The sequence below is a fragment of the Staurois parvus genome, unplaced genomic scaffold, assembly GCF_062004578.1.
Source record: "Staurois parvus isolate SC_StPar_1 unplaced genomic scaffold, SC_StPar_1.0 ptg001287l, whole genome shotgun sequence".
Classification (NCBI taxonomy): domain Eukaryota; kingdom Metazoa; phylum Chordata; class Amphibia; order Anura; family Ranidae; genus Staurois; species Staurois parvus.
Window position 1 is genome coordinate 140524 of NW_028319083.1, and position 125735 is coordinate 266258.

The window sequence follows — 125735 nt, forward strand, 5'->3', positions numbered from 1 at the left end:
TAATCATAAAAAATAATATAATAATAATAAATTTAATTCAATAATATAATCAAACCAAAAACACTGAAATTTGAAATATAGCGCCAAGTTCGCACATCACTGAGCTCAGTCGCAGAATCGTTTTCAGTGTCTGATGAGGAATTTCCCCCACAAATCATTATCACTCAATTCTGCAAGTGGTTCTGATTTACTATCGCTGTTCTCTAGCCGGTCTAAAACCGCGTCTGACCTAAAGGGACGCTTTTTGGACGCCATGGACGTTTCTCAGTTTCCAGGCAGAAAGAACAGTAAAAATGCAGGCAGGGCGCCGGACAAAGCACTCGGGACAAAATGTATGTGAAATGGTTTGATACAGGAATGTTATACTATGTGGTTTTAGTGTATTTAGTGAATGTCACTTTTTCACATTTTTAAATTTCCTGCCGTTCCATCCCCCGTACGTCCCGACGTCGCAGGGGACAGAACCCGGAAGATAGATGCCGGCATCGGCCGGAGGACATTACAGGGGACACTGCAGGGGGGACATCGCGGGAGCGCAGGACAAGCTAAGTGATCGAGGAGCAACGCCGCATAGTATTCCTGAGTGTAGCTCGGGGTTACCGCTTGTGGTACTGAAACTTCACCCCGAGCTACACTCGGGAATACCTCCAGGGGGGTTATTCATTTTAATTTTTAGTCATTACATTTTTTCTTTCATTTGTTTTGCTTGTGTATTTTGTCCCCATTACACTATGTGCATTTCATTCATTTCTAGAACTCTTTTCCATGGTTTGGACCAGAAATGCCATTTTAGTGATATTATAAATTGGACAAATTATAGAATAACATTTGTAAATTTTTTTATGTATAGCAGTGGTCTCCAAACTGCGGCCCGGGGGCCAGATGCGGATTTTGCCTGCTTTTATCCGGTCCTTGGGGCACTATTTCATCCACTGATACCAACAATGGAACAAAGTTCTCCCCACTGACACCAATGAAGGGATAGATTTGCTCCCAATGACACCAAAGATGGGGCACAATTCCTCCCACTGACACCAACTATGGGGAGCGCTTCCTTCCTCTGACTCCAAAGATGGGGCATTGTCTATTCCAACTGACATCAGGACCCTTTTCCATTTATTTATCTCAGGTACTTATATAGTTCTGTCAATTTATGGAGCACTTTCATATACTGTATATATATTGTACATTCACATCAGTCCCTAACCCTCAAGGGGTGTACAATCTAAGGTCCCTAACTCACATTCATACATACACATACTAGGGACAATTTACACAGGAGCCAATTCACCTCCCAGCATGTCTTTGGAGTGTGGGAGGAAACCCACACAGGCACAGGGAGAACATGCAAACTCCAGGCAGGTGGTCCTATGAACCAAGGACCCTAGTACTGCTAGGTGGAAGTGCTAACCATTTAGCCATTGTGCTACCCAATAGCTGAAGTCCAGCCCCCCCTAATAAACTGGCCCTTTCTTTAGAAAGTTTGGAGACCCCTGATCTATAGTAACACTTCTAATTTAAAAATAAACACTAGAAAAATATATTTTTTAAAATATAGAAAATAAAGAGCACGGCCACACACTTGTCTGGAACGTGGCTACTTTATTAATCCAGTTTCATAAAAACTTTACGTCACAGAGAGATAAATTGACCAGACGTCAACGCGTTTCGTGCAAAAGATAGCACTCATTCATAACATGAAGTCAACAGACTATCCACCTCCTATATATTCAGAATAGCACAGATGAAGGAGCCGCTAATTATCCATTAGCTCTTTGTAAGACACAATGGGGAAAAACCAAAAAGCAGACCTACAAACAATAAATACTAATCAAAAACAAATGAAACAAAAAAGTAATTAGTACAAAAGAAAAAAGTTACCTGTTACCTGTACCTGAAAAATTCATGTGGCTATCAGCATACAGGGCTCCATAGCTCAGGGGTTAGAGCACTGGTCTTGTAAACCAGGGGTCGCGAGTTCAAATCTCGCTGGGGCCTGAGTTCAATTTTTGACAAATGTATCCCGCTTAGTACATAATAATTTCCTGAAGGTGTCCCAAGGAATCTTAACCCCTCGCCTACCGGGCACCTATACCCCCTTCCTGCCCAGGACAATTTCCAGCTTTTGGCACTGTCACACTTTGAATGACAATTGCGCGGTCATGCATTATTGTACCCATATTAATTTTTTTATCATTTTTTTGAGACAGATAGAGCTTTATTTTGGTGGTATTTAATCACCTCGGGGTTTTTTATTTTTTGCTAAACAAACCAAAAACCACTGAACATTTTGAAAAAAAAAGTTTTTTCTTAGTTCTTGTTTTAAAATGTTGTAAATAAGTGATTTTTCTCTTTCACTGATGTGCGCTAATGAGGCTGCAGTGATGGGCACTGATAGGCTGCACTGATAGGCTGCACTGATGGGCACTGATAGGTGGCACTGATGGGCACTGGTAGGTTGCACTGATGGGCATTGACAGGCATCACTGATGGGCACTGAAAGGCAGCACTCATATATGGCACTGATATATGGCACTGATAGGTGGCACTGATAGGTGGCACTGATAGGTGGCACTGATAGGTGGCACTGATAGGTGGCACTGATAGGCGACATTGACTGGCACTGCTAGCTAGCACTGACTTGCACTGTTAGGCAGCACTGATAGGCGGCACTGATGCGCACTGATAGGTGGCACTGACTGGCACTGATAGGTGGCACTGATTGGCAGCACTGATAGGTGTCACTGATTGGCATTGATAGTGGCACTGATAGGTGGAACTAAAAGGCAGCTCAGATGGGCACTCATATGTGGCATTGATGTGCACTGGTAAGCACTGATATGTGGCATTGATGTGGCACTGATGGGCACTGGCAGGTGGCATGGATGAGCACTGAGAGCTGGCACTGATGGGCACTGACAGGTGGCACTGATGAGGCTACACGAATCATCAGTGCACATGTCCCCTCTGAGTAATGCCGATTACCGGCTCTCCTCTCCTCTCCTCTGTCAGCGTGACAGCTCGTGAGGAGAGAACTGCCGATAACCGGCATTTCCCTGTTTACATGCGATCAGCTGTGATTGATCACATGACTGAGCCGACATCTTCAGCTCTTTCCATGAATCGGTGATCCGCTGTGTCCGAGGGACACACCGCACCGCCGATCGCCGCGCTAAGCATCCCCGGAGCCACGCATGCGCGGTTAGAGTGGGAGGACGTCATATGACGTCCTCCCAGAACGGGAGAGCCACCTCGCGTCCGTCATTTCCTTATATGGCGGGCAGGAGGCGGTTAAAGTGGAATTCCAGGATAAAATTGATCCCACCCTCCGTCCTCCTAACACCCATACCAACCGTGGAAGAAAGATCTGCATACTTACCTATCTTGAGGCTGCTCTGGTCAGGTCACACAATCTCTCCTGTGCCGGCTGCGGGGAGAAGATAGAGCACTCTGACAACACACATGGAAGAAAAATATATTTTAAAAATATTCTTCCCAAATATATTGACATATATTTGAAATGCTACAATTTTGGCCGTATTCATTATATTTCAAAATATATTTCAATAAATATATATATATATACTGCATGTTGAAATGCGTTTTTATTACAAAATATATGAAAAAAAAATTTAAAATACATTTCAAATATACTGTATGTCTTTAAAAATACAAATCTACATTTTTGGAATGCATTTACAAATATATGTAAAAATATATGTCAAAATGACCTTTTTATATGTTTAAAAAAAATCTGAAGAATATATTTAAAAACGATATATTTTTAAAAATATCTTTCATATATTTTGTAATATATAAAAAACACATTTCAACATGCAGTGTGTGTGTGTGTGTATGTATATATATATTGAATATGACCAAAATTGTAGCATTTCAAATATATGTCAATGTTAAAATGACTTTTTTATATGTTTAAAAAAAATCTGAAGAATATACTTAAAAATGATATATTTTTTAAAATATTTTTCATATATTTTGTAATATATAAAAAACACATTTCAATATGCAGTGTGTGTGTATATATATATATATATATTGAATATGGCCAAAATTGTAGCATTTCAAATATATGTCAATGTTAAAATGACTTTTTTATATGTTTAAACAAAATCTGAAGAATATATTTAAAAACGATATATTTTTAAAAATATCTTTCATATGTTTTGTAATATATAAAAAATGCATTTCAACATGCAATATATATATATATATATATATATATATATATATATATATATATATATTGAAATATATTGAATACGGCCAAAATTGTAGCATTTCAAATATATGTCAATGTATTTGGGAAGAATATGTTTAAAATATATTTCAAATCTATTTTTCTTCCATGTGGGCAACCAACTAGTTCTATGAACCGTCCAGTGATCCAAAACTGTGAAACCATACACAAAAAAATAATATAGATAATAAAGTCCATATAAATGTTAATACAATATAAAATACCACCATGCAGTTTGTGGTGTATGTGACTAGAAGCAAGTGCTGCAAATATGTAGAAAGCACCTCACCTACGGTGAAAATCTCATGGGCAAACACTGACTTCTATGTACTGACCCTCAGAACAAAGGTCAATATGTGCTCCAGAATCAGATGGATTCCATCCATTCTTAATCAACAACTGGATCGCTTCCTGTTTCAGTATTGAAAAGGACAAATGTTTTCAAGAGTTTTCAGGAGGCTCCATAGCTCAGGGGTTAGAGCACTGGTCTTGTAAACCAGGGGTCGTGAGTTCAAATCTCACTGGGGCCTAAATCAAAATTTTGACAAATGTTTCCTGTTTAGTACATAATAATTTGCTGAAGGCGTCCCAAGGAATCTTAAAGTGGAATTCCAGGATAAAATTGATCCCACCCCCCTTCCTTCCAACACCCATACCAACCGTGGAAGAAAGATTTGCATACTTACCTATCTTGACTGCTCTGGTCAGGTCACATGATCTCTCCTGTGCCGGCTGCGGGGAGAAGAGAGAGCACTCTGACAACACACATGGAAGAAAAATATATTTGAAATATATTTTAAAAATATTCTTCCCAAATATATTGACATATATTTGAAATGCCACAATTTTGGCCATATTCCATATATTTCAAAATATATTTCAATAAAAAATAAATAAATAAATATATATACTGCATGTTGAAATGCGTTTTTTATTACAAAATATCTGAAAAATATTTTTAAAAATACATTTCAAATATACTGTATGTCTTTAAAATTACAAATCTATATTTTTGGTATTCATGTACAAATTTATGTGAAAATATATGTTGAAATGACTTTTTTATGTTTAAAATAAATCTGAAGAATATATTTTAAAAAGATATATTTTTAAAAATATTTTTCATATATTTTGTAATATCTAAAAAACGCATTTCAACATGCAGTGTGTGTGTGTGTGTATATATATATATATATATATCGAATATAGCCAAAATTGTAGCATTTCAAATATATGTCAATGTATTTGGGAAGAATATTTTTAAAATATATTTCAAATATATTTTTCTTCCATATGTGAATGGCTGGAATGCCTGAACGCTGATGTCCCCCGTGAGCTTATTATGGACCACTTCCTCCTCTTTTGTGAAGTCGCTGCTTGCTGACACAGGGGAGCTGATCACGTGACCAGAACCATGTCTGCTGGTAGAAACCACAGGGCCCCATACAGCTAACCTGACAGGCACCCCCCCCCCCCAACACAGTTTTCTAGTCTTCAGTTATGAATGAACACAGTGAGTGATTGATACCGATCACTCATTGTGTTCATTCAGGAAAGAAAGGGCTGGCAAATGTGACATATTTACCAGACCTTTCCCCCACTCTCCTTCCAGAAGCATCCTATTGTATTCTTGCAACTGCTGGTGGGAAGGAGAGGAGGGAAGCCGGCAGCACTGTGGGGGTGCACAGATCTGCTGTGTCTGGACACAGCTGATCACGTGGTAAAAGGCCGCAGTGATTGGCCGTTTACCGTATCCCGTGATCAGCTGTATCTGCAGGACACAGCGATCACCGGCGGCGCGCAGGGGGTGTGTTCTGGAATGACATCCATGGACGTCGTCCCAGAATCAGAGAACCACGCTGTAGCTGTGCTTCGGCTATAGAGCGGTAGGGAATTGGTTAAAAGATAAAAGCAGCGTTTTTGCTACGATAGAGTTCAATGGAGAAGCTGCTGAGATGCTTGGTATTGCGTTTTTGCTGCGTTTTTGCCGCATTTTGCATTTTTATTCTGCCCAGCAACAAAAAAAATTCCACTTTAACCTCCTTAGCGGTGTTCCCGAGTGTAGCTCGGGGTAAAATTTCTATACCAAAAGCGGTAACCCCGAGCTACACTCGGGCTCACCATGTGGCGTTTTCTGGGGGTCCCTGTAGCACTTACCTTGTCCTGCGCTCCCACGATGGGTCCCCTGCAGCGTCCCCGTCCATCTCCTCCGGCGGATGCCGGCATCTGGCTTCCGTGTTCCGGTCCCTGTGACGTCGAGACGTACGGGCGGCGGAACCGGCGGGAAATTTGAAATTTTAAAAAAATGACATTTTTGCTGTCATTGCTTTTTCACTGCATTTCACATACATTTTGTCCCTACTGCTTTGTCCGGCGCCCTGCCTGCATTTTGAATGTTCTGTCTGCCTGGAAACTTAGAAAAGTCCATGGCGTCCAAAAAGCGTCCCTTTACGTCAAAAGCGGTTTTAGAACAGCGATAGTAAATCAGAACCACTTGCAGAATTGAGTGATAATGATTCGTGGGGGAAATTCATCATCAGACACTGAAAACGATTCTGCGACTGAGCTCAGCGATGTGCGAACTTGGCGCTCTATTTCAAATTTCAGTGTTTTTGGTTTGATTATATTATTGAATTAAATTTATTATTATTATATTATTACTTTTTTATGATTATTTATTAAATTATAATTTATGATTTCGTGTTTCAAGTTTTATCCTACCCGGGATGTTTACTAGACTCTTGTTCGGACAGATTTCAGTGAGTTATTCCTAAAAATTACAGACCTACAATAAAAAACTACATATTTCCATGCAAAAAAATGGTACCGCTTTCAGCACAAAAAAACGGAAAGAATCATACCGCCAAGGAGGTTAACAAAAAAAAAGAGCTGAACAAATCGTGTCAAAAAGGCAGAAAAAATGCATGCAGAAAAAATGCAAAATGCGAAAAGCACTGCAAAACAGACAAAAAGCAAACTACGTAGGTGTGAACAGAGCTGAAGGGCCGGTTCACACTATAGAAACGCAGTCCAGATGTGTTCCGGATACATTTCCGCATGCATGTTTTTGTTTTTGATGCGTTCCAGTGCATTTCTGATGCATTCCGGTTCATTTTTCCCCTGTCTTTTGGTTCAATTTAAATAGAGACATGGGCATTATACTGCATTTTTGTCTTTGTTTCTATTATAACATTTTGCAAACAGGTAATTTTTCTCTTTCACTGATGTGTGTTGATGAGGCTGCACTGACAGGCAGGACTGATGGGCACTGATGAGGTGGGATGGATAGGCAGCACTGATGGGCACTGATAGGCTGCACTGATGAGGTGGTACTGATGAGGCTGCACTGGTGGGCATTGATGAGGAGGAATGATGATGCTGCAATGATGGGCACTGATGAGCGACACTGATGGGTGGTGCTGACTGACGGCACTGATGGGCGACATTGACGGATGGCACTGACTGGCGGTGTGGTAGCACCCAGATATGGCAGAGTTCCCCTTTAAACTCTAACACTTCTAGCAGCCTGTGTTTGTAAAAGCAAGGTTTTCAGCTCATTTCCCCCCTCCTTTATTTCCTGTGAGTGATATGTACCAGCTTGTAGCTAGTACCTTTATCTGCAGCTGCTATTCCAAGGTTATATTTTGCAGGGTTTAGAAAGCCTTTTGAGTGTATAGAAAGTGAAAGAAGGAATGTATGCATTGTGACGTGATCATTGGTATATACGCTTGTAAGAAGTAGATACAAATCACTCGGCTTTGCAGACATGAGCCTTGCTGGGTCACTCAGCGCTGTTTTAATTAATCACTTGTTTTCCTCAAGGTCCATGTCCGGAGTTTCCTGGTTTTCTAAAATTGCTACTACATTTCTTGCTGCATTGGCCGGGAAACCAGGTGTAACTACCGAGATAGGTGGACCCGCGGGGATTGATCCGGAGCTGGCGCCTGCGATCACTGTGTTGTTTCAGGCGCCAATGGGCATTTGTCTGGGACACTGCACTACATCTTAGTCACTTGCTCCGAGGATTGGCCTGCTGGAGTCCAAAGAACCCGGACTGGGGAACCAACTATCAAATTGTAAAGCTTCACACATCAGGAACAGGTGAGATCTTTGCCTTTCGGATTATAACAGTCAGGACCACTCAACGGTATTTGAGAGAAGGGGAGCCCGATCACCTCCCGAGGTGCCCTTAAATTGGATGATTGTGCATCCGTGGGCCATACCTCCAGGTAGTCATTAATTTTGGGTCAGAAAGTCTGGTGTGTAGGTGAGTGAATGAGACGCTGCCCAGCAGCGAAGCCAGAGTTGACCCTGTGTAGGTGCAGTTCTTGCAACCCCGGACTGATATCATTCTGTACCAAGTCACCAATAAGGGGAAGTGCTTGTTGTAACAGAACCGGACCCTGACTGCACTTGGGTATTTACGTTATAATACCACTTCCCTGTCCGAACACTGACCACAGACACCACCGCTGACCATACAAGACTAGACGACACCAATCTTTGAAGGAAATCAGGAAATAGACTCCTTTATTTTAAAACAGATACAAGATATATACATTCAAGAGAACAATCCCCCCTCCCTGCATAATGACACAGGGTGGGCCAATCCACACCCAGTAATAAGAGATACACCAGCAGACAGTCCCATCAGGAAGGAGAGCTGCTGGAAACACCCCCCCCCCACCAAGCTAATACACAAACACACACATCCCATAATAGTTTGCTCCCAAGCAAGACAAACAATAGAACAATGGGATGCAACCACATGGCATTAAACAATCCACAACCCCCCACCCCACCTATACAAGTCTTCACAATATTAGGACATATCACCCTGCACCCCTAACAGACACAGGGTGACTTACACATAATAGGGATATGGGGACTTGAGACAGGGATCTCCCCACCTCTCCAAAGGGAGTTGGGTTCCAGGGGCCCCCCACCCAAAGTGACTCCCGTCACATATCTCCTCTTTCGGCAGGAGATTAACACAGGAGAAAACCCCAGACGGGTGGACTCCGAAGTTAGTCGATACTTACAGTCCCCCAATGCCAGCACCCACCCAGTTCCCCAAACAAATTGTCCCAAACATAGCATTACTCACCCAGCCAACCTCTGCCTCTCTTGTAGAACATACCCAGAGCTGGGGAGAAGTACGGATTGGCCCTCCCTAAAGTCCTCTCAGCTGCTTGTCTTTTAAACCTATTGTGTCGAGGACTTTGAACCCCTTACCAGATCCCCACAATCCCCTATCCCTTTGTGTCTGTCTTGGTGTCTCTAAGGAAACAATATGGGTGGTAATCAGTCAGTCCAGACTCCCTTGGAGTGCCTGAGTGCATGATCAGTAATCTCAGGAGTGGGTTTTGCAAAACCTGCAAACTGAAACTCAGTTCTAAAAGGTTAGAAACACTGTGTGAGAGAGGCTGGCCCCGTTATGGAATATGTTGGCCGCCCCAGGGTATGTTTGATTTAGAGACCATTGACTGATTGCAAGAAATATTAGGTGTATAGAACACTAAGGAGATCTATATAGGACAGTATATATAATATGCACATATATTGTGTACACGGATCTCTCAGGTCACATTACCTGTATATTACATTGATGGAATGTATAGATAACATATGAGTTGTGTAGGAGATGTATAGAGGATAGGAGAAGTACAGCTGATATACACTATGAAATGTATAGATGACAAAGGTAACACTACAGCCTAAAAAGTAACAAGCGTATCTTTTCTCAACCTGAGTAGACAGATCTCCCTCCTCCGTATGTACAGGTACATACCATGGGTGAACGAGGGACAGACTCTGACACCGCTCTACATAGACAGTTGGAATTTAGCTCAGACTTATGCAGGCCATAGACAGGGAGAAAACCGGCCGTTTTCTTTTTTTTAAAAAGAAAAATCGGTCATTCAATCAACCAACGTTACCACCATTGTTAACAAAAAATCGGCTGATTTTCATCCCGTCTACGGCCGGCAAATATAATAGTGGTGTCCCTGCAGAGAGCTCCGCTATTAATATTTGACATTTAAAAGTATAGCAAAGTTGCAACATTGTATCTATTTGTATCCATTTCGGATACAGATGTTTCTTTTCAGATACAAATAGATACAATGTTGCAACCGCTATACTTTTAAATGTCAAATATAATAGCGGAGCTCTCTGCAGGGACACCGCTATTAGATTTGACATTTATAAGTATAGCGGTTGCAACATTGTATCTATTTGTATCCGAATAGAAACATCTGTATCCGAAATGGATACAAATAGATAGAGATGTTCTTTTTCTTTGGTCACGGCTCATGCGCATTTTATTAATCGGTAAAAAGATCTACCGGTTTGCCTATCATTGCCCTGAAATCGGCCGATGGGCAAAATCGGTTGTTTTTTTTTCAACATGACCGATAAAAAAAAATGTGTCAAAATCAAGAAAACCGGCCAACCAATTCAGCCACTAACGATCCAAAAATCGACCGACCATTTTTTTGGATGAATTTTCGGCCGGTTTTCTCCCCGTCTATGGCCTGCACTACTTTCCAAAGCAGATGCTAGCAGCCAATCAATTCCAAATCTTACTAAACATGTTCATACTGACACCTCTGGTCGTGACACTCTTAGAAATACCAGTAGGATGGGAATTGGGGGCACAGCAACAACTAATGAATACACAGATCATGTGTTCACTTCCACCCCGAAGGACTCCAGTGCCAATAATCGGACTCTTGCCCTATCCTTCAATTTACCCATGCAAATGTCCCTAAGGGAGTAATTGATAGGGGGACTCTAGTCTACACTCCCTTCACCACAGCTGACTTACTGAACTGGGAGACCCATAACCCCTCTTATAGTGAGAAACCACAGGCTGCGCAAAAACTGATTTCCAGTGGGATCCAAATAGAGGGGGATATGGAAAGATTTGAATTTTATCGGACAGCTATTATAGAGGGGATGAAAACAGCAGGCAAGAAGCCCACAAATCTCAGTAAGGCACAAAAGTTCTTCAACAGCCCAATGAAAGTCCAGGACAGTTTTATGAGAGACTATGTGAAGTTTTTAGGCTATTACCTCGTTTGACCCTGAAGCAACTGACAATCAGATGTTATTTAACACTGTTTTTGTTAGTCAGTCTACGAAGGATATTAACCCCCCTGGCGATATTCCCGAGTGTAGCTCGGGGTAAAGTTTCAGCACCACATACGGTAACCCCGAGCTACACTCGGGAATACACTGCAGCGTTGCTCCGGGATTTCTTCTTCACTTACCTTGTCCTGCGCTCCCGCGATGTCCCTCCTGCAGCATCCCCGGATATCTCCTCCGGCCGATGCCGGCATCTGTCTTCTGGGTTCCGTTCCCTGCGACGTCATGACGTACGGGGGACGGAACTGGCAGGAAATTTGAAAATGACAAAAAGTGACATTCACTAAATACACTAAAATCACATAGTATAACATTCCTGTATCAAACCATTTCACATACATTTTGTCCCGAGTGCTTTGTCCGGCGCCCTGCCTGTATTTTTACTGTTCTTTCTGCCTGGAAACTGAGAAACGTCCATGGCGTCCAAAAAGCATCCCTTTAGGTCAAAAGCGGTTTTAGACCGGCTAGAGAACAGCGATAGTAAATCAGAACCACTTGCAGAATTGAGTGATAATGATTCGTGGGGGAAATTTGTCATCAGACACTGAAAACGATTCTGTGACTGAGCTCAGCGATGTGCGAACTTGGCGCTATATTTCACATTTCAGTGTTTTTGGTTTGATTATATTATTGAATTACATTTATTATATTATTATTTTTTATGATTATTTATTACATTATAATTTATGATTTCGTGTTTCACATTTTATCTAACCCTGATGTTTACTAGACTCTTGTTCGGACAGATTTCAGTGAGTTATTCCTGAAAATTACAGGCCTACAATAAAAAAAATACATATTTCCATGCAAAAAAATTTACCGCTTTGAGCACAGAAACATAGACATAATCAGACCGCTAGGGAGGCTGCGAGCAAAATTGCAAGAGTAAGAAGGATTCACTGGTATGAACATTTCTCAGTTGATAGAAATAGCTACAAAAGTGTTTGTAAATCGGGATTGAGAAACAAGAAGAGAGGGGAACTGGAGAATGAAAAAGGAGATGGATATGTTAGCAGAAGATCTGATGGAGAGATCCAAGAGGACCAGGAATATTTAGACGGAAGGACGCTAAGAAAGTGGAAAAAAAGGAGATTATGTACCGAGGCTGGGAAAGGATCAGTGTGCATATTGCAAACAGGAGGGGCATTGGAAGTGAGGGCATCCCCAAAAAGAGGACCCGGGAGACAGGGACTGGACCCCATGAGAAGGGAGCCATAAGAGAGACAAGTTCTCAATGGATGATATAAACAGGAACAGGAAAAAAGACAAATATGCGGATTTTGTGGGGCTAGTAGGCTCTGTGTATCCAGATGAGGATCAGTACTGAGACCGACCAGACTCCATCCCGCTAGGCTCCTGGGAGCCCATGGTCACTGTTACAACTACTGTGGCAGGCAGGCTTTAAGGTATCCAGGAAAAAGGCTCAGTTGTGCCAAAAGACTGTAAAATACCTGAAATTTAGAGTATCAAAAGACTAGAGACAGTTGGGAGAGGGCAGGAAGGAGGCTGTTTGCCAAATCCCTACACCAACAACCAGGCATCAAGTGCGTGAATTCCTGGGAGCAGCCAGATGCTGCCAGATGTGAATACCAGACTTTGCCACAAAAGCCAAGCCCCTCTATGAATCTACAAAGGGGGGAGAGAAGGAACCGTTCCTATGGGAAAAACAACAAGACCAAACATTTCAGGACATTATGACTTCCTTAATGCAAGCCCCCGCCCTTGGCCTACTGGACAGTAAAAAAACCTACTATCTGTATCAGGGGCGGACTGACAACTCATGGGGCCCCCGGGCAATAGGGGATCATGGGGCTCCTGTGTCCTTGCCCAAACTCAAAAAAAGCCTATTAAAAAGGTACCAGGGGCATCTCATGGGGCCCCCTACTGACCCTGGGCCCTCGGGCAGTGACCGAGTTTCCAAATGGTCAGTCCGCCCCTGATCTGTATGTCGGTGAGAAACAGGAGATAGCAGTGGGAGTGCTGGCGCGATACCTGGGGTCGTGGCAACGCCCGGTGGCGTACCTTTCCAAACAACTGGACACTGTAGCTTGAAGTTGGCCATCGCAGCAACAGCCCTATTTGTGGCCGAAGCTGACAAGTTGTCACTGGGTCAAGAGTTCTATGTCAGAGTTCCACACCACCTTCAGGCATTGATGGATTATAAGGGAAATTACTGGTTCACTAACAGCTGGATGGTCAAATACCAAGTCATGCTGTGTGAAAACCCTCAAATCCATTTAGAGACTGTTAGCACTCGGAACCCCGCCACCCTGCTCCCCACCTCGAAAGAACCTCTAATACATGGCTGCCTCCAGGTAATGGATGAAGTCTACACAAGTCAGCCAGACATGAGAGACAGTCCCTTGGGAAAGCCAGATGTTGAATATTACACTGAAAGCAGCAGTTTCGTAAAGGATGGAATCCGCCAGGGGTGGACTGACCATTTGGAAACTCGGGCACTGCCCGAGGGCCCGGGGTCGGTAGGGGGCCCCATGAGATGCCCCTGGTACCTTTTTCATAGGCTTTTTTGAGTTTGGGCAAGGACACAGGGGCCCCATGACCCCCTATTGCCTGGTGGCCCCATGAGTTTTCAATCCGCCCCTGGAATCCGATATGCCAGTTATTCAGTGGTCACACAGGAAATGGTGATTGAGGCAACAGCCCTACCACAGGGGACCTCTGCACAAAATGCGGAACTAATTGCCCTGACCCAAGCATTACAACTAGCTGCAGGCCTAAGACTGAGTGTTTATGTGGACTCTAAGTATGCTTTCCTGACTCTTCATACTCATGGAGCGCTGTATAAGGAAAGAGGACTCATCACATCCGGGGGAAAGAGCATCAAGTATGGGACAGAAATACTAGAACTTTTTGAAGTAGTATGGGCCCCCTCTGAAGTTGCAGTAATACACTGTAGGGGTCATCAAAAGGGAGACTCCCAGATGGCCAAAGGCAACAGAAAAGCAGATCAAGCAGCAAGAGAGGCAGTAGTCCAGCAGTCCCCACAACAGATTATGGCCCCTCTGTTCCCAGTACCACTCTCTGAATGGGACCCAATGTATACCAAGGTAGAAAAAGAATGGATAGAGACTGAACCTGGAAAGTACAGGGAAGACCGGTGGTGTCAACTTCAAGACGGAAGAACTGTCATTCCAGCTGCTGTAGCAACTGAATTAGTGACAGAATTCCATAAGGGAACACACACAGGCAGAACAGCCCTAGAGAGACATTTTTACATTCCCCGACTACCCACGCTAGCACAAGCAACAGCAAGTAGATGCATGGAATGCACCAGAAACAACCCAAGACAAGGGCCTGTACCAACTCCTGGAGTATAAGCAGTAGGAGCCTTATCAATGGAAGAATTAATGGTCGACTTCACTGTTATGCCCCCTTCAGGATATAAATATTTGCTGGTGGCTGTCTGCACCTAGTCAGGCTGGGTGGAAGCCTGGCCTACACAAACTGAAACTACCAAAGAAGTGGCCAAATGTCTAATACAGGAAATTATTCCCAGATATGGAATTCCCTCCTCCTTAGGCTCAGACAATGCTCCTGCCTTTGTTCACAAGTGCCTTCAGGAATTAGCAACTACACTCAAGATCACACACCGCATACAGGCCTCAAAGTTCTGGAAAAGTGCAAAGAATGAACCGCACCCTAGTTACAACTGGCAAAATTCTGTCAAGAAATCCAAATTAAGTGGACCTTGATGCCGCCCATTGCCTTGCTGAGAATCAACAAAGAGGACAAATTTCTCCCCTTTTGAAGTACTATATGGTAGGCCCCCCACCCATCATTAGAGGTATCAGATGGGGGGAGGGGGTGAACCGTTAACTATTACAGAAATTGGGGGAGAATATGCAGGAAGTAGGGAAGTGGGTTCAAGAGAAACTCCCCATAAGCCTGTCCAACCCCGTCCATCCCTTTGCACTGGGAGATGCAGTGTGGGTAAAGGAGATGAGCGTAACCCCTTTACGGCCCAGATGGACAGGTCCTTACACTGTTCTGCTATCTACTCCCACAGCCATTAAGTGTCCGAAGTGACCCCCTGGATACACCACTCCAGGACAAAGCAAGCTGCTGATCACACAGATTCCTGGCTCAGTAAAGCAGACCCTCAAAACCCCTTAAAGCTGAAGCTGACCAAAGAAATCAGAAGGAAGAACTCCAGCTCTGCTCCAGTCACACCCAGAAGCTGACTGGTCAACGCACAGCGGAAGATGAGAATATACACCGATATGATGCCTGATACAAATATTTTAATAAAATTGCTGGTAGCCATAATAATAACCCTAACTAGAACGATAGGGGGAGAGGGCAGATCATGTGACCTGTGTATCAAGACTATTGGAGTAGGATCTGTAATCACTAGAATGTTATTATGGCATTCCCATTATCAATGTGACGGCACAGTAACTGACACATGTGTACATAATGGAACAACTGTACAAATCATTAGTAATACCTCATCTGGAATATGCAGTTCAGTTTTTGGCACCAATTCACAAAAAGAACATTGGGGAACTGGAGGAAGTACAGAGAAGGGCAACCAAACTGATAAGAGGCATAGAGGAGATCAGCTATGAGGAAAGATTAGAGGAACTGAATGTATTCTCTCTTGAGAAGAAGAGATAAGTGGGGATATGATCACCATGTATAATACATAAGGGGGGATATGATCACCATGTATAATACATAAGGGGGGATATGATCTCCATGTATAATACATAAGGGGGATATGATCTCCATGTATAATACATAAGGGGGGATATGATCACCATGTATAATACATAAGGGGGGATATGATCTCCATGTATAATACATAAGGGGGATATGATCTCCATGTATAATACATAAGGGGGGATATGATCTCCAGGTATAATACATAAGGGGGGATATGATCTCCATGTATAATACATAAGGGGGGATATGATCACCATGTATAATACATAAGGGGGGGATATGATCTCCATGTATAATACATAAGGGGGGATATGATCTCCATGTATATTACATAAGGGGGGATATGATCTCCATGTATAATACATAAGGGGGGATATGATCTCCATGTATAATACATAAGGGGGGATATGATCTCCATGTATAATACATAAGGGGGATATGATCTCCATGTATAATACATAAGGGGGATATGATCTCCATGTATAATACATAAGGGGGGATATGATCACCATGTATAATACATAAGGGGGGGATATGATCTCCATGTATAATACATAAGGGGGGATATGATCTCCATGTATAATACATAAGGGGGGATATGATCTCCATGTATAATACATAAGGGGGGATATGATCTCCATGTATAATACATAAGGGGGGATATGATCTCCATGTATAATACATAAGGGGGACATGATCTCCATGTATAATACATAAGGGGGGATATGATCACCATGTATAATACATAAGGGGGGATATGATCTCCATGTATAATACATAAGGGGGGGGGATATGATCTCCATGTATAATACATAAGGGGGGGGGGTATGATCTCCATGTATAATACATAAGGGGGGGGGGGGGTATGATCTCCATGTATAATACATAAGGGGGGATATGATCTCCATGTATAATACATAAGGGGGGATATGATCTCCATGTATAATACATAAGGGGGGGATATGCTCTCCATGTATAGTACATATGGGGGGATATGATCTCCATGTATAATACATAAGGGGGGGATATGATCACCATGTATAATACATAAGGGGGGGATATGATCACCATGTATAATACATAAGGGGGGGATATGATCACCATGTATAATACATAAGGGGGATATGATCTCCATGTATAATACATAAGGGGGGATATGATCTCCATGTATAATACATAAGGGGGGATATGATCTCCATGTATAATACATAAGGGGGGATATGATCACCATGTATAATACATAAGGGGGATATGATCTCCATGTATAATACATAAGGGGGGATATGATCTCCATGTATAATACATAAGGGGGGGATATGATCACCATGTATAATACATAAGGGGGATATGATCTCCATGTATAATACATAAGGGGGGATATGATCTCCATGTATAATACATAAGGGGGGATATTATATCCATGTATAATACATAAGGGGGGATATGATCTCCATGCATAATACATAAGGGGGGGATATGATCTCCATGTATAATACATAAGGGGGACATGATCTCCATGTATAATACATAAGGGGGGATATGATCACCATGTATAATACATAAGGGGGGATATGATCTCCATGTATAATACATAAGGGGGGATATGATCTCCATGTATAATACATAAGGGGGGATATGATCTCCATGTATAATACATAAGGGGGGATATGATCACCATGTATAATACATAAGGGGGATATGATCACCATGTATAATACATAAGGGGGGGATATGATCTCCATGTATAATACATAAGGGGGGGATATGATCTCCATGTATAATACATAAGAGGGGATATGATCTCCATGTATAATACATAAGGGGGGATATGATCTCCATGTATAATACATAAGGGGGGATATGATCTCCATGTATAATACATAGGGGGGGAAATGATCTCCATGTATAATACATAAGGGGGGATATGATCTCCATGTATAAATACATCAGTGGTTCATATAGTGAACTCGGTGTAGGGATATTCATCCTGAGGTCATCACAGAGGACAAGGGGGGGCTCTTTACATCTGGAGGAAAAGAGATTTAATCTCCAAACACGGAAAGGTTTCTTCACAGTGAGAGCTGTGAAAATGTGGAATAGATTCCCTCAAGAGTTGGTTGTGGCCAGCTCAGTGGATTGCTTCAAAAAAGTCCTGGATTCTTTCTTGGATACACAGAATATAACTGGATATAACATTTATAGGTAAAGTTGATCCAGGGAATATACGATTGCCTCTCGGGGGATCAGGAAGGAATTTTTTTCCCTGATGGTGCAAATTGGATCATGCTTTGCTGGGGTTTTTTTTGCCTTCCTCTGGATCAACTGTGGGTATGGGATTATAACTTTCTTTTTTTTCTATGGTTGAACTGGATGGACTTTTGCATTTTTTCAGCCAGACTAATTATGTAACTTATTAAATGTGTACTTTAGGGAACCAGGTAACCTGTTATGACCAGGAGCCTGATTGCATATTGCCCCTTCGCCACCTGTATCTCCTCATTGGAAGTGTCACGGTCTAGCCTGTCCCTCGCCTCCGAGTCAAGGGTAGGAAAATCAATGCGGTCAAGATAAGATAAGAGGTCCTCTTTTAATGTTTAATCTCTCTAATACTCAATTATTGTCGTATGTTATAAATTCTGTAACACAGGTGGACTGATTGCCGGCTGTAGACGCTCCTTTTCAGTAATAGCCTTTATGTGTGATGTCATCCGTCATAATGGGATTGAAGAAAGGAATGTCCTACCCAGGGGCGGACTGACAACTCATGGGGCCCCCGGGCAATAGGGGATCATGGGCCCCTGTGTCCTTGACCAAACTCAAAAAAGCCTATGAAAATGTACCAGGGGCATCTCATGGGGCCCCCTACTGACCCCGGGCCCTCGGGCAGCGCCCGAGTTTCCAAATGGTCAGTCCGCCCCTGGTCCTACCTGTCCTGTCACTCTGGTCTAGATTGGAAGATTTCCTCCAGAGAACATTTTTATGTCTGGCCTTGACGTTAGTGTCACTTTCATGAGGTCACTTCCTGTGTACTGAATACTATTGTCAGCACGGTTCACTGAGTATTGCTCAAGCACAGTGCGAAGCGAATAAATACCCCATCATTTCATATTCCTGATATGTGCCAGATATACCGTGTACCAGGGGCGGACTGACCATTTGGAAACTCGGGCGCTGCCCGAGGGCCCGGGGTCAGTAGGGGGCCCCATGAGATGCCCCTGGTACCTTTTTCATAGGCTTTTTTGAGTTTGGGCAAGGACACAGGGGCCCCATGATCCCCTATTGCCCGGGGGGCCCCATGAGTTGTCAGTCCGCCCCTGCCGTGTATGTGTATGAAAAAGTATCTTGAGCTCTTTGTATTGCTTCCTGTAGGGGAAATCCCCACTGTTCCTGCCAGTCTCCAAACTTTCCGATTTAAACTGACCACTCTAGACATCAGGGGAGGACTGACAACTCATGGGGCCCTCGGGCAATAGGGGATCATGGGGCCCCCGGGCAATAGGGGATCATGGGGCCCCTGTGTCCTTGCCCAAACTCAAAAAAGTCTATGAAAAAGGTACCAGGGGCATCTCATGGGGCCCCCTACTGACCCCGGGCCCTTGGGCAGTGCCCGAGTTTCCAAATGGTCATCTGCTAGACATAGAATCTCATCCATCCCGGCATGGGCAGTTTTCTGTGTGTGCTGGGAGAACAGCCTGCTTGTCTCCCAATGATCACACTTGTGCTGATAGGACCCTTGTCAGTGGTAAATTCTTTGTCTCATGCCTCTAACTGATTTGTGCACAGGGGAGCTTGTCCTTTTGAAAAAACAACAGACTTACTTGCAGGATCACTAGATGAAAATAAAAGAAAGAAAGTCTAAAAGAAAAAAGAAAACGAGTGCAGCCGTCACATCTTAGAATTGGTAAGCGACAGTATATTAAAAGTCCCAGCCACCTAGGCGATGTCATCATTAGGTGATTCCCAAGGACTCCTGGGATATCAGAGTCATCCTTCCCAGGAGTCTTGGGGAAGCCTAATAGCTGAAATTTTGATTGACAGGTTGTCATAACAATGGGTCGGGAACTTCTGCCGAGACCTCCATTGCTATGGCAACCTGTAACCAACAAAGTGTGCCACGCAGTGGCATTACTGCGCAGGAGTATGATCGGGAGGCACATGCATGCTAGCCAGCTGCAGCGAATACCATAAATAAATAGAAGCCGGCTTCAGTTGCCCACATCAGCGATGGCCACTGCCTGCCTGCCGGGATCAGGTAGGTAATTAACGCGGAGTTCCACTCAAAAACCTCCTATCCCCCTCCACTGCCAATATTTGGCACTTTTTTGTGGGGGAGGGGGGAGCGGATACCTGGTTTTGACAGGTACCCTTTCCCACTTCTGGCTCAGTTCGCCACAGCGAAGTGAGCTGGAAGTTCGGTCTCCTCCTTCCTCCCGCAATCTCCTGGGAACCTTCACAGGTTCCAGAAGACTGCCGGACCAATGAGAATACGCAGTGTGACTCGCGCATGCGCAGTGGGCAGCCGACTGTTACGCTGCAAACTGTCACATCCTGGTGCTCACGGTAGAGATGCCGGGGAGAGAAGAGGAAGAGAAGGGACAGCACGGGGTGAGTACATTGCTGGATCCTGGGACAGGTAAGTGTGTGTTTATTAAGTCAGCAGGTACAGTTTTTGTAGCTGATGACTTTTAATAAACACAAAAATGACTGGAACTCCATTTAAATGATTTATAACTACAGAGCATTAAAGTGTTCCTGAACCCACAACAGTACAATCAGTCTGTAGATGCAGGAAAGCATGCTTGTTATACTCACTGTGGAACCTAAGGGGTTAATCCTCCGCATTGTGTAAAAAAGCTGTTTGATCCTGACTGACCTGATCCGCCCCTTTATCTACTGTCCTCCAATCCATCTGCTGATAGAACAGAGCCTTGGGGCAAGCTGCACATGCTCAGTCTGGTGTGTATTGCTAGAGAGTTGTTTTTTTTTTTCTTGAGAGAGTGCATGTGATTGGCACAGGGCCAATCAGCACTTTCCAGCCAGAGGGGTCAGGGCTTATGCCGCCTCACTGGACAATCATGAGAGAAAGAAAACTCCTCCTACAAGCTTTAAACAGTTGTCTGCTGGACACTGATAGAAGTCACAAGACTGCTATATACTGCTGATGGGAAAAGGTTTTTAGCAGTTTAAATTTACTAAATAATTGCATTTCCATGTTGTGTGTACCGTGGGAGAGCAGATACAGTGAATGCAGAGTCCGGGGAGACCAGATATAGTGAATGCAGGGTCCGGGGAGACCAGATATAGTGAATGCAGGGTCCGGGGAGACCGGATATAGTGAATGCAGGGTCCGGGGAGACCGGATATAGTGAATGCAGGGTTCGGAGAGAGCGGATATAGTGAATGCAGGGTCCTGGTAGAGCGGATATAGTGAATGCAGGGTTCGGGGAGACCGGATATAGCGAATGCAGGGTTCGGGGAGAGCGGATATAGTGAATGCAGGGTCCGGGGAGACCGGATATAGTGAATGCAGGGTCCGGGGAGAGAGGATATAGTGAATGCGGGGTCCGGGGAGACCGGATATAGTGAATGCAGGGTTCGGAGAGAGCGGATATAGTGAATGCAGGGTCCTGGTAGAGCGGATATAGTGAATGCAGGGTTCGGGGAGACCGGATATAGCGAATGCAGGGTTCGGGGAGAGCGGATATAGTGAATGCAGGGTCCGGGGAGAGCGGATATAGTGAATGCAGGGTCCGAGGAGAGCGGATATAGTGAATGCAGGGTCCAGGGAGACCGGATATAGTGAATGCAGGGTCCGGGGAGAGGGGATATAGTGAATGCAGGGTCGGGGAGACCAGATATAGTGATTGCAGTGTCCAGGGAGAGCAGATATAGTGAATGCAGGGTCCGGGGAGAGCGGATATAGTGAATGCAGGGTCCGGGGACACCGGGTATAGTGAATGCAGAGTCTGGGGAGACCGGATATAGTGAATGCAGGGTTCGGAGAGAGCGGATATAGTGAATGCAGGGTCCTGGGAGAGCGGATATAGTGAATGCAGGGACCGGGGAGACCGGATATAGTGAATGCAGGGTTCGGGGAGAGCGGATATAGTGAATGCAGGGTCCGGGGAGACCGGATATAGTGAATGCAGGGTCCTGGGGGACCAGATATAGTTAAAGCAGGGTCCGGGGAGTCCGGATATAGTGAATGCAGGGTCCGGGGAGAGCGGATATAGTGAATGCAGGGTACGGGGAGAGGGAATATAGTGAATGCAGGGTCGGGGAGACCAGATATAGTGAATGCAGGGTCCGGGGAGACCGGATATAGTGAATGCAGGGTCCGGGGATATAGTGAATGCAGGGTCTGGGGAGACCAGATATAGTGAATGCAGGGTCCGGGGAGACCGGATATAGTGAATGCAGGGTCCGGGGAGACTGGATATAGTGAATGCAGGGTCCGGGGAGACCGGATACAGTGAATGCAGGGTCCGGGGAGACCGGATATAGTGAATGCAGGGTCCGGGGAGACCGGATATAGTGAATGCAGGGTCCGGGGAGACCGGATATAGTGAATGCAGGGTCCGGGGAGACTGGATATAGTGAATGCAGGGTCCGGGGAGAGGGGATATAGTGAATGCAGGGTCCGGGGAGACCGGATATAGTGAATGCAGGGTCCGGGAAGACCCGATATAGTGAATGCAGGGTCCAGGGAGACCCGATATAGTGAATGCAGGGTTCGGAGAGAGCGGATATAGTGAATGCAGGGTTCGGAGAGAGCGGATATAGTGAATGCAGGGTTCGGGGAGACCGGATATAATGAATGCAGGATCCGAGGAGACCAGATATAGTGAATGCAGGGATCGGGGAGACCGGATATAGTGAATGCAGGGTCCGGGGAGACCGGATATAGTGAATGCAGGGTCTGGGGAGACCAGATATAGTGAATGCAGGGTCCGGGGAGACCGGATATAGTGAATGCAGGGTCCGGGGAGACCGGATATAGTGAATGCAGGGTCCGGGGAGACCGGATATAGTGAATGCAGGGTCCGGGGAGAGCGGATATAATGAATGCAGGGTCCGGGGAGACCAGATATAGTGAATGCAGGGTCCGGGGAGACCGGATATAGTGAATGCAGGGTCCGGGGAGAGCGGATATAGTGAATGCAGGGTCCGGGGAGAGCGGATATAGTGAATGCAGGGTCCGGGGAGACCGGATATAGTGAATGCAGGGTCCGGGGAGAGCGGATATAGTGAATGCAGGGTCCGGGGAGAGGGGATATAGTGAATGCAGGGTCCGGGGAGAGGGGATATAGTGAATGCAGGGTCCGGGGAGAGCGGATATAGTGCATGCAGGGTCCGGGGTTTAGTAACACTTTAAGACAATTATTAATATCTCCAGGATATACAGTAGGAGTAATAAGAATAAAATAAGAATAAGAAAATTTTCTTAGGAGACTGGAGCTCTGCTTTAAAAAAGTTGGTTGAATGACACGTCTGATAAACTGCTGAAATGATTTGTATTCACAACACTATTAAAATCTGTTTTACATAAATGAATGTATATAATTTTTGCATTGCATTGGTCTTGGAAAGCCATTACAATGTTGTTTTATGCCCTTGCACAATTCAATGGATGATGTATCTTTTACTGGAAGCGCTTCTTAACAATAAAGTTGTTTCTGTTTTGAATGCTGTACTGACAACCTCACTTCCTGTGCTGCTGTCACCTTCGCCACTGTCACAATGGGTAATCGAGGAATCTTCCAACGTAGTGCGGAACTAGAGAGCAACCAGGAAATTCCTCTTACGTCTCAGGTTGCTGGGTGACCTGGGCTTGGCCAGTGAAGAGATCTTGTGTATATATAGAAAGCAATGGAGCTTCGTAGGACTATGCAAAGCTACAGACATCATAGAAAACATATTTTAGAAGAGATAGGCAAGATCCACATCTGCGAATATGGGTGCCCTCCTCAGCAGCCTTTACCAAGCTCTCATGAGCTTCTCTGGCACCAAGGCTCGGATCCTGATGTTGGGTCTGGACGCTGCTGGAAAGACCACCATCCTCTACAGGCTGAAGTTAGGTGAGACAGTCACTACAATCCCTACCATTGGATTCAACGTCGAAACTGTGGAGCCCATACCTAATGTGACCTTTACTGTCTGGGATGCAGCTGGTCAGGGCAGGATTCGAGCCCTATGGAAACACTACTTTGCCAATACAGATGGGTTGATTTTTGTGGTGGACAGTGCTGATCCAGAGAGGTTTCTGGATGCCAAGACAGAACTCAATACTATCCTGGAGGATGATCAAATGAAAGGTGTTCCCTTCTTGGTGATGGCCAACAAGCAAGATTTCCCAGGTGCCAGGAAACCTATGGAGCTGGCAGAAGATCTGGGACTGGCCAAGATAAAAGGACATCGGTGGCACATCCAGGGGTGCTGTGCACTCAATGGGGAAGGACTGGTGGAGGGGATGGAGGTTCTCACCAACTTAGTGAAGCATTTTCAGAAGAACGGGACTTCCCAAGAGGACTAAATTCATGTCTATCATTATCTTGTCTTTTCTTGTCTAAGGTGCTGGAACAGTATACAGCATTATTACACCGATATCAACATGTTCTTCACAAGCCAAGGAGCGGAGGAACCGTGCAAGCCAAAGAGTTAGCTTTCACACCGGTCTTACAGCTCCCCCTGTTGCCTCCACCATGTAAGACTGTCAAAGGAAAGGTTTTGTGACTGTGTTCAGGGTATCAAGTGCAGTGAAAAACCTATTTAAAGGACTTGTTGTAGGATTTAAAACAAATTGTAGTTAAAAAATGTTAAAATGAGCAATTACACTGACAGTTTTGACAATAGAGGGTCTTACTGAGTAAGCAGAAAATTATTTCTTTTATATATATAGATCTATCTATCTATCTATCTATCTATCTATCTATCTATCTATCTATCTAATATCTATCTATCTAATATCTATCTATCTAATATCTATCTATCTATCTATCTATCTATCTATGTATCTATCTAACTATCTCTTTATATCTATATATATATATATATATATTTATATATTGATATATATCCTTTATTTGTAGGTATGAGATATGTCACTCATTGTAGACGTTTTGTTCATATACTATATTTCAATAAATATTTTGTTGATAAAACAAGACATTTATTGAGCAAATATTTGTTGTATTATCCATTCCTATCCCACTACTATTTGTGATTCCATGTCTGACTGGTCATCCCAGAGCTGCATCAGCTGCTCAACAGAGAGTTACCAGGGTCTGCTGATAACATTTTTACACCTGCATACCAGAGGCGGACTGACAACTCATGGGGACCCCGGGAAATAGGGATCATGGGGCCCCTGTGTCCTTGCCCAAACTCAAAAAAGCCTATGAAAAGGTACCAGGGGCATCTCATGGGGCCCCATACTGACCCCGGGCCATCGGTCAGTGCCCGAGTTTCCAAATGGTTAGTCTGCCCCTGCTGCATGCATGTACCAGGCCAATTTAGACGGTAGTCATATAACCTATTGGCTGTCTTTGGAATGGCAGTGTTCAGTGTGTATTTGGGAAAGACCACTGGGGAAAGTTCTGTTGCACTGCCATTTTGATACTGTTCTTTCTTAACCTCCCTGGCGGTATTCCCGAGTGTAGCTCGGGGTAAACTTTCAGTACCAAAAGCAATTTTGATTGCACAGATTCAGCATCAATTGGTTTCAACTTTGGCATTCAAAATTCTTTGAAGTTCACCAAACCCTGCTTAAATGGAACATAGGGTAGTTCGGCTCATCCCTATTTCTCTGTGAATTCTTTATCAAGATCTGGGTTTCTCAGTGAGGTTCCATGGAATCCTAGGATTCCTCCAGAGGTTGCTAGGGGTTCCTTGAGCAAGGAGAAATTTCTACTTCTCAGATATGTTCCCCCTGACATTATTGATCTTTTTAGCTACATATCTTTTAACCCCCCTGGCGGTATTCCCGAGTGTAGCTCGGGGTAAAATTTCAGTACCAGAAGCGGTAACCCCCCCGGGCTATACTCCGGCTTACCATGCGGCGTTGCTCAGGGATTCCCTGCAGCACTTACCTTGTCCTTCGCTCCCGCGATGTGTCCCCTGCAGCGTCCCCGGCCATCTCCTACGGCCGATGCCGGCATCCGGCTTCCGTGTTCCGGTCCCTGTGACGTCGGGACGTACAGGCGCCGGAACCGGCGGCAAATTTGATATTTTTAAAAAATGTCATTTTTTGTAAAACGATTATTACATAGTAAAACATTGCTGTTTCCAACCATTTCACATACATTTTGTCCCGAGTGCTTTGTCCGGCGCCCTGCCTGCACTTTTACTGTTCTTTCTGCCTGGAAACTTAGAAAAGTCCATGGCATCCAAAAAGCGTCCCTTTAGGTCAAAAGCGGTTTTAGACCGGCTAGAGAACAGCGATAGTAAATCAGAACCACTTGCAGAATTGAGTGATAATGATTCGTGGGGGAAATTCCTCATCAGACACTGAAAACGATTTTGCGACTTTGCTCAGCGATGTGCGAACTTGGCGCTCTATTTCACATTTCAGTGTTTTTGGTTTGATTATATTATTGAATTAAATTTATTATTATTATTTTTTATGATTATTTATTACATTATAATTTATGATTTCGTGTTTCAAGTTTTATCATACCCGGGATGTTTACTAGACTCTTGTTCGGACAGATTTCAGTGAGTTATTCCTAAAAATTACAGGCCTATAATAAAAAACTACATATTTCCATGCAAAATAATGGTACCGCTTTCAGCACCAAAAATCGGAAATAATCAGACCGCCAGGGAGGTTAATACACAAATGTTTTGTAAATCATGTTATCTATATGACATATAGTGCAATGGTACATGGAAGAAGGTCTTTGGTGTTTAATCGAGCAAACGTTTTATATGGAATTACAATAAAATTTCATTTTTATTTATTTTGCGGACCTTTTTGATATATATTTTGATATGAATTTCTTTGTTGCTGCATGAAAGTCTCAGGGGAGATGTTTTTGTTGTCTTCCAATACTGTTCTAGGGATGAAGGAGCAGGCTATTTACAAGTACACCACCCCTTCTTTTTGTATACTGTATATATATATATATATATATATCATGTTTAGGGTTCTAAGTAATCTTCAAACAAAAAAACACTGATTTGTACATGTATGAGAGAAATGTCAGAATTGGCCCAGTAAGGAAGTGGGGACCATTAAAGTGGTATTAAAAAATAAGTTCACCTTTTCCGTTTCTAGGGTGGAACATGTAACATGCCCGATCCCCCCTCCCTGTGACAACAGTATGGGGAGAAGTTCCCTGTACAAGCTGTCAGCCCACTATCATGTCAGTCCACATGGCCATATCATTCATTCACAGAGTTCTGTGAATGAATGACCTGCAAGTCCCGGCAGCCTTAGCGGCGGTCGGCTTGTAATTCTCAATTAACTACCTCAGCTCTGTGGAGCTCCATGGTAGTTCATTCATTCTTCCTGCCAGTATATCTGCTTGCTTGTACATTCTGTACGGGCAAGCAGATATACTGACAGGTCTGCAGGAGACCTGCATGGCACCAGCGATATGCTGATCACTGGTGCAATGCTTTCCAGGCTCCTGCAACAAAAAATAATAAGTGCACATTTTTTTTCCTGGAAAAAAATGTGCTTTTATTGTTTTTTGTCAAAAGTTGAACTTATCCTTTAAACCCAAACTGAATTACGCAGTTATAAGGCGGCAGTAGAAAAAAACCAAACTGTACTGCAATGAACAATATCCAACAATTTACCTGGTATTGGTGTAGGCCATTTTCACCCATCGTTACTGAGCTCTGCTGTACAGTAGACTGCAAAGTCTGATACCAAATGAGGATCACCGTGTCGTAAGGTCCTAAGCCAGCCCGAGCCCAGCCTGGAGGCCAGCTTCCCCCTAGCCCCAAGGGGCACCGACCAGTCCACTGACAGTCTCCTCAGCACTCCATTTTCCATCCTACTCCCTTTTCAGGCCTGCTTATCCCATCTTTATGGGTTGGTTTCACCCCTCTACCAGGGCCTCCAAACCTGGGATTAGTCAGACTCTCATAAACATGCAGATTAGTTCTCCACCTCTTCCACCCACTGGCTTCTGGAAGGTTCTATGGTCCTCCAGAGCCAGGTGGAAATGATAGAGTCCCAACCAGCTTTAACCCGACCTTAATCACAGACTCACACAGTTACCATGAATCTTACTCAATAAATGTACCTACACTACACTACACTAGTTGCACAATAGAGGGTGCTACATCTGTAAATTGATATATTTGCAGCATCCAATTCATTGGGTTTTTTTCGTTACCATATTTTTCGCTCCATAAGACGCACTTTTTTCCCCCACAAAAACGGATGGAAATGTCTGTGCGTCTTATGGAGCGAATATGGAGCGGCTTGGCCGGTATTCTTGCCGCCGCCGTGTTAGAATGCCGGGCCAGGTATTTCTCATATGTATACAGCCATGGAGTTGGCAAGAAGATGGAAATTTGGTGTCAAAATATTTTCATGATTTTCCTTTCCTGAGGAATCTTCATAACAGCATATAGTTTACTAAACAAAGATCCCGCCGAATTTCTGCCATGAAAATTTGTCAGGAAAGGGAAATTAAAATAATATTTTGACACATATTTTCCAATAATTATTTTCCAATCATTTTTATTGAGAAATTTGTTTTTTCAAATAACAAATAGTGCAAATAGACAAATGTCATGTCATAATAAGTAGGTTTCAAGCAACACAAAAAAACCCCCATGGTTTAACGAACATAGGACATACATTAGGAAACCAGAGAATCTGTATAAAAACAATTGAGTAATTCAAATAGAGAGTCTCCATCATGAATCCAACCATATACAGGTGACCAAGGCAGTGGTGGGGTAAGGGGGGGAGAGGAAGGCTGGAAAAAAAGAAGCGCCAGGGGCAGGGGCGGACTGACCATTCGAGCACTCTGGCACTGCCCGAGGGCCCGGGGTCAGTAGGTGGCCCCATGAAATGCCCCTGGTACCTTTTATTATAGGCTTTTTTGAGTGTGGGCAAGGACACAGGGGCCCCATGATCCCCTATTGCCCAGGGGCCCCATGAGTTGTCAGTCCGCCCCTGGTCAGGGGACATAATAGAAGGGGAAGGGAGAGAACCATTGTTCGTAAACCTAAGTATACACACAGAAGGAGTGTCCTTCGAAGCATGACAAAGGTTTTAGAGCGAATACACATCTTTTTTTTAAACACAAAATGTTATGTTAGGGTTAATGCATGTGACCAGCCTAGATAGAAAAACTCTGGAGTTCTAAATACAAAATCCGAACCTTGCTATTAACATTTTGCATTCATAGCGAAGGCCATTATAAGACGAAATCTTCGGCGTTATATCAGCGGTCTCCAAACTGTGGCCAGATGCAGCCCTTTGCTTGCCTTTATCCAGCCCTTGGGACACTTTTCCTCCAAATGACACCAATGATGGGACATCAGTAGAAATACCATAAACAGCGCTCTCTAGTGAAATGCAATAATAACCCCAAAAATTCTAAATAATTAAAAAAATATATAAATAAATATCGATATGTTTTCAATGTTTCTATTTATTTTTTTTATATATTATTATTTATATATATTTTTCATTATTTTACATTTTTGGGGTTATTATTACATTTCACTAGAGAGTGCTGTTGATGGTATTTGTACTGATTTATATTTTCAATTTATTTAAAATAGCAGCTCTAGTCACAATTTTGAGTTATATTGAATTATTTCACATTTTTGGCGTGGTGATATAAGCTATTGATTGATTGATTAATTCATTCATTCATTTTTAGCTTATATATATAATAATGGGACATTATTCCTCCCATTGAATTAATGATGGGGCACTATTTCTTCCATGGACGCTAATTATGGGTCACCATTCCTCTAATTACTGTATATAGACAGGAATACTGCATTACTTAGATAGAGACGTCAGTGCACTACCAGTATGGGACATCAGTGCACTACCAATATGGGACATCATTGCACTACCAATATGGGACATCATTGCACTACCAGTATGGGACATCACTGCACTACCAGTATGGAACATCAGTGCACTACCAATATGGGACATCACTGCACTACCAGTATGGGACATCACTGCACTACCAGTATGGGACATCACTGCACTACCAATATGAGACATCACTGCACTAGCAGTATGGAACATCACTGCACTACCAGTATGGTACATCACTGCACTACCAATATGGGACATCAGTGCACTACCAGTATGGGACATCACTGCACTACCAATATGGGACATCAGTGCACTACCAGTATGGGACATCACTGCACTACCAGTATGGGACATCAGTGCACTACCAGTATGGGACATCAGTGCACTACCTGTATGGGACATCACTGCACTACCAACATGGGACATCACTGCATTATCAGCATGGGGCGCTGTGGCTTAGATGGTTAAAGCGCCTGTCTAGTAAACAGGAGATCCTGAGTTCGAATCTCAGCAGTGCCTTTTCTTAAAGGAATGAACAAACCGTTCAGCTTTGCAGTAAAACTGCCTACACCGTTATAGCGGCCAATAGAGAAACAAATTCTACTGCTATGAGCAATATTGAGTAATGCACCTATTATTGCTGTAGGCTATTTTTCCCCCTTCTAGAAGCCTGCATGAAAAAGTCCCATAGCTGGCATTTTCCTGTCCTGCCCTGTTGCTAGGACATTGCTATCCTTTAGGGCTCGTTCACACTTGACTTACTCTTGCCAAACGCCCCTATAGCGTTTGACAGGCGTTAGACAGGCGTTTGGGAAGCATTTTTAATGCTCCCCAAATGCCCAATGTGTGGTTTTGAGGCGGTTGATAGGCGTTCGCCAAGCGTTAAAATCGCACCACTAACGCCTATAATGAAGTTAAATGGTATCAACGGTCCTCAACCGCACCGCAAATGACTGCCAGGCGTTTGCGGAGCATCACCATAGACTTGAATGGGAGGCTTCAACTCCTCCTGACTCGACACGAGGCGCCAGTTTTGCCGCGACGCTAAAGCTTCCGAGTGAACAGCACTGTGTGCCGCCATGTGCAGAATTTTCATAGGCGATTGAGAAGCGTTAAAAATGCTTCCCAAACGCCTGTCTGACACCTGCTGATAAAGCTAGTGTGAACGTAGCCTAACTGATGCTCCAGCCGTTGAGGCTCACCTCTCCAATACCGGGACACGCTCTCTCCAATTTAAATACAATGCATGCGCAGTGCGCTATCTACGCCATTGCTCTGGATGTGAGCTATGTCATGGATGAGAAGGAATGCATGCGTGGAGATTTGAATCTGAGAGAGAACATGCTCTTGGGATGGGGAAGGCAAGTGTCAACGTATCAACAGGGCAGGACAGGGGAACGGTAACCACAGGAGTTTTTCAGGCAGGCCTCTGGAGAAGTGAAAATGGTCTACGGCAGGGGTGTCACTCTCAATTTCATTGCGGGCCACATCAGCACAGGCAGTTGCAGTTTCTCATGATATTTGGGCTACTGGACATCGCCACAGAAATTGCCCGAAGGATGCTGACGACACTAATGCAGGCTATAGACGGTTTGTTTATTGGCCAATTTTTTGACCGAAAAACAAAACATCGGTCATTCTGTTGCCACCAATGATTGCAAAAATCAGCTGTTTTCACAAATTTTCCAGCATGACCGATAAAAGAAATGAAGAGGAACCGCGAAAATCGTCTGATGCCTTTGCCCCACTAACAGCCGATTATTCTTCGTCTATGGCCTACATAAGTGTCATAGGTGGTAGGTGGAAACGAGGATAAGGTAAGGTAGGTTCACTCTAATTAACTCCCCCCATTTCCTTTATTTGTATCTACAATTCGTTCTGCTCTACTCTCTTAATACCTCTGTCTTTACCCACCAATTCAGATGTGCTGAGAGCAATGGGTGTCATTCATTATTTATTTTTATTATTTAACTTTTATTTGATTTTCCAATATAAAAAGAACATCATATTTACAAAACTATTTGCATATACCCATTCCATTATACCCCCTAATACCCTCCCCCCTCACCCCCTCCCATCCCCCATCCACATCCTCTTCCTGATTTATATCCTTTCTCATATTTATCTACTTGTCTCTTTATCTCCAACATTGCTCTCCCTCAAAATCACAATTTAACCCCCCTGGCGGTATTCCAAACCATGGAAAAGTGTTCTAGAAATGAATGAAATGCACATAGTTTTACGGGGACAAAGTACACAAGCAAAACAAATGAAAGAAAAAATGTTATGGCTAAAAATTAAAATGATTAACCCCCCTGGCGGTATTCCCGAGTGTAGCTCATGGTAAAGTTTCAGCACCACAAGCGGTAACCCCGAGCTACACTCAGGAATACACTGCAGCGTTGCTCCGGGATCTCTTCTTCACTTACCTTGTCCTGCCCTCCCGCGATGTCCCCCCTGCAGTGTCCCCGGCAATGTTCTCCGGCCGATGCCGGCATCTGTCTTCTGGGTTCCGTCCCCTGCGACGTCGGAACGTACGGGGGACGGAATCGGCGGGAAATTTAAAAATTTTAAAAAGTGACATTCACTAAATACATTAATATCACATAGTATAACATTCCTGTATCAAACCATTTCACATACATTTTGTCCCGAGTGCTTTGTCCTGTCCCCTGCCTGCATTTTGTCTGTTCTTTCTGCCTGGAAACTGAGAAACGTCCATGGCGTCCAAAAAGCGTCCCTTTAGGTCAAAAGCGGTTTTAGACCGGCTAGAGAACAGCGATAGTAAATCAGAACCACTTGCAGAATTGAGTGATAATGATTCGTGGGGGAAATTCATCATCAGACACTGAAAACGATTCTGCGACTTTGCTCAGCGATGTGCGAACTTGGCGCTCTATTTCACATTTCAGTGTTTTTGGTTTGATTATATTATTGAATTACATTTATTATTATTATATTATTAGTTTTTATGATTATTTATTATATTATAATTTATGATTTCGTGTTTCAAATTTTATCCTATCCGGGATGTTTACTAGACTCTTGTTCGGACAGATTTCAGTGAGTTATTCCTAAGAATTACAGGCCTACAATAAAAAAATGACATATTTCCATGCAAAAAAATGTACCGCTTTGAGCACAGAAATACTGACATAATCAGACCGCTAGGGAGGTTAAGACTTTCTCCTGGCTTCTAATTTTCTACATCAATACCCACCAGTTCCATATATCTTTCAGAGGTTTTAAATTTCAACCAACTACACCATGTTTTCCTAAATTATTCCATTTTATCCTCTATATGCCATAACTCCTCCATGCTATAAATATTTCCAACTCTATTTATCCATTCGTTCATTTTTGGAGCTAAAAATTTTTGCCAAAACTTGGGAATCAGACTCTTAGCCGCACTAATTAGATGATAAAGTATCCTGGTTTTATATAATTTCACTGAGGGCTCAAAGTTATAGAATAAACAACTCCAGGGATCCCTCTGTACAATTATCCCGCATATCTCCTGAATATAATGAATTATTTCTCTCCAGTAATCCTGTATTTTTGGACAGCCCCACCATATATGTGCCATTGTACCCCTTTCTCCACATCCTCTCCAACACAATGGTGATGTGTCTACTTGTTGTCTATGAGATATATTTGGTGTAATATACCATCTAGTTCAGGGGTGGGCAAACTTTTTGACTTGAGGGCCGCAATGGGTTCATATATTGGACCCGGGGGCCGGACCAAGAGTAGATGAATGATGTGTATGTGTCATCCATAGTAAGTATAGTAATATTCCCCCATAGTAAGCATAGTAATTAATCCCCCATATAGTAATTCATCCCCCATATAGTAATTCATCCCCCATATAGTAATTAATCCCCCATATAGTAATTCATCCCCCATATAGTAATTCATCCCCCATAGTAATTCATCCCCCATAGTAATTCATCCCCCATATAGTAATCCATCCCCCATATAGTAATTCATCCCCCATAGTAATTCATCCCCCATAGTAATTCATCCCCCATAGTAATTCATCCTGCATATAGTAATTCATCCCCCATAGTAATTCATCCCCCATAGTAATTCATCCCCCATATAGTAATTCATCCCCCATAGTAATTCATCCCCCACATAGTAATTCATCCCCCATATAGTAATTCATCCCCCATAGTAATTCATCCCCCATATAGTAATTCATCCCCCATAGTAATTCATCCCCCACATAGTAATTCATCCCCCACATAGTAATTCATCCCCCATAGTAATTCATCCCCCATATAGTAATTCATCCCCCATATAGTAATTCATCCCCCATAGTAATTCATCCCCCACATAGTAATTCATCCCCCACATAGTAATTCATCCCCCATAGTAATTCATCCCCCATATAGTAATTCATCCCCCATAGTAATTCATCCCCCATAGTAATTCATCCCCCATATAGTAATTCATCCCCCATAGTAATTCATCCCCCATATAGTAATTCATCCCCCCTATAGTAATTCATTCCCCATATAGTAATTCATCCCCCATAGTAACTCATCCCCCATATAGTAATTCATCCCCCATATAGTAATTAATCCCCCATAGTAATTCATCCCCCATATTAATTCATCCCCCATATAGTAATTCATCCCCCATATAGTAATTCATCCCCCATAGTAATTCATCCCCCATATAGTAATTCATCCCCCCTATAGTAATTCATTCCCCATATTAATTCATCCCCCATATTAATTCATCCCACACATAGTAATTCATCCCCCATATAGTAATTCATCCCCCCTATAGTAATTCATCCCCCATAGTAATTCATCCCTCATATAGTAATTCATCCCCCATATAGTAATTCATCCCCCATAGTAATTCATCCCCCATATAGTAATTCATCCCCCATATAGTAATTCATCCCCCATAGTAATACATACCCCATATAGTAATTCATCTCCCATAGTAATTCATCCCCCATATTAATTCATCCCCCATTTAGTAATTCATCCCCCATAGTAATTCATCCCCCATAGTAATTAATCCCCGATATAGTAATTAATCCCCCATAGTAATTCATCCCCCATAGTAATTAATCCCCCATATAGTAATTCATCCCCCATATAGTAATTCATCCCCCATAGTAATTCATCCCCCATATAGTAATTCATCCCCCATAGTAATTCATCCCCCATATAGTAATTCATCCCCCCTATAGTAATTCATCCCCCATATAGTAATTCATCCCCCATATAGTAATTCATCCCCCATAGTAATTCATCCCCCATATAGTAATTCATCCCCCATAGTAATTCATCCCCCATATAGTAATTCATCCCCCCTATAGTAATTCATCCCCCATATTAATTCATCCCCCATATTAAGTCCCCAAGTCCCCCCTGTGTCAATTCACTTACCTTTGCTCCGCACGTTCCTCTCGCCGTGTTCCCGCGCCGTTCCGGTGTAGCATGAAAATCTGTCTCCTATGAGGATCTGTCCCCCTCGACGTATCTGCGCATGTGCCAGTTTCAGGCATTAGCAGCCGATCGGCGATCTCCGGCACATGCGCAGATACGTCGAGGGGGACAGATCCTCATAGGAGACAGATTTTCATGCTACACCGGTCTTCAGGGCGGACTGTGAGAGGAGCCTAGCGGGAGCCTAGCTCCGCGGGCCGGATTAAAAGGTCCGCCGGGCCGTATACGGCCCACGGGCCGTAGTTTGCCCATTGCTGATCTAGTTAAACATTTATAATTCATCTCCACTGTGCTCATATTAGGTGTCATTCATTATGATCGTGGATCTACATCACTGCTCTTTGTGTTTTTCTTGTTAGTTCTCATATGTATTCATACTACTACAGTGCATCTATATAGAATAATTGTGCACCAAAAATTACAAAGTTGCAAAAATGAACCTGCTACCTGGAAATTCTATAAAACATAACTTACATCCACATAATAGTGATAACCCCGCTTGGCTTGTTTTTTAACTTGTCTTCAGGTCTCCGACACAAAGACTTTTGATTTATTTAATTTATTGTTTTGATTGTGTACAAGGTGTGTGTTAAACAGACCTGAAGACAAGATCAGCAGTCATGGGGGATCCTTCATCTGTTGTCCAATCAGCCTGGAATGGAGCTTCTCACAAGCAGGAGCTGTGGTGTGGCACTGGAACTCAGAGTCATCCTATCTACTTAGTGCTGTAGCGAATAAATACCTGGCACTTTTGACAAACAAACATGTTGGACTTTTATGCATTCTTGATGATTCATTTCAATTATTGTTTTTATTGTATACTCAGTGTGTGTTAAACAGACCTGAAGAAGACAAGATCAGCAGTCACGGGGGATCCTTCATCTGTTGTCCAATCAACCTGGAATGGAGCTTCTCACAAGCAGGAGCTGTGGTGTGAGCTTTTATGCATTCTTGATGATTCATTTCAATTTTTGTTTTGATTGTATACTCGGTGTTTGTGTTAAAAGCAAGCCAAGTGGTGTTATTGCTATTATATGGATGTGAGATAAATTATGTAACATTTTCAGCACGCAGGTGAATTTTTGTAATGTAATTTTTTGTTTGTAATTTTTTGGTGTACAATTATTGCATAGGTGCATGGCACTATAGTAGTATAAATATTCTATGTAGGTGCAGGAACACGTCAGTGCAGGCAGCAGCCTATCACTATTCACATATATTTATTATTTGTAGGGCATTTTGAAATGAAATCTTGTGAGATATAGATATACAGGTGTACCTCGGTTTACTAATTTAATGCGTTGTCCGGGACGTTTCGTATTGCGAAAAATTCATAAACCAAAATGCGTTTTCCCATAGGAATGCACTGAAAACCAATTAATCTGTTCCAGAGGTCAGAAAAAAGTAAAAAAAAAAGTTGTTGTCACTATAGGTCAGTGGCGGTTTTTAAATGTAATTACCGGCTTTTTTTTCTTCACTATAGCTCAGAGAATTAGCTGTCACTTTCCCCCCAGAGAAAAGAAAGTTTCCTTTTTGTTTATTTCCCCGAGTTAAAAGAAACATAGTTTCCTTTTAGTTTCTTTCCCGAGATAATAGAAACAAAGTTTCCTTTTCATTTATTTCCGAGTTAAAAGAAACATTGTTTCCTTTTAGTTTCTTTCCCGAGATAATAGAAACAAAGTTTCCTTTTCGTTTATTTCCCTGAGTTAAAAGAAACATAGTTTCCTTTTAGTTTCTTTCCTGAGATAATAGAAACAAAGTTTCCTTTTCATTTATTTCCGAGTTAAAAGAAACATTGTTTCCTTTTAGTTTCTTTCCCAAGATAAAAGAAGCAAAGTTTCCTTTTCGTTTATTTCCCTGAGTTAAAAGAAACATTGTTTCCTTTTAGTTTCTTAATAAAAGAAACAAAGTTTCATTTTAGTTTATTTCCAAGAGTTAAAACAAACAAAGTTTAATTTTAGTTTATTTCCAAGTGTTAAAACAAACAATGTTTCCTTTTAGTTTCTTTCCCGAGATAATAGAAACAAAGTTTCCTTTTCATTTATTTCCGCGTTAAAAGAAACATTGTTTCCTTTTAGTTTCTTTCCCAACATAAAAGAAGCAAAGTTTCCTTTTCGTTTATTTCCCCGAGTTAAAAGAAACCTTGTTTCCTTCTAGTTTCTTAATAAAAGAAACAAAGTTTCATTTTAGTTTATTTCCAAGAGTTAAAACAAACAATGTTTTAAACTGAAAATTACGTTAATTGAGGTGTTCATAAACCGAAGTACACCAGTATATATATATATTATATTCACAAGTAGTAGATTACGTAGATAGAGGAATGCATTGACATAGGCACCGGCATAGGGCGCTGTGGCTTAGTTGGTTAAAGCGCCTGTCTAGTAAACAGGAGATCCTGAGTTCGAATCTCAGCAGTGCCTGCCTTTTGTAAAAGAGACAATTCCCCTTTGCAGGTAAACTAACTGTCCAGTTATAGGGATCCAGTTGATAAAAACTAAGAATATTAAATAATGTTCCTGAATTAGATGTAGGCCATTTTTGCCTGTTTGAAAAACTCCTTTAGTCAGCGTTCTCCTGTCCTGGTCCGTTACTTGGATGGTTCCCCTTCGCCACCATCACAGAACTCTCTCTCTCCGGTGGGAGTTGAACACTATGCATAGTAGTGGTTGAAATACGGCTACTCTCTATGATAGTTTCCTTGCTGTCAGAGGATCTGCATCGTAGGATGACATGATTAAAGAGGAATTTACATCATAGGACTTTTTTTTTTAATAAATGGAGATCATATCCCCCCTTATGCATTATACATGGAGATCATATCCCCCCTTATGTATTATACATGGAGATCATATCCCCCCTTATGCATTATACATGGAGATCATATCCCCCCTTATGTATTATACATGGAGATCATATCCCCCCTTATGTATTATACATGGAGATCATATCCCCCTTATGTATTATACATGGAGATCATATCCCCCCTTATGTATTATACATGGAGATCATATCCCCCCTTATGTATTATACATGGAGATCATATCCCCCCTTATGTATTATACATGGTGATCATATCCCCCCTTATGTATTATACATGGAGATCATATCCCCCCTTATGTATTATACATGGAGATCATATCCCCCCCTTATGTATTATACATGGTGATCATATCCCCCCTTATGTATTATACATGGAGATCATATCCCCCCTTATGTATTATACATGGAGATCATATCCCCCTTATGTATTATACATGGAGATCATATCCCCCCTTATGTATTATACATGGAGATCATATCCCCCTTATGTATTATACATGGAGATCATATCCCCCCCTTATGTATTATACATGGAGATCATATCCCCCCCCTTATGTATTATACATGGAGATCATATCCCCCCTTATGTATTATACATGGTGATCATATCCCCCTTATGTATTATACATGGAGATCATATCCCCCTTATGTATTATACATGGTGATCATATCCCCCCCTTATGTATTATACATGGAGATCATATCCCCCCTTATGTATTATACATGGTGATCATATCCCCCCTTAAGTATTATACATGGAGATCATATCCCCCCTTATGTATTATACATGGAGATCATATCCCCCCTTATGTATTATACATGGAGATCATATCCCCCTTATGTATTATACATGGAGATCATATCCCCCCTTATGTATTATACATGGTGATCATATCCCCCCCCCTTATGTATTATACATGGAGATCATATCCCCCCTTATGTATTATACATGGAGATCATATCCCCCCTTATGTATTATACATGGAGATCATATCCCCCCCTTATGTATTATACATGGAGATCATATCCCCCCTTATGTATTATACATGGAGATCATATCCCCCCTTATGTATTATACATGGAGATCATATCCCCCCTTATGTATTATACATGGAGATCATATCCCCCTTATGTATTATACATGGAGATCATATCCCCCTTATGTATTATACATGGAGATCATATCCCCCCTTATGTATTATACATGGAGATCATATCCCTCCTTATGTATTATACATGGAGATCATATCCCCCCTTATGTATTATACATGGAGATCATATCCCCCCTTATGTATTATACATGGAGATCATATCCCCCTTATGTATTATACATGGAGATCATATCCCCCCCTTATGTATTATACATGGTGATCATATCCCCCCTTATGTGTTATACATGGAGATCATATCCCCCCTTATGTATTATACATGGAGATCATGTCCCCTCTTATGTATTATACATGGAGATCATATCCCCCCTTATGTATTATACATGGAGATCACATCCCCCCCTTATGTATTATACATGGAGATCACATCCCCCCCTTATGTATTATACATGGTGATAATATCCCCCTTAATCTCTTCTTCTCAAGAGAGAATACATTCAGTTCCTCTAATCTTTCCTCATAGCTGATCTCCTCCATGCCTCTTATCAGTTTAGTTGCCCTTCTCTGTACTTTCTCCAGTTCCCCAATGTTCTATTGGTCAGAGTATTCCAAGGCTGCTTTTACTCCCTTTAACACATGGCTCTGCATGGTGTGCAGCAATTGAAATTTCTTTCATGCTCCTTTATTTATAGGAAGGTTATACACTATACAGTAGTACCAGCAGCTGGCAGTTCATGATTCATTACAGGACTCCCAAGCTTGAAAGTTCCCTGCATTGCTGTTGATGCAACTTTGATTGGATTTGAATTTTTAACCCCCCTGGCTGTATTCCCGAGTGTAGCTCGGGGTAAAGTTTCAGCACCAAAAGCGGTAACCCCGAGCTACACTCGGGAATACTATGCGGCGCTGCTCCACGATCCCTCCAGCACTTATCTTGTCCTGCGCTCCCGCGATGTCCCCCCTGCAGTGTCCCCGGCAATGTAATTTGGCTGATGTCGGCATCCATCTTCTGGGTTCCGTCCCCTGCGATGTCGGGATGTACGGGGGATGGAACTGGCGGGAAATTAAAAAATAACAAAAAGTGACATTCACTAAATACACTAAAATCACATAGTATAACATTCCTGTATCAAACCATTTCACATACATTGTGTCCCGAGTGCTTTGTCCGGCGCCCTGCCTGCATTTTTACTGTTCTTTCTGCCTGGAAACTGAGAAACGTCCATGGCGTCCAAAAAGCGTCCCTTTAGGTCAAAAGCGGTTTTAGACCGGCTAGAGAACAGCGATAGTAAATCAGAACCACTTGCAGAATTGAGTGATAATGATTTGTGGGGGAAATTCCTCATCAGACACTAAAAACGAATCTGCGACTTTGCTCAGCGATGTGCGAACTTGGCGCTCTATTTCACATTTCAGTGTTTTTGGTTTGATTATATTATTGAATTAAATTTATTATTATATTATTATTTTTTGATTATTTATTAAATTATAATTTATGATTTTGAGTTTCAAATTTTATCCTACCCGGGATGCTTACTAGACTCTTGTTCGGACAGATTTCAGTGAGTTATTCCTGAGAATTACAGCCTACAATAAAAAAACTACATATTTCCATGCAAAAAAATGTACCGCTTTCAGCACCAAAAATCTGAAATAATCAGACCGCTAGGCAGCATGGGCGGACTGACCATTTGGAAACTCGGGCACTGCCCGAGGGCCCAGGGTCAGTAGGGGGCCCCATAAGATGCCCCTGGTACCTTTTTCAAAGGCTTTTTTGAGTTTGGGCAAGGACACAGGGGCCCCATGAACCCCTACTGCCCGGGGGCCCCATGAGTTCTCAGTCCGCCCCTGCTAGGGAGGTTAATAAATTCTTTATTTCAAGAAAAAAGGAATCAGGTACAACTTCTGCCTGGTAGTACTCGGGCTGTTGGTTCAAATCCCAACCACGGCACCACCTGCCTGGAGTTTGCATGTTCTCCCTGTGCCTGCGCGGGTTTCCTCTGACATTTCAAAGACATGCTGGTAGGTTAATTGGCTCCTGTGTAAATTGTCCCTAGTATGTGTATGTATGAATGTAAGTTAGGGACCTTAGATTGTACACCCCTTGAGGGTTAGGGACCTCAGATTGTACGCCCCTTGAGGGTTAGGGCCCTTAGATTGTACGCCCCTTGAGGGTTAGGGACTGATGTGAATGTACAATATATATGTAAAGTGCTGTGTAAACTGATGGCGCTATATAAGTACCTGTAATTATGATAATAATAATTGAAAAAGACAGCTAATATCACATTATACCAACAATACCACCATGAAATCATCCTCAGAATTTACAAAAATAGAGTAGAAAGTGTGTGCGTCTGGTATGAAGGGACACAAAGCATCCGTAGACTTCAAATACACAAAACCATTAAAAGGTCATAAGTGAACATTTGACAATGCTGGAGTGCCAGCTTTCCATTACAGGCGTACCTCGGTTTATGAATTTAATGCGTTCTGCGGGACTTTTCGTATTGTAAAAAATTTGTAAACCGAAACACGGTTTCCCATAGAATTGCACTGAAAACCAATTAATCCATTCCGGAGGTCAGAAAAAAGTTGAAAAAAAGTATTTTATCTGTTCAAAACTCTTTATAAAGTTCACTTTAAAGGCATAAATACTGTACAAGGACATGATTAAAAATTAATTTGTAAATGCATTGAAAACCAATTAATCTGTTCTGGAGGTCAGAAAAAAGTAAAAAAAAGTTTTATCTGTTCAAAACTCTTTATAAAGTGGTCACTTTAAAGGCATAAATACTGTAGAGGGACATGATGTTGCCAGTACCATGTGACCTGCTGTGACCATTCACAGCAGGTCACATGGCAGTTGTATACAATGGATGGCTTCCTTTCATGCCATCCATTGTATACAAGTGTATCTGGCTGAGATTGGTCACAGTGACCACATGCACAGGCTGGACCAGTTACAGCCCATCTTTGTCATGTGATTAGCAATGGCCAATCACAGCTAATCATAACTAAAAAACCTGAATGATTTGCTTTCATTCAGTTAAATGCTTGCTTACAGCAAATAAATTCTTTGCTATAAGCAATCAAATTGTGTACAAAAAAAAAATTATATATATATACTGATCACTTCCCCAAAGAAGTACAATGTTACTATGGTAACATTATACTACTTTGGTCGTAGTGTAATATGAAAACAAATCTTAAAAAAAAGAGAAAAAAAATTAATAAAAAAAAAACAATAATAATAATAAAAATTAAAATAAATTATCAATTTTTTTTTTCGTACTGTCACCAGTCAGTGTCCCTAATCACCACCACACCAGTTATATGATGACGCTGTACTTCACTGGTGACAGCATGTAAAAACAAAATTGTGAAAATAATTTTTTCTTCATTTTCCGAAATATTATGACAAAAAAATTACAACTTCAAAAATCTTGTCATGCCTCTTATAAAATACATCGGACTGTCTACTTTGCAAAAAGGGGTCATTTGGGGGATATCTGTACTGTTCTGACATTTGGGGGATATCTGTACTGTCCTGACATTTGGGGGATATCTGTACCGTCCTGACATTTGGGGGATATCTGTACTGTTCTGACATTTGGGGGATATCTGTACCGTTCTGACATTTGGGGGATATCTGTACTGTTCTGTCATTTGGGGGATATCTGTAGTGTCCTGACATTTGGGGGATATCTGTACCGTCCTGACATTTGGGGGATATCTGTACTGTTCTGACATTTGGGGGATATCTGTACCGTTCTGACATTTGGGGGATATCTGTACCGTTCTGACATTTGGGGGAAATCTGTACTGTTCTGACATTTGTGGATATCTGTAGTGTTCTGACATTTGGGGGATATCTGTACTGTCCTGACATTTGGGGGATATCTGTACTGTTCTGACATTTGGGGGATATCTGTACTGTCCTGACATTTGGGGGATATCTGTACTGTTCTGACATTTGGGGGATATCTGTACTGTTCTGACATTTGTGGATATCTGTAGTGTTCTGACATTTGGGGGATATCTGTACTGTCCTGACATTTGGGGGATATCTGTACTGTTCTGACATTTGGGGGATATCTGTACTGTTCTGACATTTGGGGGATATCTGTAGTGTTCTGACATTTGGGGGATATCTGTACTGTTCTGACATTTGGGGGATATCTGTACTGTTCTGACATTTGGGGGATATCTGTACTGTTCTGACATTTGGGGATATCTGTAGTGTTCAGACATTTGGGGGATATCTGTACCGTCCTGACATTTGGGGGATATCTGTAGTGTTCTGACATTTGGGGGATATCTGTAGTGTTCTGACATTTGGGGGATATCTGTAGTGTTCTGACATTTGGGGGATATCTGTAGTGTTCAGACATTTGGGGGATATCTGTACCGTCCTGACATTTGGGGGATATCTGTAGTGTTCTGACATTTGGGGGATATCTGTAGTGTTCTGACATTTGGGGGATATCTGTAGTGTTCTGACATTTGGGGGATATCTGTAGTGTTCTGACATTTGCGGATATCTGTACTGTTCTGACATTTGGGGGATATCTGTAGTGTTCTGACATTTGGGGGATTGATCAATATTCAGATCTATACCATAGTTTGTGAACTCTATAACTTTCCTACAGACTAAATAATACATCCTAATTTGGGTTATTTTCACCAAAGACATGTAGCAGAATACATCTCGGCCTAAATTTATGAAGAACAATTATTTATTTGCAAACTTTTATAACAGAAACAAAGAAACTTGTTTTTTTTTCAAAATTTTCCGTCTTTTTTCTATTAATTTAGCAAAACAATAAAACCCCAGCGGTGATTAAATACCACCAAAAAAAATCTCTAGCTGTGTGAAGAAAATGATAAAATTTTAGTTTGGGTACAATGTTGTATGACCGCGCAATTGTCATTCAAAGTGTGAGAGCACTGAAACCTGAAAATTGGCATGGGCGGGAAGGGGGTAAAAGTGCCCGGTATGGAAGGGGTTAAAAAAAAATTTGTAAATGCGTTGAAAACCAATTAATCTGTTCCGGAGGTCAGTAAAGTAAAACAAAAATTTTATCTGTTCAAAACTCATAAAGGCATAAACACTGTACAGGGACATGATTAAAAAAAACTTTGTAAATGCATTGAAAACCAATTAATCCGTTCGTATTGTGAAAATAAATTGTGAACCGAGGCGTTATTTTCAATGGATTTTTATTCGTAAACCGAAAATTATGTTAACCGAGGCGTTCGTAAACCGAGGTATGCCTGTACAGGGGTGGACTGACCATTTTGAAACTCTGCCACTGCCCGAGGGCCTGGGGTCAGTAGGGGGCCCCATGAGATGCCTCTGGTACCTTTTTCATAGGCTTTTTTGAGTTTGGGCAAGGACACAGGGGCCCCATGATCCCCTATTGCCTGGGGGCCCCATGAGTTGTCAGTCCGCCCCTGAGCCTGTATATGTACTCCTTCACACCTTCGATTTTTCTTCCTACCTTATAGCACCACCTGCTGGCAGTTCATAGTGACTGCAGGACTCCCCAACCTAGCTCTGTATTGTGAGAGCTTTAGCTATTATTTCTGGTCTTATGGCGCCTCCTGCTGGCGGTTCATTTTGCAGCGCAGGACTCCCTAGCCTGTATTGCTAATAATGTAACATTCACTTCTAAAAGGAAACTGGGGAAGCTGTATGACTTGGCAAATAAGTATCAATAAATAATACACAACAAACACATGATTATGGCCTGATGGCAGATGATACATCATTTTCCTATCTCCCCATCTTCAATTCTGGGGAAAAAAAAAACCCACTGCCAGTTACTAAGATGGCCACACCCATGCCCTTTTCCAGTATGGCCACACCCTATTGCAAGTGACCTCCTATATGCAAATATCACACAGGAAGCATGGGAAAGGAAGCTTGTGTGCTTTATATGAGATCACTTTAAAAGTCAATTAAAATAGAATATATATATATATATAGGAAATAGACAGATGAAAGTGTATAAAAGGGGAATATTTGACTTTGAAAAAAAAAAGAAATGAATATATGGCCGTAGTATTGTCTCACTGAGCTGAGTGAGGATATCAGGATACCTCTCCCCAGTTGAACAGATTGTTGTGTATTATCAGTGAGGTTAATCCTTACCTGTTCCTCCTTATGGAGAAACAGAAATGATGAATGGAGGAGGATGAGTGCTGATTACACCGATCTCCCCCACCACTCTGAACCGACAACTCAGGGTGTGTGTGATTCTGACACTGATCACTGATAATCAAAAGCTTTATCTGTTTTAAAATAGAAAAGAATTAAAATATTTTAAATTATTTGCTGTCTGGAAGATTTATTCCTTTTCATGATTAGGCTTTTATATGTGCTATATTGTTCTGTGCTTCCCCCCCATAGGCAAATATCACACAGAAAGCATAGGAAAGGAACCTTGTGTGCTTTATATTAGATCACTTTGAAACAGGGGTGGACTGGCAATTGGAAACTCGGGCACTGCCCGAGGGCCCAGGGTCAGTAGGGGGCCCCATGAGATGCCCCTGGTACCTTTCATAGGCTTTTTTGAGTTTGGGCAAGGACACAGGGGCCACATGATACCCTATTGCCCAGGGGCCCCATGAGATGCCCCTGGTACCTTTCATAGGCTTTTTTAGAGTTTGGGCAAGGACACAGGGGCCACATGATCCCCTATTGCCCGGGGGCACCATGAGTTGTCAGTCCACCCCTGCTTTGAAAGTAAATTAAAATAGAATTTTATATATATAGGAATAGACAGATGAAAGCGTATAAAAGGGGAATATTTGATTTTGGAAAATAAAAAAATTAAATGAATATATGGCCGTAGTATTGTCTCACTGAGCTGAGTGAGGATATCAGGATACCTCTTCCCAGTTGAACAGATTGTTGTGTATTGTCAGTGAGGTTAACCTTACCTGTTCCTCCTTATGGGGAAACAGAAATGATGAATGGAGGAGGATGAGTGCTGATTACACTGATCTCCCCCACCACCCTGAACTGACAACTTAGGGTGTGTGTGATTCTGATACTAATCTCTGGCAATCAAAAGCTTTATCTGTTTTAAAATAGAAAAAAATTTAAATCTTTCTAGATTATTTGCTGTCTGGAGGATTTATTCCTTTTCATGACTAGGCTTTTATATGTGTTATATTGTACTGTGTTCTTCCCCCCCCCCCCCCCCACACACACACACTTTATGCACACATATAGAGCTTTCTTTTGATGGTATTTGATTGTCACAGTTTTTTTTTGTTTTTTTGCACTATAAATGCTTGCTTACTACTCTGCATGTGATCACTGATTGGCCAATCAGTGATCACATGATCGGGACCTCGTACAGAGGTCCTGTACAGCATTCGATGTTCAGCTGTGTCCGGAGAATACAGCAGGCACCGGATCATGGTGCTGCGCGCTCCCAGGGAGCATGCACAAGCAGGACATTTATAAACGGACACCAGCTCCTGCACTGCTCCCATCCGGCCGTTTATATACATGGGCCAGACGGGAAATGGTTAAAATGACTTTGTCATAAGAGACGTATGGAGACCGCTATTACAAACCTCCCTCCATTTCAATTTTTTTACTTTTTTTTTTACCCAAGCCCACAGTGCAGTGCGCAAAAAAACAAAATAGCGTAAGAATGCATGAAGGTAAAAAAAACCTTGTGCCTTTACAACCACTTTAATTTTTCAATACATTGTGACAAAAAAAATGACAACTTCAAAAAATTCTTCATGCCACTTACTAAATACTTCAACTTTCCAAAAATGGGTCATTTAGAAGGTACTTGTACTGTCCTGGCATTGTAGGGCCTCAAGAAATGAGACAGATTTCTGTGAATGTTGTTCAAAACGTGTGGATAGTTTTGTGAACTGAGTCTAGTGTGTCACATATATTAGTAAGCAGCACCCATGGCCGGTTAGCTCAGTTGGTTAGAGCGTGGTGCTAATAACGCCAAGGTCGCGGGTTCGATCCCCGTACGGGCCAGCTTCCTTTTGGATTATCACGAGCCCATTTTACTTTGTGTTCAAACACATCGGCAGCTGATTTTTGTTAATGCACATCTGCCATAAGAGAAAAAAGAGGGAGGATTCACAGATGTCCTTCTGAAAAAGCTAGATGTATGAAGGTGTCTATCATTTGTCAATCACGGACCCGAAACAAGCATGCTGTAAATGAGTGACAGAAAAGTTTCCGATCTACTTATCTCTGAATTCATCTCAGCAACTCATTCCGCACCGAAGTCAAAGCACCGGAGTGAAAGCTGGGGAGCTAGCTTTCTGAAAGGTGAGTCCAATTATGGAAGCCACCTCAGGTATAAATATGTTGCCAAATCCTGACAACTTTAAACAGCGCTGATATCTGTAGCCACCCCAGGCTGTTCCTTTCTGAGATATCAAGCTGCCCACACACATTACCATTTCGGGATATATTTTTTTATGGGTGTTTGGTAGCATTTGTACTGACATTCAGGGGCGGACTGGCCATTTGGAAACTCGGGCACTGCCCAAGGGCCCGGGGTCAGTAGGAGGCCCCATGAGATGCCCCTGGTACCTTTTTCATAGGCTTTTTTGAGTTTGGGCAAGGACACAGGGGCCCCATGATCCCCTATTGCCCGGGGGCCCCATGAGTTGTCAGTCCGCCCCTGCTGACATTTATAGGTAAAGTTGATCCAGGGAATATCCGATTGCCTCTCGGGGGATCAGGAAGGAATTTTTTCCCTGCAGGAGCAAATTGGATTGTACTTTGCTGGGGTTTTTTTGCCTTCCTCTGGATCAACTGTGGGTGTAAGATCATAACTTTTATTTTTAATGGTTGAACTGGATGGACTTTGGTCTTTTTTCAGCCAGACTAACTATATAACTATGTAATGATTAAAAAACTACTGACACCAGTGGCAGAGCTACCTTGGTCACAAAGGTCGCACTTGCAACTAGGCCCTAGCATTCCACCACTGTGGGGGGTCCCAAGATGGCCAACTGTGGAACATGTATAAGGGTCCTGCAGCAGGACCGTAATAAAGGGCCTGGTGATGGGAGTAAAGGTCCCAGGATCAGTGGGTAGGGCCCCAGCCATGTGTCAGGGGGGCCATTTATGGTTTCTTGAACTGAACCCTGAAGGTTCTAGTTACGCCTCTAATCAGGACTATGTAACTATGTAGCAGATGCCTGATGTGTGTCCAATGTGCTCACCAAGTTTTTGACTAGTGCTTTGCAACCCCTTCAGTAAATGACATAAGTTAGCCTGCAGTTTCTTATTTGTGTTCTTACCTCCTTGCTGCAGTGCTGTTCCTGATCCCTTTCACATGTGTGTTTGTCTGTGCTCACCTATGGGCGTTGTCTGCTGTTCTCTGGGTTTTATTTCCTTCCCTTCCATCACTTCCTGGCCCACCTTCTTGTTTGCCTGCCTATATAAGACATGCTCAGTGTAGGTCACTTTGCCTGAGCAACTTCCTAGTTGTCGGAGATCCTGTGTGTTGCTACTGCCTGTATCCTGCATTGACTACTTGTGTACCGACCCCGGCTTCGTTCTCTGACTGTGCTTGTTTCCCGCCTGTCCTGACCTCGGCTAGTCTATCGGATTTCTTTTTGTCTCCTCCCATTGTACTCTGCTCCTGCAAGCAGTCTCCTCATCCTCAGCTGGCAATACCTGGGAGCCGCGACCTTGTCCCAGCTTGCTGCAAGTCCATCCCCACCATCAGGGACTCTGGTGAAGAAGCAGGCTGGGGCTTAGACTCTGCACCCTGGGGAACCCCAAGTTGAGTATCTACAAGGGCTCACTACCACAGGTGCTGACAGATTGAGAGAGCGTCCTGAAGTCTGCTGCCAACATACTACTTCCAGCCTGGATGACGACCATTGTTATTACCTCCAGCAATTTTGTAAGTCTGCGGGCTTAAAAATTGCTAGAGGGCTGGAGGAGGTGATTTTCTGGAGGAAGAACCAATAAGTGGAATTACAGGGACTTTGGAAGAGATTTATTATATTGCTATCCACTCTCTGTTAGGTCCTGTGTTGACCAGCTTTGGGCTTGTATTGATGACACCAATTTGGGATGCTACTTGGGTCATTCAAAATGTATTGACAGGGTCATTTGACCTGCAGTTGATGTCAGCCAGACATTCTTCAAACAGCTTATGCAATAGACTCGCATGAGAATATAACACCCACCTGAAGCCAGCAAAAGACAGACAGAACCAACCAGCCTCTAGATCAATTTACAGTTGCAAGAAAAAGTATGTGAACCCCTTGGGATTACGTGGAGTTTTGCATGAATTGGGCATAAAATGTGCCTCAGGGCCTGGACGGATTGTTGTCATTGATGGAAAAATGAATTCCAGAGTTTATCAAGACATTTTGCAGGAAAACGTAGGACCATCTGTCCGCCAACTGAAGCTCCGCAGAGGATGGGTGATGCAACAGGACAATGACCCAAAGCATACAAGTAATTCAACAAAACAATGGCTGCAACAGCACAGAATACGCCTTCTGGAGTGGCCCAGTCAGAGTCCTGACCTCAACCCCATTGAAATGCTGTGGCATGACCTTAAGAGAGCGATTCACACCAGACATCCCAAGAATATTGCTACACTGAAACAGTTTTGTGAAGAGGAGTGGTCCAAAATGACTCCAGATCGTTGTGCAGGTCTGATCTGCAACTACAGGAAACGTTTGGTTGAGGTTATTGCTGCCAAAGGAGGGTCAACCAGTTATTAAGTCCAAAGGTTCACATACTTTTTCCTCCCTGCACTGTGAATGTTTACATGTTATGTGCAATTAAACCATGGCAACATCTAATGTTTGTGTAGTATTATGTTCAGCAGACTGTGTTCTTCTATTGTTGTGACTTAGATGACGTTCAGAGCACATTTTATACCCAATTCATGCAAAACTCCACGGAATCCCAAGGGGTTCACATACTTTTTCTTGCAACTGTATCTGAGCCTTTGTGTTGGTCCAGCAGGACAACTGATTTTTTCTTCTGGCAGGGGTGGAGTTCTACCATAACAATAACTAGAATGCCGGTACCTGGACTGTCCATTCCTCATCATTTATAGCAAACATTCCTTTGCCAATACCTTCAGCCCAAAAATTCTTGCCCTGGATTCCATGCAAAGGGTTATGAATCAGACACAGACCCAAGAACAAAAACAACTTCTGCTTACAACTGCTAAGCGCAAAAACTGGCCGATCAGCATGGGAAAAAGGCTCCTAGACTGCAACCCTGCGATAAGAACACAAAACAGAAATGGGAACCTGCATGTGAACACATTGCTAAACGTATTCCTATGGGCAATAAGTTTAAAAGGCTAAAAATAAAACCTATGTGACTCAAAGACAAAGTTAAAAAGATTATACATAATAGGAAAAGAGCTATTAAAAATATAAAAATGAAGGAACGCTATCATCATATAAATGTTACAAAGAATATAACAGAATATGAAAAAGGGAAATCAAGGCCGCAAAAATTCAAAACAAACGACAGATTGCAAAAGAAAGGAGGACAAACCCCCAAACATTCTTCAAATATATTAGTAGTAAAAAGGTCCGGTCTCAAGAGCACAGTCTCAAGGACAGCTGGACAGGACAATAGAAGGTCCTTAACCCATCATCAGGACCGGTATCTGCTCCTTTGGTCAAGGAGGAAAAGGACTGCCAGAGCCCTACAAAATGACCTCCAGCAGGCCACTGGTGTGAATGTCTCTGACCAAACAATCAGAAACAGACTTTATGAGGGTGGCCTGAGGGATCGACTTCCTCTGGTAGGCCCTGTGCTCACTGCCCGGCACCATAGAGCTCGATTGGCATTTGCCATTGAACACCAGAATTGGCAGGTCCACCACTGGCACCCTGTGCTTTTCACAGATGAGAGCAGGTTCACCCTGAGCACATGTGAAAGGGTCTGGAGAAGTCATATGAAGCCCACCCAGAACTGGCCGGCCGCTGTGTAGCCGTCATTCAACTATCTGTGGTTGACAAGTGGTTAAACTATAATTCTTTAAAGTGGTAGTAAACCTACCTTGTTTACTAAAATAAGGGTTACCTGTAGGTACAGTAAACATCTCCTAAACGTGCAACATTTAGGAGATATTTACTATAGTCCCCCGGCTTATGCGCAGTGCGCTCTCAATGGACGACAAGAGCCGGCCAGTGACGTCATCATGGAAGACCGGGTGAAGATGAAAGCCCTGTCAGCACACAGCTGGAGGGCTTTGTTCTAAGGTAAGTCTTTCACAATGTATGCTATGCACAGCACACTATTATTTTGCAGGGGGGAATTGTTGGGAATGTTTTTTTTGGCATTTAACGATCGCTTTAATTGGAAACAAGCCTAGTTTACGTTGATGAATCATTACAGCACAAAAACAAAACCACACCTTCCCGACGAGGATGGGATTCGAACCCACGCGTGCAGAGCACAATGGATTAGCAGTCCATCGCCTTAACCACTCGGCCACCTCGTCAAGATGCCAGGAATTTCCAAAATGTTGGATGTGTTTTAATACCAAAACTAGATATTGGATTTAGACAGACTACTTCAAGAAATGATTGATTTTCTATTGTGCCTAGGTGAACATGCAAACACCAAGAGAAGTCTAGGAAGGGAAATCAATATCCGGCATCCTGCAAGCAACCTTACCTGACATTATGAAGGAGGATGTCACTGAGCCATCACCTTTTACTACTTCTCTCTCCTGATCTTCACTGAGCAGGCAGATGGCTGCTCTATGTCTGCTCCACTTATGCAGAGCAGACATGGCCTGACCAATCAGATATAAATGGACCGCCTGTCCATTTACACCCAACTGTCATACAATCTGAATCGCTAGGGCTAGGCGGATGGGGAACCGATCCCCATCTATCTATTTTCAGCTGATTGGATTGGATGGGATGTAGGTGGGTGTGAAAGAACACATGTCCATTTACACCCACTGTTCCATAGAGAACAACAGAGGGTCTAAATGGGCAGCACAGTGGCTAAATGGTTAGCACTTCTGCCTGGTAGCACTAGGGTTGTTGGTTCAAATCCCAAACACAGCACCACCTGCTTGGAGTTTGTATGTTCTTCCTGTACCTGAGTGGGTTTCCTTCAACACTCTGAAGACACGGAGAGTCTGTACATGCTGGTTGGCTCCTGTCTAAACTGTCCCTACTATGTGAATTAGGGACCTTAGATTGTACACTCCTTGAGGGCAGGGACTGATGTGAAAGTATGTAAAGTGCTGCATAAATTGACAGTGCTATATAAGTACCTGTAGTTAATAAATGGGTCCTCCTGAAAACTGACAGGCAAAGCCCATCAGTCCACTCCTATGAAAGGGGTCTTAGAGAAAGTACTAAGGTGGACAGAAAAAGATTAAGAATATTGCAGTGTTAACAAATTCTGCTTCAAGAATTTACATAGCGTGTATGGAGATCTAATCAGAAACCTTGGTGTTATTATCAGGGCTGCTGTTAGAAACCACAGGGCTCCTTACAGTCAACCTGACAGGACTCCCCACCAATCCACAGGGCCCCATCTCCACAAAACAAACTCAGTTTACTATGCTTCAGTTATGAATGAACACAGTGAGTGATTGGCCTACCCAAACAAATGCTATCTCCACTCCAGTCAATCCTAAGCGCAACGGCTAGACGCATCCACCTCACCAACCGCTCTATATCTGCCTCCCCCCTCTGCCAATCCCTTCATTGGCTCTCGATTGCCCAACGCATCAAATTCAAACTGCTAACTCTGACCTACAAAGCTATTCACAACACCGCCCCAAACTACATAACTGACCTGATGCCCAAATACTACCCTACCCGTGCCCTCCGCTCCTCACAGGACCTCCTACTCTCTAGCTCCCTGGTCTCCTCCTCCCACGCCCGATTGCAGGACTTCCCCCATCCTCTGGAACTCCCTACCACAATACCTCAGACTGTCACCTACCCTCCTCACCTTCAGGCGCACCCTGACAACCCTCCTCTTCAGGGAAGCCTACCCCAACCTCACCTAACACCCGACCTCACCTAACAACTAACCTCCTCCACTCCTCCCACCACTCCATCCCCCACAGCCATCCCCTCCTGTGCCACCTTCCCCTCCCTCCTAGATTGTAAGCTCGAAAGAGCAGGGCCCTCGAACCCCTCGTGTATTGTATTGTTACTGTCTTGTCAGGTGTTCTGTCCCCCACTATAATGTACAGCGCTGAGCATACCCTTTGGCGCTATATAAATACTGTATAATAATAATAATTGGTACCAATCACTCAATATGTTCTTTCAGGAAAGGAAGGGGCTGGAAAAGTTCTGGAACTGATCCCCTGAAAGCTGAAAGCCAGTGGAGAGGAGAAGAAGCCAGCTTTCAGCTGCTGCCAAGAGAGACATACAGGGGATCTGTTCCAGTAATGCCCCGAACCCCCCACCCCACCACCGTGCTGGTCACCCTCCCTGCCCATGTCTGATTCACCCAGCTGCCTGGGCCCCATACAGGACTGGTGGTACCCCCTTATCCACGGCCTTGGTTATTATCATTGTGTTCTACTGGACTGAGTTTGCTGGGTTTTTCATGAACTGTGAATGAGCATATATACCGGTCTGTATGTTCAAACTATTGGAATCACTTCTAAATGCTACCAGTCTACTTAGCAAGTGTTTTGTCAAGAGACAAGGACAGATGGAGTGGGAAATTCTAAAACTAGTGCAAATGTAGCTACATAGATCAAGTCCGTTGTGCAACAGTAGCGGCCTGACTCCAGATCATGGTTGCATCATCAAGGTTGCATGTCCAAATCACATCAGGGGCAATTGTATTTTCATAACCAGCTACTTAGTTACATTTGTTTAAAATGCAATTTATTTTTAGTTGTTCTACAACAGAGAAGATGCCATGATCAGGGGCTATGGTTGTGGGACTTCGAAAATTTGAAGCCAAATGACGGGGTATACACCAATTGAGCAATTGGGCAGCACAGTGGCTAAATGGTTAGCACTTCTGCCTAGCAGTACTCAGGTCGTTGGTCTGAATCCCAACCACAACACCACCTGCCTGGAGTTTGCATGTTCTCCCTGTGTCTGCGTGGGTTTCCTCCGTGTACTCCGGTTTCCTCCCACACTCTAAAGACATGCTGGTAGGTTAATTGGCTCCTGTCTAAATTGTGCCTAGTCTGTGTATGTATGAATGTGAGTTAGGGACCTTAGATTGTACACCCCTTGAGGGTCAGGGACCTTAGATTGTACGCCCCTTGAGGGTCAGGGACCTTAGATTGTACGCCCCTTGAGGGTCAGGGACCTTAGATTGTACCCCCCTTGAGGGTTAGGGACCTTAGATTGTACGCCCCTTGAGGGTTAGGGACCTTAGATTGTACACCCCTTGAGGGTTAGGGACTGATGTGAATGTACAATATATATGTAAAGTGCTGTGTAAATTGATGGCGATATATAAGTACCTGAAATAAATAAATAATTGATAGAAACTCATTGGTAGCTAGGTGTCAATTTCTCAAATGCCCAGCTGCCTATTTACATTCCAAATATGAACATTTGTCCACTATGACCACTAAAATGATAAAACATCTGTGATAGCAATTCTATTTTAGTGTCATAATTCCCATTTAGTCTCTTGTGCTTATGTTCATTGAGAACGACAAGCCGTCAGCCACAGAAGCTGTCAGGAGCGGGACTTGCAGTCTTCCCATTAACCTCCCTAGCGGTCTGATTATGTCAGTATTTCTGTGCTCAAAGAGGTACATTTTTTGCATAGAAATATGTTGTTTTTTTTTATTGTAGGCCTGTAATTTTTAGGAATAACTCACTGAAATCTGTCCGAACAAGAGTCTAGTAAACATCCCGGGTATGATAATACTTGAAACACGAAATCATAAATTATAATATAATAAATAATCATAAAAAATAATAATATAATAATAAGAAATTTAATTCAATAATATAATCAAACCAAAAACACTGAAATGTGAAATATAGCGCCAAGTTCGCACATCGCTGAGCTCAGTCGCAGAATCGTTTTCAGTGTCTGATGATGAATTTCCCCCACGAATCATTATCACTCAATTCTGCAAGTGGTTCTGATTTACTATCGCTGTTCTCTAGCCGGTCTAAAACCGCGTTTGACCTAAAGGGACGCTTTTTGGACGCCATGGACGTTTCTCAGTTTCCAGGCAGAAAGAACAGTAAAAATGCAGGCAGGGCGCCGGACAAAGCACTCGGGACAAAATGTATGTGAAATGGTTTGATACAGGAATGTTATACTATGTGATTTTACTGTATTTAGTGAATGTCACTTTTACATTTTTTTTAATTTCCCGCCAGTTCCGTCCCCCGTACGTCCCGACGCTCGCAGGGACCAGAACCCAGAAGGCGGATGCCGGCATCAGCCGGAGAAGATGGCCGGGGACACTGCAGGGGGGACATCGCGGGAGCGCAGGACAAGGTAAGTGATTGAGGGAACCCTGAGCAACGCTGCATGGTAATCCTGAGTGTAGCTCGGGAATACCGCTTGTGGTACTGAAAGTTTACCCCGAGCTACACTCGGGAATACCGCCAGGAGGGTTAACAGAACACTGTGGATGTATGGCGCTGCAGGGTGGGCGGAGCCCCACACAACCACATTTTTTAAAATTTGTGACAGCTAGCGGGAGGAGAAGAGCCCCCGTGAGCTGTCACAAGAGGGGAGCGGGGGCCGGTCCTTTCCTAACAAGTTATGAAAGGTGAACTTATCCTTTAAGGCATCTTGGCACAATACAGCAGAGCCAGGGTGAGGTTTATATTATTTTAGTGTTTGTAGGTATTATTAGGCAGTCTTGTCATTATGTCATGATATTCTTTTTAAGCCCTCGCCCTCCAGAGGATTTACACCCTTCCTAACCAGGCCATTTGTTTGCGATACAGCGCTGCGTTATTTCAACTTACAATTGCGCGGTCATGCAACGCTGCACCCAAATGAAATTTACGTCCTTTTTTCCCACAAATGGAGCTTTCTTTCGGTGGTATTTGATCACCTGTGCATTTTTATTTTTTGCGCTATAAAAAAAAAGGCCGACAATTTAACAGAAAAAAAACAATTTGGACTTTTTGCTATTAAACATGTCCAGTAAAAAAATAAAAAAAAACAAATTTCATCATAAATTTAGCCCAAAATAAATTTTGCTCCATGTCTTTGCTAAAAAAAAATCCCAATACGCATAAATTAATTAGTTTGCATGAAATTTGAAGCTTTTACAAATGGCAGTTTATATAATGGAATTTTTTTTTTTTACTAGTAATGGTGGTGATCAGCAGGACTGCGGCGGGCATTCTGACACAGGGGGTAACTGACTTGGTGGCACTGACACCCCCAGTGACACCAATACAGTGATCAGTGCTAATAAAAAGCACTGGCACTGTACTAATAGCACTGGGCAGGAAGAGGTTAACATCTGGGGCAATCAAAGGGTTAACTGTGTGCTGTTTTACTGTACACAGCACGTGTGTGCTTTACTTGGGAAGCATGCTGTTGTTGCTGGCAGGACCTGTGTTGTTTATTTGGCAATCGCCAGGTACTGTTGGAGAACCTCTGGCCGGGACCCGGTGACTGACATCTGTAGCCGCTAATGGTGGCGCGGGTAGGGCAGCGCGCAATAATACGCGTCACCTACCTGGAAATGCAAATCACATATATATACTTGAGTTTGCTTAGCCCTGCCGCCCTGTAGCAGTATCTATGCTATAGGGCGGTGGATTAACTGTGTGCTCTGTGTGTTTTACTATGTGGGCAGTGTGTGCTTTCCACTGTAAGCACACTGCTTTGTATGGCTCTGCTATTCAGAGCCATACAAAGCAGTGTGTAGGAGCTAACAGGGGAGAGACCTGTATTGTTAACATACAGTTCTCTCCCTCCGTAGGTACTTCTTGGCGATCACCAGGTGCCGGCGAGTAATCACCGGCCAGGACCCAGTGATTGCCAGCCAAGGCCGCGAATGGCAGCGCAGGAAGCGCGCCCACGCACCCCCTACCCAGAAATGCAAAATCATGTATATATATGTGATTTTGCGCACCCCTGCAGCAGTATTTCTGCTATTGGGCGGCGGTAAAGCGGTTAAAGCGTTGATAGCAATATTGTCTCCCTAGCCTTAGTAAGAAAGTCCCCATCTTGGGTCTCAGCTAGACCTGAGAGAATATGTTGTCATGGAGGCTAATCCTTACCTGTTTTTTTTCTTATGGGGAACCATGCATGATGAATAGAGGAAGATGAGCGTGTGATTTCACTGATCATCTGCCTAAATGCCACATCTAGTCTTGGTCAATCACACTTCCCCTGGTGGGAGTGTACATTATTATTATTATTATTATACAGGATTTATATATTATTATTATTATACAGGATTTATATATTAATATTATTATACAGGATTTATATATTATTATTATTATACAGGATTTATATAGCGCCAACAGTTTGCTCAGCGCTTTACAATATAACGGGAGACAATACAGCAACAATACAGTTCAATACAAGAGGGATAGGAGGGCCCTGATCCTTGGAGCTTACAATCTAGGAGGGAGGGGCTAGTGGTACAAAAGGTAGTAACTGTGGGGGATGGACTGGTTGGAAAAGTAGAAGATTCCATTATTAGCTGAGGGCAGGATAGGCTTCCCTGAAGAGATAGGTTTTCAGAGATCTCCTAAAAGTGAGCAGAGTAGGCGATAGTCTGATAAATTGGGGTAGAGAGTTCCAGAGGATGGGGGAAGCTCTGGAAAAGTCTTGGAGACGAGCATGAGAGGGGGAGACAAGGGAGCTAGAGAGCAGGAGGTCGTGCGAGGAGCGGAGAGGACGGTTTGGGTGATATTTGGAGACAAGATTGGTGATGTAATTGGGGCCGGAGTTATAAATGGCTTTATACATTATTGTTAATGTTTTAAAATGTATCCGTTGGGCAATGGGAAGCCAGTGGAAGGATTGTCAGAGAGGGATGGAGGCCAGTGGAGGGATTGGCAGAGAGGGATGGAGGACACTGAGTGGAGGCCAGTGGAGGGATTGGCAGAGAGGGGTGGAGGACACTGAGTGGAGGCCAGTGGTGGGATTGGTAGAGAGGGATGGAGGACACTGAATGGAGGCCAGTGGAGGGATTGGCAGAGAGGGATGGAGGACACTGAGTGGCGGGACTGGCAGAGAGGGGTGGCAGATTCAGAACGGTTAGTAAGGTGGATAAGTGACATATATAGCCAATGAGCCAGTTTGGACACTTTGGTGCAGAACTGGCATACATTTTGACAAACAAGAAACCCATTATTTTCTAGTACCCTCACAATTCTAGAAACATTATGTTTAAAGGGGAAACCAGTCGACAAAACCACTTCTTTGGCCTATTCATGGCTTCAAAACACTTACTCTGAACCCCCTGATAATTTTCTGACGGGTTGGGAATCAGCCCTTAAGGTAAAGTTCTCTGATGAGCAATGGAAAAAAGCCTGCATTTTTGCTCACAAATGCTCTATTAGCACTAGAACCCAAGAAACCTCCTACAAATTGTTAACAAGATGCTAAGCCGGATAGGTTAAAGAGGTGGTTCCCCCAGATGTCAGGCTTATGTAGGCGCTGTGTGTAAGCTGAAGGCTTCCTGTTTGGTGACAATGTCCAAATCTTATACCATTTTGGGACAAAGTTCGTGAGTTGACATACTCTATTACTGAGACCACATTACCCTTAACCCCCAAATGTTGTCTCCTCAATATCTCTCTTTGAAATCATACAAGAAATCCTTGGTTCGGCACCTTTTGAATGCGGCCAAGTCCCTAATCCCCAGGCGTTGGAAGACTACTCATGGCCCTTCGATCCAATATTGGATAAGAGAGGTTAACGTCATTCAGGAGTTAGAAAGGACATTGACTATGACTGATGGTATGGTTGCCCGATTCCACAATTATGGTCCAGTTGGTATGCTTTCCCTTTCTCAGAAACGTATAGAGGGATGATGGGTGAATAACACTTTTTTACTTGATGTACGTATCATGCTGGTGGATACTTGACACCGCTTGCAGAATGGATCTATTCTTACGATTGCTGTTCTCCTTCTTCCTTTACTAAACTTCATTCTTCTGTTCATATTTCTTATGTCAGATTTGATGTTTTTACCTGCGATTTATAAACGTCTCCATTTGTGACTGCTTCATGTAGACCACTGGAATGATTGTACTATCGAGCTTTTCCTGATGCCAACATTTGATACCATGTACTACATGACTTTATAATCTGTAAAGCTTTTTGTAGTTCACTGATGTTTATATGTTCTGCTTTTTATGAATAAACGTCAACTGTTTAAAAAAAAAACCCATTAGGATAAAACTAGACCAGAATATCTGCTTTTAAAATTTGAATGCTTTAGCCAAAAACAAACCTAGTTTATCCCAAAGAACAAATCTCTCAAAGCTGATAAGGATGGGATTTAAACCCATGCATGCAGATCATAATGGATTAGTGGTCCATTGCTTTAACCACTTGGTCACCTCATCAGAAATGTGCCAAAACCTAACAAGAGGCTTGTCAATGCAATTTTTAAAAACTTTTCCTAAAGTGAAAATTGATATTGGGTTTATAATGAAGATTGCTAGAAAGTAAAGAAGCATAGCTAAAGCTTTTTTGACTTTATATTTCAGATTGATAACAGGAGTGCAGTCATAGATGTGTGCACAGGGTGTGCTGGTTGTGCCTGGGCACACCCTAATCACCCCGTGTGCCAGGGCCACTAATAAATCAGTACCATACCATCAATACTCTCCTGTACCCGGCCCAGCCCAGGCTCTATCAGTTCAAATGGGGGGCCTGGGGCCTATTGCAGACACCAATCTTCTTGTTCCTCCCTCTGCAACACAGCCTGCTTTTCCGCTTCTTCCTTCCTCCAGCTGTGCTGGAAGGGGATCAGCTCTAGCTTCTGAGACCCCATCTGGGCCCCCTTATGTGCCCTTTTCTCCCACAACACTTCCAGTTTCCCTCCTCTCTCACTGGCAGCTGCTATGGGTACACAGGGGGTTGTTTCATGATGTAGAGCAGGGGAGGGGGGTGGTAAATACACTGCTCAAAAAAAATTAAAGGAACACTTTGAAAACACATCAGATCTCAATGGAGAAAAACCTCCTGCTGGATCTCTATACTGATATGGACGGGGTAATGTGTTAGGGACATAAGGATGCCCCATTGTTTAATGGAAATGAAAATTATCAACCTACAGAGGACTGAATTCAAAGACACCTTGAAAATCAAAGTGAAAAAATTATGCAGCAGGTGAGTCCATTATGCTGAAACTTCATTGCAGCAACTCAGAATGATCCTCAGTAGTTTGTATGGCCCCCACGTGCTTGTATGCATGGCTGACAACATCGGGGCATGCTCCTAATGAGACGACGGATGGTGTCCTGGGGGATTTCCTCCCAGATCTGGACCAGGGCATCACTGAGCTCCTGGACAGTCTGAGTTGCAACCTGGCGGTGTCAAATGGACCAAAATATGACATCCCAGAGGTGTTCTATTGGATTTAGGTCAGACGAGCGTGGAGGGCATTCAATGGTATCAATTCCTTCATCCTTCAGGAACTGTCTGCATACTCTCGCCACATGAGGCTGGGCATTGTCCTGCACCAGGAGGAACCCAGGACCCACTGCACCAGGAGGAACCCAGGACCCACTACACCAGCGTAGGGTCTGACAATGGGTCCAAGGATTTCATCCCGATACCTAATGGCCTTCAGGGTGCCATTGTCTACCCTGTAGAGGTCTGTGCGTCCTGCCATGGATATGCCTCCCCAGACCATCACTGACCCACCACCAAAACGGTCATGCTGAACCATGTTACAGGCAGCATAACGTTCTCCACGGCTTCTCCAGACCCTTTCACATCTGTCACATGTGCTCAGGGTGAACCTGCTCTCATCTGTGAAAAGCACAGGGAGCTTTCCGGGAGGTGGACCGGCTACTACAAGACCAGTTCATAATGGGGCTCTCCAACAAGTTCTTACAGAACAAATTGCAAGAGATGACCCAGACGGCACCCAACATGACATTCTACAGCATCTACTTAGCCGCCATGGAGAGAGAGGAGGAGTGCATACCTGTGGCGGTGAGAATAGTGAGTAGTACCCATGCTACAAGAGGTCAGTCTGCATCTGAAGACTCAGAATCCTTAAAGGATGTGGTCCAGGCCCTGCGGACAGAATTAAGAGAACTTCGGCTGGAAGTGTCCCAGATGAAGGCAGAATCTCCCCGGTCCCTGGAAATGACCTCAGCGCCACTCCACTCAGGATGACTCAGCTGCGGGGGCACGTCAAAAGGGGACCCCTCTGTTGGGCTTGTCGACAGTATGGCCACATGGCCAGAGAGTGCCCAGAACAGATGAAGACCGAGCCGACGTTAAACTTCCAGTAGCTGGGCGTCATGTGGTGGTACACCAGAAGCTAAGCCCTAAGCATGAGGAACACGACCTGTATGCTAGCAGCCCTGTTATGGAAGCTGAGGTGGAAGGCCAGAAGAGTTCTTCGAAAGACACTTTGGACATATAATGGAGCCGGAAGACGGGAGCGTCATCAAGCTGACGGCTGCCAATAACAGAGAGATGGACGTCCGAGGAATAGTCTGGATGCGAGTCCAGCTGTGTGGGCAAGACATCGGCAAAAAGGGGGTCGTGTTGGTGGATCATTCGTCCCAGAGAGGGATGGACGTGACACTAGGTATGAACGTGCTGAGGGACCTAGACCACCAACTTCATGCCAAAGAAGGGCCGAGGTATTGGCAACGGGCGACCACACACCGGCCAACCCAGAAGGTTCTACAGCAGATGGTGAGGAGCTGTAGTCTGCGAAAGGGCGACATGTCCGGTCGGCCCATTGGACACGTGAGGGTGCCGCGCAGGACCCCGGTGAAGATCCCACCTCAACATGAGCAAATATTGATGCTGCCGGTTGGGGCTGGACAACGACTGAATGGACTGGAGGTCCTGATCGAGCCCGCTTGCCAAGAAGAAACGCAGACTCATCCACTGGTAGCCCGGGCCCTCGCTATTGTGAAGGATGGATGTTTGCCTGTACGCTGCCTCAACGTTGAAGATCGAGAGTTAACTGTCCCTGGGAATACCTTGCTGGCCAAAGTTTGTGTCCGAAGGGGATATTCCTCGACGGAGAAGCTTCACGCTACGGGCAGATAGGAGATCAGCCTGGACCTATGCTGTAGAGGTCCATCAAAGGGAGACACTGACAGCGGAGTGGAACGGTCGAGTGATCATGACCCGAATGGGGGTGGACTGCAAGATCCTGACTCCAGAACAACAGAAGTTGCTGAATGACACCCTTTGAGAGTTTCAGGAGGCCTTCTCGAGACATGATGAGGACTTCGGGTGCAGGGGCGGACTGATAATTCATGGGGCCGCCAGGCAATAGGGGATCTCGGGGCCCCTGTGTCCTTGCCAAAACTCAAAAAAACCTATGAAAAAGGTCGCAGGGGCATCTCATGAGGCCCCTACTGACCCCGGGCCCTCGGGCAGTGCCTGAGTTTCCAAATGGTCAGTCCGCCCCTGTTCGGGTGTGTCTCCGCCATCAAACATGAAATCCCCACCGGCAATGCTGCACCGATCAGGGAAAACCCCTCCTAAAATGTACCAGGAGGTGAAGGCTATGGTGGCCAGCATGTTGGAAAACCAGGTGATCCAGGAGAGTCAAAGTCCTTGGGCTGCTCCAGTAGTCTTGGTGCGGAAGAAAGATGGGAGTCTCCGCTTCCACCCATACACTGATTCCTGCTCTTTTAGGGTAATAACAGGTAAGGTGTGGCAGCTTAGTTGTGCCCGCCAGTAGGTAAATTACTACACCTTCTACCTTCATCCATCAGGAGGCGCCGTGCTGTGCAGCACAAGGGTCTCAGCCTTTGGGCTGAGTGTATGTAAATTTATTGTATGTTTCCAGTATTTGTGGTTGTGTTTATTTGCCACATCTAAGTAAAATTCTGCTGTGGCAAAAGCTGGTGTTGGGGTTGCTTTCCTCGTTCGTGACTTCACTGTATCCTGGGGAGCCCACCCCGGTACACGGCTTACAGCTTGCCACCATCCGCAGTCAATCAGCTGACTGGTCTGTAGGTAACCATACACACAGTCCATACACACAGAGTCCTGTCTGCTATTTTACATACAATGACACTAATCTGCATGTAATTTGGATTTTCATTAACAGCGACTTCATTAAAATGTTGACGATTTTATTCTGCACTATAGTTTACAACTATGTGACTTGTAATCAAAAAGACACAATCAGGAATCTACATTACAAATGTACATGTTCATGCTTTTTAAAGTGTTTAACCATCACAACCATGAAGGAATACTAAATCATCTATGTCTCTACCATATCAGATTATATGCCACATCAGATTAGAAGTGCCAGCTCCTTAACTAGTTGCCGACCGCAGATAGCCGAATGACGGCTTCACTGCGGCCGGCCAGTTCTGGGTGCACGTCATATGACGTCCCCCCAGAACGCGCTCTCCTGCGCGCCCCAGGGGGCGCGCACCCGGCAATCTCCGTGATTGCTGTGTCCTACGGACACAGCTGATCACGAGATGTGGTAAAAGGCCAATCATACCGGCCTTTTACCACGTGATCAGCGGTGTCCAATGACACGCTGATCACAGGGAAATGCAAGTGCCGGTTCTCGGCTGCACTCTCCTCATGCTGTCAGATCATGAGGAAAGTACTGCCGAGAACCGGCACCGATCATCAGGGCACTGATGATCAGTGCCCTGATGATCGGTGCCCAGCAGTGCCACCCACAAGTTCCGCCCACCTGTGCCCAGCAGTGCCCCCACCTGTACCCAGCAGTGCACCCACCTGTGCCACTCTGCAGTGTCACACACCTGTGCCCAGAAGTGCCACCTATGTGTGTCCAGCAGTGCCACCCACCTGTGCCCACCCACCAGTGCTGCCCACCAGTGCAGCCCAGCAGTGCTGCCAGTCAGTGCCACCAGTCAGTGCCCAGCAGTTGTGCCAGTCAGTGCCGCCAGTCAGTGCCCAGCAGTGATGCCAGTCAGTGCCATCTATCAGTACCCATCATCAGTGTCACCTATCAGTGCCGCCTATCAGTGCTGCATATTAGTGCCGCCTATCCGTGACACCTCATTAGTGCTGCCTATCAGTGCCACCTATCCGTGCCACCTCATTAGTACTGCCTATCAGTGCCCTTTAGTGCTGCCTATCAGTGCCCATCAGTGCCGCCTATCAGTGCCCATCAGTGCTGCCTCATCAACGCACATCAGTGAAGGAGAAAAATTACCTGTTTGAAAAATTTTATAATAGAAACAAAGAAACTTTTTTTTTTTCAAATTTTTTGCATTTTTAATTTATAGCGCAAAAAGTAAAGCGCCCAGTGGCGATTAAATACCACCAAAAGAAAGCTCTATTTGTGAGAAAAAAATGATCAAAATTTCATATGGGTACAATGTTGCATGACTGCGCAATTGTCAATCAAAGTGCGACAGCGCTGAAAGCTGAAAATTGGCCTGGTAAGGAAGGGGGTATAAGTGCCCGGTAGGCAAGTGGTTAATAACCAACTATTTACTGGTTGTTAAGGAGCCGACACCCGCCAGCATCCCTAACAACCAGAATCAATTTGAAAAAATCATCATCATACTTACCAATGTGCCTTTTCAGACTTCTTATAACTTGGAGGTCAGTTTAGAGGTGGGCAGATTCACATACACACATGGTGTGGTGGTGTTGGAAAGTGATGTCCGCAAGCTCACAAGGAGAAGGATTTATTGATAAAGACTGCACTGGATTTTCTTTGTTTACAGATTTTGTCGATTCACTTTTTTTAGACACTTCGAGTTCTGCGTTAATTTCTATAAATTTTTAATTTTAATGATTTAAGTGAAAACAAAGCTAGTTTACTTTAATAAATCAGCAGAGTAAGAAAACATGTCAAGTCGACGAGGATGGGATTCGAACCCACGCGTGCAGAGCACAATGGATTAGCAGTCCATCGCCTTAACCACTCGGCCACCTCGTCACCATACCAATGAACTTTTTTCACATATTTTTTTAAAGTGAAAGTTGACCCTGAATTTAGAAAAAAGATGTCTACAAATGAATGACATTCTATTATACACAGGTGTAAATGCAAACACCAGTTGAAGGGAAATCATTGTCTCCTACCACATATAGAGACAGCAACCAATCGGACCGGATGCTATGGAGGAGGGTGTCACTGAGCTGCTACCTCCTCCTTCTCTAAAGAAATTGAGAAAACACACAAAGGTGGAGAGAAGAACATGAAGAAGATTACAGCATAACAAAGGCAGCTTCAAGCTGTTCTGGAGATCTAACCTGGAATTCTGGTGATATTACCATCGTGTGCTAACCGGCCAGAGTTTGCCGGGTTTTCCATGAACTATGAATGAGTATATACCGGTTCAAGTGTTCAACTATTGAAAGCCCTTCTAAATGCTACTGGTCTACTTAGTAAGTGTTCTGTTGAGGGGCAGATGGTGTGATACATGCCTAAAAATAGTGCAAAGTACATCTTCCACATGACTCTGTGGCGCAACGGTAGCGCGTCTGACTCCAGATCAGAAGGTTGCGTGTTCAAATCACGTCAGGGTCACTTGTATTTTGATAAACAGCTACTTAAATAAATTTGTATAAAGTGTAAATTATTACAGTGATTATCAAAAAAAAAGAGCAGATGTGATTATCAGGACCTTTGGAAATATAAAGTAAGACAATGGAGTTGATGTTTCAAGGAAGTAACATGAATGTTCTCATTGGAAGGTGTATGCTTACTCTACCAAATAATGCTGCTCTTATGGCTCCTTCACCCAACACAGCAGAGTCCGGGAGAATATTATATTGTCGTAATGTTTGTGGGTGTTACTAGGCAGCCTCGTCATTATGTCATGATATTCATTTTAAAGATTGACAGTAATATTGTTTTCTAACCTAAGTAAGGAAATTCCACTCTTGGCACCCCCAATTCCCCACAAATCACTCCTAGCATACATTCTCTTTCCTTCCAAATCCCCCTGACCCCCCCCCCAAAGCATAAGTTCTCCCCCCACATGCCCTCTCCTAGCACAAATCATCTCCCAAAAACCCCATTCCTAGTACAAATCCTGGCCACCAAATACCCCCTCATAGCCTAAATCAGGTGTCGGCGACACGCGGCTCCAGAGCCGCATGCGGCTCTTTTTCACCTTGGCTGCGGCTCCGGAGCACACTGCCCACCAGGTGACAGGCAATAGGGCAGCAATGGGCAAACTACGGCCCGGCGGACCTTTTAATCCGGCCCGCGGAGCTAGGCTCCTCTCACAGTCCGCCCTGAAGACCGGTGTAGCATGAAAATCTGTCTCCTATGAGGATCTGTCCCCCTCGACGTATCTGCGCATGTGCCGGAGATCGCCGATCGGCTGCTAATGCCTGAAACTGGCACATGCGCAGATACGTCGAGGGGGACAGATCCTCATAGGAGACAGATTTTCATGCTACACCGGAACGGCGCGGGAACACGGCGAGAGCAAAGGTAAGTGAATTGACACAGGGGGGACTTGGGGACTTAATATGGGGGATTAATTAATAGGGGGGATGAATTACTATATGGGCGATGAATTACTATGGGGGATGAATTACTATATGGGGGATGAATTACTATGGGGGATGAATTACTATGGGGGATGAATTACTATGTGGGGGATGAATTACTATGTGGGGGATGAATTACTATATGGGGGATGAATTACTATGGGGGATGAATTACTATAGGGGGGATGAATTACTTTGTGGGGGATGAATTACTATGGGGGATGAATTACTATGGGGGATGAATAACTATGGGGGATGAATTACTATATGGGGGATGAATTACTATGGGGGATGAATTACTATATGGGGGATGAATTACTATGGGGGATGAATTACTATGGGGGATGAATTACTATATGGGGGATGTATTTTCAGTTTTAAAAATGTGGCTCTCAAAATAAATTTCAATCGTGGTTTTGGCAAGATTTGGCTCAGTTGAAAAAAAAGGTTGCCCACCACTGGCCTAAGGCTATGATTGTGATTATGACGATACACTGTGGCCCTGATTAACCCTTTGCTTACTGGGCCCTTAAACCCCCTTCATGACCAGAGCGCTTTTCGCAATATATGCAGTGTCGGATTTGTTTTAAATGTTGCAATGGTTTTGCGGCTCCCAGTCTTTTTTTTCCCTCTCGGAAACGGTTCCAAGTGGCTCTTTATGTCTTAAAGGTTGCAGACCCCTGGCCTAAATCCTCCCCCCAAATACCCCCTCCTAGTGTACGTTCTTCCCCCAAATTGCCCCTCCAAGAAAAGACTAGGCAGGAAAATCATTGTCTGGTATCCTATCATATACAGAGACAGCAATCAATCTTATCCCACATTATGGAGGAGGATGTCACTGAACCGCTACCTCCTCTTCCTCTAGAGAATGAGAGAAAACACAAAAGTGGGAATACAATGATTAAGAATATTACATTATAAATAGATTCAAGAATGGACATAGATTGTATGGAGATCCAATTGGAAGCTTTGGTGTTATTAGCAGTGTGGGCTCACCAGCCAGAGTTTCCGGGTTTTTCATGAACTATGAATGAGTAGTTACCAGTTTACATGTTCAACTATTGAAAGTACTTCTAAATGTTACTAGTCTACATAGCAAGTGTCTTGCTTGTTGAGGGACAAGGGCAGATGGTGCGGTAAATACTTAAAACAGTGCAACAGGTCATCCTGGGTAGAAGCTCCACAACACTTTACTTGATGCCTATCTCCCCCTTGGTTGGTTTTGTGGCTTGGTGTTGAATCCTGTTGGTAAATTCTGGCCAGTTACGGCAAAAAAGGTCACTGCTTGGTGGTCTCTGCCATAGGGGGTATATACCGATAGATGAGAGGGTCTTTTCATGTGGCTTCAATAGCCACATTTAAAATAGCACATCCTTTCAAATTACAGGCTCTGAAGACGCCTTGAGGCTGTATGTGGTATTTTTGAGTGGCTCCCACTGCTGTCAATCACAGCCGATGAGGAGGGGGTGGGGACGGGGCCAAGTCATGCTCTGCAAAACCATTGCACAGCACAGGTAAGTATAGCTTTGGCTATACTTCTCCTTTAATGGTCTACTGATGGATAAGAACTAAATACATCCAGCCGACAAGGATGGGATCCGAACAATCAAAAAGAAATTAGTAGTCCATCGCCTTAACCACTCAGCCACCTCATCATGCAGGAGTGTTAAATAACAACAATATTTTCCATTTTTTTTTAATTGAAAATTGATATTGAATTTTAAGGAAGATTTCTAGAAGGGAACGATATTCTGTTGTACATGAGTGCACATGCAAACACCAAGATGAAGGAAAATCATTGTCTGGTATCCAGTCAAATACAGAGAGAGCAACCAATCCTATTTGACATTCTGGAGGAGGATGTCACCAAGCTATTACCTCCCCCTCCTCTAGAGAATTCGAGAAAACACAGAGAGGAAAAAGATGAAGAGTATTACAGAGTAAACAAATGCAGCTTACAAAATCGCTTGTATGGAGAGCTAACTGGAAACTCTGGATTTATTAGCAGTGTGAGCTAAGCAGCCAGAGGTTGCTGGGTTTTTCCAGAAGTAGAAGTATATACCAGTTTGTCCATTCAAACTATTGGAAGGGCTTCTTACTACTACTAGGCTACATAACAAGTGTTTTGTTTTCTATGCACAAAGTGACTCTGTGGCGCAATGGTAGCGCGTCCTACTCCAGATCAGAAGGTTGCGTGTTCAAATCACGTCGGGGTCATTGGGAATTTCATTAACATTTATTCAAATGTTGACAACTTTATTCTGCCCTATAGTTTACAGCAATGTGACTTGATTTTAAGAATGAAAAAGACATAACCTGGAATCTACATTACACACCTTCTTCTGCATTTTCATGCTTTTTAAAGTGTTTTCATATATTGTTCATAAGTTTTTCCTGTGTTTTTTCATGAGTTCCCATTGACGTCTATGTGGCCCAAAATGTCACATAATCCGCAGACACACAATGCAATTTCACATAGATTACCAACAAACTTATATTAAGCACACAGGCACTGCTAACATAACATACCATATTTTCCAATCTTTCTAGGAGTATGAATTCTTAATTTAGTACATGAAAGGCATTTATCCATTTTGCAATTTAACATGCCTAGGTGAGCACTGCAAAAAATAGCTACAAACGTAAATATTTGAAAAATACAAAAAAGAACAAGGACATACAAAAATTATAGCAATATGCTATAAAATAAAGGAGGGAGAAAAACATCAAAAAACATTACCATTCCATCCACCAGAAATCCATAAATGCTGTATCCCAGAATACACTCTCCTAGATGAATACAATGTTCAATTTTCAGACTATTTAATTTATAGAGAAAAGTTGTATAATGGACATACCCCCTTTGGCCAATCACCTTCGGAGGTGTTAATTCACCAGCTGGGTTCAGAGGTTCTGACCTGAAGTGGCCGTAGGTTATATGGACCAGTTAAATGGAATGCAGACGTGGTTGTCTGGCTGTGTTGGGGCCACTTGACCACTCCATTTCGGTCATTCTTGTTTATACTGGTTGAAGGTTTGTGGTTTGTACTGGGTGGATTCCAGAGAATGTGACTCCCTTTCAAGTATAACCCTTTTTGGGGGGGATTTTTGCACCAAACCTGTAGGTAAATCAGAGAACAAATAACTTTGCTTAGTGGAAGAACGGGTTTGATAATAACGTGGACAATGCTTCCACCCAGGACAGGGCCTCTGTGAACAGTATGGAAATAATACAAGTTATACACGCATCTGTCACTAATGTGGGCACCAGGTGGGCTATTTAAACTGAGCCAGTGCTCATGTTCATGGTGTCTCATCTACAGTGTTTCATGTGTGATCTGTGACCTGTTACCTGCATCTGATTCCAGCTAACGCCCTGACTTGTCCTGACTATTCCTTGAACTCTGCCAGCACTGACTTTGGCTTGGTGCCTGACCTCTGCCTGCTCATGTTGCCCTTGTATTGCTGATCCGATACCAACCCTGTCCTACATCTGGATCATGCTTCTGTACTTGATCCAGTTACCAGTCCCCGACCTGGTATGTCTGATTTTGTTGTTCTTCCACATGCTACCTAGCAATCTGTTCCAAGCACCTCCAAGCACCTGCCTGCCACCATCCAGCACCTGCTTGTCACCTGCCTACTACCTGCCAGTGCCTGCTCCCCACCTGACTGCTAGCAGCCAATGCCTGATTGCCTGATGCCTAGAAATGATTGGTCTAAAAATCGAATGTTCGGTGTTTTGTAACACTGTAGTTTTCCCATCATCCTATGGTCTTCACCATGAGGTCTTAGAGACATTTCCTAGCAGCCATCTTACATCTCCTCCAGAGGACTCCACACTTATTCAGCTGCAGTTCTGTCGTCAGCCTATCGGAAACATCGCCGGTATGTTTAAAACCCTTTCTAGTTAGACTAGTGTGTCAGGATTGTATATTTTGTATATTGTGTACACTGATTGAATGTTATTTCTTTCATTTGTAGTTTTACTCTAACTCCCCTGAAATAAAAGTTGAAAAGAGGACCTAGCGCCTGCATCAATGAGTTGTTAAGGGAGGAGGGTTAGCTGTCTGTCTAATTATACCTCCGCCACGTATAGTGAGGGCAGAACAATGACAAACCCCCAGCTCAAGACATATTTCACAAAAATCAAAAGTATCATAAACCCCCACTAGTTATGGTTCTGGTCATCAATCCTGATGATGCCCTAAACAGTTATAAACAATCTAGGAACAATAAACATCTATGAGTCCGGTTTTTAACCAAAAACTGAACTTTCCTACATCACACAACTTCAACACAAATTCATATTTCATAGTTCCTACCATAAATATAGCTTATAAGACACATTGGACCTCTTAAAATAAATATGCATCAAATCTATATATCACGTACCTGGTGATGGAGGCCAATGGAGAGAGGGCTTCCCTTGTGGCTAAGTTCCGGACTCCCCTGAGAGTGGGACAGCGGGAGTCAGGCCCAAAGTTGCACAGGTCGCCTGTAGGAGTGCTGGTTGGTGGTCCACTCAGAAGCACAGCTGGTGCATGGAGATAGGTCTGCAGACAGGAGGCGCCTGTGCGTGGTATGCAAGCCCTTCCGGGATTTAGATGTTTACTGGGTAGTCGGTTTATTGGGTAGATATTTCATATCTAATCATTCCTCAGATGTGTCTGCATAATAATCTACCCGCGGGTGGAATGTCACTTGTGCATAGGGAAAGTTATGAGCCAAAATATGAACTACAAGAGATTTTGGCTCTAGTTTAGGTCTACGCTCAGACCTTCCGCTCAGACCTTCCCTCCCTAAACGGGGCATTGGTCCTTGACTTCAGAGACACTCCCTGCTAGGGAGCTACAAAATGGGCTGTCAGGCCTAAGAGAAGAAAGTTGAAGAATTCTCCCTTTTAACATCAGAACCAACCTGGGGAGACCCGTGCCCTTTCGCTCTTAAACTTGATCTGCTAACCCAGGACTTTGGCAAGTACTTTAACCCTCTAACTTTTCTCTGTTATCTATTTGCTGTGCTGTTCTCTGTGTATTTATATATATATTGGTTACCTCTTTTTTCTGTAAATATTTTTATTGCACCCTTTGGACCTTTTAGTAATAAATCTTTCCTTCTGAAAGTGTTGAACTGTTTCTATAGCTCTTTATTGAAATTTACGAATTCCTGCCTCTAAAAAGAGCGCTACTGTGTTTTTTTAACCCTCTGTATAACCAGTCTGCGGTGACCGTGTTATACAGACGATTATCTCAACCATTATAGTGTTATAGCTGATATCGCCGAGTTTCCTCTTTCTCTGTACAAAAAGGAGGTGGTGGCAGTGTGAAGGGTTAATTGCGTAATTAACCTGACCCAGTAACAATCGCTCCCAGGCTACCGGTACATAGATTGTGGTTCAATTAGCTGGAAAATCGTTGTGCTGGGTGCAGCTGGGCATGGCATAGTTACGCACGTGACATTGCGGTTTTAGATTGGCTAGTCCTTCGGTCACGAGTTTGGTGAGAAAGTCAGGGGGATTGTCACAGTCTCTGCCATATCAGATTATAACTCTGCCACATCAGATTAGAAGTGCCAGCTTCTTAATAACCAACTATTCACTGGTTGTTAGGGATGTTGGTGGGTGCCGACTCCTTAGCAACCGCAATCTTTTTTTTTTTTTTTTTAAATCATCATCATACTTACCAATGTGCCTTTTCAGACTTCTTATAATTTGGAGGTCAGTTTAGAGGTGGGCTGATTCACATACACACATGGTGTGGTGGTGTTGGAAAGTGGTGTCCACAAGCTCACAAGGAGAAGGATTTATTGATAAAGACTGCACTGGATTTTTTTTTTGGTTACAGATTTTGTCGATTCACTTTTTTTAGACACTTCGAGTTCTGTACTCATTTCTATAAATTTTTAGTTGTAATGATTTAAGTGAAAACAAAGCTAGTTTACTTTAATAAATCAGCAGAGTAAGAAAACATGTCAAGTCGACGAGGATGGGATTCGAACCCACGCGTGCAGAGCACAATGGATTAGCAGTCCATCGCCTTAACCACTCGGCCACCTCGTCACCATACCAACCATTTTTTTTAAAAAATTTTTAAAGGGAAAGTTGACCCTGAATTTAGAAAAAAGATGTCTACAAATGAATGACATTCTATTATACACAGGTGTAAAAGCAGACACCAGGTGAAGGGAAATCATTGTCTCCTACCACATATAGAGACAGAAACCAATCCTACCGGATGCTATGGAGGAGGGTGTCACTGAGCTGCTACCTCCTCCTTCTCTAAAGAAATAGAGAAAACATGCACAGGTGGAGAGAAGAACATGAAGAAGATTACAGCATAACAAATGCAGCTTCAAGCTGTTCTGGAGATCTAACCTGGAATTCTGGTGATATTACCATCGTGTGCTAACCGGCCAGACTTTGCCGGGTTTTTCATGAACTATGAATGAGTATTTACTGGTTCAAGTGTTCAACTATTGAAAGCACTTCTAAATGCTACTGGTCTACTTAGTAAGTAAGTGTTCTGTTGAGGGGCAGATGGTGTGATACATGCCTAAAAATAGTGCATACAACTTCCACATGACTCTGTGGCGCAACGGTAGCGCGTCTGACTCCAGATCAGAAGGTTGCGTGTTCAAATCACGTCAGGGTCACATATTTTGATAAACAGCTACTTAAATTAATGTGGATAAAGTGTAAATTATTACAGTGATTATGAAAAAAAGAGCAGATGTGATTATCACGACATTTGTAAATATAAAGTAAGACAATGGAGTTAATGTTTCAAGGAAGTAACATGAATGTTCTCATTGGAAGGTGTATGCTTACTACCAAATAATGCTGCTCTTATGGCTCCTTCACCCAACACAGCAGAGTCCGGGAGAATATTATATTGTCGTAATGTTTGTGGGTGTTACTAGGCAGCCTCGTCATTATGTCATGATATTATTTTTAAAGATTGACAGTAAGATTGTCTGATTGCCTGATGCCTAGAAATGATTGGTCTAAAAATCGAATGTTCGGTGTTTTGTAACACTGTAGTTTTCCCATCATCCTATGGTCTTCACCATGAGGTCTTAGAGACATTTCCTAGCAGCCATCTTACATCTCCTCCAGAGGACTCCACACTTATTCAGCTGCAGTTCTGTCGTCAGCCTATCGGAAACATCGCCGGTATGTTTAAAACCCTTTCTAGCTAGACTAGTGTGTCAGGACTGTATATTTTGTATATTGTGTACACTGATTGAATGTTATTTCTTTCATTTGTAGTTTTACTCTAACTTCCCTGAAATAAAAGTTGAAAAGAGGACCTAGCGCCTGCATCAATGAGTTGTTAAGGGAGGAGGGTTAGCTGTCTGTCTAATTATACCTCCGCCACGTATAGTGAGGGCAGAACAATGACAAACCCCCAGCTCAAGACATATTTCACAAAAATCAAAAGTATCATAAACCCCCACTAGTTATGGTTCTGGTCATCAATCCTGATGATGCCCTAAACAGTTATAAACAATCTAGGAACAATAAACATCTATGAGTCCGGTTTTTAACCAAAAACTGAACTTTCCTACATCACACAACTTCAACACAAATTCATATTTCATAGTTCCTACCATAAATATAGCTTATAAGACACATTGGACCTCTTAAAATAAATATGCATCAAATCTATATATCACGTACCTGGTGATGGAGGCCAATGGAGAGAGGGCTTCCCTTGTGGCTAAGTTCCGGACTCCCCTGAGAGTGGGACAGCGGGAGTCAGGCCCAAAGTTGCACAGGTCGCCTGTAGGAGTGCTGGTTGGTGGTCCACTCAGAAGCACAGCTGGTGCATGGAGATAGGTCTGCAGACAGGAGGCGCCTGTGCGTGGTATGCAAGCCCTTCCGGGATTTAGATGTTTACTGGGTAGTCGGTTTATTGGGTAGATATTTCATATCTAATCATTCCTCAGATGTGTCTGCATAATAATCTACCCGCGGGTGGAATATCACTTGTGCATAGGGAAAGTTATGAGCCAAAATATGAACTACAAGAGATTTTGGCTCTAGTTTAGGTCTACGCTCAGACCTTCCGCTCAGACCTTCCCTCCCTAAACGGGGCATTGGTCCTTGACTTCAGAGACACTCCCTGCTAGGGAGCTACAAAATGGGCTGTCAGGCCTAAGAGAAGAAAGTTGAAGAATTCTCCCTTTTAACATCAGAACCAACCTGGGGAGACCCGTGCCCTTTCGCTCTTAAACTTGATCTGCTAACCCAGGACTTTGGCAAGTACTTTAACCCTCTAACTTTTCTCTGTTATCTATTTGCTGTGCTGTTCTCTGTGTATTTATATATATATTGGTTACCTCTTTTTTCTGTAAATATTTTTATTGCACCCTTTGGACCTTTTAGTAATAAATCTTTCCTTCTGAAAGTGTTGAACTGTTTCTATAGCTCTTTATTGAAATTTACGAATTCCTGCCTCTAAAAAGAGCGCTACTGTGTTTTTTTAACCCTCTGTATAACCAGTCTGCGGTGACCGTGTTATACAGACGATTATCTCAACCATTATAGTGTTATAGCTGATATCGCCGAGTTTCCTCTTTCTCTGTACAAAAAGGAGGTGGTGGCAGTGTGAAGGGTTAATTGCGTAATTAACCTGACCCAGTAAAAATCGCTCCCAGGCTACCGGTACATAGATTGTGGTTCAATTAGCTGGAAAATCGTTGTGCTGGGTGCAGCTGGGCATGGCATAGTTACGCACGTGACATTGCGGTTTTAGATTGGCTAGTCCTTCGGTCACGAGTTTGGTGAGAAAGTCAGGGGGATTGTCACAGTCTCTGCCATATCAGATTATAACTCTGCCACATCAGATTAGAAGTGCCAGCTTCTTAATAACCAACTATTCACTGGTTGTTAGGGATGTTGGTGGGTGCCGACTCTTTAGCAACCGCAATCTTTTTTTTTTTTTTTTTAAATCATCATCATACTTACCAATGTGCCTTTTCAGACTTCTTATAATTTGGAGGTCAGTTTAGAGGTGGGCTGATTCACATACACACATGGTGTGGTGGTGTTGGAAAGTGGTGTCCACAAGCTCACAAGGAGAAGGATTTATTGATAAAGACTGCACTGGATTTTTTTTTTGGTTACAGATTTTGTCGATTCACTTTTTTTAGACACTTCGAGTTCTGTACTCATTTCTATAAATTTTTAGTTGTAATGATTTAAGTGAAAACAAAGCTAGTTTACTTTAATAAATCAGCAGAGTAAGAAAACATGTCAAGTCGACGAGGATGGGATTCGAACCCACGCGTGCAGAGCACAATGGATTAGCAGTCCATCGCCTTAACCACTCGGCCACCTCGTCACCATACCAACCTTTTTTTTTCAAATTTTTTAAAGGGAAAGTTGACCCTGAATTTAGAAAAAAGATGTCTACAAATGAATGACATTCTATTATACACAGGTGTAAAAGCAAACACCAGGTGAAGGGAAATCATTGTCTCCTACCACATATAGAGACAGCAACCAATCCTACCAGATGCTATGGAGGAGGGTGTCACTGAGCTGCTACCTCCTCCTTCTCTAAAGAAATAGAGAAAACATGCACAGGTGGAGAGAAGAACATGAAGAAGATTACAGCATAACAAAGGCAGCTTCGAGCTTTTCTGGAGATCTAACCTGGAATTCTGGTGATATTACCATCGTGTGCTAACCGGCCAGACTTTGCCGGGTTTTTCATGAACTATGAATGAGTATTTACTGGTTCAAGTGTTCAACTATTGAAAGCCCTTCTAAATGCTACTGGTCTACTTAGTAAGTGTTCTGTTGAGGGGCAGATGGTGTGATACATGCCTAAAAATAGTGCAAACAACTTCCACATGACTCTGTGGCGCAACGGTAGCGCGTCTGACTCCAGATCAGAAGGTTGCGTGTTCAAATCACGTCAGGGTCACTTGTATTTTGATAAACGGCTACTTAAATCAATTTGTAAAAAGTGTAAATTATTACAGCGATTATGAAAAAAAAGAGCAGATGTGATTATCACGACATTTGTAAATATAAAGTAAGACAATGGAGTTAATGTTTCAAGGAAGTAACATGAATGTTCTCATTGGAAGGTGTATGCTTACTACCAAATAATGCTGCTCTTATGGCTCCTTCACCCAACACAGCAGAGTCCGGGAGAATATTATATTGTCGTAATGTTTGTGGGTGTTACTAGGCAGCCTCGTCATTATGTCATGATATTATTTTTAAAGATTGACAGTAAGATTGTCTTCCTAACCTAAGTAAGGAAATTCCACTCTTGGCACCCCCAATTCCCCACAAATCCCTCCTCGTACCATACATTCTCTTTCCTTCCAAATCCCCCCGACCCCCCCAACCCCCCCAGCATAAATTCTCCCCCCACATTCCCTCTCCTAGCACAAATCATCTCCCCAAAAAACCATTCCTAGTACAAATCCTGCCCACCAAATACCCCCTCATAGCCTAAATCCTCCTCCCATTTCCCCATTCCTAGTACAAATCCTGCCCATCAAATACCCCCTCATAGCCTAAATCCTCCTCCCATTTCCCCATTCCTAGTACAAATCCTGCCCATCAAATACCCCCTCATAGCCTAAATCCTCCTCCCATTTCCCCATTCCTAGTACAAATCCTGTCCACCAAATACTCCCTCATAGCCTAAATCCTCCCCCAATTCCCCATTCCTAGCACAAATCCTGCCCACCAAATACCCCCTCATAGCATAAATCCTCCCCCCAAATTCCCCCTCCTAGTGTAAACACCAAGAAAAGACTAGGCAGGAAAATCATTGTCTGGCATCCTATCATTTACAGAGACAGCAATCAATCTTATCCCACATTATGGAGGAGGATGTCACTGAACTGCTACCTCCTCTTCCTGTAGAGAATGAGAGAAAACACAAAGGTGGGAATACAATGATTAGGAATATTAGAGAATAAATAGATTCAAGAATGGACATAGATTGTATGGAGATCCAATTGGAAGCTTTGGTGTTATTAGCAGTGTGGGCTACTAGCCAGAGTTTGCCGGGTTTTTCATGAACTATGAATGAGTAGTTACCAGTTTACATGTTCAACTATTGAAATCACTTCTCAATGCTACTGGCCAATCACCATTCCATCCACCAGAAATCCATAAATGCTGTATCCCAGAATACACTCTCCTAGATGAATACAATGTTCAATTTTCAGACTATTTAATTTATAGAGAAAAGTTGTATAATGGACATACCCCCTTTGGCCAATCACTTTCGGAGGTGTTAATTCACCAGCTGGGTTCAGAGGTTCTGACCTGAAGTGGCCGTAGGTTATATGGACCAGTTAAATGGAATGCAGACGTGGTTGTCTGGCTGTGTTGGGGCCACTTGACCACTCCATTTCGGCCCTTCTTGTTTATACTGGTTGAAGGTTTGTGGTTTGTACTGGGTGGATTCCAGAGAATGTGACTCCCTTTCAAGTATAGCCCTTTTTGGGGGGGATTTTTGCACCAAACCTGTAGGTAAATCAGAGAGCCAGAAACTTTACATAGTGGAAGAACGGGTTTGATAATAACGTGGACAATGCTTCCACCCAGGACAGGGCCTCTGTGAACAGTATGGAAATAATACAAGTTATACATGCATGTGTCACTAATGTGGGCACCAGGTGGGCTATTTAAACTGAGCCAGTGCTCATGTTCATGGTGTCTCATCTACAGGGTTTCATGTGTGATCTGTGACCTGTTACCTCTGATTCCAGCTAACGCCCCGACGTGTCCTGACTATTCCTTGAACTCTGCCAGCACTGACTTTGGCTTGGTGCCTGACCTCTGCCTGTTCATGTTGCCTTTGTATTGTTGATCCGATACCAACCTTGTCCTACATCTGGATCATGCTTCTGTACTTGTACCTGATCCAGTTACCAGTCCCCGACCTGGGATGTCTGATTTTGTTGTTCTTCCACATGCTACCTAGCAATCTGCTCCAAGCACCTCCAAGCACCTGCCTGCCACCATCCAGCACCTGCTTGTCACCTGCCTACTACCTGCCAGTGCCTGCTCCCCACCTGACTGCTAGCAGCCAATGCCTGATTGCCTGATGCCTAGAAATGATTGGTCTAAAAATCGAATGTTCGGTGTTTTGTAACACTGTAGTTTTCCCATCATCCTATGGTCTTCACCATGAGGTCTTAGAGACATTTCCTAGCAGCCATCTTACATCTCCTCCAGAGGACTCCACACTTATTCAGCTGCAGTTCTGTCGTCAGCCTATCGGAAACATCGCCGGTATGTTTAAAACCCTTTCTAGTTAGACTAGTGTGTCAGGATTGTATATTTTGTATATTGTGTACACTGATTGAATGTTATTTCTTTCATTTGTAGTTTTACTCTAACTCCCCTGAAATAAAAGTTGAAAAGAGGACCTAGCGCCTGCATCAATGAGTTGTTAAGGGAGGAGGGTTAGCTGTCTGTCTAATTATACCTCCGCCACGTATAGTGAGGGCAGAACAATGACAAACCCCCAGCTCAAGACATATTTCACAAAAATCAAAAGTATCATAAACCCCCACTAGTTATGGTTCTGGTCATCAATCCTGATGATGCCCTAAACAGTTATAAACAATCTAGGAACAATAAACATCTATGAGTCCGGTTTTTAACCAAAAACTGAACTTTCCTACATCACACAACTTCAACACAAATTCATATTTCATAGTTCCTACCATAAATATAGCTTATAAGACACATTGGACCTCTTAAAATAAATATGCATCAAATCTATATATCACGTACCTGGTGATGGAGGCCAATGGAGAGAGGGCTTCCCTTGTGGCTAAGTTCCGGACTCCCCTGAGAGTGGGACAGCGGGAGTCAGGCCCAAAGTTGCACAGGTCGCCTGTAGGAGTGCTGGTTGGTGGTCCACTCAGAAGCACAGCTGGTGCATGGAGATAGGTCTGCAGACAGGAGGCGCCTGTGCGTGGTATGCAAGCCCTTCCGGGATTTAGATGTTTACTGGGTAGTCGGTTTATTGGGTAGATATTTCATATCTAATCATTCCTCAGATGTGTCTGCATAATAATCTACCCGCGGGTGGAATGTCACTTGTGCATAGGGAAAGTTATGAGCCAAAATATGAACTACAAGAGATTTTGGCTCTAGTTTAGGTCTACGCTCAGACCTTCCGCTCAGACCTTCCCTCCCTAAACGGGGCATTGGTCCTTGACTTCAGAGACACTCCCTGCTAGGGAGCTACAAAATGGGCTGTCAGGCCTAAGAGAAGAAAGTTGAAGAATTCTCCCTTTTAACATCAGAACCAACCTGGGGAGACCCGTGCCCTTTCGCTCTTAAACTTGATCTGCTAACCCAGGACTTTGGCAAGTACTTTAACCCTCTAATTTTCTCTGTTATCTCTTTGCTGTGCTGTTCTCTGTGTATTTATATATATATTGGTTACCTCTTTTTTCTGTAAATATTTTTATTGCACCCTTTGGACCTTTTAGTAATAAATCTTTCCTTCTGAAAGTGTTGAACTGTTTCTATAGCTCTTTATTGAAATTTACGAATTCCTGCCTCTAAAAAGAGCGCTACTGTGTTTGTTTAACCCTCTGTATAACCAGTCTGCGGTGACCGTGTTATACAGACGATAATCTCAACCATTATAGTGTTATAGCTGATATCGCCGAGTTTCCTCTTTCTCTGTACAAAAAGGAGGTGGTGGCAGTGTGAAGGGTTAATTGCGTAATTAACCTGACCCAGTAACAATCGCTCCCAGGCTACCGGTACATAGATTGTGGTTCAATCAGCTGGAAAATCGTTGTGCTGGGTGCAGCTGGGCATGGCATAGTTACGCACGTGACATTGCGGTTTTAGATTGGCTAGTCCTTCTGTCACGAGTTTGGTGAGAAAGTCAGGGGGATTGTCACAGTCTCTGCCATATCAGATTATAACTCTGCCACATCAGATTAGAAGTGCCAGCTTCTTAATAACCAACTATTCACTGGTTGTTAGGGATGTTGGTGGGTGCCAACTCCTTAGCAACCGCAATCTTTTTTTTTTTTTTTTTTTTAAATCATCATCATACTTACCAATGTGCCTTTTCAGACTTCTTATAATTTGGAGGTCAGTTTAGAGGTGGGCTGATTCACATACACACATGGTGTGGTGGTGTTGGAAAGTGGTGTCCACAAGCTCACAAGGAGAAGGATTTATTGATAAAGACTGCACTGGATTTTTTTTTTGGTTACAGATTTTGTCGATTCACATTTTTTAGACACTTCGAGTTCTGTACTCATTTCTATAAATTTTTAGTTGTAATGATTTAAGTGAAAACAAAGCTAGTTTACTTTAATAAATCAGCAGAGTAAGAAAACATGTCAAGTCGACAAGGGTGGGATTCGAACCCACGCGTGCAGAGCACAATGGATTAGCAGTCCATCGCCTTAACCACTCGGCCACCTCGTCACCATACCAACCATTTTTTTTCAAATTTTTTTAAAGGGAAAGTTGACCCTGAATTTAGAAAAAAGATGTCTACAAATGAATGACATTCTATTATACACAGGTGTAAAAGCAAACACCAGGTGAAGGGAAATCATTGTCTCCTACCACATATAGAGACAGCAACCAATCCTACCGGATGCTATGGAGGAGGGTGTCACTGAGCTGCTACCTCCTCCTTCTCTAAAGAAATAGAGAAAACATGCACAGGTGGAGAGAAGAACATGAAGAAGATTACAGCATAACAAAGGCAGCTTCAAGCTTTTTCTGGAGATCTAACCTGGAATTCTGGTGATATTACCATCGTGTGCTAACCGGCCAGACTTTGCTGGGTTTTTCATGAACTATGAATGAGTATTTACTGGTTCAAGTGTTCAACTATTGAAAGCACTTCTAAATGCTACTGGTCTACTTAGTAAGTGTTCTGTTGAGGGGCAGATGGTGTGGTACATGCCTAAAAATAGTGCATACAACTTCCACATGACTCTGTGGCGCAACGGTAGCGCGTCTGACTCCAGATCAGAAGGTTGCGTGTTCAAATCACGTCAGGATCACTTGTATTTTGATAAACGGCTACTTAAATCAATTTGTAAAAAGTGTAAATTATTACAGCGATTATGAAAAAAAAGAGCAGATGTGATTATCACGACATTTGTAAATATAAAGTAAGACAATGGAGTTAATGTTTCAAGGAAGTAACATGAATGTTCTCATTGGAAGGTGTATGCTTACTCTACCAAATAATGCTGCTCTTATGGCTCCTTCACCCAACACAGCAGAGTCCGGGAGAATATTATATTGTCGTAATGTTTGTGGGTGTTACTAGGCAGCCTCGTCATTATGTCATGATATTATTTTTAAAGATTGACAGTAAGATTGTCTTCCTAACCTAAGTAAGGAAATTCCACTCTTGGCACCCCCAATTCCCCACAAATCCCTCCTCCTAGCATACATTCTCTTTCCTTCCAAATCCCCCCGACCCCCCCAACCCCCCCAGCATAAATTCTCCCCCCACATTCCCTCTCCTAGCACAAATCATCTCCCCAAAAAAACATTTATAGCACAAATCCTGCCCACCAAATACCCCCTCATAGCCTAAATCCTCCTCCCATTTCCCCATTCCTAGTACAAATCCTTCCCATCAAATACCCCCTCATAGCCTAAATCCTCCCCCAATTCCCCATTCCTAGCACAAATCCTGCCCACCAAATACCCCCTCATAGCCTAAATCCTCCTCCCATTTCCCCATTCCTAGTACAAATCCTGCCCATCAAATACCCCCTCATAGCCTAAATCCTCCTCCCATTTCCCCATTCCTAGTACAAATCCTGTCCACCAAATACTTCCTCATAGCCTAAATCCTCCCCCAATTCCCCATTTCTAGCACAAATCCTGCCCACCAAATACCCCCTCATAGCCTAAATCCTCCTCCCAAATTCCCCCTCCTAGTGTAAACACCAAGAAAAGACTAGGCAGGAAAATCATTGTCTGGTATCCTATCATTTACAGAGACAGCAATCAATCTTATCCCACATTATGGAGGAGGATGTCACTGAACTGCTACCTCCTCTTCCTGTAGAGAATGAGAGAAAACACAAAGGTGGGAATACAATGATTGGGAATATTAGAGAATAAATAGATTCAAGAATGGACATAGATTGTATGGAGATCCAATTGGAAGCTTTGGTGTTATTAGCAGTGTGGGCTACTAGCCAGAGTTTCCGGGTTTTTCATGAACTATGAATAAGTAGTTACCAGTTTACATGTTGAAAGCACTTCTCAATGCTACTGGCCAATCACCATTCCATCCACCAGAAATCCATAAATGCTGTATCCCAGAATACACTCTCCTAGATCAGCGGTTCTCAACCTGGGGGTCGCGACCCCTTTGGGGGTCGAACGACGCTTCCACAGGGGTCGCCTAAGACCATCGGAAAACACATATTTCCGATGGTCTTAGGAACCGAGACACCGCTCCTCGCCGCTGCCGCCGTCTCCAGGTGTGGGCGGGATGACATGCCGCCCCTGTCATCTGGACACACCTCGAGATCAATCCTCGCCTGTGATTGGCCGCCGGCACTGTAGCTCAGGAGAGGCACACAGGCGGCCAATCACTGGCAAGGAGGTGGAGCTTGGAGAGGAGGAGCCGAGCGGCACCGCGAAGATCGAGCGAGTGAAGAGGAGGAGAGCGGCCGGAGAAGGAAGACAGCTGACAGGTAAGTGTCGGTACCATGGGAGAGGGAGGGAGCGAGCGAGCCCAGGCTGGAGCAGGGGTCTGCAAGGTAAGTATCATTGGTGTCAGTGCGAATAGTGCCCCATCATTGGTGTCACTAATACCAATAATGGGGCACTATTCCTCCCACTGACACCAACGATGGGACACTATTCCTCCCACTGACACCAACGATGGGGCACTATTCCTCCCCCAAATGACACCAAGGATGGGGCACTATTCCTCCCCCACTGACACCAAGGATGGGGCACGATTCCTCCCCCCACTGACACCAACGATGGGGCACAGTTCCTCCCCCCACTGACACCAAGGATGGGGCACAATTCCTCCCCCCACTGACACCAAGGATGGGGCACTATTCCTCCCCCCACTGACACCAAGGATGGGGCACTATTCCTCCCCCCACTGACACCAAGGATGGGGCACTATTCCTCCCCCCACTGACACCAAGGATGGGGCACTATTCCTCCCCCCACTGACACCAAGGTTGGGGCACTATTCCTCCCCCCACTGACACCAAGGATGGGGCACTATTCCTCCCCCCACTGACACCAAGGATGGGGCACTATTCCTCCCCCCACTGACACCAAGGATGGGGCACTATTCCTCCCCCCACTGACACCTATGATGGGGCACTATTCCTCCCCCCACTGATACCAATGATGGGGCACTATTCCCCCCACTGACACCTATGATGGGGCACTATTCCTCCCCCCACTGACACCAATGATGGGGCACTATTCCTCCTCCCACTGACACCTATGATGGGGCACTATTCCTCCCACTGATACCAATGATGGGGCACTATTCCTCCCATTGATATCGATGATGGGACACTATTCCTCCTCCCACTGACACCTATGATGGGGCACTATTCCTCCCACCGACACCAATGATGGGGCACTATTCCTCCCACTGATACCAATGATGGAGCACTATTCCTTCCACTGACACCAATGATGAGGCACTATTCCTCCTACTGACACCAATGATGAGGCACTATTCCTCCTACTGACACCAATGATGAGGCACTATTCCTCCCACTGATACCAATGATGGGACACTATTCCTCCCACTGATACCAATGATGGGGCACTATTCCTCCCACTGATACCAATGACGGGGCACTATTCCTCCCACTGATACCAATGATGGGGCACTATTCCTCCCACTGATACCAATGATGGGGCACTATTCCTCCTCCCACTGACACCGATGATGGGGCACTATTCCTCCCACTGATACCAATGATGGGGCACTATTCCTCCCATTGATACCGATGATGGGACACTATTCCTCCTCCCACTGACACCTATGATGGGGCACTATTCCTCCCACTGATACCAATGATGGAGCACTATTCCTTCCACTGACACCAATGATGAGGCACTATTCCTCCTACTGACACCAATGATGAGGCACTATTCCTCCCACTGACACCAATGATGGGGCACTATTCCTCCCACTGACACCAATGATGGGGCACTATTCCTCCCACTGACACCAATGACGGGGCACTATTCCTCCCACTGACACCAATGACGGGGCACTATTCCTCCCACTGATACCAATGATGGGGCACTATTCCTCCCACTGACACCAATGATGGGGCACTATTCCCCCCACTGATACCGATGATGGGACACTATTCCTCCCACTGACACCAATGATGGGGCACTATTCCTCCCACTGACACCGATGATGGGGCTCTATTCCTCCCACTGACACCAATGACGGGGCACTATTCCTCCCGCTGACACCAATGACGAGGCACTATTCCTCCCACTGACACCAATGACGGGGCACTATTCCTCCCACTGATACCAATGACGGGGCACTATTCCTCCCACTGACACCAATGACGGGGCACTATTCCTCCCACTGATACCAATGACGGGGCACTATTCCTCCCACTGACACCAATGACGGGGCACTATTCCTCCCACTGACACCAATGACGGGGCACTATTCCTCCCACTGACACCAATGACGGGGCACTATTCCTCCCACTGACACCAATGATGGGGCACTATTCCTCCCACTGATACCAATGATGGGGCACTATTCCTCCCACTGACACCAATGATGGGGCACTATTCCTCCCACTGATACCAATGATGGGGCACTATTCCTCCCACTGACACCAATGACGGGGCACTATTCCTCCCACTGACACCAATGATGGGGCACTATTCCTCCCACTGATACCAATGATGGGGCACTATTCCTCCCACTGACACCAATGACGTGGCACTATTCCTCCTACTGCAAAATTACAGTTATGAAGTAGCAACGAAAATAATTTTATGGTTGGGGGTCACCACAACATGAGGAACTGTATTAAGGGGTCGCGGCGTTAGAAAGGTTGAGAACCACTGTCCTAGATGAATACAATGTTCAATTTTCAGACTATTTAATTTATAGAGAAAAGTTGTATAATGGAAATACCCCCTTTGGCCAATCACTTTCGGAGGTGTTAATTCACCAGCTGGGTTCAGAGGTTCTGACCTGAAGTGGCCGTAGGTTATATGGACCAGTTAAATGGAATGCTCATGTGGTTGTCTGGCTGTGTTGGGGCCACTTGACCACTCCATTTCGGCCCTTCTTGTTTATACTGGTTGAAGGTTTGTGGTTTGTACTGGGTGGATTCCAGAGAATGTGACTCCCTTTCAAGTATAGCCCTTTTTGGGGGGGATTTTTGCACCAAACCTGTAGGTAAATCAGAGAGCCAGAAACTTTACATAGTGGAAGAACGGGTTTGATAATAACGTGGACAATGCTTCCACCCAGGACAGGGCCTCTGTGAACAGTATGGAAATAATACAAGTTATACACGCATCTGTCACTAATGTGGGCACCAGGTGGGCTATTTAAACTGAGCCAGTGCTCATGTTCATGGTGTCTCATCTACAGGGTTTCATGTGTGATCTGTGACCTGTTACCTGCATCTGATTCCAGCTAACGCCCCGACGTGTCCTGACTATTCCTTGAACTCTGCCAGCACTGACTTTGGCTTGGTGCCTGACCTCTGCCTGTTCATGTTGCCTTTGTATTGCTGATCTAAGAACAACCTTGTCCTGCATCTGGATCATGCTTCTGTACTTGTACCTGATCCAGTTACCAGTCCCCGACCTGGTATGTCTGATTTTGTTGTTCTTCCACATGCTACCTAGCAATCTGCTCCAAGCACCTCCAAGCACCTTCTTGCCGCCATCCAGCACCTGCTTGTCACCTGCCTACTACCTGCCAGTGCCTGCTCCCCACCTGACTGCTAGCAGCCAATGCCTGCTTGTCACCTGTATCCTGCCAGCCAGTACCTGCCTGTTCCAGCCTGCTACTTACCTCCTGTCACCCAGCCACTCCTTTCCATTGTGGATCACTGTTGGATTCAGGGGCGGACTGACCATTTGGAAACTCTGGCACTGCCCGAGGGCCCGGGGTCAGTAGGGGGCCCCATGAGATGCCCCTGGTACCTTTTTCATAGGCTTTTTTGAGTTTGGGCAAGGACACAGGGGCCCCATGATCCCCTATTGCCCAGGGGCCCCATGAGTTGTCAGTCCACCCCGGTTGGATTTCTTCTGCTCCATCTTGAATACCCTGCTTGGCTCTGCTGCTAGCAAGATTAACAGGCACTCATGTCACTCTGCGCTCTCATGCCACCTGTCCATTCTATCAGGGGCCCTGAGCCAGAGGTATAAGAGACGTCTTAGCCATCACATCAGATTCTTCCACCGGGTACGTGACAAAAAGTACTTACATTTAAACCTCACATCTGTACACTCGTGGAAGGTGACACATATGACAAAACCCAGCTTAAGACATATTTATTGGAGATATTCATTTGTAGACATCTTTGTTCTAAATTCAGGGTCAACTGTCACTTTAAAAAAATGTGAAAAAAGATCAATATGGTGACGAGGTGGCCGAGTGGTTAAGGCGATGGACAGCTAATCCATTGTGCTCTGCACGCGTGGGTTCGAATCCCACCCTCGTCGACCTCAAATGTTTTCTTACTGTGCTGATTCATTAAGATAAACTAGCTTTGTTTTCAGTTAAATCATTACAATTAAAAATGTATAGAAATAAGTGCAGAACTCGAAGTGTCAAAAAATTTAATAGAAAAAATCTAAACAAAAAAAAATACAGTGCACTTTTAATCAATAAAACCTTCTCCAGAGTTTGCCAGGTTTTTCATGAACTATGAATGAATATATAGCGGTTCATGTGTTCAACTATTGAAAGCCCTTCTAATTGCTGCTGGTCTACTAAGTAAGTGTTCTGTTGAGGGGCAGATGGTGTGGTACGTACCTAAATATAGTGCAAGAAGCTTTGTCCTCATGACTCTGTGGCGCAACGGTAGCGCGTCTGACTCCAGATCAGAAGGTTGCGTGTTCAAATCACGTCAGGGTCACATATTTTGATAAACAGCTACTTAAATTAATGTGGATAAAGTGTAAATTATTACAGTGATTATGAAAAAAAGAGCAGATGTGATTATCACGACATTTGTAAATATAAAGTAAGACAATGGAGTTGATGTTTCAAGGAAGTAACATGAATGTTCTCATTGGAAGGTGTATGCTTACTACCAAATAATGCTGCTCTTATGGCTCCTTCACCCAACACAGCAGAGTCCGGGAGAATATTATATTGTCGTAATGTTTGTGGGTGTTACTAGGCAGCCTCGTCATTATGTCATGATGTTCATTTTAAAGATTGACAGTAAGATTGTCTCCCTAACCTAAGTAAGGAAGTCCCACTCTTGGCACCCCCAGTTCCCCACAAATCACTTCTCCTAGCATACATTCTCTTTCCTTCCAAATCACCCTGATCCCCACCCTCCCAAGCATAAATTCTCCCCCCACATTCCCTCTCCTAGCACAAATCATCTCCCCAAAAAAACATTTCTAGCACAAATCCTGCCTGGCAAATACCCCCCCCCCCAATTTCCTACTCCTAGCACAAATCCTGTCCACCAAATACCCCCTCATAGCCTAAATCCTCCCCCAATTCCCCATTCCTAGTACAAATCCTGCCCACCAAATACCCCCTCGTAGCCTAAATCCTCCCCCCAATTCCCCATTCCTAGCACAAGTCCTGTCCACCAAATACCCCCTCGTAACCTAAATCCTCCCCCCAATTCCCCATTCCTAGCACAAATCCTGTTCACCAAATACCCCCTCGTAACCTGAATCCTCCCCCCAATTCCCCATTCCTAGCACAAATCCTGTCCACCAAATACCCCCTCATAGCCTAAACCCTCCCCCCAATTCCCCATTCCTAGCACAAATCCTGCCCAGCAAATAACCCCTCATAGCCTAAATCCTCCTCCCATTTCCCCATTCCTAGTACAAATCCTGTCCACCAAATACCCCCTCATAGCCTAAATCCTGCCCCCAATTCCCCATTCCTAGTACAAATCCTGTCCACCAAATACCCCCTCGTAACCTAAATCCTGCCCCCAATTCCCCATTCCTAGCACAAATCCTGTCCACCAAATACCCCCTCATAGCCTAAATCCTCCTCCCAATTCTCCATTCCTAGCACAAATCCTGCCCACCAAATACCCCCTCATAGCCTAAATCCTCCCCCAATTCCCCATTCCTAGCACAAATCCTGCCCACCAAATACCCCCTCATAGCCTAAATCCTCCCCCAATTCCCCATTCCTAGCACAAATCCTGCCCACCAAATACCCCCTCATAACCTAAATCCTCCTCCCGTTTCCCCATTCCTAGTACAAATCCTGCCCACCAAATACCCCCTCATAGCCTAAATTCTCCTCCCAATTCCCCATTCCTAGTACAAATCTTGCCCACCAAATACCCCCTCATAGCCTAAATCCTCCTCCAATTTCCCCATTCCTAGCACAAATCCTGCCCACCAAATACCCCCTCATAGCCTAAATCCTCCTCCCATTTCCCCATTCTTTGTACAAATCCTGCCCACCAAATACCCCCTCATAGCCTAAATCCTCCCCCCAATTCCCCATTTCTAGCGCAAATCCTGCCCACCAAATTCCCCCTCCTAGTGTAAACACCAAGAAAAGACTGGGAAGGAAAATCATTGTCTGGTATCCTATCATTTACAGAGACAGCAATCAATCTTATCCCACATTATGGAGGAGGATGTCACTGAACCGCTACCCCCTCTTCCTGTAGAGAATGAGAGAAAACAAAAAGGTGGGAATACAATGATTAGGAATATTAGAGAATAAATAGATTCAAGAATGGACATAGATTGTATGGAGATCCAATTGGAAGCTTTGGTGTTATTAGCAGTGTGGGCTCACTGGTCAGAGTTTGCCGGGTTTTTCATGAACTATGAATGAGTAGTTACCAGTTTACATATTCAACTATTGAAAGCACTTCTCAATGCTACTGGCCAATCACCATTCCATCCACCAGAAATCCATAAATGCTGTATCCCAGAATACACTCTCCTAGATGAATGCAATGTTCAATTTTCAGACTATTTAATTTATAGAGAAAAGTTGTATAATGGACATACCCCCTTTGGCCAATCACTTTCGGAGGTGTTAATTCACCAGCTGGGTTCAGAGGTTCTGACCTGAAGTGGCCGTAGGTTATATGGACCAGTTAAATGGAATGCTCATGTGGTTGTCTGGCTGTGTTGGGGCCACTTGACCACTCCATTTCGGCCCTTCTTGTTTATACTGGTTGAAGGTTTGTGGTTTGTACTGGGTGGATTCCAGAGAATGTGACTCCCTTTCAAGTATAGCCCTTTTTGGGGGGGATTTTTGCACCAAACCTGTAGGTAAATCAGAGAGCCAGAAACTTTACATAGTGGAAGAACGGGTTTGATAATAACGTGGACAATGCTTCCACCCAGGACAGGGCCTCTGTGAACAGTATGGAAATAATACAAGTTATACACGCATCTGTCACTAATGTGGGCACCAGGTGGGCTATTTAAACTGAGCCAGTGCTCATGTTCATGGTGTCTCATCTACAGGGTTTCATGTGTGATCTGTGACCTGTTACCTCTGATTCCAGCTAACGCCCCGACGTGTCCTGACTATTCCTTGAACTCTGCCAGCACTGACTTTGGCTTGGTGCCTGACCTCTGCCTGTTCATGTTGCCTTTGTATTGCTGATCTAATAACAACCTTGTCCTGCATCTGGATCATGCTTCTGTACTTGTACCTGATCCAGTTACTAGTCCCCGACCTGGTATGTCTGATTTTGTTGTTCTTCCACATGCTACCTAGCAATCTGCTCCAAGCACCTGCCAGTGCCTGCTCCCCACCTGACTGCTAGCAGCCAATGCCTGCTTGTCATCTGTATCCTGCCAGCCAGTACCTGCCTGTTCCAGCCTGCTACTTACCTTCTGTCACCCAGCCACTCCTTTCCATTGTGGATCACTGTTGGATTCAGGGGCGGACTGACCATTTGGAAACTCTGGCACTGCCCGAGGGCCCGGGGTCAGTAGGGGGCCCCATGAGATGCCCCTGGTACCTTTTTCATAGGCTTTTTTGAGTTTGGGCAAGGACACAGGGGCCCCATGATCCCCTATTGCCCAGGGGCCCCATGAGTTGTCAGTCCACCCCGGTTGGATTTCTTCTGCTCCATCTTGAATACCCTGCTTGGCTCTGCTGCTAGCAAGATTAACAGGCACTCATGTCACTCTGCGCTCTCATGCCACCTGTCCATTCTATCAGGGGCCCTGAGCCAGAGGTATAAGAGACGTCTTAGCCATCACATCAGATTCTTCCACCGGGTACGTGACAAAAAGTACTTACATTTAAACCTCACATCTGTACATTCGTGGAAGGTGACACATATGACAAAACCCAGCTTAAGACATATTTATTGGAGATATTCATTTGTAGACATCTTTGTTCTAAATTCAGGGTCAACTGTCACTTTAAAAAAATGTGAAAAAAGATCAATATGGTGACGAGGTGGCCGAGTGGTTAAGGCGATGGACTGCTAATCCATTGTGCTCTGCACGCGTGGGTTTGAATCCCACCCTCGTCGACCTCAAATGTTTTCTTACTCTGCTGATTCATTAAGATAAACTAGCTTTGTTTTCAGTTAAATCATTACAATTAAAAATGTATAGAAATAAGTGCAGAACTCGAAGTGTCAAAAAATTTAATAGAAAAAATCTGTAAACAAAAAAAAATCCAGTGCACTCTTTATCAATAAAACCTTCTCCAGAGTTTGCCAGGTTTTTCATGAACTATGAATGAATATATAGCGGTTCATGTGTTCAACTATTGAAAGCCCTTCTAATTGCTGCTGGTCTACTAAGTAAGTGTTCTGTTGAGGGGCAGATGGTGTGGTACGTACCTAAATATAGTGCAAGAAGCTTTGTCCTCATGACTCTGTGGCGCAACGGTAGCGCGTCTGACTCCAGATCAGAAGGTTGCGTGTTCAAATCACGTCAGGGTCACATATTTTGATAAACAGCTACTTAAATTAATGTGGATAAAGTGTAAATTATTACAGTGATTATGAAAAAAAGAGCAGATGTGATTATCACGACATTTGTAAATATAAAGTAAGACAATGGAGTTGATGTTTCAAGGAAGTAACATGAATGTTCTCATTGGAAGGTGTATGCTTACTCTACCAAATAATGCTGCTCTTATGGCTCCTTCACCCAACACAGCAGAGTCCGGGAGAATATTATATTGTCGTAATGTTTGTGGGTGTTACTAGGCAGCCTCGTCATTATGTCATGATATTCATTTTAAAGATTGACAGTAAGATTGTCTCCCTAACCTAAGTAAGGAAGTCCCACTCTTGGCACCCCCAATTCCCTACAAATCACTTCTCCTAGCATACATTCTCTTTCCTTCCAAATCACCCTGATCCCCACCCTCCCAAGCATAAATTCTCCCCCCACATTCCCTCTCCTAGCACAAATCATCTCCCCAAAAAAACATTTCTAGCACAAATCCTGCCTGGCAAATACCCCCCCCCCCCAATTTCCTACTCCTAGCACAAATCCTGTCCACCAAATACCCCCTCATAGCCTAAATCCTCCCCCAATTCCCCATTCCTAGTACAAATCCTGCCCACCAAATACCCCCTCGTAGCCTAAATCCTCCCCCCAATTCCCCATTCCTAGCACAAATCCTGTCCACCAAATACCCCCTCGTAACCTGAATCCTCCCCCCAATTCCCCATTCCTAGCACAAATCCTGTCCACCAAATACCCCCTCATAGCCTAAACCCTCCCCCCAATTCCCCATTCCTAGCACAAATCCTGCCCAGCAAATAACCCCTCATAGCCTAAATCCTCCTCCCATTTCCCCATTCCTAGTACAAATCCTGTCCACCAAATACCCCCTCGTAACCTAAATCCTGCCCCCAATTCCCCATTCCTAGCACAAATCCTGTCCACCAAATACCCCCTCATAGCCTAAATCCTCCTCCCAATTCCCCATTCCTAGCACAAATCCTGCCCACCAAATACCCCCTCATAGCCTAAATCCTCCCCCAATTCCCCATTCCTAGCACAAATCCTGCCCACCAAATACCCCCTCATAGCCTAAATCCTCCCCCAATTCCCCATTCCTAGCACAAATCCTGCCCACCAAATACCCCCTCATAGCCTAAATCCTCCTCCCGTTTCCCCATTCCTAGTACAAATCCTGCCCACCAAATACCCCCTCATAGCCTAAATTCTCCTCCCAATTCCCCATTCCTAGTACAAATCCTGCCCACCAAATACCCCCTCATAGCCTAAATCCTCCTCCAATTTCCCCATTCCTAGCACAAATCCTGCCCACCAAATACCCCCTCATAGCCTAAATCCTCCTCCCATTTCCCCATTCTTTGTACAAATCCTGCCCACCAAATACCCCCTCATAGCCTAAATCCTCCCCCCAATTCCCCATTTCTAGCGCAAATCCTGCCCACCAAATTCCCCCTCCTAGTGTAAACACCAAGAAAAGACTGGGAAGGAAAATCATTGTCTGGTATCCTATCATTTACAGAGACAGCAATCAATCTTATCCCACATTATGGAGGAGGATGTCACTGAACCGCTACCTCCTCTTCCTGTAGAGAATGAGAGAAAACACAAAGGTGGGAATACAATGATTAGGAATATTAGAGAATAAATAGATTCAAGAATGGACATAGATTGTATGGAGATCCAATTGGAAGCTTGGGTGTTATTAGCAGTGTGGGCTCACTGGTCAGAGTTTGCCGGGTTTTTCATGAACTATGAATGAGTAGTTACCAGTTTACATATTCAACTATTGAAAGCACTTCCCAATGCTACTGGCCAATCACCATTCCATCCACCAGAAATCCATAAATGCTGTATCCCAGAATACACTCTCCTAGATGAATGCAATGTTCAATTTTCAGACTATTTAATTTATAGAGAAAAGTTGTATAATGGACATACCCCCTTTGGCCAATCACTTTCGGAGGTGTTAATTCACCAGCTGGGTTCAGAGGTTCTGACCACCTGAAGTGGCCATAGGTTATATAGACCAGTTAATTGGAAAAAAGTTTTTGCACACGTGGTTGTCTGGCTGTGTTGGGGCCACTTGACCCCTCCATTTCAGTCATTCTTGTTTATACTGGTTGAAGGTTTGTGGTTTGTACTGGGTGGATTCCAGCGGGGGCAGACTGACAACTCATGGGGCCCCCGGGCAATAGGGGATCATGGGGCCCCTGTGTCCTTGCCCAAACTCAAAAAAGCCTATGAAAAAGGTACTAGGGGCATCTCATGGGGCCCACTACTGACCCCGGGCCCTCGGGCAGTGCCAGAGTTTCCAAATGGTCAGTCCGCCTCTGGATTCCAGAGAATGTGACTCCCTTTCAAGTATAGCCCTTTTTGGGGGGGATTTTTGCACCAAACCTGTAGGTAAATCAGAGAACAAGAAACTTTGCTTAGTGGAAGAACGGGTTTGATAATAACGTGGACAATGCTTCCACCCAGGACAGGGCCTCTGTGAACAGTATGGAAATAATACAAGTTATACACGCATCTGTCACTAATGTGGGCACCAGGTGGGCTATTTAAACTGAGCCAGTGCTCATGTTCATGGTGTCTCATCTACAGTGTTTCATGTGTGATCTGTGACCTGTTACCTGCATCTGATTCCAGCTAACGCCCCGACGTGTCCTGACTATTCCTTGAACTCTGCCAGCACTGACTTTGGCTTGGTGCCTGACCTCTGCCTGTGCCGTGACAAAAAGTACTTACATTTAAACCTCACATCTGTACATTCGTGGAAGGTGACACATATGACAAAACCCAGCTTAAGACATATTTATTGAAGATAATCAGTTGTAGACATCTTTGTTCTAAATTCAGGGTCAACTGTCACTTTAAAAAAATTTGGAAAAATTGGTTGGTATGGTGACAAGGTGGCTGAGTGGTTAAGGCGATGGACTGCTAATCCATTGTGCTCTGCACGCGTGGGTTCGAATCCCATCCTTGTCGACTTGCAGTGTTTTCTTACTGTGCTGATTCATTAAGATGAGCTAGCTATACATTAAAAATGTATAGAAATAAGTGCAGAACTCGAAGTGTCAAAAAAAGGGAATAGAAAAAATCTGTAAACAAAAAAAAATCCAGTGCACTCTTTATCAATAAAACCTTCTCCAGAGTTTGCCAAGTTTTTAATGAGCTATGAATGAATATATGCCGGTTCATGTGTTCAACTATTGAAAGCACTTCTAAATGCTACTTGTCTACTAAGTAAGTGTTCTGTTGAGGGGCAGATGGTGTGGTACGTACCTAAATATAGTGCAAGAAGCTTTGTCCTCATGACTCTGTGGTGCAACGGTAGCGCGTCTGACTCCAGATCAGAAGGTTGCGTGTTCAAATCACGTCAGGGTCACATATTTTGATAAACAGCTACTTAAATTAATGTGGATAAAGTGTAAATTATTACAGTGATTATGAAAAAAAGAGCAGATGTGATTATCACGACATTTGTAAATATAAAGTAAGACAATGGAGTTGATGTTTCAAGGAAGTAACATGAATGTTCTCATTGGAAGGTGTATGCTTACTCTACCAAATAATGCTGCTCTTATGGCTACTTCACCCAACACAGCAGAGTCAGGAAGAATATTATATTGTCGTAATGTTTGTGGGTGTTACTAGGCAGCCTCGTCATTATGTCATGATATTCATTTTAAAGATTGACAGTAATATTGTCTTCCTAACCTAAGTAAGGAAGTCCCACTCTTGGCACCCCCAGTTCCCCACAAATCACTTCTCCTAGCATACATTCTCTTTCCTTCCAAATCACCCTGATCCCCACCCTCCCAAGCATAAATTCTCCCCCCACATTCCCTCTCCTAGCACAAATCATCTCCCAAAAACCCCATTTTCTAGCACAAATCTTGTCCACCAAATACCCCCTCATAGCCTAAATCCTCCCCCAATTCCCCATTCCTAGTACAAATCCTGCCCACCAAATACCCCCTCATAGCCTAAATCCTCCCCCCAAATTGCCACTCCTAGCATAAACTCTCTCCTTAAAGCACCACTCCTAGCATAAATCCTCCCCCAAGTATCCCCTCCTAGTGTAAACACCAAGAAAAAAAACTAGGAAGAAGGAAAAAAAAAAAAAAAATCATTGTCTGGTATCCTATCATTTACAGAGACAGCAATCAATCCTATCCCACATTATGGAGGAGGATGTCACTGAACCGCTACCCCCTCTTCCTCTAGAGCAGTGGTTTTCAACCTGTGGGTCGCAACCCCTTTGGGGGTCGAGCGACCCTTTCACAGGGGTCGCCTAAGATCATCAGAAAACACATATTTCCGATGTGTAAAGAGCAGCTACTGTGTTGAAAGCAGCTGCTGTGTTGAAAGCAGCAGTATTGGAGGTACAACGACACTCATGAATTATAATTACTGGGTAAATCATTTTATGGTTGGGGGTCACCACAACATGAGGAACTGTATTAAAGGGTCGTGGCATTAGGAAGGTTGAGAACCACTGATCTAGAGAATGAGAGAAAACACAAAGGTGGGCATAAAATGATTAAGAATATTAGAGAATAAATAGATTCAAGAATGGACATAGATTGTATGGAGATCCAATTGGAAGCTTTGGTGTTATTAGCAGTGTGGGCTCACTGGTCAGAGTTTGCCGGGTTTTTCATGAACTATGAATGAGTAGTTACCAGTTTTCATGTTCAACTATTGAAACTACTTCTAAATGTGACTAGTCTACCTATCAGGTGTCTTGCTTGTTGAGGGACAAGGGCAGCTGGTGTGATAAATACTTAAAAATAGTGCAACACACTCTTTCCATATGACTCTGTGGCGCAACGGTAGCGCGTCTGACTCCAGATCAGAAGGTTGCGTGTTCAAATCACGTCAGGGTCAACAGCTTTTTGAAAAATAGCTACTTAATCAAATTTTTATAAAATAGAATTTATTCAAGCAGCTCTTCAAACAGAGCAGATGTAATGATCAGGAATCATGGATGTGATCTCTGTGAAGACAGACCATGGAGTTGATCTTCCAAAGGAGCAAAGTGAATGTTCTCTTTGGAAACAGTTTCACCTGGTGTTCTCCCAGGGCTGTGGGACAGTCAAATGATTACCACAAACATTCCAAAAGCTACCGTGAAAGCTAGAATCCTTGCAAATAATAACTTTTCCAAGTAGCATTGAAAATGGCACCTTTAAAGTCCAATTATTACCTTATTCTATTTTTGTATGTTTACACATTTCAAGTGCCACACAAGCAAACACCAGACACATGACCTAGGATACACAGTGGTACATGCAATGATCATTAAATAATGAACAGAAATTCAGCGCTCACACAATATAGAATGGGATGGTGACATAGGGCATAGAGGAAGGAAAAATGGGAACTGACTAAACACAGAATATGATGGAGAAGAGTCACTGGGTGGAATGGTCCATAGGATAGGCAATAGGAGGAGAAGGCAGACCAAGGAACCAGGGCACCTGGATAGGAGCCGGCAAGCCTCGTCAGAGATGGTGAAGATCCTATGTGACCGGAGTGGTGGCAGTGTGAACACAGTTGGTGTGCCCTGAGCCTGATCAAGGAAGAAGGGATGGACCAGAAGGCAAACGCCTGGGAAGGGACTGGCAGCTCCTCCTCAAGGATATAGGGAATCCCTTGAAGATAAGCAAAAGAAAAGAAGGGCGCCAGGTCAGGACGAGTAAATACAGTGAAAACTATAAAACAGAAGACTTACATCTGGGATTCCTTCAGTTGGCATGTGGAGTGGAAGGACCAGCAGAGGAGCAGGATGGTGGTATCACTGATCTCTCCACCTGATTGCACCACCATCCTGCTCCTCTGCTGGTCCTTCCACTCTACATGCCGACTGAAGGAATCTCAGATGTAAGTCTTCTGTTTTACAGATTTTCACTGTGTTTACTCCTCCTGACCTGCTGCCTTCCTTTTCTTCTACATGACCTAGGATAGCTTGCCACCATCTGCAGTTTATCAGCTGACTGGTATGTAGGTAACCATACACACAGATTCCAAGGAACCAGGGCACCTGGATAGGAGCCGGCAAGCCTCATCAGAGATGGTGAAAAAAAATGTACGGGGGTAAAAAAAAAAAAAAAGCCATACAGCAATATGGCTATATGCTATAAAATAAAAAGGGAGAAAAACAGCAAAAAACATTCCGTGAAACAGAAATCCAGAAACATGGCATAGAATACACTCTTCTAGATTAATGCAATGTTCATTTCTCAGGCTATTTAATTTATAGAGGAAAGATGAGGGATGAACTTATCAACGTTGACCAATCACCTTTGGAGGTGTTACCTTACCCGCTGGATTAAGAGGTTCTGGTCTCCTAAAGTGGTTATGAGTTAAATGGACCAGTTGGTTCTGATGGGTTTGAGTTAGGATTTCCAACATCAGTGTATAGTTTTAGTCACAGCAAGTCCATACCCTGCATGATTGCTACAGAGGGGATCCATAACTGTTTGTCCCTCAGGATTCTGTGTAACCCTTCCTGTAATTAGCTGTTCTACTTCTGTGTTATGTTAAGGTTGGGGTCACCTGGTGTGTTGGGGTCACCTGAATACTCTGTTTCAGTCGCTCTTGTTGATATTGGTTGAAGGTTCATTGGCAGTACTAGGCAGGTTCCAGAGAATGGGACTCCTCCACCAGTACTGGCCAAAAACATCAACTTGAGTCTGAGTGCAGATCCTGTCTTTTTGGAACGTTTTGTATTTTCTCTTAGTTGTTCTTATGGCTTCTTGGCACATTACAGCAGAGCCAGGGAGAGTTTTATATTGTTTTAAAGTTTGTGGGTGTTACTAGGCAGCCTCATTATTATGTCATGATATTCTTTTTAAACAGTAACAATAGTTTTGTCTCCCTAACCTAAGTAAGGAAGCCTCATTCTTGGGTCTCAGCTGGAAATGTTGTGATGTATTATCAGTGAGGTTAGTCCTTTCCTGTTTCTTCTTGTGGAGACACAAGTATGATGAATGGAGGAGGATGAGTGTGTAATTACACTGTTCTCCCCACCACTCTGTACTGATAACTCAGAGTGTGTGATATTCTGAAACCAATCACTGGTAGCCCAGATGTTATTTTTGGTGTATCTAAAAGCAGAATATAACTAATGATAAGCTTTAGGTAAATCAATCTAGAGTCGTATTACTGAGAGATTGTCAAATCCTGTTGGAAGTTGTATATCTTTGGGGTAAATTCTCTTTATAAATTATGGCCATGTTTAGAGCTGATAGGCAAATTTCTACAAAAAAAAAGTTAGAGGTAGCTGGGCACTGCAACAGGGGACATGTACCAATACAAATAAAAAAAAAAATACCATTGTAGTACTACCCCCTTGGGGGTTGCTGTTGATTTGGGCCCCCCATTAGTCCTGCACAGCCAGGCAATCTCCACACAAGCATGCATTCAAAGTCAGAAATCAGTCCCTGAGCTTTTTGTTTTATTTATTGAGGGGATTTAGAACTGGGATAGAGAGGGGGGGGGGTATAGGATGACCAAAAGAACATACAACTGAGGACTACCTTCATGGAACTATTCACAAGCTTCTCTTTTGTAGCACAGTCTCTGTTGGAGAGATAGCCAGCGTCTCCTTAGTGTACCACCCCAGATCCTAGATGAAATTCTCCTCTTCACCCAGCAATCTGGAGGTTTTTTCCTGAGCAGGGTAGCTGGCTCCTGTCCCTTTAAATAGGTGAACAGTGACTAGTAGGGGGCTAATCTGGTTTCCCACTAGAGTGCTTCTTCCCCTTATCCGCCCAGGGGGTGCAGGTGTACCCATGCAGATCCTCTCCTGTACCGCTGGTGGGGTAGCTGCTGCTACCAGGTCTATCAGCTGGGCTGCTCCTTCCCTGCCATACAGGTGGTCCTCTCTCAGGGGGTCAGTGAGTTCCAAGCTTTCCACCTTTCCAACTCCAAGCTCATAGGCAGGCCCCATCCCAATAGACCTCCTACTCTCAGCTGCACATCTTCCTCTCTCACTCTTCCACCTGACTCCTCTCCCATACTCCTTGCCGCTCAGCTGGCTCTAACACTTTGTCCAGCATCTTGCCAACCTCTTGTTGGAGATTGGCTAGGACCCCTCTAGAGTGCAGATCCATCCTCTGGCTCCAAGGCCTTCCTGCAGAAGCCCCAGAGCAAGGGGATATTCCAGATGGGCTGGCCTGCAGAGCCTCTCAGCCCTGACCACAATTTGACCCCTCTGGCTATTACTCCTGAGCTGCTATTCAGCTCCTTTCTAACCATTAACCCCCCTGGCGATATTCCTGAGTGTAGTTCGGGGTAAAGTTTCAGTACCACAAGCGGTAACCCCGAGCTACACTCGGGAATACACTGCAGCGTTGCTCAGGGATTTCCTGCAGCACTTACCTTGTCCTGCACATCCCCGGTTATCTCCTCCGGCCGATGCCGGCATCCGTCTTCTGGGTTCTGGTCCCTGCGAGCATCGGGACGTACGGGGGTTGGAACTGGCGGGAAATTTGAAAATTTTACAAACTGGCATTTACTAATACACTAAAATCACATAGTATAACATTCCTGTATCAAACCATTTCACATACATTTTGTCCCGAGTGCTTTGTCCGGCGCCCTGCCTGCATTTTTTCTGTCCTTTCTGCCTGGAAACTAAGAAAAGTCCATGGTGTCCAAAAAGCGTCCCTTTAGGTCAAAAGCGGTTTTAGACCGGCTAGAGAACAGCGATAGTAGATCAGAACCACTTGCAGAATTGAGTGATAATGATTCGTGGGGGAAATTCCTCATCAGACACTGAAAACGATTCTGCGACTGAGCTCAGCGATGTGCGAACTTGGCGCTATATTTCAAATTTCAGTGTTTTTGGTTTGATTATATTATTGAATTAAATGTATTATTATATTGTTATTTTTTATGATTATTTATTATATTATAATTTATGATTTCTTGTTTCAAATTTTATCATACCCGGGATGTTTACTAGACTCTTGTTCGGACAGATTTCAGTGAATTATTCCTAAGAATTACAGGCCTACAATAAAACAAAATACATATTTCCATGCAAAAAAATGTACCACTTTGAGCACAGAAATATGGCCATAATCAGACCGCCAGGGAGGTTAAGATCTAGCTCCCCCTAGCTAAACTAGCAGGGCACTGCACCATACAGTTGGGAGAGGGTCTTTATATGGGGCTTCAAATGCAACATCCTTTAAATTACAGGCTTGCCTTGAGGCTCTATATAGTACTAGAGAACATTATATTTTCAGGGACAGTCTCAGCAGCAGCAGTGAATATTTGGCAGAGGATTTTGTTTTTAATGAGCTTGGCTTACATACTCCCGCAGCACCCCAATGCTTTATATTCAGGTAGCATTAGTAGCAGTATTTGCTTTTTTTCCATCGGACACGGCTGATGACAGATCACTACACCGGCCCTCTGCTAGTGTCATGTGATCTGCTGTGACCAATCACAGCAGATCACATGACAGTTGGAAACAATGAATGACTTCCATTCATCCCATTCATTGCTTACAACTGTGCTGCTAGCTGTGATTGCTCACAGTGGTCACATGTACAGACTGGGCTAATCACAGCCATCTGTAGCATGTGATCAGCTGTGGCTAATCACAGCTGATCACAAGAAAAACTACTGAATGGATCAGTTTAAGTCAGTATAACTGCTTGCTTATACCAATAAATGTGTAAAAAAAATGAAATAAATAAAATCCTGATCACTTGCCCAGAGTAGTACAATGTTACTATGGTAACATTGTATTGTTCTGGTCACATGAGTAGAAAAAAGACATGAAAAATTTTTATGAAATGTAATAAAGTAAAAAAAGTTTTCTAATTTTAAAATTTTTAACACATTTTTTTTTTACATACTATCCCCAGTCAGTGTCCCTGATCACTGCCGCACCAGTTACAGTCAGGTCCATAAATATTGGGACATTGACACAATTCTAACATTTTTGGCTATATACACCACCACAATGGATTTGAAATGAAATGAACAAGGTGTGCTTTAACTGCAGACTGTCAGCTTTAATTTGAGGGTATTTACATCCAAATCAGGTGAACGGTGTAGGAATTACAACAGTTTGCATATTTGCCTCCCACTTGTTAAGGGAACAAAAGTAATGGGACAATTGGCTTCTCAGCTCAGTGCAGCAGCAGGTGAGGTGGGAGAGGTATGGAGGAGTTGGTGAGAGCAGGGGGAGACGATGGGGGGGTCAGGTGCAGCAATAAGTATCGGGGTTGGTGTACAGGTGTGGTGCAGCTGGAGTAGGATAAGAGCCCTTTAAGCTCATGCTACCTGTGTACCATTGTGCTGGCAAGCTATTGTTGGGAAATTCAGAGACTACCTATACAATCCTTGACATACTTAGTTTTGTGTACAAATTTCAACTTGAGCTACTGAGCACTGTATACAACAGAGTTTTTCAACAAACCAGATAAGAACAGCCATATACTGGTAAGGCATGCAAATGTGTCCAGTGCTCCACTTATTGACTGAACATGAGATTATTAACATGTAATTCACATATAAACATTTTAGAAAATTGTTCAGTCTTTTTTTAATCAATAGCAATAAAAAGGATCAACCGCATTTAGCACTCAGATATTGGCACTGGGATGTTTTGGAAATACTTAATCTCCTTTCCTTTAACCACTGGACCTCCAGAAGGTTTTACCCGCTTCATGACCAGGACATTTTTTTGCTATTCAGCACTGTGCTGCTTTACCTGGCTATTGTTCGGTCATGCAACATTGTACCCAGATGAAATTTATATAATTTTTTTCACACATATAGAGGTTTTTTTTGGTGGTATTCATTAACCGCCAGGTTTTTAGTTTATTATATAAACAAAAAACCTGATAATTTTGAAAAAAAACCCCCACTATTTTCTACTTTCTGTAATATAACATATCCAATGAAAAAAAATCATATTTCTTCCTAAATTTAGGCCAGCATGTATTCTGCTACATTTGTTTTTAATAAAGAAAATCTCAATAAGTGTATAGTAATTTGTTGGTTTTAAAGTTATCGCATCTAAAAACGATGGTATATATACTGGAATTTATGCAGCTAGAGATGTTATACTTATAATAGTGGTGATCAGCAGGGGCGGACTGACAACTCATGGGGCCCCCAGGCAATAGGGGATCATGGGGCCCCTGTGTCTTTGCCCAAACTCAAAAAAGCCTATGAAAAAGGTACCAGGGGCATCTCATGGGGCCCCCTACTGACCCCGGGCCCTCAGGCAGTGCCTGAGTGACTAAATGATCAGTCCGCCCCTGGTGATCAGCAACCTTTAGTGTGGCAGGCAATCTGGCACTAACAGACACTAGCTGGGAGGGACATTTACTGATTACCTGACTCTGACATAGCTAGTGATACTAATGCGGTGATCAGAGATAATACTGTACACTGTATTAAAGACACTGGCTGATAATGGGTTAACCTGAAGGGACAATCAAAGGGATAACTGTGTGCCTAACAAGTGAAATGTGCGCTGCTTTTAATCACAGATCTGGCTGCTTTTTCTCCCTGACCTCAGAGATAATTTCAGGGGAAAAAAGCAGTCAGATCATTATTTGTGTACAGAGGTCTGTGTATTTGCAAACACACAACTCTGAGCTGTGATTGGCTACAGCCAATCAGCAGGTATAGAGCCAAAATCATTGGTTGGGACCTGCTGACGAAATCATGCTGTATCCAATCACAGCAAAGGTCAGCAGGGAGTACATGCATGAGTGGCTGAAAACCCAGAAACAGGTCACTACATGAAGGTATGTTACCATGCAGCACTGAATCTATTGTTAGGGGGCGGTAAGAGATTAAAGATTTGAGAATAAATAAGGCAGTAATTTTGTCAAACAAGCAAACCCATTATAATAAGATCTACTTTTGAAATTATGACGCTTCAACTGAAAGCAAATCCTAACGAGTCAGTGCAACACAGGAACAAAACACACCCAGACGACGAGGATGGGATTCGAACCCACGCGTGCAGAGCACAATGGATTAGCAGTCCATCGCCTTAACCACTCGGCCACCTCGTCTCTAGACTTTGGCAAATTTTTTCAATTTTTTAAAGTGAAAGTTTACCTGAATTTAGAAAGCTTTATCAATGTTAATGATGTGCATGCAAACACCATGAGAAGACTTGGAAGGGAAATCATTGTCTGCTATCTTGGATAGACCTTTGGAAATCTAGGATAGCTTGCCACCACCTGCAGCTTATCAGCTGACTGCTCTATAGGTAACCATACACACAGATTCCGGTCTGGCAGATCTGCTATTTTATGCACACTGATACTAATCTGCATGCAATCCACAGACACACATTGCATACAGATTAACAACACATTTTTACTGAGCATGTAACATAATGCACCAATCTCTCCAGGACAGGGGCGAACTGACCATTTGGAAACTCGGGCACTGCCCGAGGGCCCGGGGTCGGGCCCCATGAGATGCCCCTGGTACCTTTTTCATAGGCTTTTTTGAGTTTGGGCAAGGACACAGGGGCCCCATGATCCCCTATGGCCTGGGGGCACCCATGAGTTGTCAGTCTGCCACTGCATCTGAGATAAACCAGAGAGATCAGATCAGGCAACTCCAAAAACAGCAGGGATGAGGAGATCTGTGCACACCAGGCTCCCAACTGTCTACAAAACATTTGTCCTTTTCTTAGATGGGGATTATGTTTTATCCCTAAAAAATCCAAAACGTTAATTGCAAGATGAAAATTATTATAGCATATAGTATGCATTGTGAGCTGTGTATACATATAAAATGGCATGTCCTGGCTGTACAGAACCCCACAGGGATATATATATATATATTATTTTTTTCCCCATTATATCTTTATTCATTTTTTAATACAAAATCCATTTTATAATAAACATCATACAAACATCACAAATTCATCTTACATTTATCTATTCCCCAGCTTCCCTTCCCCGCCCTCATCAGTTACCTCTTTATCCTCTTATTCTTTTCATTTACTTCTTGTCCCTGTCCTTGCCCAAACTCAAAAAAGCCTATGAAAAAGGTACCAGGGGCATCTCATGGGGCCCCCTACTGACCCCGGGCCCTCGGGCAGTGCCCGAGTTTCCAAATGGTCAGTCCGCCCCTGCTCGGATGCTAACAGTTAAAGTGGTTATAAGGGCTCAGGAGTTTTTTTTTACCTGAATGTATTGTTTGCAAAACCTTCTGTACAATAAACTTTCCTCCTCAGTCCTCTTCTACTTACCTGAACCAATCTCAATCCAGTGATGTCCATGAGAGCAGCGGATCTCTCCTCTTTCTCCCTCCCCACAGTTCAGATTGATAGCAGCAGGAGCCATTGGCTTCCGCTGCTGTCAATCAAATCCAATGGGGGGCACTCCGCACTGTATGTGCCTATGGATGTAGACATTAGGGCTCAAAAGCAAGCCTGCACAAGTGCCCCCGATGGAAGAGACTTGTTATGGGGGCACTGGCTGAAGAGGAGGAGCCGGGAATGCCAGCGGAGGGACTCGAGAAGAGCAGAATCGGGGCTGCTCTAGTCAAAACCATTGCACAGAGCAGGTAAGTATAACATGTTTGTTACTTTTTTTATAGTATCTTTAGAATCATACTAACCGCTGTGTTTTTTCCCACCTGTTGTGTTGGCGTCACTTGACCACTCTGTTTCAGTCACTCTTGTTGATATTGGTTGAAGGTTTGTGGGCATTACTGGGTGAATTCCAGAGGTTCCACAAACGTCAACCTGAGCTGAGATCCTGTCTTTTCATAACATGTCTTACCAGGGGCGGAATGACAACTCATGGGCCCCTGTGTCCTTTCCCAAACTCAAAAAAGCCTATGAAAAAGGTACCAGGGGCATCTCCTACTGATCCCAGGCCCTTGGGCAGTGTCCAAATTTCCAAATGGTCAGTCTGCCCCTGTGTCTTACATTTTCTCTCAGTTGCTCTAATGGCTGGTTGACCCAACACAGGAAAGTCAGGGAGAATATTATATTGTCTTAATGTTTGTGGGTGTTACTAGGCAGCCTCGTCTTTATGTCATGATGTTCTTTTTCAAATTGCCAGTAATATTGTCTCCCTAAACTAGGTAAGGAAGTCCCACTCTCGGGTCTCAGCTGGAACTATTTCTGTGTGTTGTCAGGGAGGTGGGTCCTTATGTGGGTCTCCTTTTGGCGTCACAAGTATGGTGGAAGCGGGAGAGGATGTCCATTGAGGACTGCTGCAGACTGATCCTTAGTCTGCTCAGGGACTATACCTTGATGGACTTTAAGGAGGAAGAGGATGTCTGAAGATCTCCCCGTCCCCCTACTTCCCCTTGCGTGTCTTTGTTCCTTCAATAAAGCTTCGGGCCTGTGACCCCTTTTTTCCCCTCCCCCTCATACCCGATGCTTATTGTAAATTGTAATAATCGTATCTTGCATGATTTGATAATTGTAGGAAATGTTTTCTAAGCATGCTATGGTCTCGGGGTAAGCGGCGTTATGCATGACGTGTTGGTCTGGGGATTCGTTCGCCACGCACATCACGTCAGGCATCATACGGCTGAGTGAATGTATTTATTGAATGTATTTATCGTATGCCTGGAACTATATTGCAATGTGGTGCGCTGCGTCGCAGTATAGGGTGAGATGTACCCCGATTACGAATATCATGTTTTTTATACTTCTGTAATAAAGTATATTTTTCAATCAAAAAAAAAAACAAGTATGGAGGAGGATGAGTGTGTGATTACTCTGATCTCCCCCATCATTCTGAACTGATAGCTCAGAGTGTGTGGTATTCTGAGACCAATCACTGGCCGTCTGTATATATTTTTTTTAGTGTGTTAAAGAACAAAGTAATGTTATAAATTGTGAAAAAGACCCATCAAATGAGCCCAGCTTTGATTTACTGAGGGCTTCACAAATCCTTTGTGTAAATTCAGCCCATTTGTGGAGCTAATAGGCACACTACTGTAAAAAGAAGTCACAGGTTGCTGGTCCCTGACATGTAACAATAGATGAGAGGGTCTTTCCATGTGGCTTCAATAGCAACAGTTACAATACTCACATTCTTTAACCACTTCCCGTCCAGCCCATGTACATAAATGACCGGAGAGGAGCGGGTGGCCGTTTATAAACGTCCTCCCCGCCCCCTGCTTGTGCGCGCTCCCTGGGAGCTCGCAGCACTGCGATTCGGTGCCCGCTGTGTCCTCCGGACACAGTGGAACACTGATCGCTGTACGGGACCTCTGTGTGAGGTCCCGATCATGTGATCACTGTTTGGCCAATCAGTGATCACATGCAGAGTAGTAAGCAAGATGTCACTTTCTGACATCATTGCTTACTATCAGGGGCGGACTGACCATTTGGGAACTCGGGCACTGCCCGAGGGTCTGGGGTCAGTAGGGGGCCCCATGAGATGCCCCTGGTACCTTTCATAGGCTTTTTTGGGTGTGGTTTGGGTGTGGGTGAGGACACAGGGGCCCCATGATCCCCTATTGCCCGGGGGGCCCCATGAGTTGTCAGTCCGCCCCTGCTTACTACATGTGAACTCTGTGAATGATCACAGAGGTCACATGGTACAGGGCTATTCACAACAACCCTGTACCATGTGACAAGCTGTGACCAATCGCAGCTCACACCAGGGGTGGATTGACAACTTATGGGGCCCCTGGGCAATAGGGGATTATGGGGCCCCTGTGTCCTTGCCCACATTCAAATTACACCCAAAAAAGGTACCAGGGGCATCTCATGGGGCCCCCTACTGACCTTGGGCAGTGCCTGAGTACCTGAATGGTCAGTCCACCCCTCAGTATTTCTCAATGGCTGCAGGAATGCAGCCAGAGAGAAGGAGAAATGATTGCGTTTACAGCCTTTATGGCTGTAAAAGCAATCAGTGTAAAAAAAGAAAAAATATATTCATCACCCCCCACAAGTAGTACAGTGTCACTATAGTGACACTGTTCTGCTGGGGTGACAGTATGTTAAAAAAAAAACCAACATAAATAATAATATAAAAACTTAAAATGTAAAAACATTTTTTTGAAAAATTATTTTTGGTTATAAGCTAATTTGGGTTATTATTTCTTTTTTAATAAAAAGATAACTGAATACATTTTGGCCAAGATTTATGAAGAAAGATTATTTATTTGCAAAATTTTATAAGAAAAACACTTTTTTTCAAAAATTTAAAACTTTTTCATTTATATAGCAAAAACTATATAGCAAAGCAAAAAATAAAAATACCAAATACCACCAAAATAAAGTTTTATCTGTCTCAAAAAAATGCTAAAAAATTCATACGGGTACAGTGTGGCATGACCGCGCAATTGGCATTCAAAGTGTGATAGCACTGAAAGCTGAAAACTGGCCTGGACTGGAAGGGGGTGAAAGTGTCCGGACTTGAAGTGGTCAAAGTGTAGTTTTTAAAAAAAAAAAAAATGTTTAAATGCCTGCAGAAATATTATGTAACATAAAAAAATTGCAACAGCCACCGTTTTATTCTCCAGGGCCTCTGCTTTTAAAAAAAGATATAATGTTTGGAGGTTCTAACTAATTTTAGAGCAAAAAAAAATGCTGATTTGTACATATCTGAGAGCCAATTAACCTATCAGCATGTCTTTGGAGTGTGGAAGGAAACCAGAGTACTGGGAGGAAACCCACTCAGGAACAGGGAGAGAAATGTCAGAATTGGCCTATGGATTAGGTGGTTAATGTTTGGGATGGGGCACTGGGGGGCAGGGGCGGACTGAAAACTCATGAGGCCCCCAGGCAATAGGGGATTATGGGGCCCCTGTGTCCTTGCCCAAACTCAAAAAAGCCTATGAAAGGTACCAGGGGCATCTCATGGGTCCCCCTACTGACCCCGCGCCCTCGGGCAGTGCCCGAGTTTCCAAATGGTCAGTCCGCCCCTGCTGGGGGGGGGGAAGGGGTGCAATGAATGTGACTGTTTTAATTTTAGGTGGTTTAGATGCCCATTGTTCTTACATTTAGTTTATTTTTCTGTCAAGTGATACAGAGAACAAAAGGCAAACATGTTTTAACCTTTGTACATTATTGAGAGAGTACCAAAGAAGTAGACTCTGTCACTTAGAACATCCACAAACAATGGCCTGAGATTGATTTGCAGTCCTGATGTTCCCTCAATTCTTTCTATGGTTTCTTTGCACAATACAGAAGAGTGAAAGACAATTTTATATATTTGTTTTTAATTTTAATGGCTTTGCATGGCAGCCACAACATTATGTAACAATATTCTTTTTAAAGAGTGACAGTATTGCTAAGTTAAGTAAGGATTCCACACTGTCAGGGCTCAACTTGAAATCTTGTATTACACTGTTAGCAGGGGTGGACTGACAACTCATGGGGCCCCCGGGCAATAGGGGATCATGAGGCCCCTGTGTCCTTGCCCAAACTAAAAAAAGCCTATGAAAAAGGTACCAGGGGCATCTCATGGGGCCCCCTACTGACCCCAGGCCCTCCGGCAATGCTCGAGTTTCCAAATGGTCAGTCCACCCCGGACTGTTAGTGATTCATTTTTACCTCCAAGAGAATTGTTTGTTTTTCCCCTCCATGTTCATCAACGTCACTTTCTATGTGTTCTTCAACTCTCACTGGATGGTATTGTGTGGGTCTTTGGGCCTACCCTGAAGGTCAGGGGGAGGATGTGTGGTCCTTAGGTTCCCTTCTTTCCTCTCTTGGGGTTCTTTCTTTGGGAGAGCTTCTTAACGTACACTTGATGATCTTTGGCTGACCACGAGGAAAGAGGTCCTCCAGGCTTTTTGGGTGGGTGGACTTGAGTGTTCCTTGCCCCCGTCAGGAATCTTGCAACACGGCAGTCAGCGAAGGATCCTTTCTCTTTAGGAGGTGACCATATAACACACCCTGGTGCACTTCTTATGTTTACTTTGGTGTTTTGTTTTCTGTGTGCTGATCAATGGCATTTAGCACCCAAATATACAGGCAATGATCATTTTGGAAATTCTCTCTCACGCTTCCTTTGAAGACTTTACCACAAACAAAAAACAAGCAACTCATTACAGTGACAAAAAATTAGCAGATCTGCTTTTTTAAAGATAATTCTTCAACTGAAAAGAAACCGAGTTTACCTTAATGAATCTGTACAACACAGGATCAAGGCAATAAAAGCCACCAATGTGAAGACAAGGACGGTGAGGAACCTTTCTCTGACCCAAGTACACAGAGCACAATGGTGTAGCAGTTCATTGTGTTCACCAGCCTCCATGCACAGCAACATTTTTTACATTTTGTTTAGGTGAACGTTCACCTGAATTTAGTAAAAAAACATTAGTAACAGTAAACATTAAAAATGAATGCTGTTCTACTGAACATAGGTGTAAATACAAACACCAAGAGAAGACTAGGAAAGGAGATCATTGCCTGGCATCTTAAAATGTATAGAGACAGCAATCAATCTTATCCCACATTATGGAGGAGGATATCACTGAACTTCAACCTCCTCTTCCTCTAGAGAATTAGAGAAAACACAAAGGTGGGAATACAATGATTAAGAATATTACAACATAAACAGATTCAGCTTCAAGAATGGACATAGATTGTATGGAGATCTAATTGGAAGCTTTGGTGTTATTAGCAGTGTGGGCTCACCGGCCAGAGTTTGCCGGGTTTTTCATGAACTGTGAATGAGTAGTTACTGGTTTACATGTTCAACTATTGAAAGTACTTCTAAATGTGACTAGTCTACATAGCAGGTGTCTTGTTTATTGAGTGAAAAGGGCAGATGGTGTGCTAAATACTTAAAAATAGTGCAACACATACTTTGTATATGACTCTGTGGCGCAACGGTAGCGCGTCTGACTCCAGATCAGAAGGTTGCGTGTTCAAATCACGTCAGGGTCAACAGCTTTTTGATAAACAGCTACTTGATCAATTTTCTAGAAAACTATTTATTCAAGCAGCTCTACAAACAGAGCAGATGAAATGATCAGGAATCATGGATGTGCCTCTCTGTGAAGACAGACTATGGAGTTAATCTTCCAAAGGAGCAAAGTGAACGTTCTCTTTGGAAAGCGTATGCATACTCTACAAAATCAATGCTAGTAAATAAAATTAAATTGTGTTTACTTTGATTCCCCAATCATGGGCAAGGTATATTAAAAAAACAAGGATTTGCTCTAGAGTGTGATTGGGTATTTAGAGTGAACAGTTTCACCTGGTGTACTCCAAGGGTTGTGGGACAGTCAGATGATTACCACAAACGTTCCAAAGGCTACCGTGAATCCTTGTATTAATAACTTTTTGAAGTCGCTTTGAAAATGGGACCCATTATTACCTTGTTCTGTTTTTGGATCTTTACACTTTTCCAAGTGCCACACAAGCACACACCAGACATATGACCTAGGATAGCTTGCCACCATCTGCAGTCAATCAGCTGACTGGTCTGTAGGTAACCATACACACAGATTCCTGTCTGCTATTATACAGTTGCAAGAAAAAGTATGTGAACCCCTTGGGATTACGTGGAGTTTTGCATGAATTGGGCATAAAATGTGCTCTGAACGTCATCTAAGTCACAACAATAGAAGAACACAGTCTGCTGAACATAATACTACACAAACATTAGATGTTGCCATGGTTTAATTGCACATAACATGTAAACATTCACAGTGCAGGGAGGAAAAAGTATGTGAACCATTGGACTTAATAACTGGTTGACCCTCCTTTGGCAGCAATAACCTCAACCAAATGTTTCCTGTAGTTGCAGATCAGACCTGCACAATGATCTGGAGTCATTTTGGCCCACTCCTCTTCACAAAACTGTTTCAGTGTAGCAATATTCTTGGGATGTCTGGTGTGAATCGCTCTCTTAAGGTCATGCTACAGAATTTCAATCGGGTTGAGGTCAGGACTCTGACTGGGCCACTCCAGAAGGCGTATTCTGTGCTGTTGCAGCCATTGTTTTGTTGAATTACTTGTATGCTTTGGGTCATTGTCCTGTTGCATCACCCATCCTCTGCGGAGCTTCAGTTGGCGGACAGATGGTCGTACGTTTTCCTGCAAAATGTCTTGATAAACTCTGGAATTCATTTTCCCATCAATGACAACAATCCCTCCAGGCCCTGAGGCAGCAAAGCAGCCCCAAACCATGATGCTCCCTCCGCCATGTTTTACAGTGGGGATGAGGTTTTGATGTTGGTGTGCTGTGCCTTTTTTTCTCCACACATAGTGTTGTGTGTTCTTCGCAAACAACTCAATCTTGGTTTCATCTGTCCACAGTATATTTTGCCAGTAGTGCTGTGGAACATCCAGGTGCTCTTTTGCAAACTTCAAACGTGCTGCAATATTCTTTTTGGACAGCAATGGCTTCCTCCGTGGTGTCCTCCCATGTACTCCATTCTTGTTTAATGTTTTCCTTATTGTAGATGTGTCAACAAAAATGTTAGCATGTGCCAGAGATTTCTGTAGGTCTTTAGCTGACACTCTGGGATTCTTCTTTACCTCATGCAGCATTCTGCGCTGTGCTCTTGCAGTCATTTTTACAGGACGACCCCGCCTAGGGAGAGTAGCAACAGTGCTAAACTTTCTCCATTTGTAGACAGTCTGTCTTACCGTGGACACATGAACATCAAGGCTTTTGGAGATACTTTTGTAACCCTTTCCAGCTTCATGCAAGTCACAAATTCTTGATCGTAGGTCTTCTGAGAGCTCTTTTCTGCGAGGCATGGTTCACATCAGACAGTGCTTCTTGAAACCAGTAAACCCAAAACAGGTGTGTGTTTTTTAAGGGCAGGACAGCTGTCAGCAACGCATCCAATATCATCACACTGATTGGAGTCAAGGTTGGCTCACTCCTGGCTCCAATTAGCTCTGGGAGAAGTCATTAAGCTAGGGCCTCACATACTTTTTCCTCCCTGCACTGTGAATGTTTACATGTTATGTGCAATTAAACCATGGCAACATCTAATGTTTGTGTAGTATTATGTTCAGCAGACTGTGTTCGTTCTTCTATTGTGATTTAGATGATGTTCAGAGCACATTTTATGCCCAATTCATGCAAAACTCCACGTAATCCCAAGGGGTTCACATACTTTTTCTTGCAACTGTAGGCACTAGTACCATAATGCACCAATCTTTATAGGAGTATGAATTAGAATAGTATACAGAATTCATTAATTAATGTTATCATTTGTTATGCTTAAATGGGCAATGCATACAAATATGTACAGAGGTATAAAATACAAAAAAAAAATACAGCAATATGGCTATATGCCATAAAATAAAAGGGGAGAAAAACAGCAAAGAAACATAACCGTTCCGTACAACAGAAATCCAGAAACACCATGGCATAGAATACATTCTTCTAGATTAATGCAATGTTCATTTTTCAGACTATTTAATTTATAGAGGAAAGATGTGGGATGAATTGATCAACTTTGACCAATCACCTTTGGAGGTGTTACCTTACCTTCTGGATTAAGAGGTTCTAGTCTCCTAAAGTGGCTGTGAGTTAAATGGACCAGTTGGTTCTGATGGGTTTTGGTTAGGATTGCCAATATTAGTGCATTATTTGAGTCACATCAAGTCTGTTCCCTGCATAACTGTCACAGAGGGGATCCATATGACTGGCTTATATGTCTATTAAACCTTCCTGTAGTTAGTTGTTCTTCTGCGTCCTGTTAAGGTTGGGGGTCACCTGGTGTGTTGGGGTCACCTGACTACTCCGTTTCAGTCTCTCTTGTTGATATTGGTTGAAGGTTCATTGGCGGTACTAGGCGGGTTCCAGAGAAAGTGACTCCTCCACCAGTAATGGCTCCAAATATAAACTTGACTCTGAGTGGAGGTCCTTTTTTTTGGAACGTTTTACATTTTCTCTTAGTTGTTCTTATGGCTTCTTGGCACATTACAGCAGAGCCAGGGAGAGCTTTATATTGTTGTAAAGTTTGTGGGTGTTACTAGGCAGCCTCATCATTATGTCATGATATTCTGTTTAAACATCAACAATAGTATTGTCTCCCTAACCTAAGTAAAGAAGCCTCATTCTTGGGTTTCAGCAGGAAATGTTGTAATGTATTATCAGTGAGATTAATCCTGGATTGTTTCTCCTTATGGAGAAACAAATATGATGAATGGAGGCGGATGAGGGTGTGATTACACTGATCTCCCCCACCACTCTGAACTGATAACTCAGAGTGTGTGGTATTCTGAGACCAATCACTGGTAGCCCACATAATGTTTTTTAGTGTGTTTAAAAGCAGAGTATAACTAAGGATAAACTTTGGGTAAGTCAATCTAGAGTTGTTTTTATGAGAGATTGTTAAATCCTGTTGGAAGTTTTATAGCTTTGGGCTAAGTTCTCTGTATAAATTCTGGCTATTTTTAGAGCTGAAAGGTAAATTGCTACAAAAAAAATAGTTAGAGGTAGCTGGGCACTGCAACAGGGGACATGTACCAATACAAAGAATAAAAAATACCATTGTGGCACTACCTCCTTGGGGGTTGCTGTTGATTTGGGCCCCCTATAGTCCTGCACAGCCAGGCAATCTGCAGTCTCCACACAAGCATGCATTCAAAGTCAGAATTCAGTCCTTGAGCTTTTTTTTTGTTATTTTTTTAGGAGATTTAGAACAAACCCAACCTCCCATTTTTTCAGTAGGTGCATAAACACAAAAAATATTAAAAATAATCCCTCCATATTCCAAAAAAACAGCAAACACCATCCCACCACCACCTTCCTTACCACCTTAATCATGTTATTTTTTTATTAGAGTCCCCACACCACTATTTTTATCCTTATCCAAAGATCATATGGATTCTCCATAGGTCCATTTAGCGGCACCTGGTTCCTCCCTCATATTGCAGTCTGGCAAGCAGAAAATGTCTCATGCATAGCTGGCCAGGATTTTAAAGATTGCCACTCTTCAATACACAGATCTTATGCTTCTCACGTTGAGGGAAGAAATCCGTGGCTGCATTCGGAAAAATTTAAGAAAAGACTGCATTTCTACTTTATCACCTCTTACTGGATTTATTCCATCTTTTTGCACTCCATGTCCTAGGACCCTCCTCCTGCTTAACACTAGTCATTCCAGATTTTACCGCCTCTGTCTTTTTGACCTTCTCTTTCGGCTCTGTCCTGCTGTACCCCATTACCTCCTGCAGGTAGGCCACCTGACCATTGCTCACACAGGCCTATGATGAGTCAGATTCTATGGCCACCTCTGACTCCCCTGAGGATGGGCTATCAGGAAATGAGCTAATTTCCTGAGAAGGAACGCTTTAAGAAGAGTTGCCCTACCTCCATCTCTTCCACCTCCTTGTCTGCCTCCTCATCCTTCTCCTCCTCCTCATTCACCAACACTTCCCCCTTCACCATAAGACCCTCAGGGACACTCTCCTCTATCACAGGAGAAGCTCCCTCAATTCCTCTGGTTTCAACAGGGGAGGGACCTTGCTCACCCTCCACAGGCAAGCAAACATCAGCTCGCACTACCTCTTTCTCGGGTAGCCTTTTGGTCCCTTCTACGGTGCCTCTCACATGACCAGGGGCAACTCCCTTCGCCATATCTGCATAAGACAGTGTCTCTGCCCCACCAACTCTATCGCCCTCTGCCTCAGCCACCTCTTCTGAATGACCGCAGCTTCTACAGAAGTGGCATTTCCCCATCTCCTTCCAGTCGGCTGTCTTATGGCCCATATTAAAACAGTTCTGACATACAAGCCCGGTCTCACACTGATCTTTAGTATGCCCAAAGGAAAAGCACTGCTCGCAGAAGAGGGATTGCCCTGAATAACATAGGTACCCTCGATTACTACCTATAGAGAAGGTCTGAGGAGGATGCCACATGCCACTTGCACCCCCTGGATATGCCTTAAACACAACCCAAAATTTCAAGAGGCAACTAAAGGTGCCCAAAACCTTTCTCTACTTAATGCCAGCAGATACTAAAACACAATAGCGTAATAAAAAGGCTTTGATTTCCTCATCCCTTACAAAGGGACCAGCAATTTGGTTTCGCTACTAAGAAATCTGATACCTTCCAGTATTTTGTCACCCTCCATCTCGCCTTTCCACAACAAACATGTCTGCAGGTCCTCCTTCTTCAAGAAAGTAATATCATACACACCAATATTGGGGAAACACTGCACGCAAAATATGCTTTCTCTCGCCATTCCAAGAAAGTCTTCAATCAATTCCTTTTGAATGAAGTACAACCCAACATTCCTTCATCTAAGCTCAGCCACGACCAGCCTAAGGGTATTAGGTCCATCTGTCTCCATCTCTCAAAGCCCTCCTAACCCACCGCCAACTATTCAGTAGGAAAAGTGAAGGAGAAACGGTGATTGCTTCCCTTTACTTCTGATGGCGTTCCCCCAAATAGAAGCATGGGGTGCACCCAAAGGAAACACCCCAAGGCTGAGAAGGACTGGCATCAATCATTACCTATGGCCAAGGGAAGGAACAAGTACACTGATCCTAGCCAAAAGGCTGAGAAGCCTACAACAAGCTTCCACAAATTTTTCAAGACGCCGTAGCCATGTAAAAGTCATGAGCCACTCAAGCTTTTCTTGATGTTTTGCCTTCCACAATATTCTTTAGGACCTCAAGTCCTCAATTCTGCTTCTAGCAGAGCTTAAACCATAGAATGCCTACTCACTCTGGAACAACAGATAACTCTTCCATTTGTCAAATATGGGACATACTTCCAAGGGATGAAGAGTAAAAGTCACCACGTTTTTGGTCTTCGATTTCAAGACATTCTCTTTGCAGATGAAAACAGCCAGCTGCTTTACTTCTCAATTACTTCACTGCTTTTCCTCACTGCACTATTACTACGGTGAAATCTGTTTTATTCATGAATTTGGCTTCCTTGTAATGAAGAAAAAAAATGATCGCTGTCTTTCATCTCCACCTTCAAAAGTTGAACCAGCAGCCTTGACATGGATTAAACTCTTTATTTCTGGCTGAGGGAATTGGGAAAGGACTTTTTCTGAAATTGGCTGTAAGGGACCTCGGGCTTCGCCGCGGCACGTGAATCTGCGCATGCGCGGATCGCCCAGGCACATTATAATGCGGGCATTAGGCCCTGGGCGTCCGCGGCGGCAATTGCGGCCACGCATGCACACTCGCGCACGCGGGCGCGCGCCTGGCACCAATGACGGTGCAGGGCGCGCTATTTAAACTGGCCAGGCAATGTTCTCATTGCCGCAAGGTCTAGTTCCTGTTACCTGTGTTCCTGTAGTGCGTTCCTTGTTGCCGACCCTGCCTGTTCTGATCCATGCTGACCTTCTCCTGCTCTGACCCCCGGCTCATCCCTGACCATTCCTCTGCCTGTCGTTACTGTTATTTGGACCCCCTGTTACTGAACCCGACGTGTGACTTGACTACTCTTTGTCTGCTGCTTTGTACCGCGCCTATCCCCACTGTTACCGACCCACGCTCACTCCCGGTGGTCATCCATCCATCCCGCTCGGACCTGGACCTGTCAACCCCTTCACAGCAGGCCAATTCCCTGGCATATACCCTCAGCGGGACCCCTCTACCATAGTTGGGTGCACCCAGGAGTCACGACCTGGTTTCAGTCTTGCACCAAGTCCATCCCCACCATCAGGGGCCCTGGTGAAAAGGCAGACTGAGACTTAGACTCCGCGTCCCGGGGAATCCCGTTCTGTGGACCATTGGGCGGAGCCTGACATTGGCATTGTAGAAGGCTTTTGTTGTGCTGAATTTTTATACTTTTTAATGATCTCTATTAGCTTTTTCTAGAACAAGTGGCAAGAAGGGAAGGAAAGCAATAAATGTACTTTGAAATTAAAAGCTAGATTTCTAAAGCAATTTTATATCAAGCCCACCAAGGTAACTTGCAAGCAATCACGTGTTCCCCTTTGTTCAGGTCTTTGAGAACATAGGGAATAGTGAAACAGGAATCTAAAGGGATTTTTAACAAAAGAGTGAATAAAACAGTTGAATCTTTTTGGTCTTCCCAAGTTTACTCCTTTCTCTTGGTGCTTGAAATGCTGAGGGTTTCTTTCTCTTTGTGGGCATCTCATTGTTTTTCCTCCACAGTGGTATCTATTTTCCTCAATGGATGTTGTTTCCTTTTAACAATGAGAAATGATATTCACTTCTCTCTCCAGCTCCAAACCTGGGTCTACCAGTGTTGACATAGCAAAGCCCATTGCTTTTGAATGAAGAAAGTGTGGAATGGGAATGTTCCTAAGCAACCTTAGAATTATTTTATTGTTTTTGATTGGATTTTTATCACTGGTCAGTGATTTTTCTCCGTATTTTCCAAGTCGTTAGTCTTTGGCACTTGTTTTTTTTTTTGACACATTGTCAGCAAAATGAGCATGAAGAAAGGTAAGAAAATGAGCAACATCAGCTGACTGATAAGGAAGATTTGTTGAGGAGTTTGGAACGGAATCAGTAAGGATTGTTGAAACTGAAGGTGTAAGCCATGTTACCGCATGCTCTGAAAAGACGGGAATGATTTGAGGTTGTACGGGAAAAAAACATTGTAGGTTTAAGCTGCAGAGGGGTGTGGGCCATTAAGAAATTCCCATACCAGGAATCGAGCCCGGGCCAAAGCCAGAAATCCTAAATGCTAGACCATATGGGACACTCTCTGCATATCATTTGTGAAATTCAGAAAAAGAAATTTAAACATATAGTAATGCATGCATCTTTGATGTTTGACAGCTGGCTGTGTCACGTCAGCACCAAGATAGGTAAGGCCTTGTTAGCGCAGCAGGTAGGGCATCAGTCTCATAATCTGAGGGTTATGAGTTTGATCCTCCCAGAGCAATGATCCTTTGACTTTTCGGAGAATCGGTTTCCTTCATCACTGAAAACTGCAACCTTTCATTCCACAAGTTTTTCAACATGCCATAGCCATGAAAAAGTCATGAGCCACCTAAGCTTTTATTGATGTTTTGCCCTCCACAATATTCTTTACCACCTCAAGCCCTCATTTCTGCTTCTAGCAGAGCCTAAACCATAGAATGCCTACGCACTCTGGAACAACAGATGCCTCTTCCATTTGTCAAATATGGGACATACTTCCAAGGGATGAAGAGTAAAAGACACCACGTTTTTGGTCTTCCATTTCAGGACATTCTCTTTACATAGGAAAAGCTTTTTTACTTCTCCATTACGTCACCGCTTTTCCTCACTGCACTATTACTACGGTGAAATCTGTTTTGATCATGAATTTGGCTTCCTTGTAATGAAGAAAAAAAAATGATTGCTCTCTTTCATTTCCACCTTCAAAAGTTAGACCACCAGCCTTGACATGGATTAAACTCTTTATTTCTAGCTGAGCATTGGCATTGAAGAATGTTTATGTTGTGCTGAATTTTTATACTTTTTAGTGATCTCTATTAGCTTCTTCTAGAACAGCGGTTCTCAACCTGGGGGTCGAACGACGCTTCCACAGGGGTCGCCTAAGACCATCGGAAAACACATATTTCCGATGGTCTTAGGAACCGAGACACCGCTCCTCGCCGCCGCCGCCGTCTCCAGGTGTGGGCGGGATGACATGCCGCCCCTGTCATCTGGACACACCTCGAGATCAATCCTCGCCTGTGATTGGCCGCCGGCACTGTAGCTCAGGAGAGGCACACAGGCGGCCAATCACTGGCAAGGAGGTGGAGCTTGGAGAGGAGAAGCCGAGCGGCACCGCGAAGATCGAGCGAGTGAAGAGGAGGAGAGCGGCCGGAGAAGGAAGACAGCTGACAGGTAAGTGTCGGTACCATGGGAGAGGGAGGGAGCGAGCGAGCCCAGGCTGGAGCAGGGGTCTGCAAGGTAAGTATCATTGGTGTCAGTGCGAATAGTGCCCCATCATTGGTGTCACTAATACCAATAATGGGGCACTATTCCTCCCACTGACACCAACGATGGGACACTATTCCTCCCACTGACACCAACGATGGGGCACTATTCCTCCCCCAAATGACACCAACGATGGGGCACTATTCCTCCCCCACTGACACCAAGGATGGGGCACAATTCCTCCCCCCACTGACACCAAGGATGGGGCACAATTCCTCCCCCCACTGACACCAAGGATGGGGCACTATTCCTCCCCCCACTGACACCAAGGATGGGGCACTATTCCTCCCCCCACTGACACCAAGGATGGGGCACTATTCCTCCCCCCACTGACACCAACGATGGGGCACTATTCCTCCCCCCACTGACACCAACGATGGGGCACTATTCCTCCCCCCACTGACACCAAGGATGGGGCACTATTCCTCCCCCCACTGACACCAAGGATGGGGCACTATTCCTCCCCCCACTGACACCAAGGATGGGGCACTATTCCTCCCCCCACTGACACCTATGATGGGGCACTATTCCTCCCCCCACTGATACCAATGATGGGGCACTATTCCCCCCACTGACACCTATGATGGGGCACTATTCCTCCCCCCACTGACACCAATGATGGGGCACTATTCCTCCTCCCACTGACACCTATGATGGGGCACTATTCCTCCCACTGATACCAATGATGGGGCACTATTCCTCCCATTGATACCAATGATGGGACACTATTCCTCCTCCCACTGACACCTATAATGGGGCACTATTCCTCCCACCGACACCAATGATGGGGCACTATTCCTCCCACTGATACCAATGATGGAGCACTATTCCTTCCACTGACACCAATGATGAGGCACTATTCCTCCTACTGACACCAATGATGAGGCACTATTCCTCCCACTGATACCAATGATGGGGCACTATTCCTCCCACTGATACCAATGATGGGACACTATTCCTCCCACTGATACCAATGATGGGGCACTATTCCTCCCACTGACACCAATGATGGGGCACTATTCCTCCCACTGATACCAATGATGGGGCACTATTCCTCCCATTGATACCGATGATGGGACACTATTCCTCCTCCCACTGACACCTATGATGGGGCACTATTCCTCCCACTGATACCAATGATGGAGCACTATTCCTTCCACTGACACCAATGATGAGGCACTATTCCTCCTACTGACACCAATGATGAGGCACTATTCCTCCCACTGACACCAATGATGGGGCACTATTCCTCCCACTGACACCAATGATGGGGCACTATTCCCCCCACTGATACCGATGATGGGACACTATTCCTCCCACTGACACCAATGATGGGGCACTATTCCTCCCACTGACACCAATGATGGGGCTCTATTCCTCCCACTGACACCAATGACGAGGCACTATTCCTCCCACTGACACCAATGACGAGGCACTATTCCTCCCACTGACACCAATGACGGGGCACTATTCCTCCCACTGACACCAATGACGGGGCACTATTCCTCCCACTGACACCAATGACGGGGCACTATTCCTCCCACTGACACCAATGACGGGGCACTATTCCTCCCACTGACACCAATGACGGGGCACTATTCCTCCCACTGACACCAATGACGGGGCACTATTCCTCCCACTGACACCAATGATGGGGCACTATTCCTCCCACTGATACCAATGATGGGGCACTATTCCTCCTACTGCAAAATTACAGTTATGAAGTAGCAATGAAAATAATTTTATGGTTGGGGGTCACCACAACATGAGGAACTGTATTAAGGGGTCGCGGCGTTAGAAAGGTTGAGAACCACTGTTCTAGAACAAGCGGCAAGAAGGGAAGGAAAGCAATCAATGTACTTTGAAATTAAAAGCCAGATTTCTAAAGCAATTTTATATCAAGCCCACCAAGGTAACTTGCAAGCAATCAAGTGTTCCCCTTTGCTCAGGTCTTTGAGAACATAGGGAATGAACCTTAAACAGGAATCTAAAGGGATTTTTAATAAAATAGTATATTAAATAGTGGAATCTTTTGGTTTTCCCAAGTTTACTCCTTTCTCCTGGCACGTGAAAAACCGAGGCTCTTTCTCTTTGCCGGTATTCCATTGTTTTTCCTGCACAGTGCACCATTTTCCTCGATGGCCGGTGTTTCCTTATAAAGTTGAGAAATGATTCTTTGTTCATCTCCAAAATTGATTCTACCAGTTATTTTTTTTTTAATTTAAATTTTTATTTATTTTCCATATATAGTACATATTTCATCATTATTCTCATACAAAAACCATTTCCATATCATTAATTACATTTCTTACTATCTTTATTCCCATTTACCTCCCCCCCTCTATCTAATTTTCCCTCCTCCCTAAATAAAATCTCCCTCCCCCCATGTAAACCCACCCACTCTGCATTGTTCTATTACCTCTTTTCCCAACTAGAATATAGGATATGTAAATACTTCCATCTTTCTCACATTGCTACTTCATATATTTCACCATAAATTCTTCCCATTTTCTCCACCTCTTAGAGAACACCCCCATCCTGTCTTCCTGCATATAACACAATCTCTCCATCCTACATATTTGATTCATTCTTTCCACCCAATCCTCTATCTTCGGCACCTCTGGTCTATGCCAAAACTTAGGTATCAGACCCTTCGCCTCATTCAGGTAGCACCATATACCCGAGTCCTTGTATTTATTTACTGAGAACTCTGTACTATGTAGTAGACACACTTCTGGGTCCAGTCCTATCTTTATCTTGGATCTTTGGGCACTCCCACCATATATGATATAACGTGCCTATTTTTCCAGATTCTACCAGTTATGACCTAGCATAGTCCTTTGTTTTTTTAACCACTTTCCCTCCAGAGGATTTACCCCCCTTTCTGACCAGGCCAGTTTTTGCGATACGGCACTGCATTACTTTAACCGACAATTGTGCCTTCATGCAACACTGTACATAAATGAAATTTATTTCCTTTTTTCCCCACAAATAGAGCTTTCTTTTGGTGGTATTTGATCACCTCTGCGGTTTTTATTTTTTGCACTATAAAGAAAAAATAACATTTTTGAAAAAAAAAACAATATTTTTGACTTTTTGCTATAAAATATCCACTAAAAATCAAATTTCTTCATACATTTAGGCCAAAATGTATTTTGCTACATGTCTTCGATAAAAAAAATCCCAATACGTGTAACTTAATAGGTTTACGTGAACGTTATAGCTTCTACAAATGGCGGTATGTATATACTGGAATTTTTTTTAATATACTAGTTTTATATACTAATGGCGGCGATCACAAACTTATAGCGGGACTGCAGTGGGCATTCTGACACTGGGGGAAAACTGACTAACTGCCACTGACATCTCCAGTGACACCAATATAGTGATCAGTGCTAATAAAAAGCACTGACACTGGTCAGGAAAGGGTTAACATCTGGGGTGATCAAATGGTTACCTTTGTGCTGTGTGTGTTTTACTTGGGAAACATACTGCTGTGTATTTCTCTTCTGTGCAGAGAAATACAAAGCAGCATGTCCTTGTTGGCAGGAGAGAGACCTGTATTGTTAACATACAGGTCTCTCCAGTCTGTATACTCGGTGGGTGCCGTTGGGGAATCTCCGTCTGGGACCTGAGGATCGACATATGAAGCTGCCCCCTACCCGGAAATGCAAAATCACGTGTATATATATGCTATTTTGCTCAGCCCTGCCACCCTGTAGCAGTACTTCTGCTATAGGGCGGTCAGGAAGAGGTTAATGAAGGGAGCGTTGAATAGTAATGTTACTAAAGCAATCCTAATTTTTTTTATGTTTTTTTTTTTATTGGGTTTTTATCCCAAAAACATTAGAGAGACCATTGCCCTGTGTGAGGATACGTTCCACGGTTATGGTTTCTCTAATTTTTTTGTGATCTGTATTCCATAATTGTGTAAAACGTAAGCTCTTCACCCTGCAAGCTTTTCTTGTAATGTTGATGAGGAACTCAAGGTTTTAATAATGTTTTGCCAACCACAATATTCCTAAAATGTTTCTAAAAGAGCTTAAACAATAGAGTACCTACTCATCCTGGATTGGGGTATTTTAGCAATATAATATCTTATTTATGTTATATAAAACACACATTAGTATTCTATGTGAATGGCGAGGATCTTCTGCCATTTTGACCACCGAGGTCCCAGTTTTTGTAGCGTAGCTGCTTTGAGTAAAGATTGGTAGAAGCAGTTATTTAAATGGTCAATTAAAATGTAACTAAATTACAATTACTAAAACAACCACAATGAGATGGGATTCAAATTTTAACTAAGCCCATTGGAAACATTCTATTGTTTTAGGTTAAATTTCTGTATTTTTTCTCATTGTAAACAATTTTTGTGAACAACTTATATTGAAGCAGTCACTTTGTAGCCATCGTTGATCAGTCCAATTCATGTGGTTGATCGTACTCATGGGTAGTGGATTGTTTGGTCTCAGGCAACCAGTATCAGCTGTGTGTTTGATTCCTGGTCAATCAATAATTGAAAATGCCTGAAAGTTGTGTATGAGCTACTTATGCATAAGTCCTTGGTCATTTCCTTATCATGGGAAAACCAAAGCTGTTGTTTGGGAAAATTCCAAATGGTCATCTGTCTGCAGAAGTTGTATTGTGTCCACACACATAGAATCATCATCCGATTATCAACACATCATCTCTTATCTGTGAATATATGGAATATACAGTTGTGCTCAAAAGTTTGCATCCCCTGGCACAAATTGGGAAATTTTGGCATTGATATTGAAAATATGACTCATCATGCCAAAAAATGCTCTTTTATTGAAGGATGATGATCATATGAAGCCATTTATTATCAAATAGTTGTTTGGTTCCTTTTTAAATCATAATGATAACAGAAATCACCCAAAAGACCCGGATCAAAAGTTTCCCTCCCCTGGAATGTTTGGCCTTGGTACAGACACACAAGGTGACACACACGGGTTACAATGCCAAATAGAGGTTAATGTTCCACATCTGTGGCTTTTTAAATTGCAATTAGTGTCAGTGTATAGTGGAAGCACTGACTAGGCTAGATACTGAGCCATGGGGATCAGAAAAGAACTGTCAAAAGTCCTGCGGAACAAGGTAATGGAACTTTATAAAGATGGAAAAGGACATATAAAGATGTCCAAAGCCTTGAATATGCCAATCAGTACTGTGCAATCACCTATTAAGAAGTGGAAAGTTCAGGAATCTTTTGATATCAAGCCAAGGTCAGGTAGACCAAGAAAGATTGCAGCCACAACTGACAGAAGAATTGTCCGGGACTCAAAGGAAAACCCATAGGTAACCTTAAATAAATACAGGCTGCTCTGGAAAAAGATGGTGTGGTTGTTTTTAAGGCGTACAATACGGTGATACTTGAACAAAAAAGAGCAGTTTGGTCGAGGTGCCAGAAAACTATGAATGGCTTCATATGATCATCATCCATCAATAAAAGAGCATTTTTTGGCATGATCAGTCATATTTTCAATATCAATGCCAAAATTTTACAATTTCTGCCAGGGGATGCAAACTTTTGAGCACAACTGTAGATAAAGAATAAGAATGAATAGGGTATCTGAACCTTTTTTAGTTTTGGGTAGGGTAATAAATGGCT

The 125735-nt window shown here is 43.6% G+C and overlaps 27 non-coding genes and 1 pseudogene across 27 annotated transcripts; 22 read left to right on the plus strand and 6 right to left on the minus strand.

Annotated features, from left to right (window-relative positions):
* Positions 1-1925: 1925 nt before the first annotated feature.
* On the plus strand, positions 1926-1998 carry TRNAT-UGU (transfer RNA threonine (anticodon UGU)). Its single transcript has one exon. It is a non-coding gene; the product is annotated as a tRNA-Thr (tRNA).
* Positions 1999-4715: 2717 nt separating this feature from the next.
* On the plus strand, positions 4716-4788 carry TRNAT-UGU (transfer RNA threonine (anticodon UGU)). Its single transcript has one exon. It is a non-coding gene; the product is annotated as a tRNA-Thr (tRNA).
* A 19082-nt stretch (positions 4789-23870) lies between these two features.
* Positions 23871-25050, plus strand: LOC149437454 (uncharacterized; annotated as a pseudogene).
* Positions 25051-30564: 5514 nt separating this feature from the next.
* Positions 30565-30638, plus strand: TRNAT-AGU (transfer RNA threonine (anticodon AGU)). Its single transcript has one exon. It is a non-coding gene; the product is annotated as a tRNA-Thr (tRNA).
* Positions 30639-37936: 7298 nt separating this feature from the next.
* Positions 37937-38010, plus strand: TRNAT-AGU (transfer RNA threonine (anticodon AGU)). Its single transcript has one exon. It is a non-coding gene; the product is annotated as a tRNA-Thr (tRNA).
* Positions 38011-45653: 7643 nt separating this feature from the next.
* Positions 45654-45788, plus strand: LOC149437457 (U8 small nucleolar RNA). Its single transcript, XR_016308135.1, has one exon. It is a non-coding gene; the product is annotated as a U8 small nucleolar RNA (small nucleolar RNA).
* A 657-nt stretch (positions 45789-46445) lies between these two features.
* On the plus strand, positions 46446-46579 carry LOC149437458 (U8 small nucleolar RNA). The gene has a single exon (XR_016308137.1). It is a non-coding gene; the product is annotated as a U8 small nucleolar RNA (small nucleolar RNA).
* Positions 46580-47465: 886 nt separating this feature from the next.
* On the plus strand, positions 47466-47539 carry TRNAI-AAU (transfer RNA isoleucine (anticodon AAU)). Its single transcript has one exon. It is a non-coding gene; the product is annotated as a tRNA-Ile (tRNA).
* A 4395-nt stretch (positions 47540-51934) lies between these two features.
* On the minus strand, positions 51935-52016 carry TRNAS-GCU (transfer RNA serine (anticodon GCU)). The gene has a single exon. It is a non-coding gene; the product is annotated as a tRNA-Ser (tRNA).
* Positions 52017-65485: 13469 nt separating this feature from the next.
* On the minus strand, positions 65486-65567 carry TRNAS-GCU (transfer RNA serine (anticodon GCU)). The gene has a single exon. It is a non-coding gene; the product is annotated as a tRNA-Ser (tRNA).
* Positions 65568-66089: 522 nt separating this feature from the next.
* On the plus strand, positions 66090-66161 carry TRNAW-CCA (transfer RNA tryptophan (anticodon CCA)). The gene has a single exon. It is a non-coding gene; the product is annotated as a tRNA-Trp (tRNA).
* Positions 66162-69280: 3119 nt separating this feature from the next.
* TRNAW-CCA (transfer RNA tryptophan (anticodon CCA)) lies at positions 69281-69352 on the plus strand. Its single transcript has one exon. It is a non-coding gene; the product is annotated as a tRNA-Trp (tRNA).
* Positions 69353-73114: 3762 nt separating this feature from the next.
* TRNAS-GCU (transfer RNA serine (anticodon GCU)) lies at positions 73115-73196 on the minus strand. The gene has a single exon. It is a non-coding gene; the product is annotated as a tRNA-Ser (tRNA).
* A 521-nt stretch (positions 73197-73717) lies between these two features.
* Positions 73718-73789, plus strand: TRNAW-CCA (transfer RNA tryptophan (anticodon CCA)). Its single transcript has one exon. It is a non-coding gene; the product is annotated as a tRNA-Trp (tRNA).
* Positions 73790-76400: 2611 nt separating this feature from the next.
* On the minus strand, positions 76401-76482 carry TRNAS-GCU (transfer RNA serine (anticodon GCU)). The gene has a single exon. It is a non-coding gene; the product is annotated as a tRNA-Ser (tRNA).
* Positions 76483-76998: 516 nt separating this feature from the next.
* Positions 76999-77070, plus strand: TRNAW-CCA (transfer RNA tryptophan (anticodon CCA)). Its single transcript has one exon. It is a non-coding gene; the product is annotated as a tRNA-Trp (tRNA).
* Positions 77071-81502: 4432 nt separating this feature from the next.
* TRNAS-GCU (transfer RNA serine (anticodon GCU)) lies at positions 81503-81584 on the minus strand. The gene has a single exon. It is a non-coding gene; the product is annotated as a tRNA-Ser (tRNA).
* Positions 81585-82102: 518 nt separating this feature from the next.
* Positions 82103-82174, plus strand: TRNAW-CCA (transfer RNA tryptophan (anticodon CCA)). The gene has a single exon. It is a non-coding gene; the product is annotated as a tRNA-Trp (tRNA).
* Positions 82175-88192: 6018 nt separating this feature from the next.
* On the plus strand, positions 88193-88264 carry TRNAW-CCA (transfer RNA tryptophan (anticodon CCA)). The gene has a single exon. It is a non-coding gene; the product is annotated as a tRNA-Trp (tRNA).
* A 3506-nt stretch (positions 88265-91770) lies between these two features.
* Positions 91771-91852, plus strand: TRNAS-GCU (transfer RNA serine (anticodon GCU)). Its single transcript has one exon. It is a non-coding gene; the product is annotated as a tRNA-Ser (tRNA).
* Positions 91853-92198: 346 nt separating this feature from the next.
* On the plus strand, positions 92199-92270 carry TRNAW-CCA (transfer RNA tryptophan (anticodon CCA)). The gene has a single exon. It is a non-coding gene; the product is annotated as a tRNA-Trp (tRNA).
* A 2936-nt stretch (positions 92271-95206) lies between these two features.
* TRNAS-GCU (transfer RNA serine (anticodon GCU)) lies at positions 95207-95288 on the plus strand. Its single transcript has one exon. It is a non-coding gene; the product is annotated as a tRNA-Ser (tRNA).
* Positions 95289-95616: 328 nt separating this feature from the next.
* TRNAW-CCA (transfer RNA tryptophan (anticodon CCA)) lies at positions 95617-95688 on the plus strand. Its single transcript has one exon. It is a non-coding gene; the product is annotated as a tRNA-Trp (tRNA).
* Positions 95689-97121: 1433 nt separating this feature from the next.
* Positions 97122-97193, plus strand: TRNAW-CCA (transfer RNA tryptophan (anticodon CCA)). The gene has a single exon. It is a non-coding gene; the product is annotated as a tRNA-Trp (tRNA).
* A 2049-nt stretch (positions 97194-99242) lies between these two features.
* On the plus strand, positions 99243-99377 carry LOC149437476 (U8 small nucleolar RNA). Its single transcript, XR_016308139.1, has one exon. It is a non-coding gene; the product is annotated as a U8 small nucleolar RNA (small nucleolar RNA).
* A 4903-nt stretch (positions 99378-104280) lies between these two features.
* TRNAS-GCU (transfer RNA serine (anticodon GCU)) lies at positions 104281-104362 on the minus strand. The gene has a single exon. It is a non-coding gene; the product is annotated as a tRNA-Ser (tRNA).
* Positions 104363-111102: 6740 nt separating this feature from the next.
* On the plus strand, positions 111103-111174 carry TRNAW-CCA (transfer RNA tryptophan (anticodon CCA)). The gene has a single exon. It is a non-coding gene; the product is annotated as a tRNA-Trp (tRNA).
* A 3171-nt stretch (positions 111175-114345) lies between these two features.
* On the plus strand, positions 114346-114481 carry LOC149437479 (U8 small nucleolar RNA). The gene has a single exon (XR_016308138.1). It is a non-coding gene; the product is annotated as a U8 small nucleolar RNA (small nucleolar RNA).
* The last annotated feature ends 11254 nt before the right edge of the window (positions 114482-125735 follow it).